We start from the raw sequence: 144,179 nt of genomic DNA, 5'->3' as shown, positions 1-144,179 counted from the left end.
CCTCATTGCCTTGAGTTCTTTAGGGGCTTGGCTACTGTTGACTGTCACCTTCCTTTTCAAACCCCTCTTTCTTTGGCTTTGAGGAGGCAATTTGCATCTTCCTATTTTCCTCCCCTCATGTACTCTCTGCTGTCCTTTTTCTCATCCTTGCCTCTGGACAGATCCATTCTGAACACCTGTCAGAAATGCAGATCAGGGCACGTCGTTTCTTATAACAGGACCGTGTGTACGGAACACAGGGCCTCAGGGTCAGCCCATGCACTGAGGCTCTACAGCCTTGGTGGCTGCCGTGTCCCTGTATATTATGTTTATATAAGTCACAGTTGGCCCTTGGGTCCTCCTGTTTGTTCCCAGCCTCTGTGGTCCCCCCTCATTCTCCCCTGCCCATCTCTCCTACCCTATCTGCTCACCCACTGCTTCTGGGCTGAAGTTTACCACTCCTCAGGGTCCTCTCTGTGCCATTATGAAATTTTCATAGCCTCCCTGTGCCCCTGTAGCTGGTCTCTGCCATAGCAACCTACAGCCTACGATTGCACCTGGTGGGAAGAATTCATACTAGTGTTATCAACTGTTATCTCTTTTCACACAAGCCAAGATGATCTTGACATAGTTCTGGTTTTGGCGTTATCTCCCAAGCATGTAAAGCCCCCCACTCCCCCGAGTAGGGTTATAGTGTAAACATCTGTGTTGGGTTCTAAAACAGAAATCATAATGTTACTGTAGCTGCCCTCCCACCCACCAGCGCTCTCCCTTCCTCACACCCTTTCCTCTTTATTTCTAGATTCCATGGACTTGAGTAAAATCCTAGATGGCTGCAGTGTCTGCCAAGAAGGCAAAAGCTAATATTCATGGGAAAACAATGGCTAATACAAAATTAGGGGTTTCCAGTAATTGCTTGTTATTCTCTAATGATGTATCATACTCATGCAGAAGGCCCAAGACCATGAGGAATACTGAGTGTTAGGCTTCAAGCCAAAGCTTAGGGCTGGTTAGGGAAAGTGCTGAGGACCCGCCTCTAGTTCTGATCAACAAGGCAACCACCGGTCACGTTGGCTATTTAAGTTGAGAGATTTGGAAATTCAATAAAATTGAAGCTCCAGCTTCTTGGTTGACCCAGACACACCTCAAAGGCTCAGCAGCCTCATGGGTGGGGTGTGCTATCAGCACAGATTTCCGTTGATTCTGATGTTCGCGCCATTGCAGAAACTTCTGCTGGACAATCCAACTCTAGACACATCATCCAGGAGAAAAGTTCTGCTAGTCTCCCAGCCCAGGCAAAGTGGGCCTTCCAAAGATGAGGGCCCCTTGGAAAGGGCCTGAGCTGACGTGACAAGTCCTTGGTTTGTGGGTTCCAAGTAGATTGGCTTTGGCAGAGGCAGGGACAGGTGGTTGCTGAGCCCCAAGTTGCTCTGTCAGGCCGAGACAGAACAGCTGACTGTTCACCTTTGCGGTGTTTCTCTGTTGACCCCACAAGGTTTGGAGGTTTGTTCTTCCTTTTCCTGACAGCTCTGCAGAAGAGGGGGACATTAGGACAAGTCCAGATGTGTCTGTCTCGGGATGAAGCGTGTTCCCAACTCCCCTGGTGCTGTGCATCTCCTAGAAAACCAGCAGGTGTTGATTGTACTAATGAGCCTTGGGAGGAGGGGCCACAATACTGAGGGCTGAGCACTGTGCAGTCTCTTGTTCTCTGCACCATGACCAGCTGTGCATCTCTGTGTCTCTGCTGAGGACTGAATGATGCACACATGTATAGATGTAGGGAATGACCTTAGGAAGGACCACATCCTAAGTTCTGACAATAGTAACCAAACCTTTCCTGAACATTAAATGAATTGGAAGTGAGTGGGAAAGCAACCTGAATTTGACCTTTCCTGTTGTTCTAAAAATGTTGGGAGCTACATGAGTGTAAGAAAAATCAGTGGAAGGAGTATCAAGAACCTCAGAAATGAGTTGGAAATTGATTTTTATCTATTAGTGATCAAGGAATGTTGAATGTCAAGTTCATCTTTACCTAACGTAAATGATGATCAAATAAAGGTATTCTTTATTAAGTCTTTGGTGTAAGATCGCAGGTGATTCCTTCTGTGCTCTGACACGGCAGTTGTGAGAGACAGAAATATCTCCTATGGGACCCGTCCTCTGCCACTAATGGTGCCCATCATAGGCTTCTGTTCTTGAGACCGTACTGACTCCACAGTTAAATCGATGCTGTCAGTGCAGAGATGAAGGGAAAGGCTTGAGTTCACCGTCAGCGCTTGTTGCATTTGTGTTGCTGTGAGAAAACTATCTGAAGCAACAAGTTAAGGAATGGCACGTCTGACTCAGGTCTCAGAGGTTTTAGTGCATAGCCTTTGTCTCTGTTGATCCCAGGCCCGTGGTGAGGCACAGCAGCATGCTACAGGAGACAGAACAGGAGGTTGCTGACCTCATAACAGACAGTGAGAAAGGGGTGAGTGAGCTGGGACTGGGGATATTGTATGACCTTTGAAGTCACACTGCTAATGACTTCCTTCATTGAGCCCCCCCCCCCTTTAAAGCTTCCAGTGCTACACAGCTGGAGAGCGAGCGTCCATCCATGAGCATGTTGTGGGCCATTTCTGGCTCACATCCTAACCCCAATGGAGAGTGAGCATTCCACCCATGAGCGTGTGGTGGGGGCATTTCATGTACACCATAACCCCAGCAGATGAAGCATTTTACAGGAGGGTGGCTGGAGAGACAGTTCAGCAGTTAGCAGAACTTGCTACCCTTACGGAGGACTGGAGTTCAGTTCCCTACATCCATGTTCCTCAACATACAACCTCCTGTGACTGCAAACACAGACACACACAGACATAGACACAGATAGACAGACATACAGACACCGACACACAGAAACACACAAAAAGACAAACACACAGACAAGGAGATAGAGAGAGACAGACACACACCGAGAGTCAGTTATTTAGACACACACACACACACACACACACACACACACACACACACACACACTGAGAGTCAGTCATTTAGCTACTCATACATAACACACACACACACACCGAGAGTCAGTCATTTAGACACACACACACACACACACCTTTTCCCCCTGGCCTCTAAACTCATTCCCAGCTTCCATCAAACACTGGGAAGGAGAACTCTGGGAAACTTAGGGAATCTGCCTGGGTTTTTTTTTTTTTGTGAAATCATGTATTATTCATCTTGGGTTTCCCTATGGAAATATCACAGACTGGGCACCCTAAGCAACAGAAGTTTACTTTTCAGAGCTTTGCCTAGAAATCCAAGCTCAGTGTGCCAGCCTGCTCAGTTTCCTTGGTGAGGGCTATCTTCCTGGCTTGCAGATGGCCACTTTCTTGTGTCCTCACATGGCCTCCCTGGACATTTTCTTTCACATGCTCATGGAAGGAGAGCAGGAATAAGGTGGCAAAGAGACCCTGGTATCTTCTAAGCACGAATCATATTTTATTAGGGTCTCGCCCTTCTGAATATTTAATCAAAAGGCTCTAAATGCAAATACAATCAGATCTGGGATTAGCACTGTAGTATGAATTTGAAGAGACACAAACCTACCAGACAAACAGCTGATGGCTTCATGACTCCCACCCATCCCAGGGCACAGTGGAGTTTGCTCTCTGGCATATTCCTGACAAAGGAACTGTTTGGTTTTAAATTTCCATGGTTTTTAAGATTTATGTGTGTGTCCTGCATATATGTCTGTATATCCCGTTCATGCCTGGTGCCCCCTGAGGTCAGAAGAGGGTGTTAGGTCCCCTGGAACTGGAGTTACAGACTGCTGTGAGTTGCCATGTGGGTTCAGGGATGCAAGCCAGGCCTGCCACTAGAGCAACAAGCGCTTGCAATGGCCGAGTCACTCCTCCAGCCCCAGAAGCTGGGGTTTTTAGAGTCATTTTTGTTCCCCCACAGTCTGGTGACCCTGGTGGCATTTTAGAAGCAATGGGAATCAGCCTAAAGATAAAGCATCTTAACTTTTGCTTATATATTTTCCACGTGTATGGGTGTCTTGCCTGCATGCATGTCTGTATGCCATGGGTGTGGCTGGTGTCTGCAGAGGCCAAAAGAGGGCATCGGGTGCCCTGGGACTGGAGTTACAGATGGTTGGGAGCTGTTGTGTGGGTTCTGGGAACTCAATTCAAGTCCTCTTGAAGAGCAGTCAGTGCTCTTAACTGCTAGACCATCTCCCCAGTTCCGGAAACCAGCTCTATGTAGAGTGCTCAACCTATTTTTGCAATGATCATTTTTGTCTTGTCACAAAGGGATGGCTGACTGTTCACTGGAACACATCTGCCAGGCACAGAAGACACGGAAGACACGACCGCAGACCTATGCAATCTTTTCTCCCAACCATTTATACATAACCTAGGCTTCCCTACACCCGGAGGCCCTAGCCTTAACTCTTTTCTGTGGTACATATAGTGTGTCTGATTTGGGAGCCAGTGATTTTAATGAAGGGAACGAAACAGCCGATGTTCCAGCTCATTGGTAAAGCTGCTGACTGCGCCGGTGCCTGCCTCTTTTAGACACAGTCCCAGCTGTCTGGGCAGTGGGGAAATGTGTCTCTATCCAGAAAATGGTATTTGAGTTGTGATGCATTCATACTTCTGACTCCGACTCTGCTGTTTTTGAGTCCAGGAACTGGGGACGGGAAGGCAAAGATTCTGTGTTCGTTTCTTTTCTCCGGACAGTTGAGGTCTATCTGCAGTTCCCCTTGGGTCTCCTAGATGGCAGCACAACCCTTCCGCTCAGCTTCTCTGGCGCCTCTAAAGACTGCGGAGGTGCAGCCACCTTATCTGCTGTTCCCAAAACTGAGGGGCCCACTTAGTGTACAAGGTCTGAATACACAAGCTTTCTGCATTCTCGTCCGTATTTGCTCACGCACACCACTAACCCTCAGATGGTAACGAATGTCATTTCCGGGACGAGGAAACCATTTTAGGGAAGGGAAAAGGTTTGACAAAATGAAATTGGTTTTGAATTCCTTTTATCCACAGGCAACCATTCTTGTTTCACCATTATGTCTGTTCCTGTTATCTCTCACGAGAGGATTCTTAGAGTCACAGGGGTGTGGTGTGGTGGGATGTGGTAGAGAACGACAGGTTTGGCTCTTGTGCCTTGCCCTGGTAGTTCTGGACCTGTGGTTGAATTGTGATGTTGGTCAATCCTGATGGCAGCTTTGTCGACCCCAAAAGAGCTCTGGAGTGAAAAGGGCTTCTCAGGGTTGCCCAGGGCAGACTCAGGTGGCTTGGTCAGTACCTCCTGCCTCCACAACCACTGGTATGGGAAGCTAAGGAACCATGTCTGTGATTCAGGCACCTCTGCAGCTATGGCAGATCCTGAAAAGACTCTACTGAAGGCTTTCTGTCCAGAGTCCCCCCAGCAGTTGGGGCCAAGGGTCCTGTATGAGGGGATACCTGGGAGGCACATTATTCCTGTCAATCTCTCTACTTGGAATGTTCTTTCTTGCTGGCCTTGAACTTACTTTGTAGCTGAGGATGACCTTGGGCTGCTAATCCTCTTGGTTTACAGATCTGTGTTACCAGGACTCATTTTAATTTATGGGACAAGAATCACTATGTAGCCAGTCATGGACCTTGAACACTCTGATCTTTCTACTTCAACCTACTGAACAGGTGCACACGCTCATGCGTGTGTGTGTGTGTGTGTGTGTGTGTGTGTGTGTGTGTGTATGAACTCTCTGATCTTTCTACTTCAACCTACCACGCGCATGCATGTGCGTGTGATGGGGAAGTTCAGTCAATCACATCTGGCTAGGGTGTGGCCTCCTGGAGCCCAGGTAGATAAACAGGGGTAGATAGGTGCGTGCGCTCTCTGCGCGGTGCTCACTGGACCTATTTGGACTTCAGGCCTTCCACTCTGGTAGCATGAGTTTCCCCGTTTTTCAATTATTAAATTATATCTGTTGTTTTGAGCTGGTCTGGTTATTTAGCGTACTGATCGAATAAGCCAACACTTACATGCGTGTGTGTGTGTGTGTGTGTGTGTGTGTGTGTCCGTGCGCGCGCACGCATGTGCATGCTTGGGGATAAGACTTAAAAGAATACCATCCCTGAACTACATTCCTAACCTTTTATGTTTGTCTTATTTTGCTTTTGTGTTGGGGGAATTGTCTGTTTTTTTGTGGCAGGGTCTCACATTTCAAGGTCTGTATTTCAGAGGATGACCTGAGATTAGATTGGGCACCCCCACACCTGGATATCATATTGATTTCTGTGCTTTTAAACACAGCTGGGAACCAAATTCTGAGCCCAGCAGTCCTAAACCCTCCAATCTCATAGAATCAATAGGATGCACTCACTATATGTTTAAAAGCACCATGCAATTGATTCACCTAATGACTAAAATGCTTAAGTTTTGCAAAGTGAACCAAGCAGATGCCAAGATAGTTCAAAATTCATTTCACTCTAAATTTAGACCAACTGATTCATTACATGAGGCTTGAAGTCACTTGACCTTTCTACAACTTAATTTCATCGTAGGAATTAATATTCCCCAAAGCAATACAAGGTGATAATTAATGAGACAACAGATCCAAAAGAGAACTTCAAAATGCATGCATGAAGCTTTTCCATGGGGTGATGTGGTACACAGAGCCTTGGTGTTTGAAGTAAATACAAAATAAAAACAAAGACAGAGGGACTGGAGAGATGGCTCAGTGGTTTGAGCACTCGCGGCTCTCACAGAGGGCCTGAGTTCGATTCCTATCATCCATACTGTGACTCACAACCACCCATAGTTCCAGTTCCAGGGGATCTGATGCCCCCTTCTGACCTCTGAAGGTAGAGACAAGCACATGGTGCACACACATACATGCAGACCAAACTCTCGTGTCTATAAATCAATCTGAAAACAAGCATTAAGAAGTGCAGAATCCAGAAAGTGGTCTTCCTAGAGCAAGAGCTACAGAAAGGAAGCAAGCGTAGCGGGTGTCTGGGAGCCATCCCTAAGAGTCTTTGAAAGCTGCTAAATGACCGAAATAAATCAACTTGTAAGAAGGAAAGCTGGTTGATTTGGACCTGTGATTTTTGAGCTTTTAGTGTATGGTCACTTGACCCATTTGTTCTGAGCCTGCAGCCCGTAGCGACACTATAGAGGAATCTGCTCACAACACAGCAGCCAGCCAGCAAAGACAATGAGGACCATTCAAGGACACACCCCCAATGACCTAATTTCCTTTCTTCAGGGCCCCACCTCTTAAAGGTTCCACTGCATTCCCTGTAACACCACAGTCTGGTAGCTAAGTCTTTAACACAAGGCCTGTTATGGAACACTCCTAGAGAGTTAAATCCTAACTAAAATGAGACATGCCTAGCTGTGGGCTAGGCAGGGAGTTCTCAGGAACAAGGCTCACCGTGTCATTAGGATTCTAAAACAGTGATTCTCAGCTTATGGGTCGTGACCCTTTTGGGGTTTGCATAGCAGATATTTACATTACAATTCATAACAGTAGGAAAATTATAGTTATGAATTAACAATGAAAATAATTTTATGATGGGGGTCACTACAGCATGAGGAAATGTATTAGGGTTGCAGCATTAGGAAGGTTGAGAATCGCTGTTCTAGTGGAATGGAACCAATGGGATGAGAATACACACACACACACGTATACATACATATACATACACACATATGTCTCAGTGTGTGTGTGAAAGAGAGAGACAGAGACAGAGAGAAAGGGAATTTATTAAGTCACACCTGAGAAGCTGAGAACCCAGGAGTTGCTCAGTCCTGGAAGCTGATGTCTCGACAGTTCTGATCTGGTTCTGGAAACCTAGAAGTTTCCCTGAGAGCCACTGGTCCTCAGGTCATGGTCGAAGCCTGGAGACGCTGGTTCTGATAGCAGCGAAGCAATCAGCAGCAGGGCAAATCAGAGTCAGAGGTCTTCCTCTGTAGCTCTCCACCATATGCCTCGAGACAAGGTCCCTCACTGCGCCTGACTCTCTCACTGCGCCTGGCTCACTCACTGCTCAGTGATTGGCTAGGCTGGCCGGCCAGCAGGAACCCAGGACCCTCCTGGCTCCGCCTCCCAGTGCTGCTATTATAGGCTTGTGCCACCATGCTATGCTTTCTAAGTAGGCGCTAGGGACCCAACGTCAGATGTGCTTGTATAGAACCTTTCCCCACTGGACCATCTCCCCAGCCCTGAGTACTTTCTAAATAAATGAAGTTAATACATTTCCTAAGAGATGTCGAGGGCACAGATGGGATGAAATATAACTTTTCAGGAAACTACAAAGTTCTATTTAGTTCTGCTGAAGGGAAGCGTGGGCGGCGCCATCAGTGAGGCTCAGAGACAGACACAAAGACCACATCCTCAGGCCTTGCGTGATGCACAAACACTGAATGAGCCCTGTTGCATCCAGCAAGGTAAGTGAGACCTGAAAATGGCCAGCCTTGAACTTGGGGAAATTTGATCTCAAAACAAGCAAAAATCCAGTATTAGCCTTTTCTAAGCAGGGGCCGTGTTACTCTGGTGCGGTTTGGGTGCTGCTTTTTGCTTGAGTTTTGTCATCCCCTGTAATAGACCATTCCTTTGCTTTTAAAATAGCCTCAGGCCGGCAGCTAAGAAGCCTGGGAACTGGAGAACCAGCCAACCACACTCAAACTCAGATCACTGAACTACATTACAGTGAACTAAATAAGTATCTACTCTAAGGGATGCTGGACTAGGAGTGACTGCCGTTTGAGGGAAGTTGTGACTAGGCACACTCATGTACTCACAGTCACCTGGCAGTTTAATTGGTCACTTATCTGGCCTAGAGTCAATTTCTAGAGAGTGATTGAAAAAAAAAGGCATAAGGTTCTAAATTGTTCATGTGAGTAGGCCAGAGAAAGCATGTAGGAGCAGAGGACAGCCTGCTCCATTACTCCTGAGCCTGCGGTAATTATGCAGCAGCTGGCTGTAATGGTCGGCAAGCCGTCCAACGGGCTCAGAAGGAGATCTCAGAGCCACTGAGATGAGGGGGTTGTCACCATACCATTTCCAAACCTATTTCCAGTGACACTCACAGGGAACCACAAGAGCCCCCAGACAGGACTGCAAAACCCAGAAATCATTTTAATGTTTTCTAGTGAAACTGAAGATCCAAATCCTTTAGTGGGGCTCAGCAAATTCATTTCCAAACTTATAACCTGGAAACTCACCAGGGCACGTGTATACCCCCCAGCCCTATTCACGGTAGCCTCGTCTTAAAACCCCAGGATGGGAACCCCCAGGGTGGGAACCCCCAGGATTCTGCAAGAATGAAATGAGTGGCTACTGGGTGGTGCCTTGATACGAAATAGAGGACTGGTGGGATGGCCCAGTGGGTAAAGACACTTGATGCCAAACCTGAAAGCTCAGGTTTGGTCCCCAGGACCCAAGTGGAAGGAGAGTAACCCCTGCAAGTGATCTTCTCACCGTCACATGCTTGCTGCAGCAAATGTGCATGCGTACACACAACACACACACACACACACACACACACACACACACACACACAAATGTAGTTGAAAACTGGACAAGCAAGGATGAAAATAAATGATCGCAGCTGAACTGAGATTCAGCAACAATCTGAATACATCTGAAAAGATACATTTTGATAGCACGACAAAGACACAAAAGTATAAATTGTACATCTTCAGCAGCTGGGCTCACAAAGAACAAAGGTTTCTTCTTCAGCCATCTTAACTGTGGCCATCTGTGGCAGGATGAGGCCGGTTTGGGGCCAATAGAGCAGGATTTACATCGCTGTCTTAGCATTTTTTATTTTTCCAGATAGATATTCATATCCTCTACAAATGTATATGACTTGAATTTCTCCCTCTTTCCAATCCTTTTCCTTTCCAATTCCTTTCTCAATGTTCTCTCTAAGCTTCAAAATAGACAACAACTAAATTATGTTGTTCCTTACATCATCAAAGAAGAAAAAAATGAAGATGTGGTTGCCATGCAAGTCAGGATGTCAATGTGATGGGGGCTCTGATATTCTGTACCCCTCCCCCTCCCCCTACCCAGGGAGTGAAGAACTTGTCCATCCAGCTGCTGGGCAGCTCCTGGCAGGCAACCCCTGGGTAAGACATCAGGAGGATTTCACCAGTTGAAGAGAATTCACATCCTCTTGGGAACAGATGTGTCCAGAGGCTGATCAAAGTTGAGTTACAAATGTCCACCTCACTATGTGGGACTGGTCAACCCCAGAGCTTCCCGAGGGGTTGGAGGTAGCCTGAATGCTAGCCTGGTTCAGCTTCTCTCTGCCCAGTTCTTTCTTCCCTTCCCGCTACAGATATTGCTCTTCTGTATGTTTATGCAGTATAAACATACAGGTAATCCTGTGTAAACATCCTTCATGCTACTTCTATCAGGGACTTCTTACTGGGAACTCCACTTTGTATTTCTTTTGTGGAAGGAAAAGCCTAGAATCAGGGAATGGAACATGGATGTTGACATTCCTTCTGGAGTTATGTAGTCATTAGGTGGTTTGAATAGGTATGGTTCCCATAGACTCATGTGTTTGAATGCTTGGCCTATAGGGAACTGTGACCTTATTGGAGTAGGCATGGCACTGGAGAAAATGTGTCACTGTGGAGGTGGGCTTTGAGGACTCATATATGCTCAAGCTACGCCCAGTGTGGCACATAGTCTCTTGTACTCCAGCACCAGGTCTGCCTACAAGCCTCTATGCTTCTTGCCATGATGATAATGGATTCCACCATTGAAAGTGTAAGCCACCCCAATTAAATGTTTTCCTTCATAAGGGTTTCCATGGTCATGGTGTCTTTTCACAGCAACAAAACCCTCACTAAGACACTGGGTATTCATCTGGTATCTGTGCATTAAGTACACATTTATGTCTTATGCACCATGGTAATCTAGAAAGTTCCCAGAAGCACATAAATTGGACAAGTGAACTGATGCTATTTTCATAGGATGTTTAATTGAGGGAAACAAGAGACAGTCCATGTTGGTGCAAGTCAATCTTAGTCTTTGGGAATGGCCAGGGTTCTTCATCATGAAGATTATCAGAGAACAGTAACAATGTTAGAACACCTTAGGTTGGGAAAGAAAATTCCAGACCGGTTCTAGGTCTTGATTTCTTAATCCCTTCAGTGACATCAGAATGTTTGATCTTATTTTTATCTCCTAGTTCCATTAAAAATAGCTTGGTTTGATTCATAGAACTGGATAGGTACCAGAGTATGGTGGGTCATGACTGTATTCCTAGCACTCAGGAGGCAGAGGCAGGCAGATCTCTGTAATTCTGAGGTCTACATAGTGAGTTCCAGGACAGCCAGCAGTCTCAGAAAACCAAGAAGGAGGAGGAGGGAAAGGAGGAAGATGATGAGGAAACTGGACAGGGCTCAGAGAAAAACAGGAAAAGTCATTTGTTCCTTGCATAAATATGCACTGAGCACACACCTGTGCTAAGAATTCTTCCAGAATATCCCATCTCAAAGATTTATCTGTAAAGAATTAAAAACAAACAAACACAACAATTCTTTCCCTTTCTGGGGGAATTTACTAATTTTATAGCCTGGTCTCCCCTGCTGTCTTCTGTGCTTCCTGACTGAAGATGTCATGTGACCACCTTCTTCCTGCTGCTCTATGTGGCCACTCTCCTCCTCCTCCCGCTCCATGTGACCACCCTCCTCCTCCCGCTCCATGTGACCACCCTCCTCCTCCTCCAGGTGACCACCCTCCTCCTCCTGCTTCACGTGACCACCCCCCTCCTCCTCCTCCAGGTGACTGGTGCGGGAGAATTATCTGTATTCTGTCAATCATATTTTAATAAAACGCTGATTGGCCAGGCAGGCAGTATAGGCGGGAAAGCCAGACAGGAAGTAGGGGTGGAGCAAAGAGACTGGGAGTATTCTGGAAGCAGAAGCTCTCTCTCAGCCACTCCTGCACAGACCACCGAAGAGGCAACATGTAAGCTGTCACACTGAGAAAGGTACTGAGCCCATGTGGCTAAAATAGATAAGGATAATGGGGTAATATATGTTATAAGAGTTAACAAGAAGCCTGACCAAATGGGCCAATCAGTTTATAACCTTATGGAGTCCTGTGTGTAATTTCTCTTTGGGATTTGCCGGCTGTTGGGGTACCGGGCGGGACGGAAACCCCAACAAGCCGGCCCTCATGTTACAGGTGACCACCCTCCTCCTTCTCCATGTGACCACCCTTCTCCTCCTCCTCCTCCTCCATGTGACCACCCTCCTCCTCCTCCTCCTCCTCCATGTGACCACCCTCCTCCATGTGACCACCCTCCTCCTCCAGGTGACCACCCTCCTCCTTCTCCATGTGACCACCCTCCTCCTCCTCCATGTGACCACCCTTCTCCTCCTTCTCCATGTGACCACCCTCCTCCTCCTCCATGTGACACCCTCCTCCATGTGACCACACTCCTCCTCCATGTGACCACCCTCCTCCTTCATGTAACCACCCTCCTCCTGCTCCTGCTGCATGCTGCATGCTATCCCTGCTGTGATCAACTGTATTAAACCCTGAGCCAAAGGCACCCTTCCTTCCTTAATTTACTTTTGCTAGGTGTTTTGTCACGGCACCCAGAAAAGTAACTAATAAAATGACCACACTGAATAAAGTCTTTCAGTTACCTATTTTATATATTGCTATGTAACAAATTGTCCCGCCCTTAATAGTTCTGTAAAAAAACAAACAAACAAACAAACAAAAAACCCTTTTTTCTTTCTGGTGCACAGATCTCTTCCCCCCTTCTCTCTCTCTCTCTCTCTCTCTCTCTCTCTCTCTGTCTCTCTCTGTCTCTCTCTGTCTCTCTGTCTGTCTGTCTGTCTGTCTCTCTCTCTCTCTCTCTCTGTGTGTGTGTGTGTGTGTACTTGAGTGTATTTATATGTGGGGATGCAGGCACTCATGTGCCATGGTGCACTTATGGAAGTAAGGAGCTAACCTTGGGTACCAGTCCTTGCCTTCTGCCTGTTTACTGCTGTCCACTCAAGGCTAGTTGGCCTGTGAGATTCTGGGGATTCTTTTGTCTCCTCTTCCCATTGCACTGTGTAAAAGTGCTGAACTTATAGATGAAACACATGAAATGTATATTTCACTCATCAACTGTGATTGGAGGAGAGCGGTTCTTTTTTCCTGTCTCATATCCTCGGAGTCTCTGTCTACTACACTAAGGGCTGGAGGGAGGTGAGTTGGGTGTGGTTTGGTAGATACAGTCACTCCTGTCAGGGAAAGCATGGAACAGAAGGCGGCTGGCTGTGCTGTGTTCACAGTCAGGAAGCAAAGAGAGATGGGTGCTGGATCTCATCTCACACTCTCATTCTCTTTTCATTCAGTGTGAGAACCGACACTCTGGGTGTGTCTCCCAGGTGACTCCAAACCCAGATGAGCCATCGTAGTGGTATAAATCTCCCTGTCACATACATTGTGTGATCACAGACATTTTTAAGCTAAAGTCTCCTGTAGCCCATGCTAGAAACCAGCCAGGACTCCAGCTTATTCACAGGACCCCCAACTCCTCTAACATCTAGTTCAGACGGAGGAAAGTCCCTTATCTGTATGTGTATGTGTCTGAGTACATGCCCCATGAGTGCAGGCACCTATGTAGACCAGAAGAGGGTGTTGGATCACTTGGAGCTGGAGTTACAGGCAGCTGTGACTTGATGAACATGAATGCTGGGGATTGAACTCAGGTCTTCTGGAGGAGCAGCAAGTGATCTTAATTGCTGAGCCACTTCTCCAGTCCTCCATGTTTTTACCTTTAGTTCTGTTTCTCCTAGTGGGTTAGTTTCAGTTTTTTGGACCAGTCATCTTCAAGAGTCTTGAACAAACACTTTCCCACTAAACCATTGAAAATAAGAGTCGGAGGGCTGGGCACTTCTTCTTAGGACATCAGATGTCACCCAAATCCTCCCACTAAAGAGCAGCTTCTTGACACCTGGACTTGAACAATGGAAAGCATGCTGCCTCGGTTACCCATTCCCAGTTCTGTTTTCCTGTCAGAAAGACTTCCACTTTCTGATTGATACTGACAGGGGGATAGCTTAGATATTGACGTATTAGGAGTGTATCTTATGTGCCTACATGCAGCCATATCCTCCAACTGTTGTTCGATTTCTAGGTAGGGGCAAGAAAATTTTCTTCTCCTAAGTGCTGTCCCTACCACCCTGCTCCAGATGTTGCAAGGATGATCTTTCATAGGGAAAACCGAGAAGGAAAAATGAAACCACTTTTCATAAGCTGGCTAACACACAACAGAACTGGCCAGAGAATGTGGTTTTTGGATTCAGATTTTAGCGAGGATGGGGAAAAATGGTTGGGCTTTAAACAGTTTCCCACCATTTATATATACAAAATGAGGCCCAAGGAGAAATACAAAGGGATGTCCCACTACAGGCTGCCATAACTCACGAGATGAGTGCTTTAACACAAAGACGGGGTGGTAGAAGATGTCTACTTAAGTACAGTAGAACCAAGAGAAACTAACTCCATTTTCACCAAAGCCCCAAGAAAACAAGCAGAGGATTGATTGTACAAAGGGAAAATTCCAAACCCCCGTCTATGGGATGTCGCTGCAAACACTGTGGAATCCAGAGCATTTTCACCTGTAGCGTGTTAGTCTGCTACCACTCCTGACTCCTCTCTCTGTCTCTCCCCGCAGGTGCTCGTCACTCTTGAGCATACTGGATAATTTCTGGTGTTTGTGCGTTATTTTCACCTACCCTTCTCTCAGGCCCTGTGTCAAAAAAAAATTCACAAAACAAAAGAGTAAATGGAAAAATCCCAGAAACAGACATTATAAGTAAAGCCCATTGTTCTGAGTAGCCTGGTGAACTCTCGTACCATCTTGCTCCATTGTGCCCAGAATGGGAATTTTCCCTTGGTCAAACACATCTTAGTGGTCAGGGGACACTGCAATGCTCATGTTGAGTGAGAAGGTCAGTAGAAGCTAACAGTGTGGTGAGGATCTGTCTTGCATGTCCCTTCATTTCATGTAACCATGTAACCATTGTATCATTTCACAGTATTATGTGAAATGTGAGTATAGGGTAGGAAGCTATTTGGAGAGAGAGAGAGAGAGAGAGAGAGAGAGAGAGAGAGAGAGAGAGAGAGAGAGAGAGAGACTCTTCTTACTGTGTATCACAATTGTTCTTTTATTATTAGTTATAATTTCTAATTTTTCACTATACTGAATTTATAAATTAAACTATACTGCAACTAAGCATATAGGGGAGCAAACATAGTATATGTAAGGTTTGGTTCTATATCTGGTTTCTGTCATCTATTAGGGGTGGGCTTGGAATGCCTTCTCCATGGATAAAGCGGGGCTGATAGAGTCCAAAGGCTTAAAATAGTTCCTGGATTTGGTGATTACTCAATAAATATCTTGGAATAAATGGAGTTGCTTCTGCACACCCCACCAGCACACAGACCTCTCCATCAGTAGGTGTTAGTGAGGAGAACAAGCAGTTGGTCTCGGGCCTTTGAACAGACAGCTCCCTGGGAAGTTCCTGAGCTCCATTTCATTACAAAATAAGAAAGCACAGACTCAAAGAATAGTAGACAAATTGTTTGATGAGAAACAAATTGGATGGTGGGCTAGAGATTTTTTGAGAGGTAAGCTGACTTACAGACAAATAAGTACAAAACTCAAAAGAATTCATGCTCTTGGCTTCATTGAGTGCCATGTACAGCTCTTGATTGCTGAGACAAGAGTGCCAAGGGTAGGAACTTGGGGGAGGGAGTGTTTCCTAGTGATAGATGCAGACCCTGCCTGCCAGCTAGCCCTGCACACTCGGACTGATGCCTCCTACTGCATTATATTCTTCAGAAGTATCTGGCCAAGCAAGATGGCTTCCATGAAAAAGATGAACACCAACAACACAGACAATGAAAAAATAGCAAGAGAGCAAAATGGAAAAGCTTTCTTTGTCAGGAACTTGAGAAAAACAGGGCATGGTGGCATACACCTTCAGTCCCAGCATGTGGGAGGCAGAGACAGGTGAATCTCTGTGAGTTCGGGCCAGCCTGATCTTCATACTAACTTCCAGACCAATAGAGCTATATAGTGAGGGCCCAGCCTCAAAAATGAAAACAAATAACCAAACAGCAAAATAAAACAAGCAAAAACAAAAAACTCATGAGAAAGATGATATTGCCAAGAATAAGAAAATATGGAACAAATTAAGTAAATAGGGGAAAAGAAAAAAAATTCAAAAGCATGTTTTTTTTGGGGGGGGGTTGGTTTTGCAACAAGAGTTCAAAGAATAGATGCTAGGGTGCAACGAGATCCCCTTTAAGAATGCTAGGAAGAAGTCTGATGACGGGGCTGAATACAGGAAGGTCTGAGCAGTTGGGAAACGAACAAACAGTCTCTGTCTACAAATGATAGTGGAAGAGAAAAGATGTCACTTGTGGAGCCGGGACAACTCTTGGAAAGCTTCAATACCAGCATTGCAGCCAAGAGCTCATAGCAGCTGTGGGTACCTGCAGAAGACTTACACAGATCAGGCACTAGTTATACTCATGGCTTAGAAAAGCACAGATGAAAACAAACGTAAGAACAACAACAAAAAAGAAGAGGATGTGGTAGTGGTTTGCGTGAGAATGGCCCCATAGGTTAGTGTTTGAATGTTCAGTTTTTCAATGGTGGACTGTTTAGGAAGGGTTAGAAGGTGTGGCCTTGTTGAAAGAGGTGCATCACTGGTAGTGGGCTTTCAAGTTTCAAAAGCCCAAATCCAGGACCAGTCTCTCTCTGCCACCTGCTTGTGAATAACATGTAAACCCTCAGCTACTGCTCCATAACCATGCCTGCTTGCCTGCTGCCATACAACCCACCATGATGACCATGGACTAGCCCTCTGAAACTGTAAGCAAGCTTCCTACTAAATGCTTTATTTCCCAAGTTGCCTGGGTCATGGTGTTTCAACAGTGACTAGGATAGATATGACTGTAGGAAAGGGACCTTTTGGGGGAGCATCCAGAAAAAGTAAGAGGAGGGGTCTGCGGGTAGACAGTGTAACATGAAGGGCCTGCTTGTTGGGGTTTTCTGTCCCGCCTGGCCCCCCAACTATTTAGTCCCAGAGAAAAATCACACAAGAGATCTCTATAAGTTATAAAGCTGATTGGTCCATTAGGTCAGGCTACTTATAAGCTAACGCTCATATCTTGATTAACCCATTTTTCTGATCTATGTTAGCCATGTGGCTCAGTACCTTTTTCAGTGGGGCAGCTCACATCCTGCTGCTTCGGTTATCTGGGCAGGAGTGGAAGGAATCAGCTTCCTCCTTCCCAGAATTCTCCTGCTCTGCTTGCATCATTTCCACTTCCTGTCTGGTTTCCCCACCTACACCTCCTGCCTGGCCAATCAGCGTTTATTTAAAACATGATTGACAGAATACAGACAATTCTCCCGCACCAAGACAGGATCAAGATACATTGTATACATTAAGAAATTGTGAAAGAATAACTAAAAGATGTTTAGTTTTTAAAAGAATTTTTTAAAAGAAAAAAGAAACACTATAATAATTGCTACTTGAGTTGCTGATCTGAGTTGTATTTATTTAAAAAATGTTCAATGAAGTTGGGTTTGGGATTAGATCAGAAAGCCCAACAGTTTCCAAACTGACCCTAAACATACTTCTGTCCTTTTGCCCAGCAAATTCATACAAATCCCATTCTCAGTACTTGGGGTCATAAAATCAAAGTATCAGTCATCAGGGCCAAATAGTCAACCAAGATTTGTTTCTTTTTCATGTAAAATGAATAAATATATCCATCTCATTAGTATGAAAATTTGCTTTTATCCATAATAATAAATGGTAAAATTACTTGTAACACCAAAGAATTGCTTTAAAATAAATGTATGTCAATGAAAAAAAAAAGAATGCTAGGAAGAAAGAAAAATGAGCTGGAAGAACTTGGGGCTGGGGTGAAAGGGAAGATTGAAACCATTATATGTTAGAAGCAGAAAGAGAAAAAAAAGTCATCATAAAAATGTAGCCAAAGTTAGAAACGATCGTAAAAGGACCAGAGAGAAGACAGTAGAAAATTAAAACTGGCTTTATTTCTATCATATGCAGTTGGCTTCTGTGGCTAAAATTGGAAAAAAATGAAGCACAAGGGGCTTCAATGTCACGAAATGAAGGAAATCTGAAACAAAAATATCAAGTTGATCGTGACAGCAGCAGGCTCTTCCTTTGTGTAAGGGTTCACATATGTTTTCTGGGCAGGAGAAAATCACTATCAGGAATGTTAGATGCTGTGTGTGTTGGCCACTCAACACTGACAGAAATATAGAGAGCAACTTACCTGAGGGAAGAAGGCTGAAGGTTCTAGAGGGTTTAACCTGTGGTGACTTGGCTCTGTGCATGGGGCAGGTGGACATGGCAGCAGGAGTGTGCCACAGAGGAGTTCTGTGTATTTGATGAATGAGGAGGCAGGCAGGAGTCAGCAAGGGGCCATATAACCCCCCCCCACCCACCGATCTTCCTTCATCTGTGCCCTCCTGCCCAAAGCTCCCAGAACCTTCTCAAAGAGCACCTCTATCTAGGGACCAACTAGTCATAATCTTAATAGTTCAAATGTTGATCAAAAGTCCAAATGCAAGTTCCCACCCAAGATTCAAGGCAAATCCTTAGCTGTGAGACCCTTTAAAATGTACATACTCCTGACATTTAATAGCACAGTGTAGGCATACCCATCCCAAAAGGAAGGTGTGGGAGAAGAGACTGAAATCCGCACAGAAAACAATCTTCAGCTCTGTGCCAGACATTAGAACACATGGCGTCCTGATGTGAGCCCCAACAGCCTTGGGTAGCCCTACATCTCTGGCCTTGCCATTTGCAGGTTCCACGGCCACGTGGCGCCTCTCTTCTGGTGAGTCCACGCATTGCCTGCAGCCTTCCTCAGCAGATGTTCCTCATTCCTAGCATCTTCCACTGCTTGGGGTCTTCCCTGGAGCTTTAACTTCATCTCTTATCCTTTTGGGGGCTCCCTGCTAGGAACCTGACCCTGCTCACGAGGACAGGAGGTAGAAGTTGGCTAGGCAGTTTAGGGGCAGGGATCTGGGAAGAGCAGCATTATCGTACTTGGCCAGAGGCGGGAGTTTCCTTGATTCTCGTCGTGGAATGTCACAAGGGAGAGGCTCCATCTTACCTCCTAAGTGAACAGCCCTTCCTGGAGGGTCATGTGGGGGTCATGATGCAACGCCTGTTCAGATTTGGGCCCTTGCTGCTGAATGGAGAGCTTTGGAATTGCATCTCTAGAGGTTCATGGTGAAAATGAATTATCTCTGCTTCCCAATTCCAGCCCATCTCATAAGTTATTCTTGGGTTACTTCCTCAGAAGAAGGATTATTATACTAGCCTTGATCAGGTCTCAGCCAAGGTCTATTAAGGGACAACTTTCCTCCTGGTCAAAATAATGAAAAGTATCCTGGTCCTGCGTGGAAACATGACTTTCTGATCTGCATCAAACATTATATACCACCGTTTACTCAATTAGGAAAATCCAGCTGGGCCTGTCAGTCACCTGATCAAGGGACTATCCTTCAGCAAGGCCGGTTTATCTTAAGCCATGCTAAGAAGATGGGAGAAATAATTATCCTTTTAATGAGATAACACACTCTTCCTACCCAGAAATCCTGCCCTGGGTGATGTTGCTTTCAGAACTGACACCATGCAGCTTAACTGAACCTGCCCACTTCTCTGAATTACTCATAAAAGCAGGTGGGGCACCCAGCCTTGTTTACAGAAGTGAAAACATATGGCCTGTTATCTCACATGCACTTCTGTCTTAGTTAGGAATTCTCTTGCTGTGAAGAGACACCATGACCACAGCAACTCTTACAAAGGAAAACATTTAGTCAGGACTGGCTTACAGTTCAGAGGTGTAGCCCATTGTCATCATGGCAGGAAGCATGGTGGCATGCAGGCAAACATGGTGCTAGAGAAGGAGCCAAGAGTTATACAATTGGATCAGCAGGCAGCAGGAAGGGCGAATACCACTCTGGGCCTGGCTTGAGCATCTGAGACCTCAAAGCCTGCCCACAGTGACACACTTCTTTCAACAATGCCACACCTACTCCAACAAGGATGTACCTCTTAATAGTGCCTCTTCCTATGAACCTATGGGAGCCATTTTCTTCCAAACCACTACATTCCACTCCCTGGACCCCATAGGCTTGTAGCCACACAAGAATGCAGAGATGCATTAAGCCCAATTTTAAAAGGTCCTCAGAGTGTGTAACAGTCTTAACCCTGTAAAATTCCCAAGTCTTTTCTGAGACCCACAACAATCTCTTACTGTAATGTCTACTAAGTCAAACCAAAACAAGATTAGCTATTCCCAACATATAAAGGTACAGGATATACACTACTATTCCCAAAGGGCGGAAAGGGAGCACAGTGAGGAAATACACGGCCAAAGCGAGACTGAAAACCAGTGGGTCAGGCTCCAAACTCTGCATCTCCATGTCTGATGTCAAAGTGCTCTTCAGATCTCCAACTCCTTTCAGCCTTGTTGACTGTGATGTGCTCTTTCTCTTGAGCTGGTTCCACCACCTTTAGCACTCTCCTTAGCAGGTACCCTATAGCTCTGGTCCAACTCACACACTTATACATGCATACAGTCATGATCTAAAGAGTCCAGGATATGCTTAAGCTGTTAGCAGGCTTTGGTGTCATCGCATGCTACTGTTGGACTGGTAGGCAAAAGACAAGAGCTGAGGGCCACAGAGGCTTTGAGCAGGGACTCCGGGATCGCTCTTTGGGTTCTTAGTCTCATTATAAAATGCCTATACAGTTTTCTTGAATTATTTCTTGCCTCAATTAATTGACCTAGTTTCCTCTTAGGGAACTAAGGCTGCAACAGCCCAGAAATGTCAGGTGTATGCAGCTGGGACAACCGCAGTGAGCACTGATATAAGGCATCCTGATAATGTATGACTTGCTCATTGAGTGGAATTAGCAGGGAAAACTTGAGAGTCCTCTCTTTTAATATCCTTTAAAGACATCTTTACACAATTATGCTTATGCTTGACAGATGGTTGTTGATTCAGGAATAAACAACGGCACAAATATGCAAACACAGAGTTGCTCAATAAGTCACACAGAGAACAAGTTTCCCAAGAGAACCAAGAGAAAAAGCAGATAAGACTCAAGAGTGTTGGGTATTTCTTTTAAGGGTTTTGCTTGAATATGTATGGACCACTTAATGTATATTTGTTTCTTTAAATTTTCAACTTATATAATGTATATTATGTCACAAATTGCCATGTGCTATTTGAGCTCACTGGAAAGCTGGTTCTAGAAGTGGGGCACCCTCTTTCCCTCTGTCAGACTCAAGTACACTTGTCTCAAAATGTAGACGTAAGTCACTAAATAATCCCACACCAGTTTAGAATTATGATTAATAAAAGGGTTATTTATTTAAAGGGAAAACTTACAGATCACTGTCCTAGACAACAGCCCTCTGTGAGACCCGGAACAGAGTCTAGTAGCTGGAAGCAGAGCTGGAAGAGGGAGAGAGAGAGAGAGAGAGAGAGAGAGAGAGAGAGAGAGAGAGAGAGAGAGAGAGAGAGAAGGGCTACCACTGCTTTTTAAAGCAAAAGAGACCACACCCAAGTAGGCTGATATCTTCAAAGCTATTGGCTGAAGGAGCGGAAGGAGCTTCCGCAGCATCAAAATGTCTTCTGAGGTCTCTTGTCTGTGGAAGGGCTGTCCCCTTAACAGGGGTGGGAATAGCAAAACAGACCCCAATAAAAACATCATGCCTTAAAACAGCAGAGTACCTTACCCATCCAAGGTCAAGTTTATCCATTAAAAATGTCTAGAGTGAAAAGGAGGGGCTGGGAGGTTGGCTGTGGGATGCTTATTCTTGGAGAGAAAACCCAGTTGGAAACTCTAACTAACTGCCTCAGTTTCCCCAGTTGATGTCTACTAGATGTTCTAAATACTTGGTTTAATGATGTCTATCTATCTATCTATCTATCTATCTATCTATCTATCTATCTATCTATCTATCTATCATTTACCTAGCTGTCTATGAATGTATCCATGTACCTATCTATATGTCACGTATTGATTATTATTTCACTTGAACTTAGTGTTAAGAAATTTTCCTAACGCCAGCTCTTTGTTGACACAAAAATCCCAATCAAGTCAAATCACAACAAGCCAAATTAAAAACGCAACCACGGGTTGGGGGAAAGGGACCACGAGGGAACTTTTGGGGGAAGTAGTTTGAATAGACTGGGGGAGTGGTCCTGACAGATACATCCTCAGCTGCACTCACTAAGAGAACCGCCTGTGCACATTCACCACGTTTCCTTTTAAAAGGTGGGCCTGGCCACCTTCCATCTCTTTCTCATTTTCTCTTTCTTCCTCGTTCTCTTTCTCTCTTGCTCCCTCTCTCTTTCTCTTCTGTCACCCTTGTCTTCAGGAACTGGTCTCTGCCCCCCACTCTGCCACTTTCTCTGCTCCTTTTCTCTTCTCTAAAAACAAATCTATGTGAGCTTTGTTGCTTAGCATGACTTCTCTTTGTGGCATTTTTTAAAATTACAACACCATGCCTCCCCAAACTTCACCAAAACCAATGTGGTGGACCAAAAAGGTACTGTTTTTTTTTTTTCTCACCAAGGGGGATGACAGCAGGGAATCTCAGCTCAAAGATAACCTCACAATGGAAAAGAATCCAATAGTTATATAAACTCAGTATCACATGGAAAGGATTCTTTCAGAAAGAAATGGGGAATCTGAATTCAAGGAAGTCAAGTAGGTAGAGAAATAAGGACTCAGAGATGTGAACTCCATCATTACCTAGCCCTGCCCAATCTCAGTATCATCAACTGATTCCCAGCAGAGTAAAAGAATTATCCCATCTAATTTACCATCAACTTCCAGAGATGCCTGACTCTTTCTTTACCTGAATTACCACTTTTCTTCCACTGTGACCTCCATCAGTGGCTTGAACAGCACCTTTCACTGTAGTCTTGTTAGAATTTTGGCATGTGCTCCCTCAGGCTGACTCAGTGTCTCGTGACTGCTTAGATAACATACTCCCCACCTCTTTCTTCCCTAAATCATGTGCTCCCACCCCCAGCATGGAGCGGGTCCTGGAGCCAGGACTGGGGCAGTGAGGGAATAAAGAACACACACACACACACACACACACACACACACACACACACGTACAGAAGTGATTGAATTGGGAAGCCTGTGTGTACTCTGATGGAATTGGACAAGCTCCACAACTCCCTAGAAACTCAATGTATTTATTATGTGCACTGTAGTGCAGAGGGTTAGCTAGTCTGAGAAGGAGGCCTCTGTAGCTCAGCTGCCTCAGGCTGTAAACACTGGGAGAAGACGCTGTAGTTGCTGCATTTTGTACACACTGATCAATTATTCATAAACACTTGTACTTGTGTACACTGTCAACATTCACATTTGGATCAGAGGAAGGCGCTGGCATCCCTCTGAGCCTTACTCCAGGGGAAGGCTTTGTTACTTCGGTGGGTCTGAGTCATTGGGTCTGTGACATGGCTATTCCCATGTCAACAATGCACACTCACCTAGGACTTCATTTCCTCTTTGCACATTCAGACAAGGCTCTCTCCATGCCCTACAGTGCGTTCCTGGGGCAGTAGTTGCACAAGGATTTGATCTTACTGCAAAGCCCACAGAATATCTTCATTTGTCCTTGGTTTCTTCAGACACTCACCATGTTTAGTCATTTAACTCCTTAAACCTGGTTGTTAGAAAAAGCAGATGGAAGCTGTGCAAATTTAGGACAATAGAAAAGGCAAAATAAGTACATGGCGGTGTGTGGGTGTGGTGGTTTAAAAGAAAATGGCCTCCAAAGGGAGTGACACTATATTGTTGGAGAAAGTGTGTCACTGTGGAGGCCAGCTTTGAGGTCTCATATATGCTCAAGTCACACCCAGTGTCTCAGATCACATCCTGTTGCCTTTAGGTCAAGATGTAAGAACTCTCTGCTTCTCCAGCACAGTGTCTGCGTGCATGCTGCAGACACCCCAAGTTCAATGTTTTCCTTTATAAGAGTTGTCTTGGTCGTGGTGTCTCTTCACAGCAATAGAAACCTTAACTAAGACAGTGGGTCAGGATTCTGTGCATTTGACTACATGGCTCAATTCTTTGGTCTTGTACTGATCATCTTTGCCAGTAAGGTTTCTAAGGAGTCTTCCTTGGTGTCTTATCATATCCAAGTTCCTGGCACCATTCCCTAAGAACTCTGATTGAGTTAACCTCAAGTGGTGTGTCATCTGCTGGAGTATGGCAACCCACCAGTGGTCCCATCTCCAAAGAAAAGTGACTCTTCCCTGTAGTAGGAGGCCACTTGTTTGTTCCCTGCTGCTCAGCTCCCAAATAATCACACAGAAAACATATTATTTGTAATACTGTTTAGCCAATAGCTTAAGTGTATTTCTGGCTAACTCATACCTCAAATTAACCCATCTCCATTAATCTGTGGCTTACCAGGTAAAGTTCCGGCATCTGTCTCCAGTGTGGCTACATGGCTTCTCACTGACTCTGCCTTCTTTTTCCCAGCATTTAGTATAGTTTCCTCCGCCTAGTTCTACTCTGCCCTATCAACAGGCCAAGACAGTTTCTTTATTCATTAACCAATAAAAGCAACACACAGACAGAAGGACTTCCCACACCACTTTCCTCCCCCTGCAGCCATGGACTGCCAACAGCTCCTCAGCTAGGTGTGGGGCATCAGTAGACAGGTCATCTAGCCTAGTTGGAATTTTGTTTGGCTTGATCTTGTATAACCATAACTGCTTTGAATTAATATGTGCATTAGCCATGTTGTGTCCAGAAGACAGCATTTCATAGATTTCCTCTGAATCCTCTGACTCTTAGATTCTTTTTGCCCATTCTTCTGCAATGTTCTGGCCCATGAATGGGGGGAGAGGGGCCTAGGTGACCCATCTGTGGCTGTGTACTCACAATCACTGATTCTTAATGTTCTGAGCAGATGGAGTCTATGTGTTACCCATTGCCCATTGCACATGCCTTAATCTTTCAATTTAATAGAAGGGAAGCAGGAAAAGGGAAGCCTAGAACCCAAGAACCTGTCAAGGATAACAGCTCTTTGAAGTTTGTCTTGTGCCAGTGAATTCCCTTAACCATTTAGTACAAGTTGTTGTTGCCCAGCAACATGGTGTTGGGACTGCATGTTTTGTTTATCAGATTGAGCTAACTCTAAATCCCACTTAGATGACTGGACCTTCTGAGAACTTCCCATCTGCCTGGGGAAGCATGCTGAACCTTGGATCTGAGCGTGCCTGGTATTTGGCTCTATATGTTGAGTGAGATTGAGATGAAGTTTTCGATACTTGATGGACTTTTCTATGCTTGGCTTTCTATTTCGAATGAGGACAGAGAATGCCACTGTTTATTCTTTTACTGCCATCCTATTTGTAGGTTCACTTAGGGCAGTTCTAACATGCCAAAATGACTAAGACACGACTTTAGTAATCAAATGTAACCCAGATTAAGAGAAATAGCCATTCTTTTTAGCCAGGCTTCTTTTATTGAGAGAAACACAGCTTATGTAGATCAAGACAAGCTATTTCTTGTCCAGTGTATTTATGGGAAGGGTAAAGTCTCAAAGCTTACTAGAACACAGGGTTCTGATACCTCCAAAGTCTCCCTCTCTTCTTTGCATGCCAACACTAATATCTGAAAGACCCTTCAGGGTGACTGGAATGTGGCTTTTGTCACTTTAGACTCACACCAGAAAAACAGCCTCCAGCCTCCTTGGACAAGGGCTGTCCTTAAATCAAGAACTAGGCTAACAATATGGGTCTCCTATTACCACCAAGTGACATCTCTCTGCAATAATATAGCTAGAATAAGGTTTTCTAAGATAGAGAAAGGAAGATGTAGGAAGTCAAAATAAAATAGGGACTCAGTACACATACTAGAGGAACATGCTAAAATTGTATTTGTATATACTTACAGGAAAATGTCTTTTTAAACAGTGTCATATATGGTTAATGTGTACAATGAAAATTAAAATACAAATTATACTATGAGGTGTTGGGGAATATTATTTTCAGGTGTGTGGCTTTAGTTACGCTGCATTTGTTTATCTCTGTGAAGCTGTGTTACTGTGCCTGCCTAAAACACCTGATGGTCTAATAAAGACATAAACAACCAATAGTGAGACAGGAGCAAGGATAGGCGGGGCTGGCAGGCAAGATAATAAATAGAAGGAGAAAGGAGAAGAAGGAAGAGCAGCAAGAGAACAAGGAGAGGAAGATTTCAGGGGTCAGCCAACCCAGTCATCCACGGAGTAAGAAGGAAAATAAGATTTACAGAACTAAGAAAGATAAAAGTCCAGAGAGAAAAGGTAGCTGGGTTAGTAAGATAAGAAAAGCTGGCTAGAAACAAGCCAAGCTTAGGCCAGGCATTTATAATTAAGAATAAACCCCCATGTATGAGGTTTATTTGGGAGCTGGGTAGTGGGCCCCTCAAGAAGCCAAAAGAATAAAACGTCACACTACAATGATGTAGCTTGATATGGTGTGGTGTGTGTATGAGAGAGGAAGTAGAAGAGAGAGGGAGAAGGAACGATGGAGAGCAGGAGAAAGAGAGCGAGCGCGAGTGAGCACGTGCACTGTACAGATGGGAGTGACCATTGCTGAGTGGGCCTGATGATAGGGAAGAGAATTCACAGAGGGACGTCTGAGTGAGTTTGTAAGGGGAGTGTTAGCAGGCACACGTCCGTATAAAGCTTTACCAAAAGAATGAAGGTATATGCCAACGTGGGCAATAGCAAGCTAGCTTTGTTTATCATGTAGGTTAGGAAAGTAGGCTTGCATCTAAATCTCTCCCATTTACGTTCCTGGCTCTCAGGTGAACTTCATCCCTTTGTTATTTAGAACCAAGTTTTGGGTTGATGCAATGGTTCAGCAGGTGAAAGTGCTTACGGCAAAGCCCGAAGTCCCGAGTTCAAACCTCGGGAGCTTAAGAGTGGAAGGCAAGAACCTGTCCCCACACATTGTCTTCTGACTGCTGTACCTGTACTGTGGCACCTGCACACCCACGCTCACACCCGCCATGCCCACGCACAGTTAAATATGAGTAAACGTAATAAAAACATTAAACCATTTTCCCACTAGGTGAGTTTAAAGTCAGACTTCCTTTACAGGAAGATTGTTAGGCATCCTTGAACTTCCGCCTCCGGTCTGGAACCTGAAGTTGGCCAGCGGCGCTGTGCTCAGTCTAGCTCAGCAGGCCTCCCACTGTGCTCTTCGTACTTGTGAAAGGTATGGCGTGTGCTTCAGGAGGGACACACGTCGTCCTTCCGTCTGATTTCCTGAAGGCCAGCAGGACTTCTCTCTCCAGTGCTGTGGTGGGGCCAGGGGTTGGGTTTAGAGTATCTAGCAAGAAAAGGCCACCTAAAGATTTAAAACGCTGGTTACAGCACATCAAAGAAAAATGGATGTTACATAATGGACACTATGAGTTCCGAAATCATCACCTGGGGTCCTTCAGACTGTTTTTCCTTTCCTGTATTGTTTCCTCTTTGAGGGTTGGCCTCGCTCTTTCACATGCCAGCAAGTAAGATTCGGAGACAATACAATATTTGTGGCCCTTGAGCTCTTTCTATGGAAACTCAGACTTGCCAAGGTTTGTCCAGACTTGCCAAAGAGGTTACCGTGGCAATGAGGACCTTGCTTCCTTACCTTGGCAGCAAATCCATACTTCTCTTTGGTTCCTGACACCACCAGTTTTATAGGCAAAAGGAAGGATGGGTCTGGCCAGTGAAAACAGATGTTCAAACTCAAATCATATTGTCCATTGGTGTGGGAAGTCCTTCTGTATATGTGTCACTTTTATTAGTTTATGAATAAAGAAACTGCTTTGAACCTATAGCAGGGAAGAACAGAGCTAGATGGGGGTGGGGGGAACTAAACTGAATGCTGGGAGAAAGAAGGCGGAGTCAAAGGGATGCCATGTAGCTGAAGATGAGCAGAACCTTGCTGGTAGGCCATGAGCCTCGAGGTAAAATATAAATAATATAAATGAGTTAATTTAAGAGATAAGAGTGGGTTAGAAATATGCATAAGCTAATAGGCCAAGCAGTGTTGTAATTAATACAGCTTCTGTGTGATTATTTCGAGTCTGGGCAGGAGGAAACAAACAGGCGCCTCTCATACAACAGTCCATCTCTGTGGAGATGGGGCATACTAATTAGTCCCTGAGTCTAATTAGTAAGGAGAGCACATATTTTTTTAATTGAGAGCATGCTAATATTACAATTAAAATGACTGGAATTATGACTGATTATGATATTGGTTCTGCTAGCTTATTGTGTAGTTTGAGGCTCAGTTTAGAGATAAAGGGAACAACAGTCCCGGATGAAGATATGTAAAAGTCCAAATGTTCAGGGGAAAACGCCTATGGGCTAATTCAAATGATGAAGTTCATCGCGCAGCCCAACGGCTTCCAGGAACCCGGAGATTCTGGAGAACACAGGGCTGTGTCTCTGTGATTCCCAGAGGCACTCCCGAGGGACGGATGGATGGATGGATGGATGTGAGGAAACTCGCCCAACTTGGATGCACGGTGACACACTACATACTGCTAGCTACTCCCCCACAAAAGACAGAGGGAAGCAAGGATCAGCCCAAACCAGTGTCACTAAATCACAACTCCAATGGCATCCATCTGGCTATCATGTGTTGAATACCTAACATAATGATAACCGATGTCCCGACTGCACACTGTCCTCCTTTCCCCCCCTTGATGTCCAGCAGTTCAAGTAAGTTTTAAATTATCACCCATCAGGCCGTGTTCTGCCTTTCAAGGCTCTCAATAAATTCTTTAATAGATCCCCCACCACAATTCTTATTAAACCCACTATCTTATTATAATTGGCAAAGCCCAGTCGGATGCAGTTCCATCTTTTTTTTTGTTTTCACATGCCAATTTCTCGCCCACACTCTGTCAGCGATACTGGGCCCTATCGTTTCCTAGGAAATGCCGAGGTCTGTCCTGTTCCACAGCCTTTGTACTCGGCGTTCTTGAGCCTGACCCTCGCAAAACTGTGGTCGCTTTAGCCAAACTTCAAGTTCACTACTTCAGAGTCCCAAAACCTCTCCTCACCCCGATATCTGTGCCAGAGAATCCTATGCTTACGGTTTCCTCTGAATGAAACACATTTGCTTATTTCCGCCACTCTCCAAGACCAGGGATCTGGTTTATCAGTCAACCCCGTGTCTCTAATGCCTAAAACAGAGGCTGGCACACAGTGGGTTTTTAATAAATGTCTGTTGAATGAATGAACCGGCAATGAGAGGGCAAAGGGTTGGGGAGTTTATATAAAAATATAAGGGTGTAGAGATATATAGGGCTGGCGAGAGGTTTATTAAAAGCTTATAAGTGCTAGGTGTGTGTTGACCACACTTTTAATACCCAGTAATGGGGAGGCAGAGGCAGGTGGATCTCTGTTGAGTTCCAGGCCATCCAGGGCTATGCAGTAAGACCCTGGCTCAAACAAAAGCAAAACAACACATCCCAAATCAAGAAAACCCCAAATCACATAAGAGACAATTGTAAAGTACTTGAAAACTCACCGGAAGGTATTTAGCTGGATTAGTAACCAATGTTAAGCATAAACTGCACAGGCTTAGCATTGTCCGAGTTGTACACGCCACTGACTCCACTGATTTGCTTTCAGATTCTCGCTCCCCCCCCCCTTCGGCAGCTCTTTTCTGAGGTGCTGGGTATTGAACCTAGAGCCTTGTACATACTACGGAAGCACTCTACCACTGAGTCACATACTCAGTCCGTGTCCTCTGCCCCTTAAAATTACATGAATGCATTTTCTGGGGTCTGCCTTAGACCTTACTTGACAGGATTAGTTTCCTTCTTTAGACTAGAGGGTCTGGATTTCATCATCAAACCTGATAGACTGTGAAACTCATAGGACAAAAAAAACTCAAAACTCTAGTCGCTGAGATTGAGTCAAGAGCAGAAATCCCAAAGTGTAAGTTGTTCTTATATTTTCTGCGTGTTAGTTTTCCCAGTTCTTCCTCTATTGTGATGCTGAGTGAGGTGTATATAAAACTAACACTTTTCTTGTCTCTGCTGGAGGATAAAGACATGTGGTCAATGGTTCTAGGGGGTAAAGGGATGGCCTGCTAGCCAGCGTGCACAGGACAGGTGGCCGGAGCTACTTCACTGCTGTGCCTTTCCCGTGCGGGGTCACCTGCAGGCCCGGGGACTGGGAAGTGGGACAGTGTGCCTTCTGCTCCATGCAGAGTCACCGGCTCAGTCCTTGCAGTTTGTTTTAGAAGAACCCTGTGTCCTGTAAACTTTTGGCAAATGCCAACCCAAATTCATTCTAAGATTTTGCTGTCTAACATACGCCCACATAAGGAACGCTTTGCTAAAACAGCAGTGTCTGGTGTTTGCTGTGAAAGAGTTAATGTTTGCATCCTGTACCTCGTGTGAAATGTGCCGTTCTACAGACGTGGGGGGGGGGGGGAGGATGTGCCGTGCAGGACACATCATTAGGACAAGGCATCACGTGAACAGATGAGAAGAAAGGAATAGTTATTGAGCATTAACTACAGGATACGCACTAAGATCTGTACAGATCTACGTAACAAACAACAACGTAAATAATGCTGCATACTAAAAAAAAAATGTTGTGTACTTAGCTCTTGGGGTAACTGAAATTTAGAGGAAAAAATAAAATCAGGTAACTTGTTCCAAATCAAACAGCCAGAAAAGTAAAAAGCACAATAGAAGACACACTAAAGGACAGCAGGTTGTTGTATTCTGAGGTATTGTTGCGTGGCAAACATAATTATGTCAATTTTGCCTGCAAAACAGATTGACTTCCCCGGGGTCACCACCTTACATCGTCACCTTGCTGTTTGTGAACCAAGAACTGCTGTCTCCCTCATTCATGTTTTCGTCTCGATGACGTTGCATTAATATAACTGTGTGTTTCCCGACAGTTTAGAAATATATAATAGAGTTGTTATTCTTGTTCAACAAGATCTGAAAGAAACATTTTTTTTTTATTAGCTTTAAAACCAAAATGAAGAAACAAACCTGAGATGGGGCTTAATGTGTTCAGCAAGACCTGTGGCTACTATTCTGGCTGGATGACTCATGCAGACTTGAGGATTGAAGTCTTAGGTCCTCTTTGTTCGTCTTCTCATGCAGGACCATACAAAGTTTCTCTTCAGGTTTATTGCATTTCAGAGATTTTTTTTTTTTCAGCACCAAGGGAGGTGGGAAGTTTGCTTATCTTTGAACTAGAAATCCATGAACATGCTACTTCTGATGGTTCTTGGGGGAGGAGGTTTCTCTTATTGACATAGTTCCTAGCACTGCAGCATTGGATTTGAGATTCTGGGAGACCTGATGGGTATCAGTCTCTCACTGAGCCTCTATTGATTGGACTGTTCCAAGTCATCCTTATTGCTACCCTGCCTTTCCTCTGTGCTTCTGAAACAGAATAACACCATGATGTCAGAATAATAACCATGGATGTCAATGTGCCGCTAAGAGTAGATTCCCAGAGCACCAACAAGACACTTTGATGTCCAGACTTTTTTTTTTTTTCTTGAGACATGTAACCTAGTTTGGCCTCAAATTCTATGTATTTCCATTCATCTGTATAACTGAAGATGACACTGACCTTCTGAGTCCCTTGTCTTCCTCTCCTAGGTGCTGAGGTTAGAGGTTATACCACCACAACTGATTGGGGCAATGCTAGGATCAAACCCGTGGCTTTGTGCAGGCCCGGCAAACACCTAGCAACAGCGCGATGTCCCCATTGCCCCACTGATCATAATATAGTAAAGGTAGGCTCCTCAGAGACAGAGCCTTCAGCATCCCCCACAGAGCGAGTCGGGTATGTGTGCAGGGTTACGGTCCTGGCCTTAACCCCCTGGATGGTGGGGCTTGCAGTAAGACAAAGGGTTGCCTTTGGGTAGAACTCATGACGTGTTGGCTTTGAGTTGTTGGGGATGGGGAGAGGTAGGAGCTGAAGCAAGTCTTTTGGGTAAATTGGTTGATGTTGACAAGCTAGCTGTTTGGGCTAGTCGCAGCCTTGTCTTTTAGGAGCAAGGATTTCCTGGAGTAAAGTCACCAAGTCACTTTCACTTCTTCTCCAGAGAGAGAAGAGAGGAAAGCAAATCATACCCTACTATTATTTAATAGCGAGAGCAACGCGGTTTGGCTTCAGTTATTAGCAAACTTTTGTTATTAATTTAAAAGTGTGTGTGTGCGTGCATGCATGCATGTGGTGTGTGTGTGTGTGTTCGTGTGCATTGGGCAGAGTTAATCTGAAAGCAGACCAATGGGATGTGCAGCTCAGACAAAGCTAAACCCATGTGACTTGTGTTTAAATAAATACCTTCCAGGAAAGTTTCCAAGTACTTTACAAACACCTCTTCTATGATTTGGGGGTTTCTTGGTTTGGGGGTATTTTGTTTTTCTTTCTGTTTGAGACAGGGTCTTACTGTATAGTCCTGGCTGACCTGGAACTCACAGAGATCCATCTGTCCCTGCCTCCACATTGCTGGAGATCAAAGGCGTGTGCCACCACACCTAGGGCTTGATATGATTTTTATTGTCTAAGGATAATCTTGGGTTTGGTCTTTGCCTACCACCATGTTTGAGGCTGGATTCTCCAGCTCATTCCCTGGAGCCTTTGACAAACTAACTGGCCTGTAAGCTTTTGGAGATTCTCCTGCCTCCACCTCCCATCTCTCAATAGGGTTGCTGAGATTAAAGATACATGCAGCCTATTTTCACATGGGTTCTGGGCATCTGAACTCAGGCGGTCAATTTTCACTGGCAAGTGCCTTACTTGCCATGTTTCTAGGCCATTATTAATGCATCTAATTTATCACAGGCATGACCAAGTGACACCGAGAAAGTGTCTTCTATTTTTGTTTCTTTTAAGAGCTCTGATTGCATCATAGAGAAAGTCATATTCCAGGCACGCTATCTGCAACCCAAATCATCTCGCATATTTCTGATAAGATGGATTTTAGATTTCACTGGTGTTTCCCAATGGGGACCACGGTGCACAGAGCGGAACGCAATATTTCACTGTGATATAGCTCTCAGTTTAAAACATTTGCAGAAGACATGCACCGTGCACGCTGGGTTAATGAACAGCAAGTATAAGTAATGATAAAGTCTGAGGAAAATTTAAAAGCCTTTCTGCACTTGAAGATGCAGGATTTCTTCCCCTTTACTCAATGCTTTACCTCTTTGCAGAGAAAATATACAAAGTGCAACCCAAGTTAGGAAAAGTAACTGAGGTTCCTCAGAAGCAATGCAGTATGGGGGAGCCTGGTGCTCTGGAGGTGCTTGCTCAGCAACGGGGAGCCCCAGGGTTCTTGCGATAGTCTGAACTTTACAAGTACCTTCAGCAGGTGTCTTCACAGGCAGCTTGGTGTTTGTGTGTGTGTGTTATAGTAAATCTCAAGCCGGAATACAAGTCCATGAAAGGCAAACAAAAGCCAAATGTTAACAATATGCAAGAGTACTCCATGCTTTCAGGTCTGCTGAACTCTGATTTATGTATGTACAAATCACATCTGTACTTTCCTTACACCCACCCCCGCGCGCCCTTTTTTAGAAATTCCAGGTCAAACTCTGCACTGCTGAAGTTAGTTTTTTGTCTTTATTATGCACCCCCCCCCCCCTTAGGGTCTAGCCTCCTGGGAGTTGTTCTCTGGTTCCCTGCTGGCTAGCTTTGAGGAATTGCAAGATTCCTCGGCCCCAGTAGCCTTAGTGACCTCAGCCAGCTGAAATGGTTGTGGATTTCTGAGAAACTTTGCCTTGCCAAGTTCATGGGCTGCCTTAAGACCCGCGCAGTGGGTCACGCCAGTGAACAGCTGGAGACCTCTGCCCGCTGGAGTTCTGCAAAGCATTAGTCCCTGGGGGAGTCCGGCCAAGGCACGAGTCAGCAATGACATAAAAGAGCCCTTGGTACTCGGCAGCACCTGCGGCGACTCAGCTTGAACCCGGAGGCTAGGCAAGCGCTCCAGGGCGCACACGGCTGCAGCACGGGGCGTCCCAGGATCCTTGGGGACCCCAGGAAGCTCGGGTGAGTGTGGGGTGCAGGGTTCCGGGCCTGAGCCTCAGGGTCTAAGAAGACTCTTCCTCTGCAGATTTTGCTTGTGTTTCAGGTTCGAGGCTCAGAAGAAACTGAGGTCCCTAAAAGTTAGAAGCTTAGAATAGAAGGGGATCTCAGCGAGTGTGGTTTCCGAGTTTTAGAAATCTCTTAGAAATGTCTGACCGCGGGGGTGGGGATGGGGTGAGAGGCGGCAGTGGGGGCGGGGGTGGGGGTGGGGATCTCAGACCTGTTGAATTTGAATCTGAGGGGTTGTAATCGGTTCCTCACGCCCTCGGCCAGGCCATTCAGTCTAACCTTTGGGGACTAATGCTCACGCAGAGAGTAGTTGTTCAGACCCCGAGACACAAGGCAGCAGAGACTGTAGGTGGATTCCAGAATGTTCTGATATACTCATACTGTGGGAACTGGTGTCTGGCCTCAAGTTCTAAACTGGTCTGTGAGGTTTCCTCAAAGCAGCACTCAAGGCTTCCACAAACACTATGGCGTTTCTGGTGTGTGTGGAACCCCAGCGAAGGTTCTTCCCTGAGCTGAGGGAATTACCTGCTCTCAGAATCTCCACATGGAGGCCTGCAATGTCTCCTGGGGGAAGCCTTCGGAGATCCCTGGAGTGTTTCGTAGGCCACGTGGAGTCTGGTTTTCAGCACTCAGCTGTCCCTTCTGAAGTTAATTTTCACTGTTGTTGTTGTCAATCTAGGATGAATGGTTTGAAATTTTGGAAGAGATGTAATTTATTTTATGAATTCCAAACAAAATCTGTAAGAAAAATCTGTAAGATAGATTTCTTGGTCCTGTGTACTTAAGTTTATTGTGCTACAGTTTACAAATAGAATAAATAGGATACTAATATTTCTCTGTGTGTGTGCGTGCGCGTGCGTGTGTGTGCCCGCCCACACGTTCCACTGATGTACTTTTGGAGGTCAGAGAACGAGTAGAGGGAGTTAGCTCTCTCCTTTCACTAAGTGGATTCTGGGGATTGAACTCACGTCTCCCGTCTTGGCAGCAAGCACCTTTACTGTTTGAGCCATCATGTTAGCCTGGCCCCTAGGGCATCCCAAGACTTCTAAAGAATTGATGTGAAAAACACAATTCCCCAAGGTTCTGAATCATCCCTTCAGATGAACTGGCTCTTCATTTTTGCTGAGAGCCCAGCTCATTAAATACTTGATAATGAAGGCACAAATACGGTTTGGGGTCAGTTGTGGATTTTCATACTTTTTCCTTTGGTGGTTTTGCCTTAAGCCTGAATCTTTTGGGTACCAATTTTTCTTTGCAGATCGTTCTCAGATTCCCTTCTCTTCAACAGCTGCAATAAGTGTGTGGTGCTTTGGTTCAGCACTCGCCAGTTTTATTCCAAAGTATTTCCCTGATGTTTCCTACTGGTCATAGGCTTATAAATACACTGACTGACCAGTCGCCTATCAGATAAAACAGAGAAATAAAACTCAACATATTATCATATACTGATCAAAGTGGCTGGAAAAACAGTTTTAGTAATGGCAGTAAAATCAGGAGGCTTTGCTAAGAGTGTCGTAAGCCTGCAAAGATGGTTTGCAGCTGCCAGTTTTCTGAATCAAGTCTGTTTCAGTGAGCATGTGCACAGCACTTTCTGTAATGCAGTGTGAAGTTTGCCATGTGTGTGGAGGCCAGAGGACAGCCTCTGGTGTTGTCCTTCCCATGCTTGCCTTGTTTATGGAGATGAGGGTCTCTTACTAAATCTGGGGTTCACCATTGAGGCTGAGCTGACTGGCCAGCAAGCCTCAGGGAGGCTGTTCAGCCTATTTGATGACTTGGTTTCTCACACTCAGGAAGGGCCACAGCTTGGCAAAGAGATACAATTGCAGCTGTCACCAGGGAAAGGAAACCCATCCTTCAGTCACAATCATGTGGCTAGTGTTTTTGTTTTAATTTTTAAACATGTAGCTCATTGTGGTTTTGAACTCACTGAGAGCCCCTTGCCTCAGTCTCCCTAGTGTTGCAGAATGACAGTTGGGTACCACCATGCCTCTCTTGCCAGCTTCTTTTGACAGGCATTTTGGGTGGTTTGGGCCCTGGGCAGAATGCCACCTGCCCTTGGCTCTGAGGTTCAGGAGTTTCACTAGGACATCTACCCAGAGTCTCCCTTCAAAAAGAAAGAAAAAGTTTAAGAAAGTTTTTCTTAGTCCAGGCTGTCCTTGAACCATAAAGATAAGGATGATTTTAGACTTCTGATTCTCCTGTCTCCTTCCTAAATTCTAGGATGCCAGGTATGCATTCCCATGCCTAGCTTATGTGGTGTTGGGTTCTGGGGTTATGAGAGTGCAGCAGCAAGCTTGGCTTTTTATGTGATTCTGGGGTTGAACTCAGGTCCCTGTGTCTAAGAGGCAAGCCCTTTACAGACTGAGCTGTCTCCCCAACCCTCAGTTTGTGTTTTGTTTTCATGGTATTTCTGATATTGCTTTTCTCTTCATCAACTTCACATCACCTTCTGAAGGGAATGAGTTCTCAGGTTGGACCACGTACCCAGATCTCTCTGCATCTCTCATAGTGGAGGGCCTAGGCTCACTAGGGGGTATACTTTCTGGGCAGTGCTGTTGGCTTTGATGAATCCCCATTACTCAGGATTTCAGATTCAGGTCTGTTCTGGGCAGATACAAAGGCTGAAGAAGGGCGCACTGGGTAAAACTGGTCTCAATATACAAGAGCAGTGATATCTGCTTCCTGAGGACAGGCTATGTGTGTGCTGACTGCCACTATTTTGTTACCTCTCTAGCCTCGGGTGCTCTGTGGTACCTACTTCCTCTCACCTATGTGAATTTTTACCCTTCACACTACTCTTTGGGGGTCATAATTGATTCAAGGTCTGGTCTTTGAAACGCTACCTTTAAGTTTTACCTTATTTGGTGGTCGCAGTTGATACTTTAAGCCCATTCTCTTAGTATGGAGTGATTTGTTAGGGTAATTTTTATCTTGGAAGGTCAAAGGATATGAAGAGACCAGAATGATAAAATAAGAACATTAGAAAGATGAAGTATTGCATTGGAAAAATATCTGTTTTTGGAAATATTTGGAAAAATATTTGTAGTCAAGAGACTGCAAGCCTTTGGGCAAGCTATGATAACTGCTGGAGCCCTGGCTCTCTGTAGAATGGGCATAATCATTGTTACTTCACACAACCGTAGAGAACACTGACGTGAAATAGACAGTACATATAAATAATGTTTTCCACATAGTGGATATAGTGAATGTATGCTAACCTTTATTAACATTATAATTATATAGCTAATTTTAGGCTAATTGTCTTTTTTTAACAACCAGGAACTAAAACATAAATTTGGGTAAGTTGTAATATAATAATTTAATGAAATTTAAAAGTATTGTCAAAGGTCTGGTCAGACTTCTTGATTAATAGGTAAGCATAATTTATAATTATATGCCAATTATTTATGTATGAGTATTGCTAAAAGCTTAACTATCTACTCAAGTGCACACTACCAATATTTTCTCACAGTGACCAGAGAGCTAACAACTGAGGACAGTTCCACTTTCCTGAGTCATAGACCTTCTTCGTCTATTTGTAAGATAGGCTCTGCTACATGGGAGGTTTGCAATACATTTTGATAGCCTAGCATAGTGCCCTGTCTATCAATATAAGGTTTTTTCCTTTTGTTTTTTCTAAATATTTATTTATTTATACTTTGTGTGTAAATGTTTTGCCTACATGCATGTCTCTGTGATGCAAAGAGCCATCCTTCCCACGCATCCCATGCATCTCAGCACCCACTCTTCTCCCAGCCAAAGCCAATCACTTGCTCACAGTTTCCAACAAAGTTAAGTTCCTGCAAAGCTCTCTAGGGCATCTACAGCTCCACCACAGTGTCCTTTCAACCCTGTCTTTCCTACACTGTCATCCAAACCCTCTCTATGTCCTGGGCACAGCCTACACAGCAGCATCCAGTCTCCAAAACACTCAGACACTCAGACACACAGGCACGCAGTAGACTCACAGTAGACACACAGACACACAGTAGACACACAGACACACAGTCGACACACAGACATACAGTAGACACACAGACACACACAGACACACACAGACACACACACACACACACACACACACACACACACACACACACACCCTCTACTGCTTATTTCTACCTACAACATTTGCTGTCACTCATTCCCCAGGTACCAGAACAGTTTGATCGTCATCGCTTTGCCTTTTCTACTCCAGGAGTCTTTCGAATCCGCTCCAGATGCCACCTCTTCCATCAAGTCTTTCCCAAATTCTGTGCTGTTTGCCAAATATTTTGCTGATACCTTCGTTTGAGACGATGCCTCCTTCTTCCTCCTCCTTACATGAGTATTCCCTGTCTACCTTCCCCATTTCCTTCCTTCCTTTGTTACTTAGCACTCACTTTGCTCCAAGCACTTAAGAGAGCATGGTAAAAGATGGGCTTAATCTCTGCTCTTGCCACTCAGAGGGGCAAACAAAGAGAACCGAAATCTTCAAGTAAGCTTTTTGTCTGTTTTCCCCTTGCTAAATCTCAGCCACCTTCAACAGTGCCAAGAGTATAGTTGGCACTCAAGATAAGTTTTCTGAGTGGGTAATCTATCAGAAGTATGCATGTGTGTGTTGTGTGTGTGCACATATGTACATATACATGTATAGTTGTGTAAGTAAATATATACAGACTATATAAAGTCCAGTGAAACCAGACAGCAGGAAAGACGGTTGAGCATGAAGCGTGAGTTGAACTTGACTTGCGAAATGCACTGCTTTTGTTTCATGGAAAGACAAAGTCTTCATATTTTTTTGGTCCTGTGTTGCAGGCTAAACTGCTTTCTGATTTCACACCCTGAGCCAGTCCTGGGGCCTCTGTTTATTGCAAAGGTGAAGCTAGGACTGTTTCTATACACTCTCTGCTGGAGTCGCTCCATCCCCCAGGGGTGGGTCAAGAACAGTCTGATTTGGTAGGGTGGTGTGTTAGGAGCTCCATTTGTTCACATGGCACCTGATGAGAACCCGTTTAAGGAAGCAAGGGAGGCTTAGTTTTGTTCACAGTTGGGGTGAGAAATGCACAGTGGCAGAAGGCAAAGCAGAGAGAGCATGGATGTTGGTGCTCAGCCCACATCGCTCTATAATTTTTTTGTGATTTTCTTTTAGACAGGGTCTCTCTACACAGCTCTGGCTGTCCCGGAACTCATATAGATCAGACTGGCCTTGAACTCACAGAAATCCACCTGCCTCTATCTCTTGAGTGCTGGGATTAAAGGCATGCACATCACGTGTGCAGCTGGAGAACAGCCTCTTCAGCCACATTGCCCACTTCCTTTGAGACAGGATCTCTCATTGGCCTGGAGCTTATCAATGAGAGTCGGCTACTATCCAGTGAATCCCTGGGATCTTCCTGCCTCTGTCTCCCCAGTGATGGGATTACAGGTGGATGCTTGGTTTTTTATACATGGATGGTGGGAATTGAACTAAGGTCCTCATGCTAGCAAAGCCTGCACTTTAGCAACTGAGCTGTCCTGCAGCTCCACTCCCCCTCATATTTGGCCTGGGACCCCAGCCCATCATCTACATCCAGGGGGTCTTCCCACCTTTTTTAAACCTCTCAGAAACACCTTCAAAGCCAGGCACAAGGATGTGTTCTTTAGTGATTCTAATGCAATCAAGTTGATAATAAGGTTTAAATAGCACATGTGGGCTTGGTATGGGATACTTAAACAGAGAGTTTGCTTCTCATGCATAGCACATTGTCAATCTCAAGACACTCAAAACTAGGCCTTTTGTTCTAGAAGTGCCTGGCACTGCTGCAGTGGGACACCTGATAGGCCAGTGAGTGGCAACGGCTGGCTGGAGCCTCTGATCATTTTCTGAATAATTAACCCAATTCAACACATTTTTCTTAAAAACTTCTTTGAACAGACACTGAGCTAGACAATTGAGACTTTCAGTGGTGAAAGGTGAGGTACCCAGTCCTGCCATCAGTGGTGAGAGGGGAGGTGCTCAGTTCTGCCGTCAGCAGCTGTCCAGGATGGAGGAGGAAATGGGCTGAGAAAATCCCGTCAGGAGTCACAGCACACGGTAAAACGTGATGCGTGTGTGGTAGGAGATAGAGTTGGTGGTCCCAGAAACTTGTGTGGGCACTGGGTGTGTTGATGGACTTGGGGGTGTGGGGAAGATCACACATTCTCTGAGGAATGGAGCCAGGGAAGAAATAAGAAAACCATGAAAGCCAAAGACAGCAGAGCCATGTAGCACCTACAGGACAACAAGAAAATAAAGCTTGGCCCCTTACTGTTCCTAGTGATGGGAAAACCAAATATGTATTCCAGATGCTCTCAGAGATAGGCCAAAGCACCAGCAGCTCTGTGACCTTGGATTTGCCCTTCAAGTTCAGTAGACCTTAGATCCCCAGCTGGAAAGGCAAGCATGTGTGGTCCGGGCCGTCACCAGCTGGGCTGTGGTTCCCATAGTCATGACCTTTTCCCTTTCGCTTGAGCTCCTTACTCTGGTGCAAGCTTGGCCCTGGTCTGCATTGGGGCATCTGTCCCACGTGAGGAGCGTTGAACTAGGCAGAGAGGAGGGTAGGTACCAGGGGACAGGAGACTCAGTGGAGGACAGAAGGGACAGCCTGACTTATTTTCTACTCTCATTCATTTCTTCTTGTTCCTTTAGCTGCAAAAGGAAAGGAAGAAAAACAAATTAAGTGTGATGGTTCCAGGATGCTATTTAAAAAGCTGCTTTGAGTTAGGATTTAGCTGTGTAAACTTCTGATAAACTGTTTACACAAGCAGTGGCAACCCAGAAGATTTAAGACACCAATGCCTTTATTGTGTTATAACTTATTAATTAATCTCTGGCTTCTTTAGTGTCTGACTCTGCCAGAAAATCACAAGCCTTACCATGAGCTTTAGAAATCTTTGTTAAGATTCTCAACCCCAGAGAACCTAGACAACAAAGAGGACCCTAAGAGAGACATGCATGGATCTACATAGGAAGGAGAAAAAAAGACAAGATCTCCTGAGTAAACTGGGAGCATAGGGGTCATGGGAGGGGAAAGGAGAGGAAGGGAGGGGAACAGACAAAAATGTTTACTTCCATAAAAACAATTAAAAACCCCAAGTGCTGAGAGAGGAAAGATCTAATATAGGGGAAATACCACCAGTGCAAAACCAATGTTTTTGTCTTAGTGTTGGAGGAGGCCAGGAGGTAGGAAAGGAGAGGAGATTTGCCTTTCTAAGTACAATCCTCGGCAATGCAGGAAGACAGAAGTGGGGGTGTGGTGGGGGCTGGGGGTGGGAAGGAGAGAGAAAGCATTATGACTAATGGGACTTTGTCCTCAGGCATGCTAGATATCTGTCTAAATTATATTTGTCCTTTCAAATAGTCACTTGGAGAGACTAAACACTTATTACAGTGGCACTATTGAAAAAACCCTTGAGAGATCCCCTTTGCTAACTGCCTTCCGAACATCTTGCGAGTCACAAACGAATGCTAGCATTATTGCCTCAGAAAACTGTCTCCTCTTTTCTGTATATGGTGAGAACATTATATATGGACATAAAATGTATTCCATTAAAAAAATCTTTGTTAATGTTCTTTCTTCCCAATTCACCAAGTCTCCTTGAGACTTCAATTGCGTGCTTGTTACTAAAAAGACTGACAAGAGAATTGGGGCGGGATTAGGAACCGCTAGGATTAACGTATGAGGGAAGCCAGCCGGCAGGAAACAGGTTGGAGACCCTTCCCCACCTGGGCTTCATGTATTACATGGAGCATGTTTGGTCAGTATGAAGAGGATGCTGGGAGCCTGTCATCACCTGGGCTTCATCTAATGAACCGAGCATGCTTGAGAAAGCTAGGTACAAAGTAGAGAGACAGGTACTGTGTAAAGTTCTGTAAGATAGTGTCTGCCTTAAGATCCATGCCTTCTGGGCCCCTTCCTCCCCCACTAGCCCATTCCCAGTTTTGGGAGTCTTTTTCATTTCTGAATAAGTCATCTCTGTTTCTAGTCTACATCCCTGGTGCTATTCTTGGAACCCAAGTTCCTAGACTTGGTGCCCTCTGAACTCAGACCCTCAGCCAGCTCTAAGCGTGTTTTTCTTTTTCCTTTCTTGAAATCTTCAGATACTGGCTGAAATCCTAAGCATGCTTTCCCTGCACTCTGGCTTTTCTCATTCTTTCTCTGAAGAATTGCCACTCCTTTGGCCATTTGTTTTTTCTCTCTCTCCCTTCTCAATCTCTCTCCTCCAGGAAGCTTGTCAAGATTTGCAGTGTGGCCTGTTGCTTTTATTTTTTTATAAACCCAAATAGAATTGTCCTCAAGCTTCCTTCTGAGTGGGTTTGTAGATTCCTTTATTAATGAGAGACAGGGAACCTAAAAGGAAACATTGGTTTCCCTGGTAACAACGGGAAGTGTAGCTACCTGTCAGAACGAGTGATACTGTCCAGTATCAAATGTGTGGACTCTACTTTCTAGAGGGTGGTTTAACTATCCCTCTTCAAGTGACTTGGGGTCCCCCTCTCAGAGGTTATGCTAGCTGAAATTCCCACCAGCTTCTCTGAACTAGAAAGTGTGAGTATGATTTGGTTCTTTTGGAAGCTATTTGAACTTGTCATATCCTTAAGTCCTCAGTCTGGTTTGAGTTGTATCTACTCTAGAGACTGAAATCTCTAAAATATAATTAGTTTACACCACTAAATTCTTTCCAACATATCGCTAAAGAATTATAGAGTATCTACAATTTTAGAGTAGGGGGAGTCTTCGAAATGTGATTAAGGCACCCCTAATTACCGAGACCCTCTGCTGTGATGGTTTGTTACCAACCAGCCGACTCTATGCAAATAGAACTGCACCCTTTTTTATTGCTGGCAAGGCTGGTTTGAGTGCTGAGGCTGAATTGGTGACGCAGAGGCTTAAATTTCCAAACTCTGAGAGCCAAGGACCTATTGCTCCACACTTTAGAAGCCAAAGAGATAGGTTCCCAGACACTCATGTGTCAGGTGCATTGCTCTGGGGAGGGTATAACCGGCAACAGCTCTAGCTGGCAGCTGTTGTTGTTCTGGCTTACAGCAGCACCAGCAGCAGCCACAGCCGCAAATAGCTAGCAGCCCCAACTGGCACCTTCTTAGAGCTCTTAAACAGGTATGGGTGTTGGGATTGGGACCCTTAGCCCATCAATGACAAGTGTTCTTAAGCCCAGGCTGTTGGGATCCTTTACCCTAGACAGTGGCTAGTGACAGTGGCTAGCTAGCCCTTACAACTCTCAGGCCACAGTGCCTTTAAGATTTGGCATCTCTCTGGGACTTCTCCAGCCACCCCCATGCTTTCTTTCCAGGTCCTTCTTCAGCCTAAGCTCCTCATCTGCCTTCAGCCCTCATTGCCGCTGGCATCTCTGCTCCCCCTCTCCTCTGCCCTGAGCACTCTCTGGGCACAGCTGCCATTGCTGCTGTTACTGAACCTGCTGTCCCCTCACTGCTGCTGCCTTTGCTGCTACCATTGCTTGGCTGCCAATTCCACTGCCATCTCCCCTTGTGTTTCTAGTTCAGGCTGCTCTCCTAACAGCCCCTTAGCTGTGGACACCTCCAGAGAACAGGGCAAGCACAAGAGCCCCCCCCCCCCCGAAAGAATCCTTTTATTGGGCCTAATGTTGCAGCACCAAGAGCAAAACTCTATCTCTAAGAAGAAAACATTCGGGATGATTCTCCACCATGGTGGAGCAGACAATGATGTGTTAGATACTCTGCTAAATGCATATGCCCTGGGGCTGGAGACATGGCTCAGCAGCAATTCCAGAAGACCAGGGTTCAATTCCTAGTTTCCACATGGCAGCTCACAGCCATCTATAACCCCAGTTCCACAGACTCTCACCCCCTCTTCTGATCTCCAGGGGAACTGGCTGCATATGGTGAACCACCTATGTACATAAAATAATTTTTTAAAAGTTTATTTATTTATTTTATATCCTGGCTGCAGTTTCCTCTCCCTCCTCTCCTTACAGCCCCTCCCTCTAGGCCCTCTTTTCCCATACCCCAATCCACTCCTCCATTTTTGTTCAGGAAGAGGCAGGTCTCCCATGGGTATCAACAAAACAGGGCACATCAAGTTGCAGTAAGACTAAGCACCTTCCCATGTTGAGTAAGTATGAGGAGTAAGGTCCCAGAGGCTTGTTAAAGAGCCAGAGACAACCCCTGTTCCCACTGTTAGGAGTCCCACAAGAGGACCAAGCTATACAACTGTCACATATATGCAGAGAGCCTAGGTCAGGCCCATGTAGGCTCCTTGGTTGTCAGTTCGGTCTCTGTGATCACGGGTTAGTTGATTCTGTGGGTTTTCTTGTAGTACCCCTGACCCTTCTGGCTCATACACTCCTTTCTCCCTCTCTGCATGATTCCTGAGCTCTGCTAATGTCTGCCTGTGGAGATGTGGAGTAATTGCTGAAGGGTTTTGCTTTTGTTCTGGAGTCACAAGAACGTTGTGACATTAGGGATAATGGTTGCATAGCTGGCAGATGCTCTAACACACACTGAATTGTACACCTTTTCATTTGAAAACATTCTTGACATTTTCATACCGCATATGATGGATTTTAATTGTTTCACCCCATACTCCTCTCTCACTGAATCCCTGCTTTTCAACAAGTCCCTCCTGCTTTCATGTCTTTTGGCGTGTGACGCTGAGTTTAGCTAGAGTACCTTGCATTAGAGTGGTATTTACTGGAGCATGAACAACTAATCTGAGTCAAACCTCTGAAGAAAATGACGCCTTGTTCTCCACAAACTGCCAGTAGCCCCTCCAGGAGGGGTGGGGCCTAACAGGCCTGCATCCAGGATGAGATGTTGACAGGCCCAGCCCTGTGCAGGCTCTGTGTAGATGACATTAGCTGCGCTGCAGAGAGTTCACAAGTGCACAGCTACCATGTCAGAAGGAAACTTCTTTTCCTGCACATTTCCCCATCCTCTTGATGTGCACACTTTAAAGGGGTAGAGCATTCAGCACTTTATAGTGTGTGTATATTAATGTATGCACATATACAGCATGTGACTACATATCAATGTATGCACATCTATAGCATGTGAGTGCATATCAATGTATACACATATACAGCATGTGACTGCATATCAATATATACACGATTGATACAGTGTGTGACTGCATATCAATGTATGCACATATACAGTGTGTGACTGCATATCAATGTATACACATATACAACTTTGTTGTAAAAGGAGCAGCGGGCTGCTTCCTGTCACCCAGCTCCTGGCTAGCTTTACCCAAAATAATTACACGGAAACTGTATTCATTTAAACACTGCTTGGCCAATTAGTTCTAGCCTCTTCTTGGCTAACTCTCACATCTTTTTAAACCCATTTCTAATAATCTGTATATCACCACATGATTGTGGCTTACTGGCATGAGTCTAACCTACGTCTGTCTCAAAGAGAAAAGCCAGGGCATCTGCCTGACTCTGCTTTCTTTCTCCCAGCATTCTGTTCCGTCTACTCCACCTATCTAAGCTGCTGTCCTATCAAAAGGCCAAGGCAGTTTCTTTATTTGACCAATGAAAGTAACATATAGACAGGAGGCCCTCCTACACCACAGGTTGTGACTACATATCAATGTGTACACATATACAGCGTGTGAACTGTATATCAATAACAAAAAAAATCAAATAAGTAAAATGTGTTCTATGTCGGAGGACAAAGTATAGATTTCAATGTCACTCTTCAGACACACCAATTTGCTATCTGAGACTGTCACTTTGTGACTACATATCAATGTGTACACATATACAGCGTGTGAACTGTATGTCAATAACAAAAAAAATCAAATAAGTAAAATGTGTTCTATGTCGGAGGACAAAGTATAGATTTCAATGTCACTCTTCAGACACACCAATTTGCTATCTGAGACTGTCACTTTCCTTTTGGATAAAGAGACATGAATAAAAACCATCCCTTCCAGCTTTAGTGTCTTCTTGAAGACATGCCTAGTTGAAAGCATTGGCTGTTTCGATATCTTCTTCTGTCATTTTTTAAAAATAAAGAACAACTCTAATTTGAAGGGATTTCTGTGAGATTTAAATTCCCCATGCAGATTTCTGATTGAATATGAATCAGGTGGAGAGAAATGATGAACTTTAACCCTTGCTATGGGATGGTTTGGATATGAAATGCCCCCTTGTACAGGACTAACCTTTGAGCCAAACTGCCGCTACCATTTTTTTTTCTTTTTGCCAAAGATCATTACAGCTGGGCTTGTTGACTGTTGATTTTTCTTCTTAGGAGGAGGAAGTGGGAAGGGTCATTGGACCCTCACCTGAATCTAGCCATGTCTGCCAGCCAGCTGTATGCAATTCTGCCCTAATTGCAGGGAGCTTTGGGGTCTGGAAAGGGGCAAGAGATTATAGGTGTAGAAGGATGAGGAGCCCTCCATACAGTCGTGGGGATCATCTTCATCCATGCCGGGTTTAGATCTTCCGGTGTGGTTGCTCCCACCTGTATCCCCTAGCCCACTGATCTGTAGGTAATACATTCATTGCTTCCCCAGAGATAACTTTGATAGGACCGCAGCCTGCTTTGTTGCTGGAACCATAGGAGGAGGCATCAGTCACTGTTCTGGTCTCCCCAAGTGATGGCAACATCCTCAAGGCTCACCTTTGCAAGCTTGGTCGGCAGCTGTTCTGGAAGGTTGTGGAACCTTTGAGAAATGGGGCTTAGTTAGAGGAAGTGTAATCTCTGTAGCTCCACTCTACTTCCTGTTCCCCATCTTCCTCCTGGTTCACTGAGATGTGAACACAGTTTTACACATGCCTGCTTGGCCATGATACCTTATATCACCTCAAACCATGAGTTCAAATACACTCTCCTTCCACTAAGTTCTTGTTTGGTTGCAGCGATAAAACAATGAACTAGAGAGGACAACAGCTGCACTGTGTCACGTGACTGGGGAGAGCAGGGCTCAACCAAGCGTGGTTTCGGGCCGCCAGAAACTGCAGCAACAAACAGCCTCTGGCATGGGTGGGTTGACTGGAGTCCTGGTGGTGACAATAGGAGATCAGTCTAGCTGCCACCCGGGGCCCAGGGCCAGAGCGGTGAAATGGCCCACCCCAACATCCACTTCATCTATGAACTATTAGAGCCAGAGAAGGGCACGAATCTGCAGATCCAAAACTGCAGGATCTCCATGACACAGGACAAAGGCAGGATGTGGGAGGAGAGTGGGGAGCCTGGGGAGCGAGAGCCCTGGTGAGCCCATTGTTGATGGTGTGACAAAGGACAGAGGCCTCAGATCAGACAAGTGAAGATGAAAGGACGAAATGGTGAAATGTGGGATTTCATCAATGTTAGGATTACAGAGTTGGGACCGTAGTGGGTCTCGGGGCAGGTAAGGACCCTGGGCGGGAAGGGGCTGGGGAAGGGGAGAGAGAATGGGAGAGAGAGAGATGCAAAAAGAGAGAGAATGAGAGACGAGAAGAAAAAGGAGGGAGGGAGGGAGGGAGGAGAGAGAGAGAGAGAGAGAGAGAGAGAGAGAGAATGCTGCCTCCTCAGAGAAAATGGCAGAAGGGAAGAGGGAGGGAGTAGGCGGGGCTTGTCTCTAAGGCACTGTCTGTCATGCACGAAGGTGTGATGCAGGGTGCAGGAAGACACACTGTGCCAGGTTCCCAAGGGGCAGGGCCAAGGTGTGCCTGGATACTAACAATCAGGCCATACCACACAGCTTCCAGGACAAGACTCCTCTCTCTCTCTCTCTTTTGGTTTTGTTTTGAGGGGAGGTTGCAAGGTCCGAGGGTGTATGTGGGGGATGGAGAAATGGGTGGAGTCTGGATGCATGATGTGACATCTGCAAAGAATCAATAAAACTTAATTAAAAAAATTACCCAATACAGGTGATTCCCAGACTCATGAGAACACTGTTCACAATCATGTGATGGAGAAAACAAGAGTCAGTTGTGGCTTCTTGGGGAAAGTGATGAGCGCAGACAGTCGTCATTGTCCAATGAGAGCAGAGGATGGGGAGCATGGCTTGTGGAGAACAGGCTTTGTGTAAGGATGGGGGTGCTGAAGAGCCTTGGCGTGGTAGCCCCCGAGTCTGGGGAAACATCTCCGTCTGCCATGCCGCAGTTTCCCTCTCCGTCACAGAGCTACAGTAATTCTGAGATATTTGCGAAGTGCCGAGGAAGGGTTCTGAGCCACATGCAGGGCTCAGCACACATCAGCATCTGTTTTTGGCAAAGATTCCACATGCTTGATGGCTGCTGCATTAGTAAACTTTCTCTCTGTTGAAAATACTTCTTTTCAGTACAGCATCCTTTGAGCAGTTCCTGGGATTCAGTATTGCATAGTGGGGTGGTTTGAATATAACTGGGCCCCTAATCTCACAGGGAGTGGCATTCCCTTATTGGGACGGGCTTTTGGTTAGGCTTTGCTCAGTGACACAGTCAGTCGACTTCCTGTTGCCTGCAGGATGTAGGACTCTCAGCTAGTCCAGCACCATGTCTGCCTGAATGCCTCCATGCTCCCTGTCATGATGATCATGGATTGAACCTCTGAAACTGTGAGCGAGCTACTCTGAGTAAAGATTTTCTTTATAGTAGTTGCTATGATCATGTTGTCTCTTCACAGCAATAAAAACCTTAACCAAGACACATATAATTCAGATTGCAATTTTTTTCAGAATAAAAGTTAAGAAACCCCCGTTAACAGAATGAAGCTCCAACTAATTGTATTCATCCTAATCCTCTGGACTGAAACGCTGGCATATCAGAGTCCAGGTACCAGTATATTTTTTTTCATATTATTTGGGGAAAATAAATATTTTTATGTTTTATCAAACTTTAATAAAATGAATACTTTATTTACTAACAGATCAAAGTACACAACAATTAATAGTAGCCATAGATCATAACTTTCAACAGATTTCATTCCTTAAAGATGGGGAAAGCTATGGGTTAAAAAAAAATCATGTTTTGTAGCCCTGGCTAGAAAATCTATATTCACTGATTTGCATAACTCTTGAGGTCTCATATCTCTGTGAATACAGAAAGCCCACTTGTGTATTGAGTAGCTGGAGCCTTATCTTTAGAAATGTTGTGGAAATGCTGACCAGGGAACAACCTAGCAGGCACTTGGAAGAGAGTAGAGGAACTCAGCTTTATTTGCATGGGCTTGGACCAAAGCTGATGCTTTGTAAGGTTCAGCCTCCACCCAGTTCCTCACAGCTTGTATAGGTGGGATAAGAGTGTTGAAATCCCCATGATGTGAGCATCTGAGGGTGGTCTGTGAGGCCTATGTCCACCACAGGGAATCTCCATCCTAGTCACACACAGTCACAGGCGCAAACACTGCAGGGAGAAGTTAAAACACTGCAGGGAGAAGTTAAAACTCCACAAGCTGGGCCGGTGGAGTGAGCAGACAGATGTGCCAACCATTTCTTACTGCAAGCGTTTGCCTTCCTAAGAGGAAGGGGCTCCGACAAGCTTTCAGAACTCAACATACTGAACTATTTCAGAAGTAGACTGCAATCCCCCCATTCCTTCCTTATCCTATTGTTTAGGGGTCTTCTGTTCCTGTGATAAAATCCCATGGGCCAACATCACCTCGGGGAGGACAGGGTTTATTTAAATTTACAGTTTCACAGCCCAATGCTTCAATGGAGAGAAATCGAGGAAGGGACACAGGGCAGGAACCTGGTGTAGAGGTCAAGGGAGAGAGCTGCGTAGATGCTTCTCATAGCCTGCCCAGCCCGTTCTCCCCGCACTCAGGCCCACCAGCCTGAGAGTGACACTGCCCGCAGTGAGCTGGGCCTTCCCACAGCAATCGTCCCATAGACTTGTCCACAGGTCGATCTGGTGGGGATTTTTTTTTTTTCAATTGAGATTCACTGTTGTCAATTCACTCTGACTTGTGTAGTGTGATGTTGACAAAAACCAAACCAAACCAAACCAAACCAAAACGAAACAAAACACAACAAAACCAAAAAACTACCCTAAACCCCAAAACAGCAAACAAAAACTAGCCAGCACACTAGGCAAGGATTATAATGGGTCTGTCATATTACAAAGTATTAGTTTGGTTTTGTTAGGGGCATATATACAGGTACAGTCTATCCATCTATCACATATCTATCCTTCCCCTTTATAGGGGAAGACAATCCCACACAGAAAATATAATCCAAGTGTTTTTGTGACTAAATCATTGCCTCTTTCCCCCTTTACAATATGAACTATGCATGCTGGACATCTCTAACCTGCACATCCCCAATCTGTAATGGTCATGATCTCAAACTTTTTGGGCCCCAGCCTGCCAGGAGACGTAGCTCACTACAGCTGCGGTAGTGGAGACACACTGGTGACCCTGCTTTGCTTCACGCATGTCTGACCCCCATTCTCTTATTCTGTTATTCTCAGAAGATTCCTTGCACCTAAAATCTTCCTTCATTTTGCTCCTAAGTTCTCCAGCCCCAGGCAACTGCTTATTCTGTGCTGTTTCCAAAACTAGTTATTAATCCTCAGACTACATTAGAACCCTCAGACCATATTGGGGAGCGTCTGGGGTGCTACCATGTTATCAGTTTTGTAGTACAATATCATAATTTAGGGCTCCAGAAATAAAAAGAAGAATGTCAGTTGCCTTCAGAAATAGATATGAGAAAGAAGACTCTGTTGGCTGGCTTTACTAATGTCTAATGTCCCCTTGATGTGTCAGTCAAAAGAAGTGGTTTCTTTTGGTTGACTTCCAGGGAAACACCATCTTTGGAATTGTGATAAAGCCACAAGGCCATGGTCCCAAGTGAATAGTGAGGTCTAAACTGTGACGGTGGCAATGAAACTGTGCTTGCTGTCTTTATTGTGCAGGCCCGGGCCCCGAGTATGCAGATGTGGTGCTTCTGGTGGACAGCTCTGATGACCTGGGGAGTAAGTCCTTCCCATTTGTGAGAACGTTCCTCACCAAGCTGATCAGCAGCCTCCACATAGAGGCCGACAAGTACCGTGTGGCCCTGGCCCAGTACAGCGATGCTCTCCACAACGAGTTCCAGCTGGGCACCTTCAAGAACAGGAACCCCATGCTGAACCACCTGAAGAAGAACTTCCAGTTCATCGGAGGGTCCCTGAAGATAGGGAACGCCCTGCAAGAGGCTCACAGGACCTATTTCTCTGCCCCCACAAATGGAAGAGACAAGAAACTGTTTCCCCCAATCCTGGTGGTGCTGGCTTCATCCGAGTCTGAGGATGATGTGGAAGAGGCTTCGGAGGCCCTGAGGGAAGATGGGGTGAAGATCATCTCAGTGGGGGTGCAGAAGGCTTCTGAGGAAAACCTGAAGGCCATGGCCACAGCCCAGTTCCACTTCAACCTCAGGACGGTCAGAGACCTCAGTGCATTTGCCGCAAACATGACACAGATCATCAAGGACATAACTAAGTACAGGGAAGGAACGGCTGTGGCCCTGATCACGCCTCCAGCCCCAACCACACCTGAAGCCCCAATTATACCTGAGACCCTAACCACAGTTGCAACCAATGCTGAAAAGACAGGTAGGAAACCCTTGAAGAGGAACCCAATCCTCATGGGCAACGGTACCTGCCCACCCTTATGCATGTCAGCTCTCGCCTGGTATTCACGACTAGCTGTATTGAGCTGCTGGGAATTTCCACACATCTGCCTTTCCTCTGCCTCTGTCTGTGCCGTATCTCCGACACCAGTCCTGTTGCTTTCCTTTGCCTCCATCATTGAAATCTCAATCCTGCATTCTTCCTCTCTTGGGATGCTTTCAGTTTAGGTCCCAGCATTCCTTGGGCACATCGTATGGCAGCAACATTTCCCATAATTTTCCATCTCTATTTGTCCCTGCCCTATAACCATGACTGGGGAGTGTCACAAAGGCAGAATTGGCAGCTTATGTTAATTTCTGTATCTTTTGAACCTATGCGAGTGAGCGGGTGTTCTGTTTCTTACTATGAATAAATGGAAGTCTGACTGTCATAGACATGGAAACCCTTCTGGATGGTTCCTTTTCCTTCATATTTCTGGAGATGGAGCCTAATGGGCAGTATTTCAATAAGTGCCGGTCAAGGAGCACACCAAGACTAGCATATCCCACCCAATGGGAGTGAGGACCGAGGAACAAAGGGCTTGTTGTCACATATTCATGCATTGTGCCACACATGCAGCACAGGGGTGACCCTGCTGGTCAGGAGTGTGGCGGGCTGTGGTCTTGGGCTTGTGTATGCCTACTGGCTTAGCCCTTCCTGTATCATTTCTTTCGAGCATGTCTCTAATGAGCGTACCAGCGCCTGCTCCAGACAAAAGGCACTTGCTATCTCTTCAGCCATGTAGTCAGTCATTTTACGGTGAAAGCTTTCACATTTAGGACTAAATATTTCATGTTTTCATGTTTTTAACATTAGGATGTGTTTCTGCAGTGCATCAGTAGTGCTTTTAGGAGACTCTGAAGTGCTGCTATTAAGTAATGATGTCTCTCCCAGCAGAATATATCTTTAAAGAGAAGAAATACCGGGGATGTTTATCAAAGGCTTATGGGTATGAGTGAGAGCCAACTGGAAGCAGCTCAAATTGAATTGACTCAGTATCTTCCTCACTTACATAATTCAAGACCTCAGCTGTTACCCCTCCTCTGTGAAATTCTCCCATTTATTTTTCTGAGGACCCCTAAGCATATCTCATGGGATTGCTTTTTTTTTTCTCTAAGACCTCACCATTCATGGTGACCCCTAAGCACATCTTATGGGGCTGCTTTTTGCTTTAAGACCCCACCATCCATGCTGACCCCTAAACTTATCTCATGAAACTGTTCCTTCCTCTAAGACCCCCATCATCCATGCTGACCCCTAAACTTATCTCATGAAACTGTTCCTTCCTCTAAGACCCCCACCATCCATGCTGATCCCTACTGCACTGGGGATCAGCATTTACCCCAGCTGTCAAGTGTGACCTTAGGGTGGGGTGATGACCCCGGCCATTGCAGCATGTCCTTAGGCAAGTTCTGATTTCCATTCCAGAAGCCATCTCTGTTTCCTTCTAGCTTCCACTTAGCAGGTGCCTGCTCTGCCTGACACACACACACACACACACACACACACACACACACACACACACACACGTACACGCGCGCGCGCACACACACACACACACACACATACACACACACACACACATACACACACACACACATACACACACACACATACACACACACACATACACACACACACACACACACACACACACACACACACACACACAGGGCCTTCTCTTTATTTACTTTTATTATCGATTCACTCGGCCCAAAGATGGAACGCTAATGCCCACTAGTTCTCACCTTCTTATTGAAGGATGCTATACTTATGTCTTAGGTGAGTCTTCTATGATGATTTCAAAGCAGAATACCCTTGAGTCTATTAGCACTGAAGAGGTGGTCCTTGAAAGCATCAGTAAGAAACAAGGAAAATAGGAGGCTGCACATGCAGTCCCGGTGACGAAGCAAATGGGCCAATCAGCTTTAGGTGTATAGCAAGGATGCTGCCCTGGTGAGAATCCTGGCCATGTCTCTGGAGTACAGTAGGAGACTCCTCAGCTGAGTGAACTTCCCTGGTTACTCTTTGACTCTTAGTCTGGTCTCTCAGGGACAATGGAGTTTTGTCACCTTTTAGGGGGCCCCATGTACTGATCACATTTCTCTTACTCCTTATAGTACAAGACAGGGTACTGCTCGGAAGGATCCCGTCCTTCCCTCTAGAAGTTAGAGCAAGGGCTGTCACCAGTCATGTCTGAGTTTGAAGTATGGCTGGGCTGCTTAGGACCTTGGTAGTTTTCTTAACTTGGGAGCTTCCGTTCCCTTCCTTGGAAAGGGAGGAAAATGGTGTCTGTCTTCTAACAATGGTGAAATGATCTGTGAAACTTTTGTTTATTGCTATTGATGGTAACAGCTGACGGCAAATAAATGTTGGCTTGAGGAGGTCATGCTGGGGGTTTGAGTTAGCTAGAGGTGGGATTCTGAGTGAGGCTTAGGAGAATTAGTTTTAATTAATTCTCTATAAATAGCCTTGTTCTCACACCAGGTGCCTGACACTGGAGGGCCAACGATAAGTACGCCATGTTTTCTGTCTTCTGGGGTCAGAGAAGCTAATGGGTACTTCTTGGCAAGATTAAGCTTGTCTCTTGACTGCACTCTGCACAGACACAATTCATTCACCCATGTTTGGAGTAGTTGTTAGCTGTGAACATGGTCTACTTTGCCTTAGACTCCAGATTCTTTCAAGAATGACATGGCATCTTTTCTTGGATGCTCAACGGTATGTAAAATCTAGCATGTCTGAGATGGAACTCTCGGATCTTACTTGTAACTCATTCCCACTCTGTCTCAGAAGGACACACTGCCACCACCCATTCAGATGTGCAAACCCTAAGCCCAGGAGTTTCCCGTTTCTTCTTTTGTATCCAATCATAAGTCTTCTGCCATACCTAGTCGTGTATCAGAACTAATCTTTTTGCTCCTTTGTCTGTTGTTATCCTGTTTAGAACCAGCATTTCCTTCCTGGACCAGGGCAGTTGCTTGTTATAACCTTGAATTCATTATTTTCCTTCAGCTCCTGGAGAGATGCTTAAGAAATTTAGAGCAGGTCATGTGACTTCCAGGCAACCTGGACCTGCTTTCCTCTGACCTGATCACCATTGTTCCCTTCTCCCACTGGCTTGAGCCACTAAGTGCTTCTTGCTTGTCCCCACCTTTTGCTACTTTCTCTACTAGAGTTTCTATTTCTTCTGTATTTCCTACCATTGAATCGTACATTTCCTTCAATGTGATCCTTTCAGAAAGACCTACCCTGACTTCACATCTCACCTCACACAGGTCAGAGTCTCCCCTAACCATGCCAGCAGCAGAGGCAGCCAAGCCACCTGCTTTGTTTACTTCATAGCCACAGTCACCACTTGGAAGAAAATAATTTGGCCGCCATGGAGTGTGAGCTTGTTGAGGTCAGAAATACATCAGTCAGTTCACCCCCACATGTCAGAATGTGAGCGTAGTAGTGATGAAGGTAGTGGCAGCCGTGATGGTCACATTGCTGGTAAAAGGTGGGTGTGGGGACCATGGTGGAGGTGGTCATACTGGTGGTGGTAATGGAGTTGAGCTTCATGTGCTGGTAGTGACGATGGTTGCACTGGTGGCTGTGGTCACACTGGTGGTGGGAAGTATATACTAGCAGTGAAGACATTGCCAGAGATGGCAGTGGTTGCGGTGGCTGTAGCATGTGGCAGGAAAATTGCTAAGTATAGAAGAAAGAATACGCACAAAGCCTCTGAATTCAATGGCCTTTCTAAGAGGAAACAATTCTAACTGGGTCTGTAGTAACTCCATTTCCTTAGTGCCTTAGCAATCCTTGAAGTACCCTTCTCTTGGTGGTTTCTTCTAACCTTACAACTTTTCTATCTCCACAGTTCCCATTCCCGTATCCTGCCAGAGAGACTCCCTGGCCGACGTTATATTCTTGGTGGACGAGTCAGTGGGGACCACACAGAATCTGAGGGACCTGCAGAGCTTCCTGGAGAACGTCACCAGCTCTGTGGACGTGAAGGACAAGTGCATGCGGCTTGGGCTGATGAGCTACAGCGACAGGGTTCAGACTATTGCTCCCCTGAAGTCAAGTTCCAACCAGTCTGAATTCCAGCAACAAATCCAGAAACTCTCCCTCCGGGCTGGGGGGTCGAATGTAGGGGCCGCCATCGAGAAGATGAGGAGAGAAGGCTTCTCGGAGTCCGGTGGCAGCAGGAAGGCACAGGGCGTCCCTCAGATTGCTGTGCTGGTCACCCACAGGCCATCCGATGATGCAGTGCGCGAGGCTGCGCTGGACCTTCGTTTGGATGGTGTAACTATGTTTGCTCTGGGCATCCAAGGGGCCAACAGCACGCAGTTGGAAGACATAGTGTCCTACCCTTCCAAGCAGAGCATCTCCACACACAGCTCCTACCGTCACTTGGAATCATACAGTGGGAACTTCCTGAAGAAGATCCACAATGAAATCTGGGCCCAAGTTTCTACCCAGGCTGAACAAATAGAACTCGATAAAACTGGTATGTCTAGAAGACTCTTGTTATTATGGACTAACGGGCATAGTTGCCCAGTGTTAGAGCTGAGGCAGACATTGGCCAAAATTTAGTCGGGGGGCTTATAAGGGTTGAGAGAACGCTGAGAAGCTGAACTTGGGTAACGGTTGCACAGCTAAAGATGTGCTAAAATCCATTGAACAATATACTTATAATGGATTGATTTTATAATGTGCAAACTGTGCCTCAATAATATGGAATAAAGCCATATATATGATCCATAAAACATTTTTATAGTGTAGATAGGCATGAAGAAGAAAAAATAAGCTGTAGTCCTACCCTCAGATAACACTTGACTCTGCCTGTTTTCTGTCTTTAATGTGGGTGCTGAGGATCAAAGACAGGCCCTCACCGTATGCAGCAAGCACTTTCCTAGGCTCTAAGTTAGTGTAACAAGAGCAGCAGTGACTGATGACTAGTGATGCTAAGTGTGTGAGGGCAGAGGTGCAGGGTGGGCCAGGCCATCACTGTGACGTGCTGTGATGCATGCCCTCTTCTCTTCACCATCACTGGCCACTGCCTCCTTCCTCCTGGCCAATGCTTACTTCTCTATTAGATTAAACATCAGTTCATGGTGCTCGCTTTTTGGGTTTGCAGATCAGTCTGTGCTTTACAGATGATTGTGATCTCAGCCTCAGAGCTTGAAGTAATGACTTCATAGTTTTAGCCCTCTGGATCTGACTTATTTCCAGTATCATTTATTTCTTAAGGAATGTCTGCACAAAACCTACAGCAGTGTCAGGAATCATCAATTGCCCCAAAACTTCCAATGTAGGAATAATTCTAAAATGGCCAAGTTGCCAATTATCTAGTTATTTACTTAACTATGACAATGGCTATGACAATGACAGTGTCAACATGTGCTACCCATTTCCCGTGAATGACTGCAAAGAGAAGTGATTGCCTGTTGAGGAAGTTAAGATTAGCTGGGCATGGTGGCAAGAACCCATAATCCCAGCACTTGGGAAGCAGAGCAGGGGGTCAGGAGGGTCATCCTCAGCTACATACATAGTACCAAGCTAGCTTGAGTTACATGAGACAAAAAGAAGAAGAAAAGAAAGGAACACCCCCCCCCCCTTAGATTCAGTGTAATAAAGGAAGGGACATTATAGCAGACTTTCTTGAACCACCAGCCCCCAAATCATGACGCGGAGACTTATTATTAATTATGACTGCTCAGTCTTAGCTTAGGCTCGACCCCCTAGCTATTCTAACTTTCTTTCATTTGTTTTATTCATCTACATGTTGCCTCAGGACTTTTTACCTTTCTTTCATGCTGTGCTCTCATACTTTCCTGCTTCCTCCATGTCTATCTGGCTGCTGCGCATCTGGCCCCCCTTTTCTCTCTGTCCACTAGCCCTGCCTATCCCGCCTCTGCCTAGCTATTGGACATTTAGCTTTTTATTAGATCCATCAGGTGTCTTAGGCAGGCAAGTGAAACAGCAACACTTTACATGGTCAAACAAATGCAGCATAAACAAATGCCACACATCTTTACATATTAAACAATTATTCTGCAGTGTAAACAAATGCCACACATCTTTACATAGCTAAACAAATATTCTATTCCACAATAGGGCATTGAGAATTATTTTGTTTAAAATAATTGTCAAATTTCTATGATGTGCCAGGCCTATGGAACAGAAGCAAGGCTTAGACAGATCTGTCTGAAAGTGATTTTCTGTGGTAGGAAGTACGTTTTGCTCATGAAGAAATCAATTCTGGAAAATGCCACAGTGAAATTATGGTGATAGAGCCGCATGTGGTGGCGCACACCTTTAATCCCAGCACTTGGGAGGCAGAGGCAGGTGGGTCTCTGAGTTTGGGGTCAGCCTGGTCTACATAATGAGTTACAGGACAGCCAGGGCTACACAGAGAAACCAGAGAGATAGAGATAGAAGGTAAGAAGGAAAGATCTATCCATCCATCTATCTATCCATCTATCTATCATCTATCTATCTCTATCTATCTATCTATCTATCTATCTATCTATCTATCTATCTATCTCTGTCTATCTACCTATCTGTCTATCTATCTATATAGACAGACAGGCAGACAGATAGGTGATAGAAGAAAATAGAGCGATAGGATAGAGAATGGCTAACATGTCTCAGCTAGAAGGGAAGTGAAGGCTTATTTTCTGAATTGGCATGTGACTTGGTGTATCTACAGTGAGAAATATTTCAAGGAAAAAGGATTAGTGCAAAGGTCCCAGGATACATTTAAAGACTAGAAAGTCTGGGCCTTGAGAGATGGCTCAGCCATTAAGATCATCAGAGGACCTAGGTTTGATTCCCAGCACCCACCTGGGAGCTCAAAACACCTGTAATTCCAGTTCCAGAGAAACTGGTTCTGGTGACACACAGGCACATGCGCAGACAAAATACCCATGCACACATTAAAAAAAAAAATTCGAAAGCCCAATGTGATTAAAACCAAATGAGTGCAGTGAAGAATTGCTGGGACTAGGGTCAGAGCGGGAGGCGGGAGCTAAGGTTGATGTTTAATTTACAATTATAAATGAATGATAAAATCACTGATCTGATTTGGGCTTTGCTGTAGTAGTTGCTCAGGGAAGAAGTAGTCACAGCTGAGTATGGGGTGCCTGCCTGAACCTGGGAGGCAGTGGCAGGAGGATCATGAGCTCAAGGCCAGGCTGGGCGACATAGAGATTCTATAAACAAACAAAACCAAAGCACCCAGAAAACATAGTTTCTGATCCCATACTTTCCCCCAAGAAGCCATTAAGACAGAGACACTAAAGAGGTGTCTGTCAGATGATTTTGCTGATTTTTCCCTGGAGGCATGGGAAATCTGGTTCTTGCTCTTCATTTATTGGCTGTGTGGTCTTAGACAAATCACTATGCTTTGCTGTGCTTCAGTGTTTTCCCAAGATGGTGACACATTTCAGAGGTTAAAATGGATAGAAAGGTCCCGAGAAAGAGTCCAGGCTCCACACAGACACACAGGTCCTGTTCTTTAGAACCTGCACAGACTCATGCTCCACACAAAGCCTGGAACAAAGTTCCCTCAAGATACTATTTGACTGGCAGAGAACACACTTACTTCCACTCTCTACGCTTGTTTTTGTTTTTGTTTTTTTCAGGCTGTGTGGATACAAAGGAAGCGGATATCTACTTCCTCATTGATGGCTCGTCCAGCATCCTTAAGAAACAGTTTGAGCAAATCCAGATATTTATGTCCTCTGTGATAGACATGTTTCCCATCGGTCCCAACAAAGTCCGAGTAGGAGTCGTGCAGTATTCACATAAGAATGAAGAGGAATTTCCCGTCTCTCTCTACATGGATGGCATAGCCTTGAAGAAGGCTATTTTCAACATCAAGCAACTTAAGGGTCGCACATTCACGGGGAAAGCCTTGGATTTCATACTGCCAATAATAAAGAAGGGAAAATCAGAGCGGGCAGATGAAATCCCCTGTTACCTCATCGTCCTGACTGATGGGAAGTCAGAAGACAGCGTTCTAGAACCTGCCAACAGACTCAGGGCTGAACATGTCACCATTCATGCAGTTGGGATTGGTGAGGCGAATAAGACACAACTTCAACAAATTGCCGGGAATGATGAAAGGGTCAACTTTGGGCAGAATTTTGATTCCCTAAAGAACATAAAAAATGAAATTGTCCACCGCATCTGCTCTGAAAAAGGTAAGAAAAACAAAATGAAACTCAGAAAGGGGTACATAAAAGTCACATGAGAATGGGAATGTAGCTCAGTGGTAGAACACTTGTCTAAAATGCATGAACTCCAGCCCTGCAAAGCAAAACCAAACCAAAGTCAGGCATTGCAGAAGGTGACTGAGGTTCTCACTGGAGGGGAAAGAAAAAGATGCAAAATATGTGTGACTTTTCTGAGCTACTGGGGATTAAATCCAACAAGCAAATGAGTGGTACCGAGGGCAGAATCCCGCATCATGAGCTTCCTCTTCCCTCCCCCATGTCGCTAACAGTAATCCTGTTGTCATACACAGCTGGAGTCTATAAGCCTGCTGATGAGAAGGTCCGGTTCCCAGTGTTTTCTGTGGTTGACGCCAAGGAAAGAGAAGGGCTTTAGGAAGCATAATATAGAGTGTGCCTTGGATCTTCCTTAGAGGAGAAGGTTCCAGACTGGTGTGAGGCGGCCAGCACATCTTTTCTAGTTCAGGTATCCAGTCACCGACAAGGAAATGAGTCTTAAATAGAGAGGGCAGAGTGGAGTGTTAAGAAGCCTAAGCCTGAGGGGCCAGAGAATGGTAACACACCTCAGAGCAGGTACTGAAGGGACGAGGCAGCGTGTCTGCGTGGAGACTAATGCACTCGGACACACATACTCCAGGTTCAGGGGTACCGAACCTTATGGCTCATTTCTCTCTCATGTACTGGTCAGGCTGAGCAGTTCAGGTCTAGCGGACAGGCAGCTGCTTCCTCCTCTAGGCAGGAGCTGAATCTGTGCTTGTTAGCTCCCTCTGTGGAGAGGCATCTGAAGGGAGCTTGCAGCACTCAGTTGTTTGGATGGCAGGACCCAGAAGAGGCTGGGCCACTGCTGCTCAACTATGGATTCAAACTTAACCATGGGGTCATGTCTAGTTACAAGGAAGACTGAGACAAGATTCTTCTTCTGAGCAACCATCTGCCTGGATGGAACTTGATTAACAAGCAAGAACAGGAAAACATATTAGCATAGTAGAAGCAGTCCCTATCACCTGTAGAAATAAAGGGACAGCCCCTGTGAATGGTAAATGTATATAAAATGTCTATTCCTTTATATATGTCATACAAAGTGGCTCCAACACTTCACTTTACCTTGTGGCTTTGTTAAGGCCATATCCATATTTTTAATTTTAGAAGATTTTTTATCTGCTTCTATTTTATGTGTATGAGTGTTTTATCTGCATGTATATGTGTGTACCATGTGGATGTAGTGCCTACAGAGGTCAGAAGAGGGTATCAGAATCACTGGGACTGAAGTTATGAATGGTTGTGAACTACTGTGTGGGTGCTGGAAATTGAGCCTCTGCAATTGGGTCCTCTGCAAGAACAAGTACTCTAAGCTACTGAGCCATCTCTGCAGTCCCAATAACATCTATTTTCAATAGTTTATAGAAGGTGGTCTTATATATATGTGTACATGCATATATGTATATGTGTATGTATATATATATATATATGTATAACCAATTCCAATAAGGGCCATCTACAGTTTTGATGTGTAAGTAAAGAAATAGTCCATGATGAGTTGATACATGTGTGTACTAGCACATGTATTATTATCACCACTAAAAGTTTTTCTCTACAATTTCTATGTATTAAACGACTTACTTATCAAACCATTTAAAATCATCCCAGAAAACAATGCTGCTTTAAGATTGCTTAGAATTATGTTTTTCAAGACTGTGTTTAAATCCTGAAATATTAGCTCCATAAATGTTGAGACTTGGTCACTTTGGCTCTGGTTAGTTGCATCTTTAATGCTTATCTTGAGGCTTGGTGTTTATATACACTTAAAAGTTATGCACGGGAGCGTGATGAATGGACGGAGGATGGCTGGATAAATGAAATCGTGTATGAGTGGTGCAAGAACGGTGAATGAGTGTTTGTGTGTATGCAGGACTGAACATAAGCTTCAGAAGTGTCATTGCCTTTTGTAAATTTCTTGGATCATCCTCAGTGAATTTCTGCTGCCTGAAGGCTCTTGTCAGCAGGCTTCTTCTCCCAAAGTTGCTAGTAAAAATTCCAAACGTAACAGCAATTCCCTGAGTTGATTTTGAACGTTTTCTCATAAATACATTTATGAATACTCACTGCTTCCATGTGCCCTGAGAAGCACACCCATTTCTGATCTTTTTCCACTGCACAGGATGTGAAGACATGAAGTCTGACATCATGTTTTTGGTGGACAGTTCTGGAAGCATAGGGGATGCAAATTTTGAGATAATGAAAACCTTTATGAAAAACCTGGTGGGGAAGATCCAGATTGGTGCCAACAAAACGCAAGTTGGTGTTGTTCAGTTCAGCGATTACAATAAGGAAGAATTTCAGCTGAATACATTCTTCACACACAAAGAAATTTATGCCGCCATAGACAGGATGTCGCCTATCAACAGAAACACTTTGACGGGAAGCGCACTCACCTTTGTAAATGAATACTTTGACCTTTCCAAGGGGGGCCGTCCCCAGGTCAGAAAGTTTCTCATCCTCCTCACAGATGGACAAGCTCAAGATGAAGTAGGGGGTCCTGCGGTGGCTCTCAGGAACAAAAGTGTGACCATCTTTTCTGTGGGTGTGTATGGCGCCAATAGGGCTCAGCTGGAGGAAATCAGTGGGGATGGCAGCCTGGTTTTCCATGTTGAGAACTTTGACCATCTGAAGGCGATAGAGAGTAAACTCATCTTCCGCGTGTGTGCTCTGCACGGTAAGTATCTCTGCCCCCGACCTCAAGACTCCAGTGGTTCCCTAAGTTCTTATCTATGTTAGTCGTATTCAAACTCACACAACAGTTGAGGAACAAATTCTGTAGCTAGTTTGGTACGAATTCGTCTTGCTTTCGGTGAATTCAAATCTGATCTGACAAGGTCTCCAAATATTACGCTACTTCCGGCTTTAATCGGAAAAAATGGATTCCATTTCCATTTTGGATTTCCAAATGGATTTCCAAAAATCGGAAAATGGATTTTTACATTGTCAGTTTTTAATACTAAATGATTTTTAAAAATCAGTTTAGGGAGAAATTTATGGAGGGAAGGTGAGAGGGAGGATGGTGTAGGAGGAAGGGAGAGAGGGAAGAGAGAGAGAGAGAGAACTGATTTAACTGAGTGGGCTGACCCGAAGTGGGAAGAGGGAAGAGTAGCTGCCTCTCAAATGATTGGTTAAAGGACAGTTTCATGGCTATGTGTAGCTATTGTTGGGCAAAAAGTAATTAGAAGCATAAATGAATCTGCCTTTTAACCGTATTAAATGGTTCCCCAAACAACCCTGATCTACCAAAACATTGCTCCTATTTAAATATGCAGTCCATTTTTCAGAATTGATTTTTTTCTTCTTAACTTCTGGTAATGAGGCATTTGTCTGCTCATGCACTATCACTTGTGAATTTCTGTTCTAGGACTTTCTACCCGATTGCTCGTGGCTCCCACTTCTATTTCATAATTCAGAATTCTTTTCTAAAAGTATTGAGCAATCTTCAGTTGGAGCCGATTTTTTTTTTTTTTTTTTTGCAGTGCTGGGAATTGAGCACAGTGCCTCACAGGTGCTAGGTTGGCGCTCTACCACTGAGCTGCACCCCCAGCCCTGATCCTATCAAGTTCAACCTAGAACTTGCTATCAATCTGCACAAGGGCTGAAGACACACACCTTGAAATCTGCCACGCACTGTTATCCATTTGGAAACAGCTAAAAGGGTAAATGGAAGCTTCAGTTCGTGTGCGGTGTGTTCTCCTGGCAGCATAGAAACAGTCATTGGTCTCATTCTTTAAAATCATGTGTTTAGATTTTTAGAACGCTAACAAATGAAAAACTCATTAGGTGCTATCCGATAGTAACCTGACTGGAGTCTTTTCTTCCTCTACAGTGGCGATGCTTTCTAGACTCAATAGTGTTGAGGTATACTAAAGGGTCAGACCTTCAACTTTAGAATCTTCCTTTAGATAAATACTAATATTGACAGAGTCTTGTCTAGAGCAGAGGGCAAAACTTCAGCTGCCTCATGGAGTAACTAATTCATAAATGTTTTTCACGTTATGCCCAGTCACCAGGTCTCAGTGAAGCCTTTGATCAAGGCTTTCTTGGGGATAGCCTGAGCTTATCCATGGTGTCTGGGACTTGAAAACTTGAGAACCTCACTGGCAGAAATAAAGACTGGTGGACCATGAAGAAGAAAGGGAACTGTGGAAGGCCTAGGTCATGAAGGAAAGGAAAAGAAAGACCACTAGAGTCTAGACTTTCAGACCACCAGAGAACGGTCTATTGACTTTGAAAATGGAAGAGGACTTGAGATCAGGGAAGAGGAAATGAAAACTTCCCCTCTTCCCTACCTGTGTCCCTTCCTTTACTGAGTTTGGATTCTGGAGGCCAGGACGGAGTGTACATAGGTGGGGAGTTCGATGATGCACTTGGGAAGGTTTGGGAACTGGTGGCACAGAAGACAGCTGGAGCCAGAGAGAATGGCAAGCAACCCCCAACCTACACAATGAGCTCCCGTACTCTTCTAGACAGCAGTCCATTCTGGCAAGCGCTAGCACTCTGTTGTCCTTGAACTGGTTTCTGACGTTGCTTTTCTGCTGAAAGTTGGTTAGCAAAGGTGCCGTGAAGCCTGAGACACAACAGAACAGAGTGGTGTGGCACAAGGACTGCCAGTCCTAAGGCCCCTTAGGAAGGGTACACATGCCCTCAGAATCCTGCTCTGGCAGCTTGCCCTTGAATGAGCTTTGGTTTCTTTCTCAACAACACCCACCTTGAAGAGTCAAGTGAAAATGCTCAATTGGCTAAGTGCTTGCCACAAAAATGTGAAGATCAGAGTTCGATCTCCAGCACCCATTTGAAAAAGCTAGATTTTACCCCAGTGCAAAGGGGGTGGGGACAGGCAGAGCCAGCCAACCTCACACACTTGGTGGGCTCCAGGCCAGTGAGAGATCTTGTTTCAAAGACCAAGGGAGATGATGTTCTGAGGAATGAAATCTGTGGTTGAATGTTGCCTTCCATATGCACATACCTGTGCACACATATACGCACACATATGAACACACACACACGTACAAAATGGTAGGATACTAAGTAAGGGACGGAGATGAGGTGGAGGTGTCATATACCTAGATCACTCACGAGAGAGGTTGACCGCTTTCCCTCTTGTGTGTAGGATGCATGATGGAGTTCGTGACTGCCTGTTGTTTACTTTTTCAGATTGCAAGAGGATCGAACTCTTGGACATCGTGTTTGTGCTGGACCATTCAGGCAGCATAGATTCACAACAACAAGAAAGCATGATTAACCTCACCATCTACTTGGTGAAGAAGGCAGATGTTGGCAGGGACCGAGTCCAGTTTGGAGCTCTCAGATATTCCAACGATCCCGAGATTCTTTTCTATCTTAACACATACTCAAGCAAATCGGACATCGTCGAGCACCTGAGACGACGCAGGGACACCGGAGGGGGAACCTACACTGCCAAGGCTCTCCGGCACGCCAACATCCTGTTCACAGAAGAGCATGGCAGCCGCCTGAAGCAGAACGTGAGGCAGCTGATGATTGTCATCACGGATGGCGAGTCCCATGACCGAGATAAACTCAACGCCACAGCATGGGAACTAAGGGACAGAGGCATCACCATTTTTGCAGTTGGTGTAGGAGATGCCAACCAAGATGAACTGGAGACCATGGCAGGGAAGAAGGAAAATACTATCCATGTAGACAATTTTGACAAACTGAGAGACATTTACCTGCCTCTGCAAGAAACTCTGTGCAATAGTTCACAAGAGAGTAAGCTGCTATTACCATTACGTATATAATATTTTATTCTTTGAGAATTGCATTATTATGTGCTTTGGTCATATTCACACCCACTAACTCCTCCTAGACCCCCATCCCCCCCATATCCATCCCCCCAGCTTCACATCTTCACGTTTGGGTTGCCCACATACTTATGGATGTGGGACCAACTACTGGGGCTACATCCTTAAAGGAAACTGACTCCACCACCCCCAGAAGCTATCTACTGCTAATAGCCCCTCAGTTAAGGGTGGAGGCTTGTGTTTCCCTCCCACCTCCACAACAGAATGTTGACTGATTCATCTTATGCAAGACTCATACAGTCATGGCTACCGTGAGTTCATGAGTATGGAGGTCCTCTCACGTCTCTAAGACACTGCTTTATATGGCCCTCTTCAACCCCTTACAATCTTTCCACCCCCATCCCATGATGGCATCTGAGCTTTGCAGTGTGTGATACACACATGTGTACATATTCATGTGTGTGTACCACCCCTCCCCCCACCATCCGTCCAGTTGCCACGCAGGTCACTCTCTACCATCTTACCCATACTGGACAATATCACACCACTGAGCACAGTATTTTGGAAGCTTTCAAACTCTATCCAACAGTTATGCACTTCTCCCATCTCATCTATTGCCCCTGTCCTTTACATTTCTTTCTTAATGTCCTGAAACTTTTTCACATCTTGGTGCACGTCATTCTACACACTGCAAATACTCAGCCCATCACTTACTTGCCTGCATTTCAAAATCTCACAAGTTTACACTTTTGTTTGCTCCATGTCCTCCTACTCCGGAACCTTAGCACTTAGTGCTTATTTTGATGTTTTCTCATCTCTATCAATCAAAAGACCGAGTTCCTTGGGCTCATTATTGTATTCCTGCCAAATCTAGTCTGTCTCTAAGACTGCCCTTGTCTTAGGAGTAAGGATGCTACTTTACTCTTATTTCCCATGTTACCTTTGGGAAGTGGATGCTGAGATGGAGGTTGGGATGCACAGTGTTTATTAAGGAGCCACACTTGAGGAATAAAAGGGAAGGCAGGGTAGGCAGAAGTCAGACAGTAAGGTGTATCCAATGACGCTTTAAACCTAGATGCTCCAGAACAAGCATTTTCCAGGACAGTTGTCCAACATCCCACCAAGATGGCAAGGACGGGGTGAGAAGGCAGTGCCGACTGCCTAGGGCTAGGCATGTCATTGGCAAGGCATCTCTGTAAGGAGGCAGACCCTGAAGGACCTGGGAGCTGGAGCCTTCACTGGCAGAGGAAGCTCTGTCTTCCTTGAATGCCAGTCTGGGCAGCTTGACTCTGTGTCTGCCCCTCTGCTTTTCAAGGAATTGTGTGACACTGGGCAGCCAGTGCTCACCATTTGTGATTTCCCTTCTGCTGTGCTTACGTGAAGCAGGGAGTCTGGCTGGAACTTGGAGAAAGTTATCCCTTGGCTCTACAATATTTCACATTGAACTTTAGGAAGATGGTCCCATGCTCTATTTCTAAACAATACACACTTGTCCCATATACTTCTAATATTGAGGTCATGATATAAAAAACTGCAGGAGAAAAAAAGGAGTATATCTGAGTTTCTACAAGTCCAGATACACTCCTTCCTCCATAGTAACTATGTGCTCTTATGAATTACCAGAATTCCATTTCTACACTTACAAAATTAGAATAGTGTATCATAAGCTGGTTGGGACTGTTTACTGTATTATTGCATGCCCAAAGCTTTTGGAAATGATACTGCTCGATACATGTGTAATCTGGCAACATCAGTTAACAATAGGAGTTTCAATGAAAAACAGTGCAATTGTTACCTAGACTGTTTCGGTCTGCAGACATAGAAGAGACTTCCAGCTCTGTAAAATATCTCTTCATGAGAATATTCAATCTATCCAAATTACCTACTTCCTTTCTGAACAGCCTGAAAGATCTTTTCCAATAACTCAGGCAAATATAATTACACTTTGAAAAAAATGTCTATTATCCTACCCTTTCCCGCTGTTTTTTCCTTCTCTTTGAGGTTCAATCAGTGTGCCTCTCTTCAGTTAATTTATCTCAATTTGCTGCTAATGCAAAACAATTTAAGTATTTAGCAAAGCAATTTAAGTGCCCCAATAAAAGAACAATTTAGAATGATGTATGAGGAAAATAATTTATTCTTTTTTTCCTTTCTGTTCCAGCCTGTAACCTTCAGGAAGCTGATGTGATCTTCCTTTGTGATGGCTCTGACATGGTGTCTGATTCGGAGTTTGTTACCATGACAACTTTCTTGTCAGACTTAATTGATAATTTTGACATTCAGTCTCAAAGAATGAAAATCGGGATGGCTCAATACGGGAGCCGGTATCAGGAAATCATTGAGTTGGAGAGCTCTCTGAACAAGACTCAGTGGAAGTCTCGGATCCAAGCTGTGGCCAAGAGCCAGGGCTTTCCACGAATCGACTTTGCTCTTAAGCATGTGCGCGACATGTTTCATCCCTCTGTCGGAGGGAGGAGAAATGCTGGTGTTCCTCAAACTTTGGTTGTCATCACGTCTGGCTCTCCCCGCTATGATGTGGCAGATGCAGTAAAAGCCCTGAGAGACCTTGGCATCTGTGTACTGGCTCTGGGCATCGGAGATGTTTATAAGGAACAACTTCTGCCCATCACAGGCAATTCGGAAAAAATAATCACTTTCCAAGACTTTAATAGATTGAAGAGTGTGGATGTGAAGAAAAGAATGGTCCGCGAAATCTGCCAGAGCTGTGGGAAAGCCAGTGAGTGTCTGGTGTTACTTGATGGGTGGCTTCCTGTGCCTCCATTTCCCGAGGGTGTCTCATGGGCTAGCCTCCCCTCCCCCCGTGGAATCCATTTAGGACAGTGTATAGTGAGATGAGACATCAATTGCTGCTTCTCCCTGGAAGCTTGTGATTAACCAGCCTTCATCAGTGACAGAATTGGGTATAGATCATGAGGGGACAGGGCAGGGCTGTGTCCTTTGGGGATCTCTGTCCCCTCACGACCATCCGGAGTTTATGCTCCTCTCAGTACTGCAGCTCAGTCTTCTATAGTTACAAGTCCTCTGGACAATGTCCTTCGTTGAGTAGTATATAAGAAAATGAACTTTCACTATTGAAATTTTATTTCAACCTTGCTAAATTAGTAAAGGACTGAGTGTGCATGTGGTGTGTATGTGTATATGTGTATATGGCGTGTATGTGTATACATTTATGTGTATGTATAGAGCAGATGTTTTCTTTAAAATTTTTATGTTTTTATTATTTTTACTTTTGTATATGGGTGGGCTTTTTTTGCATGCATGTCTGTGGGCATGCCTGCAGTGGCTTTAGAAGCTAGAAAAGGGTATCAACTCCTCTGGAACTCGTTCGCATGTATGTGTGTGCACCTGTGGGTACAGTGCCCACAGACGTCAAAAGAGGGTGTCAGATCCCCTGAAACTGAAATTACAAATGGTTGTGAGCTTCCTGCTGTGGGTGCTGGAAGCTAAACTTGGGTCCCTTACAAGAGCAACAAGTGTTCTTAATTCCTGAACCATCTGTCCAGCCCTATTTTGTTTTGAAGAATAACATCGATATGATTGTAACATAGTAAAAACTTCAGTTTTTACAGATTATCCAGGCTGCAAAGGCCTCTTGGATATTGTAGAGGAACCAGGTTGGCAGGAGTGTGAGGTCAACAGAACAGTGATCCATCTAACAAGGATGCCACTGATCAGCGGAGCTGGCAGTAGCCACAGGGAACTCAGGTTCTGTGGCTGAGTTTGGGGCTGGGACTTGGGAAAGCCACATGGCAGCATGCGTTCCTCACTGTGTGGAATTTGTGCAAGGGCAGTAACGCCCCCATACTGCCATCTTCAGAGCTATGATGCCTGAGCCTGCTTCCCCCCATAGAGCACAAATCAGTCTAAGGGCTCCAAATCTTTTCTGTCCTGTTTGGGTACTTGTGTGGAGGGAAGTGACAGAGGAAGGGAGGGCCCTGTCTCTGGAATTAGAAAGCCAGACTTCTAACTCTGGAACAGTGCCACAATATTCATGACTCACAGTCCCTTATTCTGAAAAGGGACAACTGTCAAGGATCAGAGGGGATCCAACATGCAACTTGCTTGTTCTGTCTAGCTGGGGGAATGTGTTAAATTAGTTGACAGTGCTTACAAGCTGGAGACTTTACATTAAAAATATAGATTTCAGGCTTTACTTTTAAAACGGGATTTAACAACTTGGGGCCTCATTTGCCGCTTGGCTGCTCTCAGCTGTTGCTGGCTGTGAACAGACATGGGGTTCCGGCTGCTCTCCAGATAACTGTCTTCACGCCCTGGCTGTTTGACGTGTCTGTATTATCCACCTAACCTTTGCACAACTTTGCATTCGTGACTGCTAGGCATGGAGAAATCCCCAGGACACTTCAAATGTGTAACATATTATGATCCTATGAATCAGAATATGTCATCATTAAAAGCAGGAAAATTCACCCCCACATATAAAGCTGTTAGCAATGAACCTGAACCATGGTTTGAACCTCAAATAACTACTGGAACTTATTGCATATGAAAGGGGACTAAAGGAGGACCTGTGTTCTATATTGGTAGAATAGCCAGTACCTTTGTTTTGGAACATACTCTGGGTACTACACCCCCTCGCCCCCCCCCCCCCGCCACCAGACTCCAACTCTACAGCATGACAGAATCCCTTCTCCGATCCCCCTCCCACCCTTATGCCTGTTTACTAATTAACCTGGCTTTGTTTCTTTGGTCACCAGATTGCTTTGTGGATGTAGTGATTGGGTTCGACATTTCCAGTCACCTCCAGGGCCAGCCTTTGTTCCAGGGCCATCCCCGCATAGAATCATACCTCCCAAAAATCTTAAAGGACATCACCTCCATCAGAGGGGTGAGCTGTGGAGCAGGTGCAGAGGCACAGGTGAGCCTGGCCTTTACGGTAAACAGTGACCAAGAGTTCCCAGCCAAGTTCCAAATCTACCAGAAAGCAGTGTTTGACAACTTGCTGCAAGTCACCGTCCGTGGCCCAACTCATCTGAACGCCCAGTTCTTGCAGTCACTCTGGGACATATTTGAAGAGAAATCTGCCTCCAGGGGCCAGGTATCCTCACCACCGTCTGTTCCCACTCCATCATCCTGCATCCATTCCTCCTTGCCCAGTTACATCTCTGGCTTTGCTGCCATCCTATTCCCTTCTCTCTTTCTGTAGGTGATGCTTATCTTCTCAGATGGTCTCCAGGGCGAAAGCGTCACCATGCTGGAACAGCAGTCGGACAGACTCAGAGAAGCAGGTATTGAGTTGAAAATGCAGACACTGGAGATGGAGCGTGGGAACAGGTTTCTGCCACACATGTTCCAGATCTTGGGGCCGGTGTAGCCATTTGCAGAAGATGATGTTGGCGACTTGTGTGGAGTCCATTGATCCCCACTTTTCTTCCCTTAATGCTGCGATGCCGTAGTCAAGCATTTACACCTGTGACCCTCATAGACACACATCCTGCTGCTTGGACTGAGGCTGGTTTCTGATATGAAGTAGATGAGGAAGGAGAAGTTTATTCTGGCTCATGTTTGGGGGGGATACAGTCCATCATAATGGGGAAGGCGTGGTGGAAGCAGTTTCATGGTGGCGGATGCTTGCTCATATCTCAACAGAATAAGAAGCAAAGAAAGAATTCTGGAATCAACCGGCTTTCCATTTTTCTCTAGGATGCCAGTCTCTGGGGCAGAACTGCCTATATTCCCCTGAGACTGTCCTCCCATAGTCCCCCGAGACTGTCCTCCCATAGTCCCCTGAGACTATCCTCCCATAGTCCCCTGAGACTGTCCTCCCATAGACTCCCGAGACTATCCTCCCATAGTCCCCCGAGACTGTCCTCCCATAGTCCCCCGAGACTGTCCTCCCATAGTCCCCCGAGACTGTCCTCCCATAGTCCTCCTGAGACTGTCCTCCCATAGTCCCCCGAGACTGTCCTCCCATAGTCCCCCGAGACTGTCCTCCCATAGTCCTCCTGAGACTGTCTTCCCATAGTCCCCCGAGACTGTCCTCCCATAGTCCTCCTGAGACTGTCCTCCCATAGTCCCTGAGACTGTCCTCCCATAGTCCCCTGAGACTGCCAGAAGCATCACCTCAAGCAAGGCTTTCATTGCTCCCTAATGGTCCCTTCCAGAGAACTCAGATTTTTCTGATTCTGTCCATCTTATCCGTTATACCATGAACTCTGACACAGGAAGAATGTGCCCGAGCCCCTGATCTTGTTATCCCAGTACAACAACTGGTACACAACAAGCTCCTAAGAAACAAATGCTTAATGCAAGATGGGTGAGTCAGCCGGCGAGTAGATGAATTAATGAATGAGGGAATGAGTGACTGAAATAATATGCTCATCTGAGATAGGAATCACCCAGAGTCTGGGTTCCTGGAGGGTAACTGTTGCTAATAGGTATTCCAGAAAACTCAGACCCCCCCCCAGGATAATGCACTTCTTAAGAATCACATTTGAATGCCCAAAAGTTACATCAGAGTGGGTGTGAGATACTGAACTCTGCTTTCCGCTGGTGCTTTCTTTCCTGTAGCTGTTTTTTTTTTTTAATCTTTGGGGGGGGGGTGGTCCACCACCCAGCCAGCTCCCAAATAGATACACTGAGACCTATTCTTATGTATGAATGCCTGGCCTTAGCGAGGCTTATCTCTCTCTCTCTCTCTCTCTCTCTCTCTCTCTCTCTCTCTCTCTCTCGGTTTTTCGAGACAGGGTTTCTCTGTAGCTTTGGAGCCTGTCCTAGAACTAGCTCTTGTAGACCAGACTGACCTTGACTCACAGAGATCCTCCTACCTCTGCCTCCCAAGTGCTGGCATTAAAGGTGTGTACCACCGCCCAGCTCTAGCCAGCTTTTCTAACTAAATTTCTCTTTAACTACATTTTGCCTCTGGGCTTTTTACCTTTTTTTTTATTCTATATACTTTCTTACCTTCTTTCTCCATTGTTGGTCCCTGGCATCCTCCTCTTTTCCTTTTCTTGCTTCTCACTTACTCTAGATTTCTCCTCCTATTTTTCTCTGTCCAACAGCCCCACCTATTTCTCTCTCCTGCCTTGCTATTGGCCATTCAGCTCTTTATTAGACCAATCAAGTACTTTAGGCAGGCAAAGTAACACAGCTTCATAGAGTTAAACAAATGCAACATAAAAGAATGCCACACATCTTTGCATCATTAAACAAATATTCCACAGGGTAAACAAATGTAACACATCTTAAACTAATATTCCACAGCCCTTTTCAGTTGATTTATCAATAGTTTCTCTGGGATGTTTTTCCTTGGGGGAATTCATGCTAAAGCCAGAGACCAGAGTCAAATGTGTTCTTAGAAATCCAGGTGAGTCTGTTGTTGGGTGTTTGTATGTTGAGAATCTGGCTTCCTCTGATGTTCTCCTTTATTGTTTCTGGTTCTTTTAATGTCATCTACTAAGTGGAATTTCTTCTGTTGGGTGAACCTTCTGATTTCACACATGCTGTTTTTACTAAACAGGACTGGATGCTCTATTGGTGGTGTCCCTTGATGCATTGGCTCAGGATGAGTTTTCCAGCTTTGAATTTGGAAAAGGATTTGACTATAGGACTCACTTGACCATTGGAATGACAGACCTGGGCAAGACACTTTCCCAGTATCTGGTGAGTTGCCAGTTATCTCAGGTGCCACAAGAATCCAGTTGGAAGGCTGCTGTTTGTGCCATTAACTTAAATACATGAATTTTGGATGTTAAAATATGCAAAAGACCTTAACATCATATTTCCCCCAGTGTTCTCAAGCATTGTAACTGACATGTCTTAGGTTATTAGTAAGGCTAAATTGTTGTTTTAGACTACATTTGGGTTTTATTATTATGATTAAAATGTAATATTTACCATCTCAACAATTTGAAGTACACAGTTTATGGTTGTATTAGTCACTTGGAGGGTACAGTCCATCATGATGGGGGGTACAGTTGGAGGGTACAGTCCATCATGATGGGGAAGTCAGGCAGCAGGAGCTTGAGGCAGCTGGTCACACTGCATCTACAGCCAGGAAGTAGAGGGTGGATGCTGCTGTAATTCAATTCCTCCTTTATCCAGCTTGTGGAATGGTACTGCAGCAGCCTATGTTTACTGTGGGTCTTCCTACTGTGGGTGGACTTTTCTTTCCCACACACTAGTTCCCAAGTAAATGACAGGGATATTCAATATTAATCATAAATGTTTGACCAACAGCTCAGGCATTACCTTTCTTTCATCTTGCACCTCCTGTTTCTTCTCTATGTCTTATTGGCAACTCCTCTGACTCTGCCCTTCTTTTTCCCAGGGTCCTTAGTCTGGTTTGCTCAACTAACCTTATCCTGTCCAGCTATTAGCCAGTCAGTTTCTTTATTAAACCAGTCACAGCATAATTTATACAGCGTACAGAATGATTATTCCACAGCATCCCTCCTTAATTAACTTAATCTAGAAAATCCCTCAGACATGCCAGAGGTTTGTTTCCACGGTGGTGATAAATCTTATCAAGTTGACAATCAAGGATGACCACTACACTAGCTAATGTGCACGTTGCTGTCCAGTAGACCTCTAGAAAGTTTTTATTTTATGAGAAACTCTGTAAACCCACAGTTGACAATGTGACCTCATTGTATCCCTGCCCCTGCAGAGTCTCGCACCCCCAGCTCGACTTCCTGTTCATAAACGTTTTTCAACTTGAGATTCCTTATATTGATATCATACAGTATCTCTCTGTCTGTAACTGACATAGTGTAATGACTCAAGGCTCGTCCACATTGGAGCATGTGACAACATTCCCTTCTTTGCTTCACTGCCTTTAGCCATTTGTTTCTCAACTGTCATTTTGGGTTGCTTCTTTCTACCTCTCAACTACCATGAATAATACTGTGATGAACACACACATGAACAAACATCTCTTCACGATTCTGTATCCAGTTCTTTGGTGAATGTCCTCACAAGTGGGGTTAGGGAATATGATAATTCTGTTTTTAGTGCTTTGAGGAACACAGCTAATGTTTCCCATGGCATTCAAGTTCTGTTTTCTCCACATCTTCCTGGACACTTGATATAAACCGTCTTAGGGTTTTATTGCTGTGAGGAGACACCATGACCATGGCAACTCTTAGAAGGAAAACATTTAATTAAGGGGGCTTACTTACAGTTTCAGAGGTTCAGTTGATTATCAGCATGACAGGGAGCATGGTGGGGACTATGGTGGCATTCAGGCAAATGTGATGCTGGAGCTAGAGTCTTTACATCTTCATAGATAGGTAACAAGAAGTCAGCTGACTCACTGGGTGATATTCTGAGCACAAGAAACTTCGAAGTCCACCCCCACAGTGATATACTTCCTCTAACAAAGCTACACCCACTCAGACAAAGCCACACTTTTTTTGGGGGGGTGTTTTCAAGACAGGGTTTTTCTGTAGCTTTGGAACCTGTCCTGGAACTAGCTCTTGTAGATCAGGCTGGCCTCAAACTTGTAGAGATCTGTCTGCCTCTGCCTCCTGAGTGCTAGGATTAAAGGCGTGCGCCACACCTCTGCCTGGCTAAAGCCACACCTTCTAATGAGATTTTGGGAGCCAAATACATTCCAACTACCACACCTCCCTTCTTTCCTACTTTTCTTTTTCCCCCTCTACTTCTTTCCCTCTTTCTTTTTTGTTACCTTCCCCCACTTCCTCACTCCTTCCTTTCTTGGATATTAGCCATCCTACTACTTATGAGATAATGTAACATTAAAGTCTGTCTGTCTGCCTACCTACCTACCTATCTGCGACAGACTCTCACTGTGTATCCCTGACTGGCCTGGAACCTTCTATGTAGATCAGGCTGACCTCAACTCAGAGTGATCTGCCTGCCTTTGTCGCCTGAACATCCTGTAGTATTAAAATTTTGATTTGCATTCAAAACATAGTTTGTTTTTTTTTTCTGTTCTTCCATTCAATGTCATATCACAGAATGGATGTATAGGGAACCAAAAGATCAATCAGTCCCTAATGTTATTGAAAAGCCTTCGATAATTTATGCAACAGAAATTCCAGGAGATTGTCAGCTAGGAATCAATATGTCTCAAGTCAACTTGGCCTGTGGCCATGTATGCGCTTGGTGCCCTTCCTATTAGCTGAGGTTGTTTTCTGTTGAGAGGGGACATTGCCCACACAATCTGTTGGCTAAGTGCCCTCTTATTGTTTGCCCCATCTCCCCACCCCCCCACAAAAACAGAGCCTGGGTTTGTGGGTGGTTTATGATGTGTCTGAATAGGATTCTTATGTAAGAAAATCCCTGGTGATTGTCACTCACCCCCCTTCACTATTTCCCCCCCTCTCTAGGGAAACATCGCAGAGAGGGCTTGTTGCTGTACGTTTTGTAAATGTCCAGGGATTCCAGGACATCAAGGGACCCGGGGACTCCAAGCCTCCAAGGTGCCATTTGATCGTGATCCTCTTTTCTCTAGCATGCCTGGCTTTGTCGTGAGTGAGGCTGAAACTGAATAGTTGACATTGTGACCTTTGCTCCAGAAAATGTAATTTCCTTGGGCATCTTGTGTAACTTCTGCAGCGTAGGAATGGGTTCAGAAGGGCTCGCTTCTGAGGCTGCCACTGAGAACAGTTCCCCTTTTTCTTCCATGTCCCTGGTGAGGTTGCTTTTTGGGTTTGCAATTTACACTTTCTAAATCTGTTTTAGATGGTCTGAGAGGTGTTAAAATGGTGGAGAGAGTTGGGTTTTCTCAACGATAAATGAGATTGAGCTGCAAAATAAAAGAACAAATTATACAAGATCAATTATACAGCAATAGAATGGAAAATGCATGATGGCATTTCCAATGAAAGGCTGTGTCAATGCAAACAAATGAACTACATTCATTAAAAAACATGAATGAATTTCTACCCACGTAGTAATTACCAGAGAAAGCCGATAAGAAAAAGCACGAGAATATATAGGTTAGATTCTATTTATTAAACTGAAGCTTTACTGTCTGAGAATACAAGCAGTGAGAAATCTTCAAAGTCCAGGAAATATTGTCCTACGTGTTAACAGTGCACCCCTGAGAGGGGCTGGGGTAGTGGGTTCTGGGTATGTGCAAAGGGGTGGCCCAGTGTCTGCTTATGGTAATGTTCCAGTTCTTGGCCCTCGGTGCTAACTGTAGAGATGCCACATATAAATACTGCACCAAGCTCACGTTGTAGCAACTGAACTGTGCCTTTCTATTGTATTCAGTTTATATGCATTTTCAGATGGGTTTTAGGTCTCCCGGCAAAAGGACTTTTTGCATAAACGTATTTGTTTCCATCTTAACAATTTTAGCCTGTGTTTTCCTCCCTCAATATTTCAAAAGGGCTTAAATTATTGATTTGGGGGTGGGCATGACTGTGCCCTGGTGCACCTGCGGAGGTCAGAGGACAGCTGGCAGGAGTCAGCGTTCTCCTTTCACTTTGTGAGTTCCGGGGATTGAACACAGGTCATCAGGCTTGGCAACCGATGTGTTTACCTGCTGAGTCTTCTCCTCCGTCCAAAACAGATCGATGAGAATACTTGCTGATAATTTCTATTTTGTCTGTCACTGTTGAAGGATAATTTATACAGAATGATTTGCTGAATTGTCATATTCCATTTATGAACTCTCCCCCTGCATGTCAACAGGACTGTGCTTCGGGGGCGCAGCACGGATCTGTGTTTGAGGGTGGGGAAAGCAAACCTCGATGAGATCTTTGTTACAAGTTAAGTCACAAATCAGAAGCAGCTAACCCAAGGCTCAGAGAAAGGTCACATAGTTTGAATAGTGCTCTCAGAAAAGCAGAGGAAGGTCGAATAGGCCCTTTGGAGGTGTTTATGATTTGTCAGTGATGGAGCAGGAGAGATAGCTCAGGGCTTGCCAGAATGTCTGAGCCCAGTTCCCAGCACCCATATCAACATGCTAACATCATCTATTGGTAACTCCAAGGAATGATGTACAGTCCTCTGGACTTCACATGCACCTGCAGTCTTACACTTACACACACACACACACACACACACACACACACGCAATCTTATGGTTACCATCACTGTGATGAACATGATGAAAAGCAACTTGGGAGAAGAAAGAGTTTGTTTGGCTTATCTTCCACATCACTGTTCATCACTGAAGGAAGTCAGGGCAACAATGCGGAGGCAGAAGCTGCTGCAGAGGCCATCGAGGGTGCTGCTTACTGGCTTGCTTCTCATGGCTTGCTTATAAAAGCCAGGACCACCACCTGCCCAGGGTGGCACCAGCCACAATGGGCCATCAGTTCCCTCCCTTATCAATCATTAATTAAGAAAAGGCCCTCTATGCTTGCCTACAGCCCAATCCTATGGAGGCATTTTCTCAATTGGTGCTCCTTCCTCTCTGAAGATTCCAGCTTGTGTCAAGTTGATACAAACCCAGCCAGCAATACACATAATTAAAACAAAAAATACATATTAAAAATGGTGGTCATAGCTCCCTGTGAATCCCTTAGATACGGGAGTGGCTTCTCATCCACGAGAGGGTTCTTAGGATCAGTCTCCTTTGTCACTAGGAGGTGTCCTTCTGCAGAGGGGCTTCAGAGATGAGTCCAAGGGAAAAGGCAGCTGCAGATGCTGGATTCTCCCCAACTCATGGCTCTGTTGGCACAAAGTCTACCCAGCAGTCAAAGGAGGTCCCGGATAGAAATGCCCAATGACTTGAGCTGATCTGGAGGATGTTAAATGTTCACCTCTCTTTGCCTCTTAGGGTTCTTCAGGCCTGAAAGGCAGCCGAGGACACAGGGGAGAGGACGGAGACCCTGTAAGTTAAGAACCCCCCCCCTCCCAAACATTCACTAGCTGATTTCTTTGTCGTGAAAAGCTTTATGGGGTAGGGGAGACTTGTCTGTGTTACTTTCTTTTAAAAACGTGCTGTGGAGGTAAGCGACTGCTTTTCTTTTTCCTTCACCAACCTCAAGCTGTGGATGTCGGTGGCTCATGTGCCAGAGATGGTTTTGTTGTTATTTTGTTTTGAGATCAGTTGGCATTCTGGAATTTTCCTCAGTGTCTCTCCGCACGATGTAGCAGCTTATCTACTAGGGAGCTCTTTTAGGCCCAGTGCTCTGTATATGGCTCTAGGCCAGAGCTGGAGCGTGTGTTCCTTCACGTAGAGGAAGTGGGCAGGATTGCCCCTAGAGTGTGACTTCATGATTAAATGCTGCCCAGAGGTTTGGAAGCCTCAATATTGGACTCTAAAACCAGCACCCTCACTTGGCCCATCACCCTTATGAGTATAACTTGGAGGGACTGAAGCCCCTTGAGTGGCTTCTCTAGGCATTGGGAGTGTTCAGTTCATAATGTTTATAATGTTTGAAGGCTCAGACTCTGGAATGAGACTTCCAAGGACTGACCTACAAGTGAAGGCTGACTTAGCTTATTTTATTATTTATTTATTTATTTGGTTTTTCGAGACAAAGTTTACTTAGCTTGCTCATCTATTTATTTGTTTGTTTGGTTTTTCGGGGCAGGGTTTCTCTGTGGGACAGTCCTGACTGTCCTGGAACTCACTCTGTAGACCAGGCTGGCCTCAAACTCACAGAGATCCGCCTTCTCTGTCTCCTGAGTCCTGGGATTAAAAGCATGTGCCACCACCACCCAGCAACTCAGCTCATTTTAAAAGGCCCACTAAGGGAGTGTACTCAGAGGTTCCCTTTGTCCCCTCAGTGGGGTTTCAAACACTACCAAGCCTGTGTAAGCATGCTCTTGTGTGTGGTGACTCAACCCTCTGCCTTTGCTGAGGGCCTGTAGCTGGCTGGAAGTTCAGGCTATGGGAAATGTGAAGTCTAAGGTCACCAGTGGACACAGCAACATCTTTGATCTTGTAGGACCCAGATCTTCAGACTAAAGGAAGCGAGACAGGGAAAGGAGGCTTGCATGTCCCCTTCCTCAGGAGAAAGCTGTGTTAGTGGTTTTGTTTGCTCTTCTGAAAAGAAACCTGGCAAAAGTATCTTAAGAAAGGAAAGGTTTGTGTTGGCTTATGATGTGAGGGAGTGAGTTATCACCATGGGTAAACTGAGGGATCATCACCGTGGGTAAACTGAGGGATCATCACTGTGGGTAGACTGAGGGATCATCACTGTGGGTAAACTGTGGGATCATCACCGGGGTAAACCCTGGGACAGGAGCGGGAGGCATTTGCTTACATTGTATCCAGTGTCAGTAAGCAGGGAAGGCTAAGTGCCCTGCTCAGCCCTCTCCTCTCAAATGCCTCTTCTCCAGATAGCCCCCCTCTATAGAGCCCCCCTCCAGATAGCCCCCTCCAGATAGCCCTCCTCCAGATAGCTTTCTCCTCTTCAGATGATAGCTTTCTCCTTTTTATACAGTCCAAGACCCAAGCCCATGGCATGGTTTGACCCATATTTATTTATTTATTTTTCTTCAAATACCCTAACCAAGAATATCCCTTCCAGACATATCTAGAAGATAACTGAATTTACATAATTCCTCACACACTGGTCCCAGAGACAATCAAGAAGCTCATGTTATTTTCTCCAGAAGCATTTAACTCTGGCTGTTTCTAAATATTGACCTTGAGTGCTCTTTCTGTGTGGATGGTCTGACTTTGGGCAAACTTTTACTGTGAGGAACAGGTGTGTGTGTGTGTGTGTGTGTGTGTGTGTGTGTGTGTGTGTGTGATGCACACTCACATTTAGAAGCTAGAGGTCAGCCTCAGCTGCAATCCACTCAGTAGTAATCCACATTTTTTTTTTTAAGATAGCATCTCTGATTGATCTGGAGTTTGCTGATTGGGACTGGCCAGGCCAGCAAGAGCCCCAGGGTTCCACCTGTCCCCAGCACTCCCCTCCTCCCCAACCCCCAGAGCTAGGATTAAACACATACCACCATTCTTGGATTTTTAAAATGGGGGTTCTGGGATCAAACTCAGATCCTTACTCTCACATGGAAAACCCATTCCCGAACGATCTCTCTCTCCCGGCCAAGGACAGGCTCTCCTGCCTTGGCTCTGTCTCTGCAGTAATGTGTCTTCCCATCTGTCCCTGCTCAGCTCTAGCCCTGGGCACTGAGTGGCTCTTCTGTGTCAGCAGTACTGACTTCCCCAGGGTGGCATCAGGGCCCTGGGCATGACATTGTGGGATCACTGAGCTATTAGAACTGTGGCTAGGAGGCCAAGTGGGAGTAAAGTGACTGAGCTCACCGACAACCCGTTTGTGACTTGTGAGGGAATCCCAAAGGCTAACAGGGAAAGTGTGTGAGCATGGGGGTGTGTGGGGGGGTAGGGGAGGGGGTCTGGGGACTACAAAGGAGGAATTGCTTTGCCTAAAGTTGGGGGTACCATAAGCTGTGCTCAGTGCTCCAAAAGCTCACTGCTGACAGCTTCCTGTAAAAGTATCTCTTTGAATACGTGTCTGGATTCACCCTTTAGGGAAGACGAGGAGAAATTGGACCTCAAGGAGACAGAGGGATCATAGGATGTCAGGGGACTCGAGGCCAAAAGGTAAGCTTCTCCTGGCTCATTGTGCTCAGTCCTCTGTGACACCCTCCTGTCCCCTGTGACACCCTCCTGTCCCCTGTGACACCCATCTTCCAGTGTCCTCTGTCCCATCCCCTCTTCCTCTTACCCCATTACACACGCTAGTTCCTCTGCCTGTAGAGGAGTCTTGCTTAGTCTTACTTAGTTCCACCCGTCACCTTTATATGGCCGTGTAGCCAGAAGCAATAAAAGAGATAATGCGAGCCAAGTCTCTCTCCGACTGCAGAATTAGAATCCCTGTTCTTTCTTTGGCCCTGCAGTGACAGATATTTAATCTTTTGCAGGGTGTCAAAGGATTTTCTGGAGCCCAGGTAAGGTATTTGCTTCACAGTCGAGTTTGATCTCCTAGCACGGGTTCAGTCCTTGACAAGCACGTGTCAGAGCCCCCCTGACTGCTCCAGTCTTGTCACCAGCGAACCTGACCGCTGTCTGTTGTCCCTCAGGGAGAACACGGAGAAGATGGGCTTGACGGACTGGATGGAGAAGATGTAAGCCATTTGTCTCCTCTTTTTGAGTTACCATGAAGCCATTATGAGGTCGATTTTTCCAAATGCGGTTTTGTTTTATGTTTGTTTAGGGATTTTATGGACTTCGTGGGGGAAAGGGAGAAAAAGGTGACGCTGGCTCTCAGGTAACTCTTTTCAGTAATCAAGTAGTCCCTGGTGACAGATCCAGCCCTGTTTGCTGGGCTCTCAGTTGGGGATAAAATTGACAGCAGATTTCACCACCATCTTACTTACCATTTCTCTGACTGTGGGCAAATGCCTGACCCTTCCAGATACCTCCAAAAAGACACCTCCTGGGCACACCCAAAAGATGCCTTCCAGACACCCTCCAAAAGACACCTACTGGACGTCTCCAAAAGACACCTTCCAGACATCCCCCAAAAGATACCTTCTGAACACTAGCCCCATTGCAACCCTGGATCAGGGACATATGGTCTTCCAATGTAGGAAAACAGGAAATAGAAATCAGTTAAAATGCCTCCAGGGACCATGGCCTGGGAAAATTTCACTGGAAAGTTGTTTGGGGTGACAGCAGAAACCCCCTGGGGAAGTTTCTGATGGGCATCAGAGGGGCTAAACAGTCTAGAACGTCCAATTAGGACAGCCAGTGTCCATGTGTGATAAACTGTCTAGAACGTCCAATTAGGACAGCCGGTGACCATGTGCGATTGCTAAATTTAAATTCACTGAAGTAAAAAGTTCCACCCTTCCATTTCACTAAACACATCCCAAGTATTGCACAGCCAAAGATGGTTCATGGCTGTTGTAATTTATTTAAAAACGTTGTGAAGAGAAGTCACACCATGCAACAAGGCTCACATAGGAGGTTTATTGGAAGAGGAGAGAGGAGGGGCAGAGAAGGGAGCAGAGAGTGGGGCAGAGACCAGTCCCTGGGAACAAGAGTGGCAAAAGAGAGAGAGAGAGAGCAGGAGAGAGAAAAAAAGAGGAGAGGTAGGCAAGGCCCACCTTTTAAAAGGGAACTTAGCAAATGTTGCATAGGGGGTGCTCTTAATGGCTGCAGCTGAGGATGTATCCTGTCGGGACCCCAAGGAGCAGGCCAGTACAGATGCCTGCATCCTAACAGTGGCCACCATAGAATTTTTCTCCACTGCCGTGGAGCTTTTCCCAGCTGCCAAAAAGTCCCATTGGACAACCCCATGCTAGACCATGAGAGGGTTTCCTGTTTCTTCACCTGATCACGGTTTACCTTCGACCTTGGAAAGTCCAAGGGCACCTGAGGGAGGCAGGAAAATGTGAAATATTTTTTCTGATTGGCAATCCACTGCTTGGCATTTAATGCCGTTATAAAAGTCATCCACAGGGTAACATGGAGGCTCATTTTATTTATTTATTTATTTGCTTGTTTGTTTATTTATTAATTATTCATATGTCTGTCTGTCCGTCTGTCTGTCTTTCTCTCTGTCTATTTTCAGGGCAGCCCAGGTTCCAGAGGTGCCCCTGGGGAAGATGGAGCGAAGGGCTTCCCAGGGGATCCTGTAAGTTATTAGACCCTACTCAGCTCTGAGTTTCATCTTAGCACAATTCTGCTCTCATTCCGCTAAGTGACTTCCACTGGAGTACAGGCAAGGACTGGCCTAGGGAGCTAGGGAAGTAGGTGTTTGTTACCCAGGGCTTTTGTATTTGGGGAAAATCTGTTCAAATCTGCTAAGGACTGATTATTTGAAAGGCCCAGAAAGGGGCGTTCTCACAGTGTGTTGAGACTTCTGACTTCCTGTGGTGAACACTTCCTTCATTTCAGTGGTCAGATTTCTCACTGGGCAGCCCAGACCTTGATTTCTTGCTTGCTTGCTTGTTGGTTAGGTTAACTGCGTCAGGACTCAAACCCGGGCCCCTGTGCCTGCCAGGCAAGCGCTCTGCCACTGAGCTGCGACCTCGTGAGAGTCTCTCCCTCTCAGACTCAACTGCAGGAGGCTTTCATTCCGAGCCTCAGTGAAGCCATACTGCAGGGGAAGTTACGGCATGGCTGGTATTCTCAGAAGCCTGTTTTAGTCACCAAATCACCTTCAAACTGGGCAAATGTTACTTTTAAGATTTCAAGCTGGAGATTTTTCTTACACTTCATCTCTTAGCTTGAATTAGCCAAGTGGTTCTCGACCTTCTTAATGCTGCAACCCTTTAATACAGTTCTTCATGTTGTGGAGACTCCCCCCATATAAAATTATTTTCGTTGCTGCTTTATGATTGTAATTTTGCAAGTGTCATGAATTTTAATGTAGATATTTTTAGAGATAGAGATTTGCCTAAAGGGTTGAGACCCACAGGTTGAGAACTGCTGAATTCTAACACTTAAATATTATACCATTATGTGTGTGTGTGTGTGTGTGTGTGTGTGTGTGTGTGTGTGAGAGAGAGAGAGAGAGAGAGAGAGAGAGAGAGAGAACACCTGGTGACAAGGCTGTAATTCCAGTTACTCCGGTTGCTAAGATAGGAGGATCTCAGACAACCTGAACCCATCTCAAAATTCTTCTGTGTGTGATATGAGATTTACCTGATGGGTTCAAAGCCTTAGATTTAGTCCCATGCACCACACAAGGAAGTAAGAGAAAAAGGAAGCCGAGTGAGGCACACACCTGTCGTCCTAGAACTCAGAAGGCTGAGGCAAGAGGATCACCTTGAGTTCAAGGCCAGCCTGGACTCTAAAGCAAAGCTCCGTGTCCAAACTGAGGCATGAATTCCCCTCACTCTGATGTTTCTGGACTCTAAAACATATCTGAAATCATCTCCTAGGGTAACCCAGGACGAGACAGCACTATCAAAGGCCAGAAGGGCGCCAAAGGAGACCGCGGAAGCCAAGTAATTGGGTCTATGTTACATAGAGACGTTGACTAATTCCGTTTTCGAGCTAAATAAATGTAACATGGTGTGTAAACAAGCACCGTCCAAGTCACTACAGTTGAAAGAGGATAAGGCATGTCTGGAGCAGGCTATACTTTGGGGGGATTATTAATTTTTAAGGAAGTGGCGGTATTCTTCATCTGTCACCCTTGACTATGGCACATTGCTACCCCGCCCTGGTTGTCAGCCCTGTCCTTATCTGGCCACCCCATCGACAGTGCCACTCTGGAGGATGGCTTCGGCATGACTCCCTGCTTCTGCTGTCTTGATAACATTTGATGTTTTGTGTTGATGGCTTTATTATTTACTGAGGACTTATAACCTATTTTTGACTTACAATTTTGGGGAATTATTGTGTTTCTAGGGGAGAACTGGGTGGAAGGGGACACAAGGCAGTCCTGGCTCCGGAGGAAGCAGGGTGAGTATCAAATACTTTCCCCCCTCCTTATCCTTTGTGATGGACACAGAGGCATGGGGATTATCTGTTGCTGCTGAGCCAGCAGACCTGTGGCTGGTCTATTTGTGGGCATCTTGAATCTCAATACTGCTGACTTTTTGGACCTGAGAAGTCTTTCTTACAAAGGACTGTTCTGCACCTCATAAGATGATTAACAACACCCCCAAACTCTGCTCTTCTGCTTATCCATTTGTGACATCCAAAAATGTCTTTTTAGATACTGCCAATGTCTCTAGCAGGTGGGTGTGGGAGGCAAAAATTCTTCCTGGCTGAGAAATGCTGTGCTGCAATCTGCCTTTGCCTCTCTACCTTCAAAGTGTTTTCGAATGCCTGTGAAGAGTGCCAACGACTTGAACATACACACTCTCCTCTCCTAACTTAGCATCTGGCAGCTATGCCAGACTATTATGGACTGGGTAGACGTAATCTCATGCTCTTTACATGTTAACAGGGAGTGAGGGCACAAATGGCTTCTTCCTGAATGGACTCACAGACACTGGCTAGTAGAGCCAACTCATGGGCAGTCTGGAGGCCCTGTGGTAGCTTACAGCATCATGTAATATCATTCTTACACCCCCACCCCTGAAAAAAAAGAATATCTGATTCCCTTCAAATTTTAAGGATCAACCAAGAAACCGTTGCGTTACTCTTTGGGAATTACTGAAGTTAGAGATGATAGTTATTTATTTTTCTCGGGGGAATGGGAAGAGTCCTGCTAATGACTGGCCTGGAACTCACTATGTAGATCAGGCTGACCTCCAACTGGTAGGAAAATCCCCTGCCCCTGCCTCCTGTGTGCTGGGATTGCAGGTGTACACCGCCACACCAGGCTAGAGATGGAGTTTGTATTAAAAGCTCCTCTGTCTCACACTCGGCATGAATGTGATACCAGAGGAGACTGTTGAGAGCCCTGGGTTTGTTCGGAGGGTGTGAAAATCCTTGGCTTCCTTTTCTGAGTGTTGGAGTCTTCTCTTCCCTTGAAGGCAGCAGTCTGCAGAGGTTACTTTCTAGCCCGTCTTGCCTTTGTTTATCCTGAATGACAAAGATCCCAAGCCAGAGGGGCTGGGCTTCCCATGCTTCTGGGACCATTCTCTAGGGACCATGCCTTCCTAACTCAAGAGGATTGAGATGTAATTGGGGGAAGCAGCAGAGCAGCGAGATGAGCTAAGTGTTACAGTTTAGAGATAAATTATATCTGTTGGCGCAAGAGCAAAGGGATTTTAGTTTGAAATAGGTTTATAACTGACCCATAAATCATGCACTTTAAAAACAGAGATGTTGGGGAGCAGGATTGAGATTACTTCTTGGACACACTAGTCAATGCCTTTTAAATCATTATAAGGACAGAAGGGCCCCAGCCTTTTTCCCATTTTCCAGCCTCGTAACTTCTTTTCTTTGGAATTAAATAAGGCAACATTCATATTCATGTTCAGAGTTAAGCAATCTGGGGCTTTTCTACTCTCTCCCCCACATTTTTACTGCAGTCCAGAATTCTGTCATGAGACTCAGAGCATCTTAAGTGGATACTGGGTGGTAAACAGCTCAGATCCAGGCATGGGCTCCCTGTGTGACTTCAGCCTGTGCAAGCTAACCAGCACACCAGCTGTCACTAAAACAATGGCTCAGCACACTGACAGCCACTCAGGGGGCCCCATTACAGGCCCATGGCCTCTTGCTGACCCCCTTGCAAAGAGTCCTTATGGCATTTGTTTCTAATATGTCATCCGTTTTGTAGCAGCTCCTGATCCAATCACGCCCAGATACTCATTTAGAGAAGTCTCATAAGCTGCCTGCCAGGTGGATTATTATCATCATATTCACATAATACACAAGCAGATCAAGGCGGCTTGGGGAACTTGCCCTAGGCCACAATAGCTAGTAAGTGACTGAGCTGAGATTTGAGCTCAGACCAGCTCACTTCAGAGTCTATGCTCCCGACCACCACGGTGTGAGGTTTAATGTGTGATTGCTTTGTGCCACCCAGGTACAAAGCTATGGAGCTGAAGGCAAGAGAGTGTGCTATTTCTCCCTCCCTCCCTCCCTCCCTCCCTCCCTCCCTCCCTCCCTCCCTCCCTTCCTTCCTTCCTTCCTACCTTCATTTGTTCCATTTGTTCCTTCCTTCCTTTCTTTTCTCCTTCCTTTCTTTCTTTCTATTTTTTTTTTTCAAGACAGGCTTTCTCTATGTAGCTTTGGAGCCTGTCCTGGAACTAGCTCTGTAGATCAGGCTGGCCTTGAACTCACAGAGATCCACCTGCCTCTGCCTCCCAAGTGCTGGGATTAAAGGTGTGTGCCACCAATGCCTGACTGAGAATGTGCTGTTTCTAAGGCCCTGCCTGTAAGGTCAATGTTGTGCAAAGCTATTATACAGAATAAACATTATTCTTCCTTCCAGCCTTTCTTCTCTACCTACCTCTTTTTCTTTCTTTTTGAGAGACAGTCTCTCTCATCCTGTAGCTCAGGCTGGCATTGAACTTACTATGTAGACCTTGAACTCAAAGTCTTTGCGCCTTGGCCTCTCAAATGATGCGATTATAGGCATGTACCACTGTGACCAGCTCATCATTGCTTTCATTTTTATTATTTTATTTTTATTTGTGTGCGCATATGTATGTGCACTGGCATCCAGATGCCCATGGAGGCAAGAAGAGGATGTTGGAGTTACAGGTAGCTGTGAACCACCTGGTGTGTGCCCTCTGCAAGAGCTGTGCACACTCAGCTGGGAGGACACCCCTCTAGCCCCTTTCCTGGCTTTTTCATAGAGACAGGCCGTGAAGTCATAGCAACAGTATCCTCCACTGTCACTGATTTTTTTATCTTCTCTATTTTCCTATGTCAAGAGCATCAACTTGTCATAGCCAGAGAAAAAGAGCTGGCGAGTTACTATGAGTAACTTCTCCCAGAGGGTATTTTAAAAGTCTAATACCTAATACCTGGTGGAGCTGATGTTTGCTTGGCTGATTTAGGATTTATCCTAGGGAACTTCAGGACTTGGGCAACTGAGAGAAAATGGCAGTTTGGAAATAATTCGTACATAATAAGTGGATAGATGTGATTTAGAACAGTTGTTGTTGATTACCACATACAGTGTGGATTGGTAGCTGAGAGTGTTTCATGGCTTTCTCAGTGAGAGTAAAGTCAGCAGATTTTATTGCTGTAGACTGGGGAAAATACGTTAGGGTCTGGGGCCTGAGGCATTGTCCCACTCGGCTCTTCTCTATCCCTGTAACTCGCATTAGTGACATGAACTCCCTCCCAGAGAGGTACAGACAGAGCTGAGGGAACAGCCTTGCTTTTTGTGAGAAACCTAATCAGTAGCATCTGGATGATACGAAAGAGCAGCCACCAGTAGCCACTGTCTCCTTGAGGAATCCTCCAGAGTCAGACTTCATGTGACATACCAGTGTATCTAGAAATTCCACTCTGCCCTGCACTCAGCACACAGCATTTCATGGTTTTGCAGGGAGAGAGAACAGTCTCTTCAGGGTGATCCAGACTTCCAAATATCCCACTTGGTAATCGTCAGAGGCTGTTAGACTGGGGTGAGGCTGCAGTAACTTTTATAGTGGGTTGCCATCTATCCCCTAAATGTTAGTGCAAAACCGTGCCCTGCCAAGGTCCCCAGGAAACCCTCTATGATCGGGAATGGGAGAGACTGGTTTACCTCAGGGACCCTTTGTCTGTCTGGATACTGACTAATGCCTTGCCTTTGGTGTTCCAGGGAATGGAAGGCCGGAGGGGACCTCAGGGTCCCTCGGTAAGTTTCTTCTTTACTTCCTGTCTTTGGTGGTAGGGGACTGAGGATGTTTCTCCTGTGTAGATGGTACTGACTAAACAGCATTTGACAGGATGTTGTAAGGATGTCCATCCCTGGCCACAGCCCCCAGTGATGGGTGGGAAGCACAAGCAGCTACCCAGTCAGCTTCCTGAGAGGAGACAGGCATGACTAAGGCACAGCCTTCCTTATAAAACACCTCCCGATGAACAAGCAGAGCACACGCAATCCCAGACGTCACACCCTTGACTCTCAGTCATGCGCATTGGGAAGCAGCAGGCAAGAAAGTGAAATTGTCGCTACTTCTTATCTTTTTTCCACCTTATTATTATTAGCTATACATTCTAGGCATTCCTTTCATGTTTTTCTTCTTTTAAACTTGTTTTTAATTAGTATGCAAAGTATTTGGTATCCCTATGGCATTTTCAAAGAAAATTTGTGCATCAGTTACTGTTCTATTGCTATGAAGAGACACCATAATCAAGACAGCTTATGAAAAGAATCTTTTAATTGGAGACTTGCTTACAGTTTCAGGAGGTTGGTCCATGACCATAGTGGCATGGAGCATGGTTCTTGAGCAGTAGCTAAGAGCATCATCCTGATTCTAAGGTGGTAGGCAAAGAGAGAGTGTGAGATCGGGGCTGGTGTGAACAAACCTTAAAGCCTACCCCCAGTGACACACCTCTTCCAACAAGGCCACACCTCCTAATCCTTCCCAAACACTTCCATAATGTGGGATCCAAACATTCAAATATATGAGCATAAATGGGTCATTCTCATTCAAACTACCTACTACAGTTCGTTTGAGTCAATTGTTCTTTCTACTCCATTTTTATGAAAACTAGACACATGTTTGAGTTTATTCCTTAGATCCTAGGTAGCGTAAGGACAGATGAACCACATGATCTACCGGGGAACCTGCAGAGAAAATCTTAACAATGAAAACGCTTTTTCATTAGGGGGAAGCAGGAGACCTGGGGCCTCAAGGTGCACAGGGACCGGAAGGACTACAAGGCCCACAGGTATGCTGGGTATTTCATAAATGTGGGCAAATGGTGTGGAGCCATGCTGGTGGGAAGGAGACAGGTAGCTCAGTATAAAAACACACAACAAAGGGGGAGAGAAGATGGCTCTGTAGTTAAGAGCACATAATACCTTGCCAAAGACTGGAGCTTAATGTCCAGTACCCAGGTGGAGTGGCTCACAACAGCCTATTTGCTGCAGTTCCAAGGGATCTGATGCCCTCTTCTGGGCTTCCTGGGCACCCATACTCAGTGCATGCACACACACACACACACATGCACACATACATAATTAAAAATAAATATATTCAACTGGTAAAAGTTCAATCTGTAGCCATCACCTTGTGTATTTCCCATTGTGGGAGATAATTCTGACTTTTTATTTTGTTCCATCAAATTTGCTCCAGCACTTGCAGCTCATTAACGAGCCTTGAGGGGAAACTTGTGGCCTATGCTCACCTTGCATTGTGCCTGGGTACTAGTAAGAATGAGTAATTAACAGCTCAATAAGATATTATTATTATTGTTATTATTATACGCTGGGTTGCCATCAGCAGCCCAAATGCCATTAGGCTTTTCCCTTGTCCTCCTCCCTGCCCGGAAGAAACCACATCATCCCCCGAGAATGGCTTTGCCACACTTGCCTACTGGGTCACTGTGAGCCCACTCTGTGTTGAGTTTATTTTAAACGCAGACTTGTCTGAAAGAGTCTGTGTAGAAATGCCTATTTTAAGGCCTTTCCAGGGTCTCATTTTTCCTCTAAAAAGGTCCAGGCTAAAACTAAACTAATTTAGATTTTCTTGAGTAATTCTGAGGTCTAGTACATTCTCCAGGTTGAGTAACCATGGAATCAATCTAGATTTGCCCAGGTGTTTTGGGGGCTGGGTATGGATGGCAGTCATTTCAGGTGCTCTGGGATCCTTTTACACTGGCGGCTTGAGGCTCACTCAGTGACTTCCTGGCAGGCAAGGGCCATTTTACTTCTAGTCTCCCAGCTACATAAGAGACAATGTGAGACCTACAGATAAAACATGGCAGAGAGAGAAACTTTGGTTCAGCTGGCAGAAGCCTGACACCAGGTATTCTTTAGCGCCAACTTGAAACAACCTGAATTTTTACACATTGAGAAAGCACTTTGGTCCAGCAAACCATCAAATAGATACATTGGATGGTTGTGTGGATCTCCGTAGGTTTATTTGTCCCCCTTTTGATCTATTTTTATTTTTCCCTGTAGAAGAAGGATGAGACTCTTATGCCCAGGCAGGGGATCCCTTAATAAGATCTGTTCCACTGTGTCTGGGCCTGTCCCCAGTTATTCTCCTAAAAAAGCCTTCTTTCAAATCAGTAAGGCTTCTTGGAGGGCAGACCATCGCTCTGCCTCCACAGGGGTCTTTCTGAGGCATCCACTGAGAGAGCGGGTTTCATTGACATTGCATGTGTTTGTTGTCACCACAAAAAGGGGTCCAGTGGAAACCGAGGCGAGAAAGGAGAAGAAGGAGGCCAAGGGTATCAGGGACCTCAGGTGAGTGACTCAGACACGGTGGGGACTGTGGCTCCTGACCTTTAGTTTGCTCTCATTTCAAAGTGCCTTAGTGTGTCGTGTGTTTTATGTCATCCGTGGAAGGTTTGTTTCATTTTCTGAGCTACTAGAGATACATTTTTAGCCCAGCTCACATCCTTTATACCTCGCTGGCTCACTTCTCTTTCTCCTTCGGTGATTTTTTAACTCTGAAAGCACTGACTCACTCTCTCGGCTCAAGGAAGCATTTGTTAGACTTAACAATGCTACCAAATGATGAGCATGTCCACTCCAAATGAACATTCTCGCACTTTAAGATTTTCTCTCTGCCACATACCTGTCTCTCCATGGACTACAGACATTTGACTGTATAAAGCTCTGTGCTTACACAGTCGTGTTTGGTTCTTAAGCCCAGTTTTTGAATTCAGCATTTGAATGAGCTCTGCGATGAGGAATGAGGGTTTGGATGGTGGGGGGTTTGTATGGAGCGCTTGATTCTATCAAGTTCTTCAGAACTGCCAGGAAGAGCTCAGGATGCCCCTGTGTGCTCCACTGTATCTCCCTAGCAGGCTGGTGAAGGATGCTCAGGCCCCGTTTTAGATTATGAAATGAAATATGCCCTGTACTTCATGATGGGCATGTCCGTAGTTCTGTGGGATGTGCATGTGGCGGATACGTGTTACAGGGAATTTCCCCTCACCCTAGGAAAGAGTGCCCACTGAGTCAAGGAAGCCATTAGTCCCCTCCCTCACCCCCTAAAGTCCCCCGTGGGCCAGTGAATTCCTGGTGGATGCAGAGCCGTGGCCCATTGCTTAGGTTACCCTCCCTCCCCTGGCTCGCAGCCTTTTCTGTTAGGAGACCTTCAGGGGTGGTTGGGAACGATATGAGTAAAGTGCCTTCTTCCTACTGGGTTTCCAGGAACTGCTACAGCACAGGCTTTTGCTTCTCTTTTTCTCTTCTACTTTCAGGGTTCTCCTGGACCAGCAGGACCTAGAGGGAGCATTGGAAGACCTGGATTTTGGGGGAGAAAGGTAAACATCATTTCTCATTGGTTTCAAATGTGGGGAACCAAAGGCAGCTAGCTATATTTTCTCCCTAACTGTGTAAAGATTCCTCTACCTGGTGATTCAACCCAAGCACCATGCTTAACCACTTGCATGCTGCCAGTGGGTTCTCTCCCATCCGCTGAATGGAGGCTTCCTTACTGTTCATCTCTCTCTAAGAAGCTGTCCCTGTTACAAGGAGAGAGCTACCTGCCTATCACAAAGCACTGTTGAGAATCTTTTCAGCTCCCATATTCCCTGAGCAGTAATGCCTTTGTTGGCTGAGATGAGTGGATTGATCTGAATGTATTTCTGCCTGCCTCTTTCGGTCTCCCCCAGGCCCACCGTGGCTAAGGGGGCTGTGGTGGAGATGGACAAGAGTCAACAGCTGGCCTCATGTGCACCCCACTCTTCCGCTTTCATCCTTCAGGCCCTGGGGTCTACGTGGCTACAGAGGAGCCCTGCTGGGTTTACTGCCCTCTTGTCAAGGCCTCAAAATACTTTCATATTTGAGCCCAGGACCTAAGGCTTCTTTTTTTATGGAGTCCAGGAAACTACACTGTCATTTTTCCATTGGTCAGTTCTTCAAGCTTTCCTACTAACAAGGCAGGGTGGGAGCAGTAGCTCAATTGGTAAAGGCCTTTGCTGTATAACGTGGGACCTGAGTCTGATTATCTAGAACCCTGCAAAAAAAAAAAAATCCTGCCAACCCTGGCACAGAGATGCTTGTCCAGCCAATCTGGCTGAATTGGTGCTTTCCAGGTTCCCAAGAGAGCCTGTCTCACAAAATAAAGTGGAGAGAGACTGGGAAGGCGCCTGATGCTGACCTCTGTCCTCACACACATGCACACACGTGTGCACACAGTTCTGAACCTATACATACACATCAACAACAACAAAAATATCCAAACTCAAAAAGAAGGGTGCTAACAAGCGATGGTGTGAGAAGTGTTAGCCGGCGTGATTGTGGCAGTCATTTCGATATATTCACATGGACATATGCTCTTATTGTACACCTTCAGCTACTTACAGTGTTATTTGGCCATCAACCCTGGGCCAGGGGAAGAAGCTTACAAAGTCTGTTGCATTTTTATCTATTTCATCCCAAGGTTTCTCGGCTCAGATCTTTCCTGTCCCCTCCAGCCCCTCCCCCTTCTCCAGAGTTGGTCCCGCCCCCCTCCCTGAGTCACTCTTAGGCTCCCTTGCTCCTTCCTTAGTACATACAAAATTCTTTGGGCCCAGCTTCTTTGTCTCTCATTAGGAAGCCTCCCGGACCCTCAGGTCTCTCGGCTGCTCTCAAAGCAGCCTGAGCTTCAACACACAGGGTTACAATTGTTCGTCTTGTTCTTTCTCTTTCTAACCACATTGTGCTTAGTGAGGGCAGGACTACCTTTGTCGTATGGGGTCATTCATTGTTCCAGGACAATAAGCAGTTATTGTGTGAGTAAATACATCAGCAAATGAGTCAGCTTCCCTGGAGTGAACTTTCTGCCCTTCCATTTTCTTCAGTCTTTTGACACTAAGAAAGCAGGGAGCATTGTGGTATGTATACACACTGGAATATTCTACAGCCTTAAAAAAGCTCAGCCCTGGGCAGTGCTGGGTATGTTCTGCTATCCTCTGGGTAGACTGGAGTATGTCTTCCACCCTAGCCCTTCTGAGTGCTGACTGCTCAGTGAGGACCTTGTGTCCCTTTTCTTAGTGGACAGAACTGCCTGGGGCTTGTTTGACTTGGCTGACCTGAATGTTTCCTTTCCCCTTTTCCTAGGGGGAGCTCGGAGTTCCTGGAGGTCCCGGACCAGCCGGTCCCCCTGGACAGCGAGGAGAACAGGTATGAGCTTTCTGGACTTGGCTCTGGGGCAAGGGGAAATGGGGGCAGCATGGGCTCCAGCTCACCTGGCCTTTTTGTTTTGTGTGTGTGTGTAGGGGTGGTTAGAGGAGATGAGGTGAAGGCAGAGGGAGTGTCAGGTGAGCGAGAACAGGAAATTTCAGGACTTTAACAACCGGCATGGCTGTGTCTGTCCATTTTGGTTGAAAAACAAAACAGCCCATCTTTCTCCCCTTGTAAAGCCCTAGGGTGACAGGAAGCAGAGGAACAGGCCAAGAAACAGCCTCTGCGTGTGAAGGCTAGCACTCAGGACTAGTTGCTCTACTGAACCAAAATCTGAGTATGGTAACAGCCGACAGAGGGAGAGTTATTTTGTGTTAGTTATGACATTGTATGTAGCTATTAAATGGAAGAAAATTTACCAAGTATAGCCAAGAAATTAGGTCAACCCAAGTGCCCATCTGTGGACAAATGGATACAAACACTGTGGTGTATCTATCTGATGGAATACTATTCAGGCTTAAAAATAAAAAGGAAATCCTGCTATGAATGACAACATGGTTGAACATGTAAGATGTTACATAAGCTAAAAGAAGGCTACACGAGACCCCGTTTCAAAACAAGCCTAAAGGGCCCATCTGTTTGTGATTTGGTTTGAAAACATGGATACTCAAAAATAGAAAGTGTGGGAGTCCAAGTTGCATTTCTGAGTTTTAATTACTATGCCTTAGAGATCCATGAAACAAGAATGCCTCTGGGCTACAAGCCGCTTGCCTGAGGGCAGGCAGTTCCTGCAATGCTGGAGGCTGTTGTTTCTGTAAGGCACTAAGTCCCACGCTTTCAATCCCCTAAACAAGTTTGTTTGACTCATCTTCCCTGGTTGGGCCGATCACTTGTGGACAGGAGATACACAGGCAGGAAGTAGGTCAGGGTGTGTGCTTGCCCCTGATTGGACGTGATAGAAAATTCAGTGAATTATGGGTTTTCTTTCTTAAGCCCTTGCCATACTTAATTCTGGGTCATTTCCTGGGAACCTGGGTATGGACCTGGACAGAGTCCATCTACCTGCTGGTATTTAATTAAAGTTTGCTTCAAATTTGACTTTAAACTATGGTCTTATTCTCGATCAGTGGTATTTACAAAAGAAAAGGGGGAATTTAAGTTTCTTAGGCCTGAAGATGGGAAGCCTGGAAGGAAGCATTACCACATTTGGGCATTTTGAGATACTCACTCTTAGCATCCTAGACCGAGCACAGAGAAAAACTGCATTGCTCAGTTCCCCTCCTGCCAGCAACTCTTCCCCAGGCCAATGTGTTCTCTCAATGGCACTTGAGTAGTTTCAAAATATCCCATGAAGGGGGCCACTTCCGCCCCTCTTCCCAGTGTAGCCTCAATGAATAAGTATCCTGTGCTTCTTGCTATTAATCTGTCTCTTTTAATTGGCTTGTGGAGGACCAGTCATGGAACTAGGCTAGGGCACAGGGTGTGCTTTCGACAGATCTCTTATTGTTAAATATTTAATTTGTTTCTGTTTTTTCGATGTCATAAATACCACACCAATGATTTCTTTTGGAAGAGTTTGGGGTCTGGGGTCTGGGATAGAATCCTAGTTTTCATATGTGCTCAGGGCTCTACCACTGAGCTATATCCCTAGTGCCATAATTAATTTCTGTATAGAAAGTTCTAGAATTTTCATAGCTAGGTCAATTAGGGCTCTTAGAAAGATTCAAACACTATGTGGATTCATGAGTTATATGTGGGAACCTGACTATTTTAGAGACTCCACACCAACAACGGCTATTGTAACCTTTTCTTTTTCCTCTTTACCATCGCTAAAAATGGTAACTCATTAATTGTTTCAGATTCAGGTTTTTGGTTACCAATGAGAATGAACTTATTTCCCCACTGACATCTTGCTGGAGTGCGGCTCCAGCCGGGGTTCAGTTCCCAGAGAGGAGTTGTGGAGCTGGTGGAGGAAGGAGACTGAGGTGGATCAGGATGGCTGCTGCCTTACTGAGAAAAGGCTGCATCTGTCAATACTCTACAACTACACAGTAGTTTAGCCGCAGCAAGACTGAAGTCACAGGCTTTATCCCAGCATTTTTCTTGAGGCAAAAAAGCCAGAAGATCAGCAATAATCTAAATGCCTATTGTCCTCCAAAATGCAGTAATCCCACCAGGCGCCCTCTTCTGCTTCCTCCTGCACAGTCTCAGCCTCCCCGTCAGGAGATATCAGACACCAAGTCCTGAGAAACAACTCCTAAGGGCAGTTTTTATTCCTCAGAGGACATGATGCAGCGCTTGCCCTGTGTAGCATCATCAGCTCTGAGTTGTTCCCTAGTTGCCGCCTCTGTGTCTTAGTCTTACTATACGGCCTACTCCCCTCATAGGCTCCCCAAAGGGAGGATCCTGATAGTTCACTCTTTTTCTGTTATACCATGCCATTCTGATTCCTCTATACTTGTTAACTGAACTGTTGCCCTTAGTGGCCTCAGGCTCTGGATTTGGGCCCATTGTTTCCCTTGCTAGTGTGTGTTCATCCTTGGGACCAGGTGTGTCTAATGAGTAAATCTTTAACTTCTCTGTTCTTGGTGTATTACAGGGGTGTAAGGGGAGGGGGTAGCGTGGGGTGGGAGTACACAGTGTTTGGTTATCATGCTGTATGGTTCCATGGTGGCAGGGATTTATTTTTTTCCAAAGAATGATTTTGTTTAAAGAGCCTGCCTTTGTATAAATCCTCATCCTCCATAGAAGGCTGCAGAAAATTTCCCAAAGGAAAAGGCATAAGGGAACTCCCATAACGCACAGTGAGAATCATTAAAAATGAAAGTAAAAGGATACTGAAGAATTGTAATCTGCAATGTCAAAATGCTGGAACTTTGTCAAGCAGCCATGGTCACCATGTGGTCTATGTCAACATCTATTGGCCATTTATAACCCATTTTTAAAATGATTTGTTTTAATTTTATTTATTAGCGTGAGTGCCTGCATGTATGTCTGTACCCCACGTGCGTGCCTGGTACCTGCGGAGGCCAGAAGGCATCCGATCCCTGGAGCTGGAGTTAAAGATGGTTGTGAGCCACCGTATGAGTGCTGGGAATCAAACCCAGGTCCTTTGCAAGAGCAGCCAGTGCTCTTAACACTGAGCCACTTCTCCAGCCCTATTTATAAGTCTTTGCGTAAATTCCCCAGCCATATTTCTTTGGGATCAACTCTTAATTTGTCAAGTAAGAAGCTGGTCAATGTCCAGATTCAGTGTGGCTGTGCTTCTGCCTCTTGCAGTGGCTGTAGAGTGGAGCTGGCCAGAAAAGTAAGAGGGTTCACGCAGCAGGGGGTGAGAGGGCTGAGGCTGAAACTCAGAGGTAGGACCTTTGCCTGGCATACCTGAGGCTCTGGGTTCAATGCCCAGTACGGTGTGGGGGGGAAGATAACAGGAAGTGAAACCCCCTCCTCCCCACCATCCTTCACTCTTGTTTCCTAACACCAGACTTTCTATTGAGACAGCTTTGGAGAAACTGAAATTTACCTATTGCTTACAGGGAGATCATGGCATCCCAGGCTATGGCCAGACAGGACGAAAAGGAGTTAAGGTAAGTATGCAAAACAATCATTTTCCCAGTTGATAAATCAAACTTAAATATGCTAAGAAGAAATGATGGTGTAGGGGGAGTATCCTGTTGACTTATGTGTGTTCTCTGCTGACAATTACAGGGCCCAACAGGATTCCCTGGGGATCCAGGGCAGAAGGTGAGGTGCATAAGAATTGCTTCATTTGCTCTTGCTGTGGCCTTCTCAAGAAATGAGATGAAGCACTGGTCTGAGTATAGGGGTGGGTGAGGAGGAGTGGGATGCTGGTTGGTGGCTTCCTCTGGGCTTCACTAGGAAAGGATGGCTTAACCCCGTGAGTCTTTATGTTGGAAAAGATCATATTCTACTCTTTGTTGCCCGATGTCCCACCTACTTCCATCCCAACGCTCCTATCTCTACCTTGAAACTTTAACTTCCTGGCAGCCTCTCTGGATTAGTTCTCTGGCTTGGTGATCCCATTCACCACCTTAGTTATTGTTATTAATCCAGTATTATTTTGATTTTGGTTCTTCTCACAAGAGAATTCCACCATTCTTCTTTGTGGTCTCCTGTTTCCATCTTCTGTAAGTCGACTCCAGATATCATGCCCACAAGATATTTTATCCCTGAAGTATAGTCTAATTGTTAGGGTCCTGGAGAAGTCCCACAAAAGATCACCATACACGTATGCAGTCAGTAAGAGCGTTTATTATCCCAGCATGCTGAGGTGTTGCCACACAGAGACGAGATGGCAAAAGACCCTAAGAAGAACATAAGCACAGCAGAAGGGGTGGTCCTAGGGCAGTTAAGTCATTTTAGATATGATTGGCTTAAGCAAATGTCAATCATATTATTGCATTCTAATTGGCCAGGGCAAGCCAGAGGCTGGTCAGGGCTACAGTTTTCCATTTTGGAACAGGCTTGGACAAGTCCTAGGCCTTGTTTTTGAGCTGCTGTCTGTGGCTCAAGCCTAGCCTGGTACTGCATGTACCAGGCCTCCTCCTTATTGGGGCTGTTGGGGATTGTTCTTTGTTCATGACTCTTTCAGTAACTGCCTGGTTAGAAATCGAAACTGAGGTCTGATCTCTGAGAGAAGACGGAGCAGCCTGGTGTGGCATCTGCTTGATCCTCTCACTCACTAATTATAGTGTCCTTTTGATTTAGCATCTTTCAAATTCCTCATTGTCTATTAGATAATCTGTCTGCATGATGAATTACATGCCTGTAATTCAGCAGGAGCCGCCCTCTGTACGTCCGTGTATGCTAGGGCTCTGTACTCGGATTTCCCAAACCCTAGACCGGCTCTGCCCCAATCAAGATAAGAAGCTTGGGTCTAAACTGGAATATCTAGTGAGCCAACTCCAGGAGAACAGGCAGCTTTCAGAACATCTGAGAGTGTTCTCCGCTGATGAACTACCTGGGGCAGACGAGCGTTCAGGAAGAGATGACACAAATAACTCACAGAAGAGTTCTCATTACAGAGGATCAATTCTCTGATTTATTAACAAAGGGAGAAATATAACAACTTATTGATTGATATGAAATGAACATATTAATAAATAACTACTACTAACGTCAGGTTGATTTTCTTTAAATGAACCTTTGTGGTTTTGATTTATTTTTACATCTTAAGTTCTTTTTCTTTTTTATTAGTTCTTCGAGAATTTTTTATAGTATATCTTGATAATATTTATCCCTCCCCCAATTTCTTATAGATCCATTCCCCTTTCATGCCCACCAAACTTTGCCCCCTCCCCCATTTAAAAATCCCATCAAGTACGGTCTGTGCTGTCCAGTATATACATATAACTGTATAATATGTAGAAGAGTATCTCCATATAGCTGTATAATATGTAGAAGAGTATCTACATATAGCTGTATAATATGTAGAAGAGTATAATATGTATAAAAGTATAACTTGGATGGTGGCCTTCCAGTGGAGCAGGGTCAGCCTATCTCCAGTGACACCCGTAGAGAAAATAGACCTTCCGCCTCTCATAAGCTTTTGATTGCCAATAGCTCCTTAGCTAGGGGAGGGACTTCCTGTCTACTCTATGCTGGGTTCTGTCCTGGTGAGAGTTTGAGCAGGTCTAGTGCATGCTGTCACAACTTTTAAATACATTCTTAAACTTAAGACATGTAGTGTATTTGCAGAGGGAAGGGTGTTGCCACAGGAGTGGTAGCATTACAGATGTGCACCACTACATCTGGGTGATTTTAACATGGATTCCAGGGGAGTGAGCTCAGATCCTCAGTCTTTTGCCAGTAGCACTTTTTACCAGCTGTGACATCTCCTCACTCCAAGATTAATTTTTTTAACCTTTAACTTTTTTTAGAAGTAACTCATAGAACTAGGAAATTTTTCTTAATACTTTAGTTAGCCAATACTTCATGTTTTCTAGTATATTCTCTGGTTGTTTTTAGCTACTGGATGATTATTAAATTGATATTTATATATAAATACTTGAGTTATTAGCATATTGAAATACTTGAGTTATTAGCATATTGAAAATAGTCTTAAGAATATCTAACTGACCAATTATATCTGACCAATTGTTTAGATCTGAGTTCATGTCAAGATTCATTTATTGCCGTATTAGCCTTCATTATATGATGACTACAAGATCAGTTTAAATATTGATCAGAGAGAATTCTTCCATTCTTTCATAGCAAAAATTTTAACATCTTGATCTATCTGAATCAGGGTGACTCTGGAGATCCTGGAAGTCCTGGAGGACCTGGACCCAAAGGATTCAAGGGACTGACTGTAAGTGGCCTGTCATTCCAGATGGAATAAACATTTTTTTTATTTTATAGACCTCAGCTTTCTTACTGTGATAGTAAATATGGATTGTTGATTCATTCCAAGAGCATCTTGAAAGCCACTAGCTAGTCAGTGACCTTTGACACACCTTCTTAGGGCCTCTGTTTCCAGAATATCAGAACCGAACCTAATGACACACAGGGTCACTTCCGGCTTTGAAACTCTATGGTTCTGTGATTTTTTAGGTCTACATGGATCCTAGGGTGATTGGTTGTTGGAGAAATACTAATGCATTGCAGTCTTTTGGGATTGAAACTGATGGCTTCCCTGTATCCCAGGGGGCTGCCTGATGATGCCATTATCCACAAAAGGGGGGCGGGATACTGAAGTGTTCTGATTAGCAATGCAGAGTAGAATACTATGTACAAATGGCTGAGACTAGCATCCTTTTAAAGTCTGAGTGCAAGGTCACTGTCACTCTGGGTGTGGAAGAGATGTACTTCACCAGGCCCTTGGCATTAGGCTGCATATTGTTTGCTAATATATCTCCATCTTTTGCATTTGGGGAATAAACATAGTCCACTCATGTACCAGCTTGTATGTGAGAAGTCATTTTCATTATTTGATTTCAAACTATTTATTTATTTTTATTTTATCAAAAATAGATTTTTCATATAGTATATCCTGATTACACATATATTTATTTATTTTTATTTTATGTGTATGAGTGTTGACATGCATGTGTGCATGTGTACCATGCATGTGCCTGGTGTCTTTGGAGGACCAAAGAGGGCACTGGATCCTTTGGAATGGAGTTACAGATAGGTGTGAGAGACCATGTTGTTTCCAGGAATGAAACCCAGCTCCTCTGTAAGAACAGCAGGTGCTCTTAACCTCAGAGTCATCTCTCCGGCCCTTATTATTTGATCTTTATAGATAAAGGTTTTTGCACAATCTTTGTGTGCCTTTTCTTTACCATCAATCCCAGCTTATGACTACTGTAGATTTAAGTTTACAGTCAGCGTCAGAGCACTGTATGCCACTGAATAAAGGGGACAAGGGGGAAGTGGATGCTCACCAATGGTTAAGAGTTGATGACTTGTGTTACTAGCAAGGAATTTACCTGATTTGAATAAAGTGCTATCTTTTATTTTTAACTGTATTATTATTCATTCTCATCATTGTTATTTATGCCGCTGAGGGTGAAATTTAGATTTCAGGCAAGTGCTCTGACAGAGATATATGCTTCTGTTCAGGTGTTCTTCTAAAAACAACTTTTGAGAAGTATACCATCTCATTTAATCTCAGAACTCTTAGTGGGGGAGAGATGGCTCAGTGGTTAAGAGCACCTGCTGCTCTTGCAGAGGATCTGGGTTCAGTTCTCAGCACCTGTATGATGGCTCACAACTCTCTGTAACTACAGTTCTCGGGGATCCAATGCCATCCTGCCTCTGTGGATGCTATATGCACACAGTCTCTGTCTACAGATTCAGGCAAAACGCCACCACATGTAAAATAAAAAGAAATTTAATTTTATTAGCCTCGATGCACAGAAAATGTAGAAATTACGCTTGTGTGTTCCTGTTTTCAGCACTCTCAAGGCTTGAAAGGCGAGACTGGAAGACCAGGGTCTCAAGGCCCTCCTGGACCAAGAGTGAGTATATGTGGGAACTGACCCATGTGCAGTGGTTTCTGGTATACCCAGTGGAGAGGATGCAGAACTTCAAGACAGAAGCACTGGGCTCGAGAAGCCAGTCACTGTGTTTCTCAGTCTATTGTTAAGATGAAGATGACATGCCCCTGCCCTAGCTGAAAATGTAGCTTTGGGGATCGGACAACCGAGAGCAAACACTGGGAACTAAGTGCAACACAGATAGTCACCGTTAGCACGATTATCACCGAAACCTTTGTAATAGGCATGGGCTTGCCTTTGTTTCATACAGGTCTTTTGACGGAGTTGCAGCTTGCAAAGCAGACTTGCAGATAGAATTTGCAGAAACCACTCTAGTTGCCTTTTTTTGTCTTTATTTTGACTCTAGAGTGATTTGGAAATGTAACCACCACTCTGGTTCCATTATAAGAGAAATGTCATTTCTGGAAGCATCTCCAGGCAGAGCCAAACATGCTTCCTCCCCACGCAGACCTACATCTGTTTCACCGCTTCTCATGTGGTTGATGAGTCAATGTCTCTCCCCTCTCAAGCAGAGTCAGGGCAGAACTAAATACCCCAGCACCTGCTATGTGGAGGGAACCCAGACAGCACGGTAAAGAATACACGAAAAACTTGTTTTGTTTTAGGCACTGAAGAATTCTTGAACTTGGGATCTAGCAAAGCAAAGCTTGCAGATGGTTTCTTGGCCAAATGACTCCACAGGAGAATAAAATAATTATTTGTAAAGGATACTCCACTATACACGTTATGGCATGTAGGGGAACAGCTGATCTGTGGGCCAGTCTTCTCTACTCCCAAGTGTTCATCTCTTTCCCAAGTCCTAGGGTTGGAATGGAGGTGTGCCATATCATCTTCAGGCTTGAGCTTGGCTCAGCTGGTCTGAGTTGGGGTGTGGCCTTTGTCTCAGGTTCTTGGTTCTTAGTTTTTGTCAAGGACTTGCTTGGAGTCACTCTTAACATTTATCTTAGTGTGTGTTTGTATGTGTGTGTATGTGTGTCTGTCTGAGTGAGTGTATGTCTGTGTACCATGTGCATGCAGAAGACTGTGGAGGTCAGAAGAGGCCTTGGCTACTTTAGAACTGAAGTTACACATGGGTGCTGGGAACTGAACCTGGGTCCTCGGCAAGAGCAGCAAGTGTTCCTAACCTCTGTGCCACCTCTCTGGCTCCTGGAATTACTCTTAAGTTCTCTTTCAGGATAAATTCTTCCTACTTCTGACCATCTGCAAAATGTAGCTCCTACTTTCCACATCACCTCAAACCTGTTTCTCTGAGTGAGTGACTGTGCATTCTTTCCCGTTTTCTGTCCTAACTTGAAAGACTGCCAAGAGTCTAAGACTCTTAGTGATTTCTTTACTGGGTAGAATCAAGTTCAGCACATAGTTCTGGTTAAATCAGAAGCATACCACAGGCCACCTCAGCATTCATAGGACATTGAACTGCAATTGGATGGTTAAATAAATGTATTGCTAAATAGATGATGGATGGTTGATGGATGGGTGATAGAGAGATGATGTATAAATAAATGATGCATAGTTGATGGATGGGTGATAGATAAGTGATAGATGATAGATGATGGATGGTTGATAGATGGGTAATGGATAGGTCATGGATGGTCAGACGGGTAACTTGGTTGTCATTTAGGACAGAGGTTGGCTATGCTGATATTTCTGGTTAAGCATCTGGAAGGGGCAAGTGCCCAAGGGAATGCTTGAATTTGAGTATGTAGTGTGTTTTTTTCCCCCTGAAATGAACATACTAGTAAATACATTAAAAACCATGATCAACGAGGAGCCTGATCCTGGGAAGAGGAAGCAGAGAAGCAAGGGAAAAGACTCAAATGGAAGAGAACCAGGGTTGATGTCTTTCCAGAAGCCACCTCTTCTTTATCTCACCTAAGCTGCTGGTTTCTTTCTTTTTATTTATGAGATTCTATTATAATTACATTTCTTCTTCCTTTTCCTTTCTGTATATCCTCACATGTTGTTGAAGGCTGCTTGTTCATTTCCCGCCACCCTGATCTGAAATAACCACACAGAAACTATGTTATTTGCAATACTGTTTGGTCAATAGCTTAAGGATATTTCTGGCTAACACTTAAATCTTAAATTAACACATTTCCATTAATCCGTGTATCGCCACATGGCTGTGGCTTACCAGCAAGGTTCCAGGGGGCTCCAGCCTCCTGCAGGTGGCTACATGGCATCTCCCTGACTCTGCCTACTCTCTCTCTCTATATTTCTTCCAGTGTGACTATATTCTGTTTAGCCATTGGCCTAAAGCAACTTTATTCATTAACTAATAAAAGCAACACATATACAGAAGGACTTCCCATACCACTCCCATATATTCCTCCTCATTCTCTTTCAAACTTATGATCTCTCTGTTCTGTAATTATTATTGTACATATAAATGTATATATTCCTAATGTATATTATTACATATATTAAATAAATATATATTCCTAATACATATGATATACCTATACATACAATATGCATATATGTAATACATGTGCATATATACTTAAATATAACCTATTAAGTCTGTATAATGTTACTTGTATGCATGTTTTGGGGGCTGACTATTTAGATTGGACAGCTATTTAGTGTTCTTTCCCTGGGGAAAACCACCTTTCCCACTCCCAGATTTCTTCAGTTGTTTATGATTCTTTAGTCGGGTTGAGGCCTCATGGGCTTTACTCCATTCGCTTTGGTATTCTATTCATTTCACCCTTGTTCCATCATACTTGGGCAGACGTATTGGTGAGACTTTATGGGTGTATCGTCTGACATTACAGAGAGAAGTAATCTCATAGTAAATTCCCTCCCCAGCTATTGATATTCCTTTGTTCCTCAGTCTTGTGTCATTTTGCATGTATACTTTTCTTTTGTGTAAATTTTATCTGCTATGCAATTGCCTTTGGTTCTTTTATATATACCGAGACTTATTGCCTTTTGCATTTTAAGCATCTTGATTTGTATTGCATGCTCAATACATCCATCTCCTTTGTTCTACCCTGTGAAGAAAGTCTGTTATGTATAATTAGAAAAAAAGGAAAATATAATTTAAAAAGACTCCTTTAGAAAAATCTCTTCTAAGGATTGCAGTTTTGTTTTGTTTTGTTTTGTTTTTGAGGCAGGGTTTCTCTGTATCACAGCCCTAACTGTCCTGGAACTAGCTCTTGTAGATCAGGCTGACCTCGAACTCACAGAGATCTGCCTGCCTTTCTCTCCCGAGTGCTGGGAATAAAGGCACGCACTACTACCGCCTGGCAGGATTGCAGTTTTAATACAAACGAAAATAATATACACCCTTGATAGGAGTGTAGTAAGTGCAATATAATTGACCTTCCAGATAGCATGGTACCCAACCATCTTCTGTCATTTTTGCCTCCAATAAAGGAAGAGGTGTTTACACTTTTTAAATTTTCTTATTAAAAACTATAGTTCACAAATAATAACTTGCTCTTTTCCCCCTTAGGGTCCTAAAGGCACAGCAGGGCAGCCTACGTATTCTGTACGTATCTCTTTATTCTTGAAAACAAGGAGAACCATCACTGTTCGTTGGGAACTTCACTGCACTCATGTTTGCTCTCTCTCTTCTAAACTTTGCAGAACTGTGATCTGATCCAGTTCCTGCGGAGCCACAGTCGTGAGTATCTGGGTATTATAGTCAAGAACATTAGTGGTTGGCGAGGACACTGGGGACTGAGTGTAGAGTGGATCTGTGGAATCAGGAGACTGACCTCTGGTGAGGAGCTTTTGTTGTAGGATTGCTTTGGGATTGGAGGGACATCTTACAGTCAAAGTTGAAGAAAAAACATAAGCTCACATTATACATACCAATCCAAGTTCCCACTCTCTCCCCGCCTCCCATTCCCTCCACTTACCCTCCCCATCCACTCCTCAGAGAGGGTAAGGCACATTGCTTTGGGGAGGATCCAAGGCCCTCCCTATTATATCTGGGCTGAGCAGGGTATCCATCCAAAGAGAATGAGTCCCCAAAAAGCCAGCACAAGCAGTAGGAATAAATCCTGGTACCACTGCCCATGGCCCCTCAGTCTGCCCCAGCCATGCAACTGACACCCACATTCAGAGGGACTAGTTTGTTCCTATGCCTATTAGCTCAGGTAGACTATTTCAGTGGGTGAACCCATCATGGTCTTGACTTCTTTGCTCATATTCTCACTCCGCCCACTTCTCAACTGAACTTGGGAGCTCAGTCCAGTGCTCTGCTGTGGGTCTTTGGCTCTGTTTCTGTCAGTTGCTGGATGAAGGTTCTATGATGATATTTAAGATATTCATCAGTCTGACTACAGGGCAAGGCCAGTTTGGGCACCCTCTCCTCTATTGCTTAGGGTCTTAGCTGGGGTCATCTACAAGTATTCCTGGGAATTTCTCTAGAGCCAGATTTCTCGCTAGCCCCATAATGGCTCCCTCAATCAAGATATGTCTTTCCTTGCTCTCATCTCTGTCCTTCCTCCATCTCAACTATCCTGTTCCCTCAAGTTCTCCTTGCCCCCCTTTTCTCCTACTCTTCCCCTTCCATCCTCCCGTTTCCTCCCACCCCTATGTTCCCAATTTTGGCAGGTGATCTTGCCTATTTTGACTTTCCAGGTGGATGTATATGTTTTTCTTAAGGTTTACCTTGTTACTTAGCTTCTCTAGGATCATAAACTATAGGCTCAATATCCTTTGTTTATAGCTAGTATCCACTTATGAGTGAGTACATGCCATGTTCATCTTTTTGGGTCTGGGTTACCTCGGTCAGGATGGTGTCTTTTAGTTCCATCCATTTGCATGAAAATTTCAAGATGTCATTGTTTTTTACTACTGAGTAGTACTCTCATGTGTAAATGTGCCACATTTTCTTTATCTGTTCTTCAGTTGAGTGGCATCTAGGTTATTTCCAGGTTCTGGATATTACAAATAATGCTGCTATGAACATAGATTAGACATCAAAATTCTAAATAACCCAATTAAAAATGGGGGTACAGAACTAAACAGAATTCTCCACAGAAGAATCTTAAAATGGCTGAAAGATACTTAAGGAAAAGTTCAACACCTTTAGCTATCAAGGAAATGCAAATCAAAGCAACTCAGAGATACCATCTTATACCTGTCAGAATGGCTAAGATAAAAAAAAACACCAATGATAACTTATGCGAGAGAAGATGTGGAGTAAGGGGAACACTCCTCCATTGCTGGTGGGAGTGCAAACTTGTACAACCACTTTGGAAATCAGCAAGGCAGTTTCTCAGAAAATTGGGAATCAACCTACCTCAGGATCCAGTAATACCACTCTGGGCATATACCCAACAGATGCTCAATCATACTACAAAGACATTGGCTCATAAGGTGTTATGCAATTAGGAAGAGACAATATGCATATGGGAGATAAGACCAGCTTAGGGGCTCATGAACTAGCTCCATTATTGATATGACAACAATAAGCAAAATTATGGGGGGCAAAGTACTCAAGGGATTGACCATGGGATGTAGATTTAGTTGATTAATTACTTAATTATTTAGATATCGGAGTCACTCAAGTGTGGGTGGTCCCTGACACCACAGAGATAATGATGCTCCTGAGGTTGTGAAACTAGAAACAGAGCCGAAGGGATGAATTCATGAAAGTGAGGACGGAGAAGGGTCAAGGTGCATAGAATGGAGTCCCAAATCTTTGTAAAAGAAAGTTGTCAGAGAGGAAGATCCGAGGTGTTGGGTCGGAGCACCAGTGTAAAAGCATGAGGACCTGAATTTGGATCCCTGGCATCCACATAAACCACAGCTAGGCACTTTGCTGTGCACATAGCGGACATGCCACAGTTGTGCACATCTGTGTCTCCAGCACTAGGGGTGTTAGAGAAAGAGGATCAAAGAGTTTGCTACTGGCCACTAGCCTGCATAAAAGAAAAAAGTGAGCTCCAGGTCCATTAAGAGACTCATTCCCAAAGAATAAAAATAAGGCAGAGAGCAACAAAAGAATATCTTCCCCCCCCACCCTTCTGCATGTACATGGGTGAGTGTCCCTGTACATATACATGCGTGCATGCATGTAGATTAGGTGGAAGGGTTAGTATGAAAGACCTTAAGAGCTAGAAGTCTCTTCAGCACAGGAGAGGAGGCAAAGAGGAGCAGTGACGGGGTGATCAGTCTCTCTAGGCATTGCCAGCTCCTCAGGGAGACCCGGGATGAGAGGAGGGGGTTGTTCCTGCAGAGTTTGAGATTTGGAGAGAGAAGTGTTCCCAGCATTGACTGAAAGGAGTCAGCCTGTAATTAGCCAGAGAAAGGGTAGGTGGGTTGCATAATCTGGTAGAGAGAGTGGGTTAGCACTGAGCTCCCACTTATAGAAGGGAGATAAAAGTTGGATGGCAGGCCTTTGTGACTTGCTTTAAGGCATCGCCAAGGCTATGTTGAGGTTGGACCCTGGGCTCGCACCTGTGCATCCCCTTTCCGGCACCAGCTCTTTTTCACCTAGGGACTAGTACCATGTTCTAAATGTGCAGCTGGGACTCTCCCCTGAGGATAACATTAATTTAGGAATATGAGGCAGGGGAATGATTGATTATAGAATAGGAGGCTGCAAATGGTTAGTGCTTTGAGGGGAGCCATAGAAAGAGAATTTGAAGAAAATAAATAAACGTACGAAGCAAAGTGAAGTGATTTCTCCCAAAGTCACCCCACTTTGTAGACTCAAACCTACATGGCCTCACAAAATCAATACATGGAAAGATGTTTTCAGCTTTGAGATAAGGAGGTTGTAGGTTACACGTGCTCCTTGATGGCTGTAGGGATCTCAGTGACCACAGGATTAAGTTAAACACTCAGTGTTAGGAGGGTTGCCATGAGGGCTTGTGTACCATGGACATTGGTTTGTTGCCAGTGTTAAAGAACTTAAAAAAAAGAAGAGGAAGATGGGGATGATTCATTTGCTTCCCAGGAGGAGACTATCAGGCCTGGGATTTCTTAAAGATCCTCCAGCACTTCCCTTGATGTGCCTGAGAGTTACAGTAAGACCAGATGCTGCCCTGCTCGCAGAAATCCTGGGGGAAAGCTCTGGGAGTGAAAAATAGCTGTCTTTTTAATCAGAGACAAAGTTTATCTGAAAACCCTCGCCCCCACAGTTCTACAAATAGAGATTCCCAAGGCATTCATCAGGAATGAAGATCAGACGCCATATTTTAGCCTTGTGTTGCTGAATGAGTCTCCGAAGGCTCTAAGATGAGAGACAAAGCAAATTGGATTTCAGCTATCTGGCCATTTAATCAGAGCCTCATCTAGTTGGCTGCTATGACAAGTCATCAGCCTTTCAACTTCGGCTGCAATTCTGCTGAAGTCAGCCAGCCCTAGTTCACAGGGGCAAATGGTCAGAAATGCTCCCAAATCAACACAGCTCTGTGGACAGCTCCCTGATCTTTTAACCATGGCTCCCTGAAACTTAGACATTAGCCTCATTTTAAGTGAGGACCCAAATTTTCAGTTTGTTTGGGATTCTACTGTTTAATTTTTTTGGTCCATGTTCCTAAAGCATAATCGATTCATCTCTCTTTGTCTTTTTCCTTTTTTCAAAACAGCCTGTTGGAAAGGTGAGTGTTTTGTGTACTGTTCTTGATGAAATAGTTTCTGAATTTTGGTAAGACCAATTTGATGAAAGCCCTTCTTCCCCAGGAAAAAAGGACTTCCACCTTTTATGCAGGCTTTTCTTTTACTGGTGACTGTACCTGTACACTGGTTAGTGTACATGGTCAGCAGTGACCCTACTGCCCCTCACTATTGTTCTGTCTAGGGCATCCCCATTTTCTACTCATTATTTTACAGAGTAGCTCCTGACCTTCTAGGAGGCAGGATGGACTGGAGAATCAAGAAATAGGGTTCTAACTCATCTATACGGTCCTCTCCCCCCCATCTAGGATGTGCTCAGTGTTCTGCCTCTCTCTGACCCACATTCCCACCTGTCATCCCACCAAGTGCTGCCACGTATGAACCTTACCCTGCCTAGGGCTGGTCTTGTTAGGACCTAAACTGCAGTAAGGATGCCTGAGTCCTTAGATCCCTGTATGACACCACCACTGTTGCCTGGTGTTTACCGTGTCTGAACCAACTTCACTGGTGTAGAGGGTGTGGGAATAGCTGTGACTTAGTGAGATCTTTGAATAGTTTTCCTTTTCATTTTCATAGAAAAGTGTCCTGTGTATCCAACAGAGCTGGTATTTGCTCTGGACCAGTCCTCTGGAATCACAGAAAGAAGATTTAATGAAACAAGAGACATCATGACTTCCATTGTCAGTGACCTCAACATCAGGGAAAATAACTGTCCTATTGGAGCCCGGGTTGTTGTGGTTTCCTATGACTCAGACACCAGCTATCTCATCCGTGGGTCTGACTACCAGAGCAAGAAACATCTCCTTCAGCTTCTTTCCCAAATAAAATACCAAGTCCCCCAGAAAGCCAGGGACATTGGCAACGCCATGAGGTTTGTGGCCCGCAATGCTTTCAAGCGGACATCTTCAGGATCCAACGTCAGGAGAGTTGCGGTGTTCTTCAGCAATGGCCAGGCAGCCAGTAGAGAGTCCATTCTCACGGCCACCATGGAGTTCAGTGCCCTGGATATCAGCCTTGCCGTCTTTGCTTATAATGAAAGAGTTTTCCTTGATGAGGCTTTTGGGGTAAGAATCTCCCTTGTTCATGTTAAGATGATGGCATAGGTCAGGCAGCGTGACAGTGACAGAGTCAGGGTGGTGGAGTGGTCTCTTCATCCCCCTTGCAGTTCCTAAAGAACCAGCAGCAGGAGCAACAGTCTATCTGACCCTGCTACATGCCAGGCCCTGGAGCTAGAGCGTCATGTACATGCTCCTGTATTCACAAATCATGGATGTGGACACATGTGCAATCTCCATGTTAAAACTCAGAGAACGGAGGCCTGGAGAGTTCTAGGGAGAGATTAATTTCTTCACAGCTACCAGGTGCCTAACCAAGATATTAACTCAGGTCCCTCTGAAATAAAACTGTGTGAGTGGGTGCTCTGCTGACCCTCTGTTGTCTTGCACTTCTCGGAATAGCCACCTGCTCACTGTTGTCCATCAGACAAAGAAGCTTAACCTGTAATGGAGAAAGCTCAGGGGAGCTCTGAGCTCCTAAAATGGTACAAGATATTTAATATCTATGAGTATTTTTCTCTAGATTGGTTCTTTCATTTTTGGACCCACTATGTTAAAGCAATCAACAAGACAGCTTCTCTGTCTTGCTTTCTTATCCAAAACAAAACAATCTATGAAAACCCAAAACTATAGATCCTTTTTGTTTACCATCCAGTGACTTTCAGTGTGTTGATCACTTGTGAAACACGTGTGTGTTAGCATCCTCATAACTGACAAAGCCCCTGACAGGAAGTGACTTAAAGCAGATCTGTAAGGATGCAGTTTGTATGGTGGGGAAGCATGAGGCAGCAGGTCACCATGGCATCTGCAGTAGGAAGAGCAAAGATGACAGGAAATGGGGTCCAGAAGCAAACACCAAGACCTACTGCCAGGGACTGATTTCTTCCAGCAAGGCTCCACCTCCTAAAGGTCCACCAGCCTTGCAAAGTAGCACTGCCATCTGGGGGTCATATGTTTAAACACAGGAGCCAGTGGAGACCATGCCACATCTACAAGAGGCTTCTGGAGCTGGGTGAAGTCATCTCATTGCTCAGGAGGCTATAAAGATCTCTTCATAAGCATTGCTGGGCAATGCTAGTGCAAGCCTTTAATCCCAGCACTTGGGAGGTAGAGGCAGGCAGATCTCAGTGAGTTCAAGGCCAGAAAAAAAGTGAGAGGGAGTCAGCTTGCTCCACACACATATGCATGTACACACGCATACACACACATGCACAAACACATGTGCACACACACACATGCATGAATACATGCATTCATGCACATGCACACATATGCATGCACAAATGCATGCTTGTGCTTGTGCACGCGCGCGCGCGCACACACACACACACACACACACACACACATTTTCTGGAAGTAGGAGCCACAAAAGTCTCTGATAAAACAGATCTTAGAGGTCAAGGTCCCCTGGTTTATCTTTTTAGGCTTTCCTTCCTGCCTAATTTTTCTCTCTGCAAGAAATAAGTGACATCTCTGCTCTGAGAACTACATCTAATTCTAGAACAGGAGAAATCTGAAGGATATCAAATTCAATTTATAGTCTGATAGGGCCATGCCCAAACCCCATGGAGACCTCACCTAGAAGCACTCCCAACTGCTCCCTATAGAAAACTAACCCAGTGATATTTCTTATCACTCTGCTCCAGTCACTTCATGTATACCCTGCCTCTGTGTTCCCCTTCATCCAGAATGCCTTCTTCCTCTTCCTTAAGCCCTCTCTGTGTACTTTGCAACTTTGGAGTTTTATGCATGTTTTAAAAAATTTGTCATTATGAGAGGCTGGAGAGATGGCTCAGCAGTAGACAGCATGTAATATTCTTACAGAGGGCCTGAGTTCAATCCGTGGCACCCGTGTCAGGAGCTCCCAAACACCTGTTACTCCAGCTCCAGGGGATCAGGTGCTTCTGAGTCCCACAGGCATCTGTGCTCAGGTCCCCATGCCCCCCCCCCAGATACACACCCATACATATAATTAACATAAAAATATTTTTACTGATGTGATAAAGAATATCCTATTATAATAACTATATTCTATATGGAGATAAACATTTTTGTGTGGTTTTGGGCAGTTTCACTTTTCTGAGTCACCTCATGCTCCTCGTACCATTTCCAAATCACTTCTTTTGACAAATCTGTTGGAAAACACTACCTCATCTTCATCTCTGTGCTCTGCCTCAATTGGAAACCAAATTTGCAGCATCTCCTGATGTTCCAGAAATTTATAAAAAGTTGCAAGTTTTAGATTGAACCTCGAGAAGTCTGTTCTCTGCGGAGTTTCCTCCTGTGAGCTGAGCAGAAAGAACAGTTACTGAGCACCTAGACATTCCCCTAATGTGTTAGTTTCATTCTCACTGGAGGCTCTCTGTCTGCTCTAGATCATTCGCTCCCTTCTGCCAAAGCCTTCTAATCAAGAGAGGAAAAATGTCATTTTCCTGGCCCAGCTGCTTACTTTAGTGATGACCCTATTTCTTAGCTCCCTATACAACGATTTCTCAGGGAAAAATGCCTGTTTGCTATCCACAGCACCTCTTCTCACATTTCTCTCTCTCTCTCTCTCTCTCTCTCTCTCCCCCTCCCTTCCTCCCTCTCTCCTCCACCCCCATCTTGATATGTTGCTTAAGTTGAATTAATGGAGACTAGAAATGCTTTTTCTTCACCGTCCTGGAGGCTGGGGCTATGCACAGGCCACCGCCTGGCTCTAACATTCTTTCTTGAGCAAATCCTATTCACGGGTTCATTCCTACTCCTGCCCCCAGAGTGCTCTTTTCAGTCAACAGTGTTCTCAATATACTTAGGGGCTGGTTCCCACACTCAGCCCATATTATTTATAAGCACTGTTAAGACAACTGCGGACCCTGCATTTTCTTGGAAACATGTTTCCCCACTGACACCTTACATGAACAAATGTCCACTCACCTCAAATAGGACACCAGTGACAGATGGAAGTAACAACTCACCCAAGTCTAGCTTAGTGAACCAATGAGTTTATTGGGCTTACTTATGGGTACGCAGACGAGTGAGGGCTGTGGTGGTCTGAATTAAAAACATGTCCACTGTAGGTCAGTTGGATCCTTGGTCCCCAGCTGGTGACACAGTTTGAGGAGACTGTGAAACCTTTAGGAGGTACGGCCTTGCTGGAAGGAAGCCTATCAATGGGTTGACTTTGGGAACTTGTACCCTCACCCCACATGTAGTTTGTCTCCTTTGTTTAGGGTTGGGATAAGATCTCTTAGCCTCTTGCTCCTGATGCCTTTCTCCTGCTTACAGCCACGTCACGGCACCTTGTGGACTCTCACTCTCTGGAACCACCAGCTGAGGAATTGTCTTCCTTCTCTATACTGGTTTTGGTCATGGTATTTTTATCACAGCAACAAAACATAACTAATCCGATGGATTAGGCCCGGGAGCGTGGGTGAAGGCTTACTTACAGGTGCACGGGTGAAGGATTCCTTAGAGGAGTGTGGGTGTCACCCAAACTGCTGCATCACTAAGTCATCTCATCCAGATGTGGATGAACCCTCCCCCATGACTGCATCAGTGAGGTCCCTGTTCAGTTAACGGCTCACTTCCTACACAGCTAGCACCTCCCACAACCATAGACTGGACAGAATTACATACAATTGGAATAGGTAATGAGGACAGAAGTGTCTAGAATCTCCAGTGAGGGTCTAATGGCCCTCTCTCCCCCACTTGCTCCTATCAGGAAAGTCAAGAGGTCCAACCCCGCAGATAGTCCTTTGTGAGTGGTCACAGCTGCTCTGACTAAGATGGTAATGCGTGTTACACTGAAGGTCAGCCTTCCACTGGTCTTGTCTTCCTGGCTGTTCTCTTACCCCATTGGCTGCCCCTCTCAGTTTCTCTTTCTGTCTCGCTTTCTAGGTGAATTTCATTTAAACAGTACCTAGCATTTCCCACCTTCACTACCCTACTCCATTTTCAAGGGAAATAATTGCTGGTCAACATATTAGGTAGTTTACTTATTTTGATGTTTATGATAGGTCTCTCCCACGAGAGTATAACGCAAAGGTGTTTCATCTGCTCTGTTTATTTCAATATCCCTACCATCAAAACTGTACCTATAACATTGTTGGCATCCCATCCATATTTGCTGAATCCAATCTATATTTGTTGGATGCATGAATAAATGAAAGTAGAGCATGTAGTTTGCTCCTGCGAATCAATTTCCTTGGGTCACCGAGTGAGCATGTAGTTTTTAGATGTGGGACCGAAAACGGTCAACTGTAGAGTAAAACCCAGATGCCCAAGTTCATAAGAGAGAAACAACATATAACTCTCATCCTAAGGTGGAAATGATTACAAGTATGTTCAGACATGCAGCACTTTAAAGAAGGGCAGAGGGTGTGGCTTTTATAATCCTTCTGTGATCTGAGAGAGGGGGAAAAGCAGTCCTGAGCCTTGCTGTGGATTGTGGGGTAGCCTCATCACCATCTGGATGTTCCTTTCATTGTGATAACAGCATCTGCTTTGCATGGGATCATAAAAATAAATGTCCACAAATTAGGTATTGACTCAGTGAATTAATGCATGACTATTGCATATTGCTCATTTTGATGAACATTAAAGCAAAACAGTAATCAAGAAACAGAACGAGAATGAGGGTAGTTGCTGTGGAATAATCCTTCTGTACACTGTGAAAATGTGTTGCTCTCGTTGTTAATAAAAAATTGACTGGTCAATGGCTAGGCAGGATTTTGGGAGCAGAAAAGATGCTGGGAAGGAGGAGGGCAGAGTTGGGGGAGTTGTGAGCAAAGCACAGATGAAGCAGGAGATGAACATGCCGTGCTGAAAGAAGGTGCCACCATGTGGCAGAAGGTAGATGAGAAATATGGGTTAATTTAAGTTATAAGAACAAGATAGTAACAAACATAAGCGATTGGCTAAGCTTTTATAATTAATATTAAGTCTCTGTATGGTTATTTGGGGAGCAGCTATAGGCAGTCATGGGAGACACAATGGAGGAGTTATGAACAAGAATTTTGGATAAACACCATGTCTTCAGTCTATTGCCGTTTGAAATAAACTTCATTGGAGTTTATGATTGAAAAGGTTCATGTGACATCAGGAAGTTGGACCTTTTTGATGGGGTGCAATAGAAATGGTATCATCACCTAAAGTGGCTGATAGAAACCTACCCATGGACATTTTCTGAAGGAGTCAACTTTATAAGCTGGTGATCTGTGTATCCTATCAAGGATTGTGCAAAGTAATAGTGATGGCAGACATTTTTCAAGCTTTTCCTCATGATGAGCACATAATAATAATAATTTCTCAATAAAGGCTAAAATTGTACAAACAGCATTTGTTTGTTTTTTTCAATTTCAATTTCAATTTTTTCTAGTTTGATGACACTGGGACGTTTCAGGTGATTCCGGTTCCTCCAGTTGGGAATTATGAGCCCCTGGAAAGGCTTCGGCGCTGCACACTTTGCTATGGTAAGACCGCTGGGGAAGGTTAGGTTGACTGTGCAGGAGGTTTAATGTCTTCCCAGGGAGTTATTGAGCTGGGCTTTCGTGGGAGATTTCTATTTATGATGGTCGGTTCTATTTTTAAGTTTTAGAAAATGCACTGTGTCAGAATTCCAATCTCTAATGTTTGTTGAGTTTCTGTAGAATGTGAGAACTGGGTTTGGAAACTACCTACTGGTGTAGTCTTTCCTAGAATAGTGTTGTAGTTTGTACTGAGAGCCTTTAGACCTCTGAAAATACTTTCTTCGGGAGTTTGGACATGATTGTGAACTTCAGGGGCACATGTCTTTACCATAGACCCCTGATACTCGCTGCTAGTTGCTACATTACTTGGACATTGACCTTCTTATTCATTTAAATGCTGTGAAATAGAAGTATTGATATGATCATAAATGCTTAGAAGCTCTCAGTATTTTATGCTAACACAGATCCCAAGATGTATCTCTCTGTGTGTTTTCAGACAAGTGTTTTCCAAATACTTGTGCAGAAGAGACTTTCTTTCCTGAAAATTCATACATGGATGTAGCGTTGCTCTTAGACAATTCCCGTCATATAGCCAATGATGACTTCCAAGCCATGAAGACATTGGTGAGCTCAGTGATTGACAACTTCCACATCACTTCAAACCCTTCAGCCTCGGACAGGATTGCTCTGATGAGTTATTCTCCCTCAGAGAATTCCAGAAAGAAGAGCAAGGTAAAGACAGAGTTTGAGTTTACAACCTACGACAACCTATCCATCATGAAGAACTACATCCACACTTCCATCCGGCAACTAAATGGAGATGCCACCATTGGTCTTGGCCTACAGTGGGCCATGGAGAATCTCTTCCCAGGAACCCCCAATCCAAGAAAACACAAGGTCATCATTGTGATTTCAGCTGGAGAGAATCATGAGGAGGAGGAATTTGTGAGGACGGTATCTTTGAGGGCCAAATGTCAAGGCTATGCCGTATTTGTGGTTTCTCTGGGCTCTACACAAAGAGATGAGTTGGAACAGTTAGCCAGCTACCCACGCGATCACCATCTGATACAGCTCGGGAGGATGCACAAACCAGATCTGAATTATATTGTGAGGTTTCTGAAGCCATTTGTATACTCTGTCAGACGTAAGTCATTATTTGGTTATTTTCTTTTTGGAATAGTATTTGTATTTATATTTGGTAGTAGTATTCATAACCTAAGATCAATATCATGAAGTCTATAATGAATCCAAATATATAAATTAGGTAGTGATTGGGGCCAAAGGCGGAACATATCCTGAACATAACCTGTTTATGCCTTGGGTGTAAGATCACGGTGAGACCTCGTTATGGTAGAACATCTCTTGCCAAAATCTGTTCAGTAGGAAACACAGAGTGACTGGTGGTAGTCTTCTGAGCTGTACTTGTTCAGCCTGAAGATGTCCTCACAGCTCTTAGGAAGTAGGATTTGAGCGTTTAAATTAGTTTACTTTCTAATCTCGGCACATAGTGGAGAACTGTGTGAGAATGTGATGACCCAGCCATGTCCCATAGGACTTCTAAAAACCTGGAGGCAGCTTCCTGTTCATCAGGGTTAGGGTGGAGCCTGAGACTGTCTGTCACAGGTACCTGAGAGATGCCAGTGTCGGGGTTCATAGATCATACTTGAAGCAGCATGGCTGCAATCCTGTGTGCTTCGATGTGTTCCCCTTGGATATGGGCCAGCCAAGACTGACCAGCCAAGTTCAGAAATTGAGAGTAAGCACTGTAGAGCTTTTAAAGAAAGTTGTCAATGATTGCTAGAGTATACAAGTGCATGGTTATCGCCATCAGAAACGATAGTGAGCAATAGTGTCAGCCTGCCACGGTTTAGAAGTGGCACCTCATCCGTTACCACAAACACTGTAAGAAAACACTTCCCTGGAGAAATAGTTTGTGTGTTCCCCCCTCTGTGTGCATGTGTGCATGTGTGTGTATACATGTGTGTGCACATGCATGTGTGGTGCATGTACACGTGTGTGTAGTGTGTGTGTGTGCGTGTGCATGGTGTGTGTGTGGTAATTTGCCTCCAGGAGATAGTTTGAAATTCCCCAGACAGTTTTTGATTTGATTCTTACAATTTTCATAGTGCTATTAATGTTAAGCAGGTAAAAGTTAGAGATGCTATTACCATTATAAAATTCATAGGATGGACAGCCAGCCCTTTCCTCCAAAAATAAAATAAAATAAAATAAAATCCAGCTCCCAAATACCAAGAACCCTTTGTTGAAGAACCTTTGTGTTAGTCTGCCTAATACTGAATTAAATACCCAAGGCAATTAATTTATAAAGAGGATAGACTTGTTTCTGATCATGCTTGTGGAATTTATTGTCCAGAGTTGTTGTCTGAGGTTTCTGGGTGCCATTCTGTTGACTGCGGTTTTCTATCCCCTACCCGGTTGTTGGGGTTTCTGTCCTGCCTGATTTCCACAATAGTTAAGTCCCAAAGAAATCACACAGAGGTCTACATTAGTTATAAACTAATTGGCCCATTAGCTCAGGCTTCTTATAAACTCTTATAACGTATATTAGTCCATTATTCTTGTCTATGTTAGCCATGTGGCTTGGTACCTTTTCGGTGAGGCAGTCACATCGTGCTTGTTCTGGGACTGGGTCATGATTGCACACTAGGACTTCCTTCTTCCCAGAATTCTCCTGTTCTCATTGACCCGCCTCTCTTTCCTGTCTGGTTGTCTCGCCTATACTTCCTGCCTGATGACTAGCCAATCAGCCTTTATTTAAAATATAATTGACAGAAAACAGACCATTGTTCCACCCCACAGAGTCGGGTAGCCTGGTTGTTTGTGCCTTTGGCACATCATGGCTGGGGTGTGGGGGAGAAAAAATTTGCATCCACAAGAAACTGGGAAACAAGACAGAGGAGAAGGGAAGGGGTCCTGATGCTCTTTCATGGGTATGCTGCAATGGCTTAGGAACCTCCCATTAGGCCTACCTCCTAAAGAGTAGGCTAGCTCCCAATAACTCTGCCCTAAACACCAAGTCTTAACCTCATGGACTTCTGGGAAACATTTATCTAATAGCACTGTCTTCTGGAAGATTCCACAAAATGGAGTTGAGTTTGTTTTTTCTGGGACTCTCAGGTTTAGAACGAGATTTGCACCCTTTGTTTCCCTTGTGTTGAGGATGAACCCACAGCAGGACTAGTATCCTAAGGGTGTATTCTCCACTGTAAGGAGGCCCCTGCCTGACTCCTATAACTCATATTCAACTGTTGAACCTATTGCCCATCCTCTTGGGCATGCTAGATTATTGCCTTTAAACCTAATGGTCTCATGTGAATGTCACAAAGACAGCTCAAAACAATGCTTCCGAGCAAATGTTGATACCAACCCTTCCACTGGATTAGAATTTTTTTTATTTTATGGTAACACTTTCATATAACACCATATGTCACAGGAACGCCTGTGCAGTAGACTGCTGGGTCATCCCCAAAGAGCTTCTCATCTGAAAGAGACTCTTACAAAAACTAAATATTTAGAATCTTAACTTCTTGACTAGAGGCATGGCTGTCCACCATAATACCCCACATAGTGCTGTCTTTTGAGTGGTCCAGATGGCTGACAATGTAGCATTTTGAATAGACTCAAAACACCTCGGATCTGTTCCTGCTGGGCTGGGCAGTGAGTTGCAATTGAGCTAAACTGATCAACGTTGACTCCCACCTTTCCCGTCTTCCTGAACACATTTCATCTGATGGAGTTAAATGGTTGCTCTTGCAACTTCTGGTCCTTTGAGAACTTTTCCCCAAAGTGCCAGCCCCAGATCTGTTCACTTTTGCTTTTTTGTATACAGAGGTAACAGCGGTGTCCTGCTTCCTCCTTCCGCCAATAGCCATTGGCAAATGGAGTCTTCAGAGACATAGTCTCATTTCAGACAAATAGGAAGAAAAGCATATCCCAGAATCAGAGAAATAAAACTATGAGATGCTTTCTTAGATCTTAGATCTTCAATAACCAAGGGCCTTGTTTCATTAAAATTTGTTTTCCTGAATGAGAGGGAAAATTATAGACCACAGCACTGTGCAGCCTGCAGGCAGTACAGAGAGATTAAAGAGATGTATTGTGTTGACAGTAAGTTAAAAATCCTTTTTCTCATAGGAAATCAGGGTTTATTGGTGCAGAAGCAAAGAAATAATATCATGGAATAAGACACCGTCTTTTCTATGTTTGAGCTAGTAGTTTTAAGTCTGGGAGAAAAGACCTCAGAGAATCGAGACGGATTGCCTCTCAGATTGTGTTAGCACAGGCATGCAGCAGTCACGAGTCCCCGTGTCACAATTAACCCTTCCCTGAATACCTTGAGCGCCTTCCCATGATCCTAGTAATTCTCTGGCCGCTGAAGCTCACGTTGTGAATGCCATTGTCAGTGTTTTCCATCTTCACTGCAGCCAAATTCTCTTGGAATGTGTCACTAACATTTATTGCTTTGAGAGGATTCCTGTTGGGGTTCTCATTGCCCAGAAAACCCAATTTCTAGTTTTGAAATCAAACTCTAACTTTGTTCTCTCCCTAGGTCGTTTCAATCAGTACCCACCGCCGTTGCTGGAGGGCGATTGCAGGCGCCTCAATATAGAGACGGGAGATGCCCTGCTCGGCAGCCTCCGGTGGGTAGCAGAGTGCCTACATTCAAGCACTTGTTAATTGACTGGTGTTGGAACTGGCCAGGGCAGGTTGTTAGACAAAGATGCTATCAAGGTCTCTGAGGTAAAGGCTCTTCATGAATTCCACTTTCCCCAGCACCAAGCACCAAGCGCGCTTTCCAGTCTGACATTTTTAAATACCATCGTAAATTTCATTAAATCGTGCCTTTAAAGCGATGACTTTATTTGACTCCTGAAACAATAACACCTCACAGATTCTCCTTGACCTCACTGCCCAGAGCCTCCCTCCTGCTCTCTGAGTTCTAGTTGCACTGGGCTGGCATGTGCCTCGTGTGAACTATGCTTTCACCTTCCTGGTTTCTGGTCAGGCCTGGGATCCCACTCCTCCTCCGAAGGTCCCATTCACACTCTGTGGTCCTGAGTAAAGTGGTCCTTTCTTTGGAACTGGTATTTACCCCACACCTGTTCAACATCCACAACCTTATCTGGGTATGGTGTTACACTCCTATAACCCCAGTTCTTTGGAAGCAGAGGCAGGAGAATTGTGAGTTCATGGTCAACGGGGCTACATAGGAAGAAAGACTGTGTCATTTAAAGAACATCAACAGACAGTGCTCTCTTTGCATGGACCTTTATACCTCTGCGAGGGCACAGAGTGACGGCCAGCCCCGGGGCCTTTTATACCTCTGTGAGGGCATTGTGATGGCCAGCCCCAGAGCCTAGTCTCACTATGTCTAGATCTGCGTCAGAGTCATGGTCAACCTCAAAGCATTCCACAGAAGAACCTCAATATACTTGCACCCGCCAACAATTTTCCTTAATATTGTATCTTAAGGCAGCTTCCTAGAGAAGATATGGCTTCTAGGTATCCAGAAACAACCAGAACTGATGCACGTGCATGCTCTTTTAAAGTCAGATTCCATTTATTTGGTAGTTTAGCAAGGCTGTGCCCAACAGCCAACCGCTAGGAAAGACAACATGAATGTCAAGTAGGGTGGTTCTCCTTGAATAAGCTGCAGACTTTTAAATAGGCTGCAGACAAGTTACATTGCTACTTGAGCATGTACAAATACAAGCCTCGCTGTAAATACCGTGACACGTGTGCTTCTTACCCAATCGTTAAGCCTAAACAACTTTACATTTCAAGTCAAAAATCAGACACAAACAGTCCCATGCTAACTTCATGTGGCAAGTGATTTTGTTTTTCTAAAGCTAAATGATTGAAGACCAAGGGTGTGTCATTTGGCACATGCTGCAGATGCACCTGGGCCCAGCTGGCCTCTGTTGTTGCATGACAGCCTGCTTTCACACACACACACATACACACACACACACACACACACACACACACACACCAGACCATCTTCTGATCTTCTGTGCAGTGTGTCATGATTTCATTTGGCCTTCATGGGCTGTGACAGTATTATTTCATATGTTACATCTATTTATTCTGCCCCACAGCTAAATAATGCTTCTGGATACCAAACACAAGTATTAAACACAATACAAATGCTGAATTAAAATGACATTATCAAAAATATGCTTATATATGTTTTCTGTTATCATCTGAATAAAAATATAATTCTAAAATATCACAAAGAACTCCAACTGTCAATATAAGTGCTGGCCCCATTTCAAGATTCTCCATGTAACCTTATTCATCTCGGAAAAGGGCTTTGTCCATTAATGTCCATTTTCTGTGGTAATTGGTATCTGTCTGAGGGGTAATGAGGTTGTTCCGGTGGCCGATTGATGAATGACTTCCTCGTCATTTATTGACAGCTCTGTGCAAATCCTTATTCCAAAGGAATACTTCATAGGTTGTTGGTGAACATGAAGAAAGGAAGGCTAAATGGAGATGAATTATTTGATTAAAATTATAGTAGAATTTTTCAGAACTCAATTTTTTCTTTTCTGTGTATGTATGTGTGTGCATATGTGTGTTTACTTGTGGATGCACGTGTGTGTGTGAAGGGCCAGAAGACAACCTTACTTGTTCCTCAGGTATCATCTGCCTTGGTTTTTGGTTTTGGTTTTGAGCCAGGGTCTCTCACTGGCCTAGGACTCACTGTGCTGGCTGAGAGCCCCCAGGATCCTCTCGTCTTTTCCTCCTAGTGCTTGGATTCCAAGCAAACACCACTATGGTCAGCTTTATTGTGTGTATTCTTGGGGCTCAAACTCAGGTCTTAATGCTTGCAAATCAAGCACTTTCCCAACTGAGATATCATCCCCCCATTTCTTTAATAAGTAATTCAAGAAAGTATGTTTGGATATTTTATTTGCATCTTTCCAAATTATCAGGACTCAACCTAAAACTTTCTTTTTCTTCATCCAGATTGACTGCTAATCTGCATGAGGTTTCCGCAAGCAAGAGCAGCCTTCTTCGTCAAGAGCTGAGCGCTGGGAAAGACTCATCTTTTATGTTGGAGGATCATGGAGGTGACCATTTGGTTTACATGGCAAACCAAATGCTAAAGCCAGAAACGCTAGTGAGTCACTATGAAAATGATCAGAGATCGGCAGCAATGGCAAGTCTCACATCCGGTAAGAACATGGACAGGTAATGGAACATTTTAAGTCGTCTGGAGGCTGGCCTAGTAGAGAACTAAACACATAAAGGCTGGTATCTGAAGCAATTCTGGGCCCCAGTTCAGGCTGGTGCATCCAGTGTGACAGGCACTGCTAAGGGAATAGTGGGCATAAACTCTCAGAAGTGTCCATGATACACTGAAGGAATTTAAAAAGTCTTTAGCGTATACAGTTTAGAAGGTTTGTCTGATGCAGAACAAGAAAGTATAGAGACTATCAGAGCAACGAATAGGTGAAAATGCCTGTAAGCACAGGCTGACTATTGCTCCAGAATTTGTGCTTCTGAGAGGGGGTTTAAGTTTGATTTTTGAGACACCCAGAAATGGCAAGCGTGTACAACTGCGCCATAGCTTGCTTTCAATATTTTAGTGTCAAGATTTAATAGTTTAAAACAAACTGATATGTAAGATAATAACCACATGAAATACAGATATCTGCAGTTTCATTTGAAAATGTGAGGGGCTGGAGAGGTGACTCAGTGGCAGGGGGCACGTGTTGCTCTTGCAGAGGACCTGAGCTTGGTTCCCGGTACCCGCATGGCAGCTCACAAACTCCTGCAATTCCAGTTTCAAAGGACTGGATGCCCTCTCCAGCATCTGCATGCACCATACACACGTGATGCACAGGCATATGCAAGCAAAGTTCCCATACATATAAAAGTAAATACATATTTAAAAATCAAAATAAGTGAAATTTCAAACAGACTATTCAGCCATTTAGACTATGCATCTAGAATCTTCCAAAATCATCTTTTGGCCAGAGTGTTGGCATTGAAGTATTTTATACAGTGTATCATATGTGTGGCTAGAATATACAAATACAAAAGAAAAAAGGATGAATTTCACACTATAATGTGGATTCTAAGTGACTTCTTTGATAGCACTTCCCTTCCTTGGATTTAACACTCGTGCCCTTGTAAGCATTTCTTAATATAAGCATTTGAACTTTTTTTAAAAAAAATAACCAAACTAGTTTTTTGAAAAAAAAATTACAGTGAAGAATTTAAAAGTCAATCAGTTGTTAGTTGAAACATAAGATGTGTTAGCTTTAAAGAGACAGAGTAAACATGGGGGTGTGTCATCCTGTGTTTCCTATGCATTAAGCCTGCTTGTGATTTCATTAAAGCAGTTTTAAAGCCTTATGTAGGCGTAGCCTGATCAAGAGAATTAGATTCCTGCTCTTTTTAATGGATATTGTTGATTTTGTTTGTTTATTTAATGGTGAGGGGATTACAATCATCCTTGAGGCTAGGAATCCATTCTCATCTGGCTTATAAACAAGAAAAAATGCATTTTGGCTGAGTGTTAGAGTGGGAAATTGTCGTTCGTGATAGCTTCGTTAGAGGTGAACACTTCCAAGTGTTGGAAATGTATCAGGGAACGCAGATGAGAGAGGGAGAGGGAGGCTCCATTGCCGCCATCATTACTGACATAATGACGGCGATTCAAGAAGGAAGCAAAGGCTTTTCCTTTGCCTTCCCAGATGTCTGAAAAGTCCAGATGCTTGCAGCCATTATGGGGTTCAGTTTGGTTGAAGAAACACCTGTTCACATCTCTACCAGGAGGATAGAAAGGAAATAGTACCCCACCAAAGTTCTGAAGCATGTGGGGGATGTGGGGAATTCCCGTGAAGGACTGTGAAGGTTGTAGTAGCCTGGGGATAGTGTCTCAGACCTGGGAATGATATGCTTTCATCTTTATCCCATAAATAAGTGTGAGTCTCAAATCATATTCTTTCTCTATGTCTCTCTGTCTCTGTGTCCTCATCTCTTCTTTTCTCCCCTCTCCTCCCCTCCTCTTCTCTCTTCTCCTCTTCTTGCATTCTCTCTCTCTCTCTCTCTCTCTCTCTCTCTCTCTCTCTCTGTCTCTCTCTCTGTCTCTCTCAAATCTTGTGTAGTTGCAAAAAAAAAATCTAAGAACTTTCTGTATGATGCGCCGTCCTTCTGGAGTCAGTTGTGATTCCAAACCTTTAGTCATTGAGAGATGAGTCTTGATAAGTTCCAGATGCATGGCACAAATTCGTTAATAACTTTGATGAGTATCTCCATATGCCATGTTTATTACTCAATTATAATTAAATTCCTGCAGCTGATGGCTGACCTTTCTGTCCTTGAATGGAGAGGCTTGAGGGAGAGTCAGTGATCTTAACCATTTAAAAATTGTAGAGTTCCCTGTGGACTGGTTGCATGTTGTATAGCACCCAGCACCCTCTTCCACAAGACACCCAACCGCCACTGCCTGGCCGCCACCTAACCCCTCCCTCTGCAGCTTTTACCTACCCAGGCTTGCCCCAGATTCATCCCTAGTCCCACTCTATGGAGCCTGATGGATTTCCACACGACTTCTAGTTTGAGATCACCTGCCCAAGGGACTCTCACAGTGAGGTTTCTTGCCCGTGGCAGCAGCACCTGGGAACTCACTAGAAATGCATCCTGCAAATGCTCCACCTAGACCTAGTTGATCATTAGTTTGAGGAGTGGAGCTCCCAAAACAATGGATTTAAAATTTTTGTACATTCTTTGTTTATTTAGTTAGTTTGCATGGTGCGTGCGTGCGTGTGTGCGTGTGTGTGTGCGTGTGTGCGTGCTGCAATAACCATCGTGCAAGTGGAAGTCAGAGGACAACTTGCAGGATTTGGTTTTCTTACACTATGTGGGTTCTAAGGATTTAACTGCAATGCCTGGAGCCCTTCTTTATTGTCGCAACTGAAGGGTGATTCTGGCATCTGGTATGAATAGAGGTCTACAGCATCTACAGCTGTCCGTTGCTGTCCCCATCATTACTCCAGGATATTAGTTTTTAAAAGTCCTTAAAGGCACCATAGAGTGATAATAAAATTTGAACATAAAACTTCAAACAATTTATCAAACTGAGCACTTTCCAGTGTTGAATGCATTCTTTGCCTTTCCCATAGGCATATTTGTCTTCATAGCTTTATTCAATCGCGGATCCTATTTTTTCAAGTAATATTATGACTAATATTGTCCATATTGCTATAAACTATATACTGATTTTTTTCTAAACACTCTCAAAATGTCCTCTTCAATGAATTAATATATTTAGCTATTGACCTCTTCTTGAACATGTAGTTTGATTTTAATTTTTTGCTGTCTCATTTTCAGCTTGAATATACATGAGCTTATACTTAAATCTGTATTTGATTGCAGGGTTGGCTTCAGAGCCATTTCTTGAATGTTAATTAGTTGGCGTCCTGTTGTCATAGCACCCTCTCATCATCTGCACCAAAGAACTGATTTTTTACCAGTGTGTACATTGTGGGTGGTGATGGCATCTCTTCATTTACAAATGACGAGCTATAATAATTCACCAAACTTGAAAATAAGTTAAACCTCATCATTATTTTGGAGAGTCATTTTCAAATAATTTTGGTGGTATGATTCTAGTATTTAAATTTTTAAATTTAATTTAAAAACTGGTTTATAATAAACCTACTTAAGAACACAAGGCACAGAAAAACATCATTAAAACCAAAGGGCAAGATGGTAGGTGGTTTGGGTAGCGATTTCCAGAGTTTGCAGTGTTTTTCCTCAGTGTTCCGGTCCTTTCTGCTGACTCCTGCTTCAGAGCACAAAACGGCTCATAAGCAATGAGACGTTTTGTGTTCATCCATCTAAGAGCTACCTAGAAAATTTGAGTCCAAAAGAAACATTTGTCCTGTCTTCGGGGAAAAGGATGAACTCTGTTTAAAACAATTATTTCTACTTAGGCAAAAAAAGGCCAAGAAGTTCTCACAGGGAAAACAAGGGGAACTGTGCTGCCCCCTCTGCCTTTCCAGCCCAGGAACCCTAACCGGTGACCTCACCAGACAGAAGGGAGGACAGGCCTGGGCTGGTGCTGTGAAGAGAGGCTCAGGAAGTGCTGCCAATCCCTCTGCAGATCAGCACACACAAGCACAGCCGAGCTGTTATTTCTGGGGGCCCCTGGGAGTGCATCTGTGTGGAAGTCGTTCCACCAGGCTGCATTTTTTTTCTTATCGAAATTCTGCAGAATTTTCTGTTACAAGAAGGATTTTTTGTAGCCTAGGATTCTTCTTGTTGTTTGCCTATAAAGATTAAATTTGTTTAGTGCCGTGGGTGTATTGTGAACTGTGGGAAGGATTCCATCCCCTCCATCTGAAACCTTGTGAGACTGTAGGGTCTTAGCGTGGTGTTTTATAGAGAGAAACTGAGGCCTGGAGAACTGGGATCACCGAATTAACAACAGGCAGAAATAAGACTCAGACTCTTTTTTTGAAACAAGGTTTTTCTGTGTAGCCGTGGCTGTCCTGGAACTTGCTCTGTAGACCAAGCTGGCCTTGAACTCACAGAGATCTGCTTACCTCTGCCTCCCAAGTGCTGAGATTAAAGGCGTGCGTCACCACCATCAGGCTAAGACTCAAATTCTCAGGAGTTCTCCATACCCACTCTTTTACAATGTCCCCTTTGAGGGGGGAGAAAGGGGAATTTCATTTAATTTATATCATGACTTTTAGAAGAAAACAGTCTCTCTACAAGAAGGAATACTGATGAACGGGAGACACCGTTCCTCACATCCGACCCCTGGGCCTTTCCTGACCTGGCTAGTGTATGCCCTTATTCTTTCTGCCTATCCTGCTGTTGGATGATTTGTTCCTCTGAGGGAGTCAGACATGGAGACAGATCTGGGATTAGATCCTGCCCTACTTCTTACAGGCTTTCATTTCTTGACCAAATCATTGGCCATGTCCAAGCTTCAGTCTGCTCAGATGTGAAGTGGGAGTTATGGAAATTCCATCCTTGTGTCAGAAGGGAGATTTGACGAGAGAAGGTGCGTGTAGAACTGAACACCAGGTCTGAAGGGGCTAGAACACTCGCTTTAGCATCAGAAAGTTGAAACAGAAAAGAAAGCATTGTTAATCTTATGGGTTGAATGTTGAGAAAATGTTGAACTTGAAAAATACCAGCTATTCAGGGCTCTAGAGCAGGCGAGGAGGTTAAAGGGACTTGCTGTCCTTTCAGAGGACCTGGGTTTGCGAACCAACACTCACATGGCAGTTCACAATCATCCAGTTCCAGGTGATCTACCCTCTTCTGACCTTTGTGAGCATCAGGTATGCACATGGTACACGGACACACACACACACACACACACACACACACACACACACACACAGAGAGAGAATTTTTTAAAAAGAGAAATATCAGATATTGTTCACATGAATAGAACTCCATATAACTTAGCCTCAGCTGTATACATAGCCTATGAAATACCCATGATTAAACTGGGGGGGTCTGTGGTATACACCTTTAATCCCAGCACTCAGGAAGCAGGGGCAGGTGGATCTCTGTGAGTGTGAGGCCAGCTTTGTCTACAGAGTGGGTTCCAGAACAGCCAGGGCTACAAAGAGGAACCATGTCCAAGCAAACAAACAGACAAACATTTTGTATATATATATATATAAACATTTCATACACACACACACACACACACACACACACACACACACACACACACATACACACCCATAGCTAATTTTGGCACTGGTTAAATTCCAAGACAGCCCACTAGGTAACTCACAAATGTCTTGCGATTCCCCACAAGTATCGTGACAGACAGCGGTGCTGACTCACAGTGCACTCAATTTAGTCCAAAGGACTCATGCACCCAAGATTCTCCCTAAATTTCCCTTCCACACCCACTCCCCCTGACACTTGGCTCTATGGTGCACATCTTTGGGTAAAGTTAGGCTAATTTCCCCAGGGTGTTCTTCCTTGGAAATCTGACTGTGTCATCCATTTCATCCAAGTCTTGTACATGATGGTGAGCCAGCTCTCCCCAACTCTGCCCTTTCGACTAACTGAATCACAGAACTAACTAAGCACAAAACCGAAGGCGAGAGTTAGTTCTGTTGACATTTTGCAAGAATATAGAGCATTGCTGAGAGCTGTGTTATACTTAAGTTTCTGCCAGATTTTCTTAAAGGAGAAATATTTTTGAAGCCCAAGTCTCCCCAAATAATATGAATTTAGACTAAAAATAGAATAATCATATTTTGTATTGGACTAAATTTTAGAGTTTTCAAGGCGCAGCCATCTATATTTAGTTTCTTTGGTTTTTCATGAAAATCTTCTAAGTACAGAGAAAACCTGTTTTTATAGTTTTTTTGGTAGGTGGTTTGTGCCTTTTGAGAAATGGATTTTTTGGTAAGTATTTGAGAGAAAATGAGATTTTAGTTCATTTATATATAAAAAAACCTCTAAAACCAAAATAGTGATATTTCTAGGCATGCATGAAAAGCATTTTATTACCCTATCCAGTCAATCCTTCCCCTTCTACCACAGCATCTATGAAATCATGTCCTCTGTTTAGAAGAACAGGCTGGTTGGCCCTTTTACAAAACTGAAAAACTGTGGTTGGAAAACAGAGCCTCTGCTGATAACCCAAGTCCAGTACTGTAAACGCCCAAAGGCAGAAACACCCGTGCCCGCATCTGTACAGTCTGTCACATGCTGTGGCTAACAACTTCTGAGGTGACCTGTCAGTGATGTGCACTGTGGCGCGCTGATGGCGAAGGGTATTACGAGACACACGCCGTTATCTTTACTTCTTTCCTGATTAGCAGGAACTTCACTGGACTAGAAGTTCAGTGAGAACTTCAAACTGAGTTCTTGGTGGGGAATGGGAAGCCGGTATATTTTCAACAAGCTTATAAAGTACAAAATCCTGCTGGTTAGTATTAATGTTCAAAGAACTTGGTACATGTGCACCCAGCTCTTCATGCACTGGGGGAAGGAAGCAACCCCCATCCCACCCAAGATGACCAGTTTTTCATATCAGAACCTCCTCTGGGACAAAATCCAGAAAAACCATATGGGAGCATAAAACACCCACACAGATGAAGCGATAGTTAAACCATGGACTTTAGGAAGTGAACATCGTTGATACTGGGAGATTAAAAACACATGAGTGAACAGCCCAGTTTCTCCATCCTCCTGGCTTGGGAGCTTCTAGGTCAGGGTGAAGCAGAAGGAATGTCAGGTGAGTCTAGTGAGCTCTCAGCGATGAGGAGACAGATCTGAGAGTCTTGGGAAACCAAGATTCAAGGTTCACAGGCCGGAGGAGAGAGCTGTACAGAGAGAACTCCAGAGATCTCTAAATACTCTCTTGTGCTACTCACCAGAGTATGGGATGGTGTGTGTGTGTGTGTGTGTGTGTGTGTGTGTTGTGCAGTGTGTGTATATGTGGTACATGTGTGTGTGTGGTATGCATGTATGTGTGATATGCATGTATGTGTGGTATGTGTGTGTGTTGACAGAGCACCATTCTGTTGACAGAGGTTTCTGTCCCACCTGGTCCTGCAGTCATTCAGTCCCAAAGAAACACACAGAGGTCTACACTATTTATAAACTGGTTGGCCTAGTAGCTCAGGCTTCTTATTAACTCTTATAACTTATATTAGCCCATAATTCTTGTCTATGTTAGCCATATGGCTTGGTACCTTTTTTGGTGAGACAGTGACATCTTGCTTCCTCTGTAGCTGGGCCATGACTGCAGACTGAGCTTTCCTCTCCCAGAATTCTCCTGTTCTCATTGCCCCGCCTCTATTCTGCCTGGCTACTGTCCAATCAGCATTTTATTAAACAAGTACAAGAAACGAATCTTTACAGGGTAAAACCATTGTCCCACAGTATGTGTGGTTACATCCACGCTCACAGAGGAGGACATTTGGTGTCCTGCACAACCACTCTTTGCCTTACTCCTTTCAGGGTCTCTCACTGATGGAGCCAGGGCTAGCATCCAGTGAGCCCCAGAGATCTTTCTGTCTCTGCACCCCACAGTGCCTGCATTACAGCTGCAGCCACTCCCAACTTTTTACCTGGGTGCTGGGGTCCAAACTCAGATCCCCCACACCAGGAGCTCTCACCCACGAAGCCATTTCTCCAGCGCTCAACAGGATCCATGGAGACGGAAACCATGGTGTTAGGAGAACAGGGTACCAGATAGGAGATTAAGGGCAGGCAGCTTGGTGTTAGGAAGAACGGTGCACCAGATAGGAGATTAAGGGAGGCAGCTTGAATTTGACAGAAGAAAGAAAAATTGCAGTTCACTTGAAATATAGTAATAGAAATTATTCAAAATGAAAAATAGCTCAGATAATTATAATGAAAAAATCAGTGAGTTTCTATATTCTCTCCCAATATCTGGTGGGGAAAAAAAACAGAAAACAGGCACACTTTTAGCAACATTCTCAGCTAATGTAACCTACTTGGCACCTCCACCCAAGAGTGGAATGCACATTATTTTTAAGTGCCATGAAATACTCTCCAAAATAGACCATATTGTGGGCTATAAAACAATGCTCAAAAATTTGAAAGGATTAAAGTCCTCACAAGTATATTTTCTGACCCAAATAGAACTAAAGTAAAAAATAATTCGCTGAAAGATCTCCAAAAAAATCTCTGAACTTTTTGTAAAATAAATAAAACACTTGAAAATAATCCATAGCCAAAGAGGAAATCAATAAAGAAATTAGAAAGCACTTTTGGAATGAATGAAAATGAAATCAACATCCCAGAGTCTCCTAGAGCATGATTATGAGAGAATTCTAACGTTAAATGTTTATGCTGGAAAAAAGAAAGAAAGAAAGAAAGAAAGAAAGAAAGAAAGAAAGAAAATAGCTTCAAATCAGTGACCTCAATTTCCATCTTCAGAAGCCAGAAACAGAGAGACAAGCAGTCCAAGAATGGGCAGAAGAAAGTGATAACATTTAAGAACTCAATGAACAAGAAATGAAAAAAAATCAATAAAGCCAAGAGTCAGCTCTCCAAAATCAATAAAAATGATAAAGTTATAATCAGATTCCCCAGGAAAAGTGGACACAAATAGCCAGTGTTAGCAAAGAGAGAAAGGACATTTTCCAAGTTCTCCAGCCATCAAAACTGTAACAAGGGAATGTAATCAGGCATTTTTGCATATAAAGTAGATGCAAATTTGTTACAATACAAAAATCACTACAGTTTATTCAAAAAGAAATAACCTAACTAGCTTGTCAAAATGACTGAATTTGTACTTGAAACCTTCCCATGATTTCACCATACATTCAACAAAACTGGAGGAATGATGAATACCAATTCTTTGTTTTTATTTTGTTTTTTGAGACAAGGTTTCTCTGTAGCTCTGGCTGTCCTGCAACTCCCTCTGTAGGTCCGGCTGGCCTTTAACTCAGAGATCTGCCTGCCTCTGCCTCGCCAGTGCTGGAATTAAAGGCGCGGGACCGTCATCCAGTCATGAATTGACTAATTCTTTACAAACTTTTCTAAGGAATTAAAGAGGAAATACTATTTACCAACTCATTCTTTGAAATCAAATCACTTTGATACTAAAGCCCAGGCAAAGAAATTAAATGAAAGCAAAACTATATAAAACCATGTAAAAAATATTGGACTCACTTATTTGTGTGTATGGGTCTTTTGTCTGCATGTATGTGTGTGCACAATGTGTGTGCCTGATACCTGTGGAGGTCAGAAGAGGATGTCAGATTCCCTGAAACGGGAGTTCCAGAGATGGCTGTGGGTCATCATGTGGATGTTTGGAACTAAACCTGGGTCCTCCGTAAGAACAAGTGCTCTTAACTAGTGAGCCATTTCTCCGGCCACCAGACCTCTATTCTTTATTTATTTTGAGACAAGGTCTCATTAAGTAGCTTGGTCTGGGACTCACTGTGTAGACCAGGCTGCCTTTGAACTCACAGAGATCTGGTTGCCTCCTGAGTGCTGGGATTAAAGGGGTGCACCACCACACCCAGTCTAGACCACCATTTTTAATAATATAGATTACAAAAATACTCTAAAAAGTGATTTATCAAGTCAAACCCAGGAATAGACAAAAAGGTAGTAGATTTTCTCCAGGAATGCAGGGTTCATTGAATATTTAAAAACTGTTTAATAAAGCACTTTTGATATAAATAAACACATGGTGAACATGTGTTTGTTCTCATTCTGTTTTGATATTGAATTTTATAGCATTTATCTAATTTTATTGCATTGAGGATTAAATAAAGCAATAAATGTACAAGCATCTAGTGAAAAATTGAGCAGAAATAGTGATCAACACATCTTTTGTCAGTTAGAAAGCTACTTATTGGTTGGGTATGATTACAAACACACTTCTCCCAGAGAGGGAAAGGACTTTGCCATCTACTTCCCATCTTTTGAGCTGATGGTTCTCATCATCTCCCCAGCCAGCCTTCCTTTCCAGGAGTGCAGAAAGCTTTCAGGATCCCATAAATTTAAAGCAGCATCATTGGAAGGACAATCTGCAGTGAAACAGCTTGCCTCAGAATGCAAGCTGCACGGGATGGGGAGATGGAGCGGTGGACAATGCCCGCCTTGCAAGCACTGGGACCCGAGTCTGGTTCCAGCACTCACATAAAAGTAGCCCATGAAAGGACACAGATGTAACACAAGGGCTGGTGTAGGGGTCGGGGGGAGCAGCGGGTGGAGACAGGTAGATCCTAGAGCTCTTGAGCCAGTCACTCAGTCAGGTTCAATGAGAATCTCTGTCTCCAAAAGGCAATGAAGGAAGGAAGATGCCCGATTCTGTTCTCTGTCCTCAGCACATGCATGTACATAGTAAGTACACTTGCACACACACACACACACACGTGCGCACAGAGGGAGAGAGAGAGAGAGAGAGAGAGAGAGAGAGAGAGAGAGAGAGAGAGCATAAATTGGGATATTACTTTCTTCATTGAGAAAGTTTAGCTAGAAAGAAATTAACGTTAACTGAACTAGTCAGCGTTCCCTGATGCCGTTTGCCCTCCATCATGGTATGAACTCCTTATCCTGTCATGGGCTGATAACTGCAGACAGCCCCTCAGAGAATCCAAGCCTCAGAGTATGTCATACTTACACAGCAGCGAGTTTCTAATGTCAGTACTGACTTATACCTGTCATTATGATGTTGCTTTATGAAATCTTTTATCTACACATTTATGCAAGTACACAAGTTTTAACTCTGACATCTGTACTTTCTCTTGTGTTTGCTCCTTGTAATTAAATATTCAATAGATGTGAATGTGTGCTGTAGGCTCAGTAACCATGTGAAAGTGCTAAAATAGACATGCATTGCTCTAATGAAGATATTTGGGGTCAAATCAGCCATTTTACAAAAACCTCAGATAATATGTTTCAAATGGAAATAACTCTCCATGCTGAATAAAGACAGATTTGAAGAAGACTGGGAACAAGGGCTGAGATTGGTTAGTGGTATCTACTAAGGCATTGATTAATGATGTCTGCCAGGTAATGGGAATGAAGAACAGTGACACTCCATACCATGTTTTTATATTCATGTCCTAAGAGTTTCAAGTTAACCCTTTCACTAGGAGTGACTCAGGCTATTCTGTTGCAGAACATGAAAATCGTGGCCGAGAAGAACTGGGTCTTGCTGATGAGCCTGGGGAAGCTTCTCTTCAAGATTATTATATGGATGTGGCCTTCCTCATAGATGCTTCTCAAAGAGTAGGCGATGATGTGTTTCAGGAAGTGAAAGCTCTTACAACTTCAGTACTGGATTACTTTCACATCGCCCCGGATCCACTGACCTCTGTCTTAGGAGACAGAGTGGCTGTTCTGACCTACTCTCCTCCAGGCTATCTGCCGGACACTGAAGAGTGCCCAGTCTACCTGGAGTTTGATTTGGTCACTTACAACAGGGTCCACCAAATGAAACATCATCTCCAAGAGTCTCTTAAGCAGCTCAATGGAGATGTTTTCATTGGTCACGCTCTTCAGTGGACAATTGACAATGTCTTTGTAGGAACCCCCAATCTGAGGAAAAACAAAGTTATCTTTATAATATCTGCTGGTGAAACCAGCCCTCTAGACAAAGAAGTCTTACAGAAGGCATCTCTGAGAGCCAAGTGCCAAGGCTACTCCATATTTGTATTTTCCTTTGGTCCTCTACACAATGACATGGAGTTAGAAGGATTAGCGAGCCACCCCCTGGATCATCACTTAGTCCAGCTTGGCCGGATACACAAGCCAGATATGGACTATATCATAAAGTTCGTCAAGCCATTTGTTCATTCAATCAGACGTAAGTCTCTCAAGCTTTTCTCCCGTATTGCCTCATTGATGTTTCTGCATGCAGTTCATCAGTAGTCAAATGCATCTCATTGTAGTAGAGAGTGCTGGGGGTATGAGCAGGAGTCTGTGGAAGAATCTCAGAGAAAACTCTTGTTGATTTTGGGCATCGCTGCTGTCAAAGTTCCAGACAGGAGATCCTCAAATAGGTGAAAGGTTTCCTCTAAGCCTGTCTTCTGAACATTTACTAAGTGTTCGGTTCTCTGAATGGCTACATCAGTTAATCTTCAACATAGCCTTCAAAGGGAAGAACTTAGACTCCTTTTCTATAAAGGAAAACCTAAGGTTCAAATACATTAAATAAAGTGCTCAAAAGTTCTTCATTAATGCCTGATAGATTCTAGACTCAACTACACACATTCTGGCCCCAGGATTATGTTCTTTCCTATTAAACTACACTAAACCCTTAACTAAGCATGCCACTGCAATAAACAAAACCCCACTGCCCTCACCCTGCCACCTGTTCCAAGGACATTTGGTCTACCTTGTCATTATTAACTATCCTTGGTTCTGACTTGAATTTTTATGATTCATAAGTACAGGTATTTTCTAGAACCTCTGTTCAAGACATTTAGCTTAAGTGCAACTCCTCAGAGATTTGAAAGGTGTTTTCCACTGTGGCACTCTGAGAGTAGCTGCTTCAGCTTCTACCCTCAGCACTGTAATTTTAGGCACAGGTATGAAATAGCCCAAATTCTTAGAGCATTGAATATGTCCTGGACTGTGTTGGGAACCGGGGAGAGAGCAAAAACCATTCTGTGTGGTTGTCTGCAGTGGTTGGGAGCTTGTTATTGTTTACCAGAATTTTAGGGGTTCTCGGACACACACAATCCCAGGACTCACCTTAGAGTCAAAAATCCTGGAAATTAGGCGATATATACTAGTGAGTCAAAAGCAATGTCTTCTCTCAATCCCAGGATAGAAATATGGAAAACAAGTTCAATAGCCTACAGAGCCTGCTTGGAAGAGTCTCCATTTCTGGGTGCGGGGGCGAGGGAGAAATAGCCAACACAGCCTGCTAGGAAGAGCCTCCATTTCTGGGGTGCGGGGGCGAGGGAGAAATAGATAGCAGGAGGGATTCAGAGACGTCCTTGAATTGTATCACAGAGCGTGAGAACTTTTAATTCAATTACTGCTGTATCTCATTGACTTGGCAAGAAGAAGGTCTTTTAATGCCAGCATTCAGACTTTGCTAAGTCCTTGAGAAGATGAATTTGTTTTTTGAAAAGACTCCCATCTCCAGGAAAAGATGACCTGGCGTTGGGTAGTAGTCATTATGTGGGAAGGTAAAGACTGCGCTAAGAATTCCACTCTGTCTCCAGGTGCCATCAACAAATACCCAACCAGAGAGCTGCAAGCCAAGTGTGCGAACATCACCTTCCCCAGTCCAGAGAATGTTGGCGCAGAAGACAGTTTCTTGTGAGTTAAGAAACCTCAGGTGTGGGGAGGAGAGCCCAACAAACAGCCCTCAAGAATGTGAAGTGAATGACATCTTCATTTTCAGGATGCAAAATTTGGGCTGTGCAAGGGGAGGGGGATTTGAATGTTGTGTTGCTGATAAAACCACATCTTATATTATAAGCCCAAAACTATCTGATATTAAGAATTAAACAATGCACCGGGCGGTGGTGGTACACACCTTTAATCCCAACACTCGGGAGGCAGAGACAAACGAATCTTTGTGAGTTCAAGGCCAGTCTGGTCTACAAGAGCTAGTTCCAGGACAGGCTCCAAAGCTACAGAGAAACCCTATCTTGAAAAAACAAAACAAAACAAAAAAATAAGAATTAAACAGTGCAACTCACATTGGCTAGTGCTGAAGTAAAGCTTATGATATCAAAAGTTGGAAGAAAAACATGACAAAGAAAGCATCAGCCTTCAGACAGCACATGTCAGAATTGCAGGGAGAGTTCTGACTTTGCAAAACAAAACCATGAATCACTAATAAAATTTTAGTACTGAAAGCAGCATTAGTTTGGAATTCTAAATCTCTGAGACAAATATGTGTTTAATTTTCCTTCAGAATATTGGAAAATTGTCCTGTATCAAATTCCACACACAATGATGTGGGATGTTCTTCTGTATATGTGTTGCTTTTATTGGCTAATGAATAAGGCTTTTTTGGCCAATGGCTTAGCAGAGTAAAGCCAGGCAGGAAATCTGAACAAAGATAGAGAGAATAAGTGGAGTCAAAGGAGATGTCATGTAGCCACCGAAGGAGTAATATTTCACACGGGTAACCCACAGCCTTGTGGCTCTACACAGATTAATAGAAATAGGTTAATTTAATAGCAAGAGTTAGCCAATAAGAAACCTAAGATATTGGCCAGACAATTGTAACTGATAATAAGCCTCACAATGATTATTTCAATAAGCAGCTTCGAAAACAGAAAGGCAGAGAAAAACCAGTCCAGGGAGACCAGCGGGATAGAAAATATTCTAGCTCCACACAATCCACATTAGAAATATTCTTATCACACGCATAAGGTGGATTTCAGTCCCTTATATGACTGTATGTGCACTCGGTCTGACAAGGGGCTTGTCTAACCACCTTAATCCTTCTTGCCCTTCACTCTAGTCTCTTCCCAGAGGTGTACAAAATTGAAACAAGAGACAGTGAGCAGTTTGGAGACTCCAGTTCCCAGGAGCAACATTTCTTTGTACTAGGGGACAATCATGGTAACCATTCGGGGACCACTGCTGATCTGATCCACAAGTTGTACATGCTCTTCTCCTCTGAAGAAGTGATGGTGAATGACAAGGAGGAACCACACTGGGGAGAAACTGCTGCTCCCATGAACGACAAGCAAGGTAGCCTACATGTGTCGTTGTTGAAGACCTTGAAGTACTTTTGTCTGGCTGGTCCTTTCCACTGGGGATTAAAAAGCATGGGCACAAGGAGAAATGATCATAGAGAGATTTTAAAAAGTGCTATGTATCCAGAAATACAGGGAACCCCTGAGAAAAGAGGGCAAGGGAGAGAAAATCTCAGTAAAGTAGGAAGGGAGTTGATTGTGTTTAGAACAACCAGAGAAGAAAGTAGTCCTGAGGGCTTGGTGTGGAGACAGGGAGCTAAGGATAGGGGGTGGGGGACAAGCAAGAACCACAACCTTCCAAGAAGGTAGGAGCTGTACCCCGGGTAGGTGAGGAGCCTCCTGAGTCTGAACACTCCAGGTCTGCCTTTGTAGCCCAGGCTCCCCTGCTTTCAGACATTGCCTCCTTGCTGAGCCATGATTTCAGTGGTGTCTGGAGAGGACAGGCAGTTATGGTTCTGAGATCTATGTGAAGGCCAAGGGCAGCTTCTTTACAGGATAGGGGTGGGAACAGTTATGGATCTGTGGCTAAAGAGGAAATGAGGAATGGAGAACAGGGATCTGTAGAGGACTCCAGGGCAGCAGCCCAGAGTCCTGCTCTGCTCCAGCGCCTCGTGAGAAATTACCTTATACTAAATATTAATAACTCACACTGAAGCTGGAAATATGACTCTATAATTTTCTACATTGTTTTACTGGATAGTTTTTGATTTCAACTTGATATAGGCTAGATTCATTTGGAAAGAGAGAACTTCAATTAAGAAAATGCCCCCACCAGATTGGGATGTAGGTAAGTCTATGTGGGCATTTTCTTAATTAGTGATTGGTATGGAGGAGCCCAGCCCGTTGCAGGCCGTGTCAGTCCTGGGCAGGTGGACCTGGTGCTATGAGAAAAACAGGCTGAAAGAAGCTTTGAGGGACGAGTAAGCAGTACTTCCCTATGGCCTCTGATTTAGTTGCTGCTCCCAGGTTCCTGCTCTGTTTTCCCTTAGTCATGGTCTATTATCTGGAAGTGTAAGGTAAAAAATCCTTTTCTCTCCAAGTTGTTTTTACTAATGGTGTGTTATAGAATTATATAAACCCAACAGAGCTTATATGCATATATGTATGTGTGTATGTACAAACATACAGAACAGGATATTAGCACATATATAGCATATGTGACATATATAATATATATATATATAACAACACATACACACACACACATAGAGTGTGTATCTCAAAAGTCACATACTAAGGTTTATATAACAGCACTATCTGTAGTAGCCTCTAATTGAGAACAAAAGCACACCCACACCAGTGACATCATTATCTAAGGGTGAGACACAGAGTTGGTGTTATTTACGAAGCTCCCCAGGTGATTCAGGTCAAGTTTGCCAAACACTGCCATGATTGCTGTCGTGCGGTCCATGTTTGCAGGAGATTTCATTGTCTTTGCTGGGCTGATAGGCACTGAGTCTGAGAGCAGCTCCGGTCAAAGCGGTGCCCCCATGGGACACTGTATGAGGAGCCACCGTGCACAGCTAGGGTTTTGTGCCCAGAGTTCTGCAGTCACTGAACATCTGATGCTGGATGTTGTCTCTTTGTCTCTCTGAGCCGCCATTTCCTCAGCTGCAAAATGAAGACTTAACGGAGCTTGTGTCACAGGCTAATGTGATGGGCTTCCAGCAGCACGTGACCTGGGGTGAATAGCCAATGAGCGCCAGCTCTTTGCAGTCCTGCTGAGTGTCTCAGACGGCTGTGGTGGGCAGCACACCAGTCTGGGAACGAGGGGCCCCAGGTGCCGGCATAGATTCGGCTGCGAACCTAACTTCTGATCTCTAAAATTCACGTGACTTCTGTGGCTCTCCACCACTGCTAATAAGGAGCTTGGGCAAGGTCAGCATTCCCTTCTGGGATACAGACGCCAGCTTCTCTGCTGGGCACACGCAGGGACTTGCCATACTGTGGCTCTCTAAAAAGCTGGTCTTAAAGAGCATTTATGTGTGTGAGAGATATTAGAGGCCTTCTCTCTTTCACGTCTTATAAATTCTCTGACCCCCACTTCCCCACACATGCGTGTGTACACACACACACACACACACACACACACACACATGAGAGCATGCACATGTGTGCGCTGTGTGTCTCTCAGCCATCCTGCACCTGATTATGGTGCTTTGGTCCAGATATAAAATCTTCCTAGGAAGCTTTAGAGATTGGGTGGAAATGGTCAAGACAGAAGTAAAAATAATATAAAATTACCCATATAATTAATAAATACACTTCCAATAAAATTTTTATTTTTCCCCATTAAAATGATCAAAGTTTACATATATGAGATTTTGTAACAAATTTTAATATTATCCCATCTGGACAAAAAATTAATACCTAGAAGCATAGACATATTGTATAGGAAATACACACACACACACACACACGCACATGCACACGCACACTTTTCCCAACAGGAAAGTATAATCAGGCGAGTAGTTAGAGTTGAAAGCTTGTAAATCTTTTACAGTTGGCGTGAGATTCTGGGCTGGAACTGGAATAGAAGTTCCTCTCCCCCAAATCCCTGACCTTTAAGGAGAAAAATGAACACTATAAATTATCTGACTTGAACATATTTTATATAATGGATAGCTGGTATCAAACTACTATGATATTTAGGTTTTGTTGGAAAAGCTAGAAGAAAAACATGGCCGGGAGTGGTGGCATATGTTTGTGATCCAAGCACTCACGAGGCCTAGGCAGGAGGAGGAGGTGCTCGCGGGCAGCCTAGGGTACACGCAACCCTGGCTGAAAAAGAAGCACAGAAGTGCCACTTTAAAGCTTTTTAAACTGTGTTACTGTTGTATGTCTGCCTCTGTATGATGTGTGTTTATGAGTGTGCAGCGGTCAGAGAACCCAGCCTCTTCTCTCTTTTCGCCCTGTGTTGAGGAGGAGTACATATTCCAGACTGGCTTTGCCTTCAAGCATCTGGGCCATTCTCCTGTCTCTGCCTCCCACTTCACCTTCGGAGTGCTAGGATTCCAAATGCGCACCACCACATCAGGCTTTTGAAGGTGGATTCCAGGGACTGCCCTCAAGTCAGGAGACTTGACTTTTCTCTTCTGAGTCATCTCTCCAGCCCCCATGGAAGCTTTATTTTTTAAATGTCAGCTTTTACAGCATGTTGCAATTACATACTTTCAAATTTTTAAGAAAAAAAAGTAGATATTAATTTTCCAAGGAGCAAGCTGAAAAGGGCATGATTTCTCCCTGGAAATAGGTGCTTAGCGAAAATCCTCAACCATCTCCAGCTGAAGCTCTCCCTGAGTTGACAACATGTGTTCATGGGATCTGTTCACGAAAGTGGGAAAATCCATCAAGCAATGGAGGAAGTATTTATTACCTAGGGAAGGAGGCGCTGTGTCAGCACAGTCCCATAGAGGGCAGCCAAAGCCTGCACCTGCCTGGGAATTGGGCTTCTGAGTTAGGGGCAGAGCTGTCCTGATCCAAGGCTAGAAATTGGGTCTTCCTCCCTCCCAAATCCCTGATGGATGGACCAAGAGCTGCTATAGGAGAAGGCTATATTCCCCAGATCCTCACAAAGTGTGTGGTTAAAGCAGCCCCATTGCTCAACAGCAGCCCCTGAAGAGTAGCAAGTGCTGGTGTTAGCCATCAGAAACTCACTTTGGGGAAGTCAGGAGCCGGGTGGGCAGGGTGGGAGGAAAAATATTGTCCTGGAAATGAACGTAGTGGAAAGGCCACAGGAATTCTGAGCTGAGCTTGATATCCTAGACAATCATCGCCCCCTTCATATGCGTAGGTAATAATCCCAGCTACTAAAGCCACTACGCAAGGAATTTCAAACCATGGGTAGAGCAGAGAGAACTGTGTCCACAGTCCTTATGCATTACTCAGCAATGGTCACCTCATTCTGCATGGACACGTCACTCTAGGTTGGACTTTCGGTTTGACGGTTGAAACTAGCAAAGACTCATTGCATTTGTTTTATGCGTGGCACCTGTGGGAACAGGCTCAGGAGGGAACGCCGCTGGCCAATGTCGTGACTCTAAGAACGGTGCATGTTGAATGCTTTGCAGATGGCGAGGATGCAAGATAAGCACATGGGAGAGAAGAGTGCCCCCCGGCATACGGGATTCCCTGTGGCGGCTCCAGCTGGAAGTGGCAATCATTTATTAGAAGGGTAGGGGGCAGGAACTAGAGCTAAACTTAGTTCCCAGTCCCAGACCTGAGAGAGAGGCTCTTCAGAATGAAGACATCAAGAAGCAGACGTGCGGAAGCAGGAATGGGGCTTCATCTCTCAGGGGGCCTGGGGACATGGAGCAAGAAGTAGCAGTCTTTGCTGTGACTGCTCTGGTCATTTTGATCAGCTTGGAAGATGATCCGTCAAAAGACGATTTTTTTCATAGTTGTCATTACATCTACACCTTAAATTAGACCCTTGAGTAAGAGCAATTTGTAATTGGAGTGCCCTAGGGTTGTCTTTTACCCATTTGTACAACTGTAAACTCAGTGGCTTTGGTTCTAGTAGGACCCTGAGAGTACACCCAGCCTTGATTACCTGTCCTCTGTGGGTTTTCTTTACCTGGATGTTTACAAAGTAACAAATTCATAGGAAGAAAAGGGGAGGGAAGGGCTGCTTGCTCACATCGGGATCACTTGTTTCCGATTTTAGTGTGCTTTGCTTTGTGTGCTATGAAAGAAAACCTGTCAACATGCAAACATGGTAACAGATTTGTTCTTAAGAATTACAATGCAGCAAAAACAGTTTCTAAAAGAGAAACCAGGTCTGACCCAGAAACTTGTTCTGTGCATTCTTGTTAGCTGTCGTCTAACTCAAACCCCTTAGATCACACATCCAGGAAAAGCATGCAGAAATCTCCTTGAGAAGAACACATACAGGCTAAGATAAAGTGGTAGTTATGAGGTCATTCAGTTTAACACGGCATGCACAGGCAGTGCGGTGCTGCTTAGATGAAAGCAAGAGAAAAGCCATGTGATTTGCTGATGGAACTGGAGGCCCCTGTGCTAGGTGGACACAAAGACAAGGATCGTATGCTTTCTCTCACGTGTGGAATTTGGGGGCTGGGAGGTTGGAAAGGAGACAAAAGTCAAGGGGGTTTAAGGGAAAAGAGGAAAAAAATGAGTAACAGAAGAGGCGAATTTTATCTCAATGTTTTGAACGTCTGTGTGGAAATGTCATAATGAAACCCATTATTTTGTACAATTAATATATACTAATAAAATTACTCAATTTGGTTAAGGCATCAAGTAATTACCAAATTAATGAGCGTGCACCGCATGAAAAATGAGACGAGTGTGCTGATCGGATAACACCGTGGACAATTTTGTGTTTGTTCCACATAATTTTCCTTACTATGCCTGTTGTTGTTTACATAATTTAAAAATAATACAGTCAATTAATTTTAAGTGGGCATTTGTTGCTCTGGAAAGTTCTAAAACTATTTATTGAATTGTTTTGTTTTTCTCTAAGAACTTTGTAAGTGTGTCTCAATATGAAATATGCATCAGATCCCAAAACTGAAAGGGACGATGGCATCCAGGGTGTGAGCCCACAGACACTCACACTGTTGGTGGAAGCATCG

General features: G+C 44.5%; 1 protein-coding gene across 1 annotated transcript; it reads left to right on the top strand.

Moving 5' to 3' along the window:
* Positions 1-33,866: 33,866 nt before the first annotated feature.
* On the top strand, positions 33,867-143,840 carry Col6a5 (collagen type VI alpha 5 chain). Its single transcript, XM_048417478.3, has 41 exons — positions 33,867-34,117; positions 48,814-48,910; positions 50,993-51,670; positions 55,593-56,225; positions 59,365-59,925; positions 62,114-62,668; positions 65,152-65,727; positions 67,921-68,496; positions 70,496-70,836; positions 70,945-71,026; positions 73,258-73,400; positions 76,091-76,183; positions 78,496-78,549; positions 81,172-81,243; positions 81,564-81,590; positions 81,723-81,767; positions 81,857-81,910; positions 83,219-83,281; positions 84,534-84,599; positions 85,006-85,059; positions 88,817-88,852; positions 89,830-89,892; positions 91,352-91,414; positions 92,380-92,442; positions 94,223-94,285; positions 97,822-97,872; positions 97,994-98,029; positions 100,554-100,616; positions 102,205-102,267; positions 105,767-105,802; positions 105,901-105,937; positions 109,863-109,874; positions 110,467-110,954; positions 116,305-116,398; positions 116,892-117,539; positions 120,966-121,056; positions 123,389-123,597; positions 135,033-135,719; positions 137,089-137,185; positions 138,345-138,577; positions 142,653-143,840. Exons 2-41 carry the CDS (start codon positions 48,844-48,846, stop codon positions 142,670-142,672), a joined length of 7,893 nt encoding a protein of 2,630 aa, XP_048273435.3. The 5' UTR covers positions 33,867-34,117; positions 48,814-48,843; the 3' UTR covers positions 142,673-143,840.
* Positions 143,841-144,179: the final 339 nt, after the last annotated feature.

The sequence above is a fragment of the Myodes glareolus genome, chromosome 4 (assembly GCF_982192425.1).
Source record: "Myodes glareolus chromosome 4, mMyoGla1.1, whole genome shotgun sequence".
NCBI lineage: Eukaryota > Metazoa > Chordata > Mammalia > Rodentia > Cricetidae > Myodes > Myodes glareolus.
This window is presented reverse-complemented; position numbering and strand designations above follow the sequence as displayed.

What these genes read in the sequence shown, in the direction of transcription:
- Col6a5 (XM_048417478.3), top strand. Translation starts at nt 48,844, where the DNA reads ATGAAGCTCCAACTAATTGTATTCATCCTAATCCTCTGGACTGAAACG. An exon ending in GGGGACCTCAGGGTCCCTCG is followed by an intron (nt 88,853 to 89,829) that starts GTAAGTTTCTTC and finishes CTTTTTCATTAG; the next exon opens with GGGGAAGCAGGAGACCTGGG. An exon ending in ATTTGTATACTCTGTCAGAC is followed by an intron (nt 117,540 to 120,965) that starts GTAAGTCATTAT and finishes TTCTCTCCCTAG; the next exon opens with GTCGTTTCAATCAGTACCCA.